This window comes from Spermophilus citellus (genome assembly GCF_964194105.1).
Source record: "Spermophilus citellus genome assembly, chromosome: 9".
In the NCBI taxonomy this organism is placed as follows: domain Eukaryota; kingdom Metazoa; phylum Chordata; class Mammalia; order Rodentia; family Sciuridae; genus Spermophilus; species Spermophilus citellus.
In genome coordinates this window covers 129,860,744-130,004,922 of record NC_138191.1, presented here as the reverse complement: position 1 = coordinate 130,004,922, position 144,179 = coordinate 129,860,744, and the positions used below count along the sequence as shown (strand labels likewise).

At 42.0% G+C, this 144,179-nt stretch overlaps 1 protein-coding gene across 5 annotated transcripts; it reads left to right on the top strand.

Annotated features, from left to right (window-relative positions):
- Positions 1-53,346: 53,346 nt before the first annotated feature.
- PRDM2 (PR/SET domain 2) lies at positions 53,347-142,122 on the top strand. 5 transcript variants are annotated; one of them, XM_081308091.1, is made up of 9 exons: positions 53,347-54,326; positions 84,147-84,264; positions 86,194-86,297; positions 97,580-97,732; positions 106,707-106,833; positions 127,003-127,113; positions 133,783-138,184; positions 138,406-138,501; positions 141,452-142,122. In XM_081308091.1, exons 1-8 carry the CDS (start codon positions 53,895-53,897, stop codon positions 138,470-138,472), a joined length of 5,514 nt encoding a protein of 1,837 aa, XP_081164217.1. In that variant the 5' UTR covers positions 53,347-53,894; the 3' UTR covers positions 138,473-138,501; positions 141,452-142,122. The 5 variants fall into 5 exon arrangements, with proteins under 5 accessions (XP_081164217.1, XP_081164218.1, XP_081164219.1 ...); XM_081308093.1 differs by lacking the exon at positions 141,452-142,122 and adding an exon at positions 69,684-69,757 and having other exon boundaries at positions 54,226-54,326; positions 138,406-139,936; XM_081308092.1 differs by lacking the exon at positions 138,406-138,501.
- The last annotated feature ends 2,057 nt before the right edge of the window (positions 142,123-144,179 follow it).

Genomic DNA, 144,179 nt, shown 5'->3' with positions numbered 1-144,179 from the left:
GCTCTGACGTAAAGAGGGATATTCGCTCTGCGCCTGCAGAATGGTTGGGATTGCAGAGGTCCACGAGGAGCTTCCTGAGGACAGCAGGAACAAATCCCAGAGGGGCAAGAGGACCGTGGGTTGAGGGGTGACGGCAGCTGCCTGTCAACGCACCCCGGGCCACCCACCCATCAACATGAACACAGTGAGGACCAGGCTTCTCCTTTAACCCTCTTCTGGAAACCCTTTTCGGGTGGGATAGATGGCCACTACATTTATTCTCCCCACAGCATGGCCTCTCATGTTCTTGGGGCTGAGAACACAGACATCGGGGAAAGAATCTGCCTCTAGGTGTGGTGGGTGCACATCCAAGTCCCCAGAACTACATATGTGACCTATTTGGAAAAAGAGTCTTTGTAGGTGTCATTAAATTAAGGATCTTGAGATGAGAAGATAGTCCTGGATTGCCCCCCTCTACTGTAAATCTAAATGTGTCCTTAGAAGAGAGAGAAGACGAGGAGACACAGACAGAGGAGGAGGTGACAGAGCCCAGCAGGCAGAGATGGAAAGATGCAGCCACAAGCCAACGAACACTGACAGGCAGCCACTAGAACTTGGAGAGACAGTGAGCAGATTCTCCCTGAGAGCCGTGGGAGGCGGCACGGCCCTGGAACAACTAGAGTTCAGACTTCTGGTCTCAGATCTGTGAGAGAACAGATTTCTGACACTTGGGGCCACCCAGTTTGTAGTACCATGTTACAGCAGCTGCCGAAAACAGTTCTCCAGGTAAATGCATATCAGCTCCTGGGCCAGGATCATCTGCCTTTGTGGAATTAACCTAGACCTGGTGGGGCAAAGAGCCATCCAGCCATCCGGGAAAGGACCCACCAAATGCAACCATCTTAGCATGATACCCAAGCCTCAGATTGTAGCCTGAGGAAAAATCTGCTCACCTCGTGGGGTTAGACCCGCCTCCATGAAATCAGCTGAAATCAGCTCCCGTCAATCGCAGCCCACCATGAGGACTCAATCTGTGGCTTAGGAAGGACAACCTTGGTGAGCAACTAATTGGGAGGAAGCATGCAGCCTGGGGGGTCCAGGAGGAGATGGCACGGTGACAAGGCTCTAAATCACTGCCTGTGCCGCCCTCTAGCCACAGCCCGAGCCCCCCTTTGCGTCAATAAACCTGCGTCACCCTCACTGGGGTCTCTTGTCTGCATCTGTGGATTTAGGCATCAGACCAAACCCACAGAGCCCTCTCAGTCCCGAACAGTCAGGCGAGCACACAAAGGTCCCCATTCACCCTCCTCGCTCATGAAGTTGTCCAGGCTGAGGGCATGTTCATAGTCTGGCCAAGACCTGGAGGCTCTTCCCCATTGCTTCTGGCCTGGAGGGTTTGGGTCCTGGTGCCTCTGTGTCCGGGGCACGCAGTGGAGGGATCGTGGGGCTCAGAGGGCTTGGTGTTTTCTCGCTTGTGTTCTGTTTTGTTTTGCGGTGCAGGGGATGCAACCCAGGGTCTCCTGTGTGGTAGGCAAGTGCTCTGCTACTGAGCTGTACCTGAAGCTTGGAACCTGGATGTGGGAGGCCATCCTCGCACGTGATTTGAGTTACCTCCCTGGCTGGGTGAGAGGCGCTTAGGCACAGCTGTGTCAGAATTTTCCCCACCCTTCTCAGGTCTGAGGGCTTGTCTGTGCAGAGGCGTGTCTGGCCACTGCCCCGAAGACCCAATCGTCACCCCTGACCTTCGGATGCTGCCCCCCTTAATCTTCATTGGATGGGATTTTCCCCAGAATTTTTTGTTCCCCAATAAAAGTCCACTCCCTGGTGTGTTCTCTCTCTCTCTCTCTCTCTCTCTCTCTTTCTCGCTAGCCTCTTCAGTAAACCTCGCTACCACAATAGGTGGCTAGAGGCTGGAGCTAGGAGAAGCCATCCTGGAGCTGGTTTAAAGGTAATTAGAGTCTTGTCTCTTTAATTCAAAACTCCCTAGCGGTTTCTCACATCTGGAACCTTCATTCATGAAGCTGGCTCGGGTCGAGGGCTAAAACTGGTGTTTCTTATTGAATCAAATCAGTCCTCTGCGTTTAGAGGCCCAATGCCCCGCAGTTCTTGAAACCAAAACATCTCATTGTGATGGATACCTTGAGATGGACAGGCCATGGAGAGCAAAGGTCCTCTGTAGAGAAAACCCCAGGTCCTTTAAACTTCCAGGATGGCTTTACAGTGACTGGAGAGAAGCCCTGCCGGTGGCAGCTGTGGCCCCAATTTAGGCAAGAAAGCCGAGGACCATGGGGGGCTTGGAGGAAATGGTCTCTGGTGTTCTTTCCTGTGTTAAAACTCCTGTTGGTTGACCTTGAGCTACCGGAGCAATGGAAGCAGATGATGGGAATGAGATGATGCTAATAATCAGAGGGCCGGCTTCCACCACATGACTCCTTCTCCACCGGAAGCCATCTGTGCCTGGAAAACCAAGGTATGACGAGTTTTCAGATGGCTGCTGTTTGGGTGTCTCTTTTCTGTCTCCCCTCCTTCCACTGATCACAGCTGCTGCAATTCCCACCATGCCAGGCCTTGGCCAGGAGGCCTTCCACACCCTCCTACGACCCAGGAGGTGAAGACCATCACTCTCACCTTGCAGAAGAGACACTGTGTGGACGTCAAACAGCTGTCCCGAAGGCACCCTGCACCTGGGGAAGCTGAGATCTGAACCCAAACACTGCAGCTCTTAGCCTCGGCTCTGCGCTGCCTCTCAGTGTGGCCCCCAGAAGCCTTCCCACACCCAGATGTGGTCAGGACCCCCTTTCATGGAAGACATCAGCAGCAGCACACCCTCCTCTTCCTAGCCGCCATCACTGTTGTGCACGAACGATGGTCCACCATGGCTTCTTTCATGTCCATGTCCCACACTGGGCTGTAGATGCCCGGCGGAGTTTCCCAGGACCACGGAAACAGCAGGCTCTTTCCCTCTCAGTTCCCGAGGCTGGAAGGCTGAGAGCCCAGGGCCATGCTCTTTCTCTGGGGAGAGTCTCCCACCTGTTCCAGTCTCAGGGGCTCCGGGTGTCCCCTGGCTATGACTACCTCACCGGCTTCAGCTGGTCTCCTCCAGGCCGCAGCCTAGACTTGAACATCTTCCAAAGGCCCTTGTGTTGAAGGCTCTTGAAGGGCTATTGGGACCCCAGCTCCTCCCCCTCCCTCTCATTCCTACTGCCCTTAGGTGAGCAGATTTACTGCGACAGGAGCTCCCTTGTTCCAGGCCAAATAATGGAGTCAACTGACCATGGACAGACACCTCTGAAATCATGCCCCGAAACGAAACATTCCTCTGCATAAATAGGTTTCCTCTGTTATTTTGTAACCCTGACAAAAAACTCCTCTCGAGATCCTTAACTTAATATTCTCTTCTGGCCTGTAAGGAAATAGTCACAGGTTCCAGGGTTTAAGACATGGACATGTGGCGGGGGGAGGAGGTCCTGTTTAGCCCAGTGTAAGTCATTTTTTATTGGTTCTTTTTAGTTATACATGACAGTAGAGTCCATTTTGATATAATTACACACGTATGGACTATATCTTATTCTAATTAGGACCCCAGTCTTGTGGGTGTACACGATGGTGGGATTCACTGTGTGTGGTGTGTTCATACGTACATAGGAAAGTTATGTCAGATTCATTCCACTATCTTTCCTTTTTCTATGCCCCCTCCCTTCCCTTCATTCCCCTTTGTCTAATCCACTGAACTTCTACTCTTCCCTTCTCCACCTTATTATTTGTTACCTTCCACATATCAGTGGAAACATTCGACCTTTGATTTTGGGGGATTGGCTTATTTCACTTAGCATGATGGTCTCCAGATCCATCCATTTACTGACAAATGTCATAAAGTCATTCTTCTTAATGGCTGTGTAATATTTTATTAATATATGCCACATTGTTTTATTAATTCATCTGTTGAAGTCACCTCATTTGACTCCATGGCTTAGCTATTGTGAATTGTGCTGCTATAAACGTTGATGTGGCTGCATCACTATAGTATGCTGATTATAAGTCCTTTGGGTATAAGCTGAGGAGTGGGAAAACTAGGTCAAATGGTCGTTCCATTTCAGGTTTTCTGAGGAATCTCCATACTGCTTTCCAGAGTGGTTGCACCAATTTGCAGTCCCGTGAGCAATGTATGAGTGTACCTTTTCCCCCACATCCTCAACATTTATTGTTACTTGCATTCTTGATAATTGCCATTCTGTCTGGAGTGAGATGAAATCTCAGTGTGGTTTTAATTTGCATTTCTATAATTTCTATAGATGTTGAACATTTTTTCATATATTTGTTGATCTTTTGTATTTCTTCTTTTGAGAAGTGTCTGTTCAGTTCCTTTGCCCATTTATTGATGGCCCAGGATAACTCTTAAAGAACAGGAACTGTGAGTCTCATTGCTACTGAACCCAATGAGAATGGGACCCCTGGGGTGCTCAGTTCCCACAGTGCATTCCTACGAGCCTGGCAGAGACCTTGGCTCTCTCTGTAGGGGAAGGGTAGTATGTTGGCCTGTTTTCTGTAGCTATAACTAAATGTCACAGACTGAGTCATTTATAAAGAATAGAGGCTCCCTTGGTTCATGGTTCTGGAGCCTGGGAAGTTCATGCACATGGTGCTGGACTCTGCTCAGCATCTGGTGAGGGCCTCCTGCCAGGTCGCGACATGGTAGGTACTGGATGGTGAGACAGAGCAGGAGTGTCAGGGAGATCATGCCTTTATACCAAAGCCACTCCAGCGATAGCCCATCATGAGGGCAGAGTCCTCACAGTCCAGCCACCTGCAGGATCCCACCTCTCAGCACTGCTGTGTTGGGGACCAAGTCTCCAGCACTCGATCTTTGGAGGACACATTCAAATCGCAGCAGTTAGACCCACAGCTTATATGGAATTCTCTTTTTTTGCCCTTTTGGTACCATTATCACCGTTCCCCAGAGCTGGATCTCCTGTGGCGAATTCTACGTGGCAGTGAACTGGGGGAACACTCCCTTGCAGGTCTCACTTCTTGCTGATCTCCATGACCCAGTGTGCACTGTGTAGGCTGCAGATTCCCGAGAGAAAGAGTCGGTCAGCTGCTCATCCGCTGGGCTCACTGGCCAGCATCCCAGGAAGTGGGGTTCACATGTCTTCTTAACCGGCTTCATCCAGCAAGCTTTTCAGGACTTACATGGTTTGGGTGCATGGCAAGGCTGAGCTGCTGGCTTGCAGATCGGATATGCAGTTGGAATGCTTTGAGCCCCTGTGCCTGACCGGGGGCATGGAGCCCTCCCCACACTCCCCCTGCCCTCCAGTGACGCCACCTTCCAAATGCACACAGGCCTCTGGGCTCTTCCTCTCTCCCAACGCCCTTCAGCAGAACCCTCCAGTCTGATCCATCTTCTCTGAAGCTATTAAGGAGCCTGGTTTGCTAGGAAGTCCACTGTGAAGATTTGTCCCGAAGTGAGAACTCAGGACATGAGCTGGGCTACCACCCGAGTGTAGACAGTACTCAGGTTTCTCGTGGCTCTGAGCAGTTGGGGACAGAGAAGCACAGAGCAGAGGATCAGCATCCACGAGGAAAGATCACAGCAGAGAGGATGAATAAAGGGTCTATTCGTGGCTTTGTGAACTTCAGGTACGAGCCACTCGCAAATAGCTCATGTCATGCTAGTGATGAGCTCTACCAGAGAAACACCATCCAGTGTGGAGTTTCATGCAGAAGAAAGTCAATAAGAGTGACAAGGTAGTCAGTGAGCACTTTGATGGCTTCAGAAAAATTTAAATTACATTAAACATTACAGGCATACAGTGGAATTTTATTTCAAGTGGTAATTTGAGAAGATGTAATTTTGCATTCAAACACCACAGTTTGGGGAGGCATCTCAAAACCTCTGGTTGGTACATAATCAGTTCTGGCACAACAATGAAGCTTGGATGTAGTATTCTGGGCTTTCCAGCTAACAGTTTTATATATGGGCTATACCACCTCATTATTAGAGAAGAAAAGTAAAGCCTTGATCTGAACCCTGAAAATCAAGGTGTACATTGCAGAGGAGAGGGACACAAGCTCAGGATACTCACTTTATTTAGGATGAAGCAGGTGAGACTGTATTTTCAGTATTTTTAATTTTTCATCATTCACCATGTACCCTGAAAAGTGATAACTGCATTTAAATAATTTTAGGTGGAAAGAAATAGAATCTGGATTTTTTTTTAGAATCTGGATTTTATATGCTCATAGATCAGAAATGAGAAGTTCTCTTTAAAATATCATCCATCATAAAGTGGCCCAACTGTGGATGCCTACTTTGTGGCATGTGCCACATGCATGTGATTGACCCTAGAAGTGAATCAACATCCAATTGTCTATGGTAGAGACTTCCTACCAGCTAATAGGATCAGCTTGTGTATCGCAGCAATATCAAATTGCCAAAAAAGTTTCTCCATGTTAACTTGCAATTGCTCAGTTTCTGTTCTTGAATCAGTCACACACAGTTCTGGGAAAAGCACCAGTCTATGAAGGGATCTAGTTCAACCTCCTCTTTTCACAGATTTAGTCATTCAACTATTCATTTATTCAACTAACAGCAGTTGAGCACAGAGCTCAGCTAGACACATTCCTAAATAGGGGAGACAGAGCAGCAAACACTTCAGATATGGTCTTTAGCCTCATTGTTTTGAAATGAAGTGTGGGAGGGGGGAGTGAGAAGTTCCCAGGTTGAGGAATCTGTAAGAGCAAAGGCCCTGAGAGAGGAAAGGATTTGGAGCACTTCAGAAATAAAAGATGGCCACTGTGGAGAGGAGGGTATTGGGGTGGGTGGGGGGGTTGGGAGAGAGTGGACTGGGAGGCAGGGGCCAGATCACATTGGAAAGAACTTTAGGTTTTATTCTATGAGCTGTAGGAAGCTATGGGAGGGTTTGTGTCAGGAGAGTAAGTTTGATGAGAGGGAAAGAGGCTGAGTCCAATTAAGTTGAAGAAGTCCTTGGGGATGGCCTAGTGAGATCCACACTCCAAAACAGCAGTCGTGGAAATGAAGAACTATGGTTTTGGAAGCTGGTTCACAAAACATATTGCAGTTTCCATCTCACTTTTGCTCTGGGCTCACTTGCCAGAGGGGAAGTTAGCCGCCATGTTGCAAGGATGCTCAAGCAACCCCATGGAGAAGTTCGTGTGATAAAGAACGAGGGCTTTCTGGGGACCATCAGCACTGACCAGAAGGTTGTGTGAGTGGACCACCTGGGAGAGCATTGTCTGGCCCCAGTCAAGCCTTAGTTGGACACAGCACAGGATGGAGTCTTGTCTCGAGAGAACCTGATCTCCTGAAAGTAAAAACCACCCAGCTAAGCCGCTCTGGTGTTCCTGATCCACAGAAGCTATGACGTAAGTGCTTACTGTTCGTCTAAGATGCTAAATTTTTTCAAGCTATTTGCCATGCAGTGACACAACCAATACAGGAAACAGTTTGGGAATCTTGAAGTCTAGTTTGTTGATGCAGCTTGGAGCATAATGAAATCCAAAAAGGGATGTTTGCTGGTACATGAAGGTCAAGGTGAAGAATAACGTCTGGAACAGTGCGCCAAGCCCAGCCCTTGTCAGTGAGTCCAGAGAGTGGGAAGATGCATTAGGAGAAGACTGTCACACCAAAGACTTGGGCCAGCTCATAAGGACGATTCCTCACTCTAAGCAACTCTACCACGCGGCCTGCTCAGTGGTTTCATTAATGAGGTTCTAGGCATAAAGTTAGTTAGAAGAGATCGAAATAAAACACACAGACAGTACCTTATTTATATTGCTAGGTCCGAGACGGCTCACCTCTCTGGTTCCCGCCTCTAGCCGCCCAGCAGGGCAGCGAGGATTACTCTGGGCTAGCAGGAGAGAGAGAGAGAGAGCGAACACGCCTGGGAGTAGCTTTTTATTGGGGAACAAGAGATTCAGGGGAGAATTCCATCCAATGAAGGTTGAGGGGGGGCTGCACTCCAAGGTCAGGGTCAGTGATTGGTTCCCCGGGGTCAGTGGTCAGGCACACCCCACACGGATGGGCTCTCTCATCAGGAAAGGGTCGGGAAAGCTTCGACACAGCCAAAGCGCCTCAGGCCCTTAACGGGAGTCACCCAATCACGCGTCAGAATGGCCCCCGACAAGCAACATTTGAAAAGAAAGTAATTAACTCTTCCTGAAGGAAGGCAGGAGAGCTCTGAAGTGTACCTCATCTATACATTCAATATCACTATATCGTATATCATAGACATATAACAGCCAACTACTGCCAAACACTGTGGTGAGTGTTGGGAATCTAGCAGTAAACAGCACAAACTTGGCTCCTAACTGTATAGATATTTCTGTCATGGAGATGAGGAGGCAGACAGTGGTTAAATAATCATGCTAACAAGTAGGTAGTGCCAGTGGCTATGTACGTTGAAAGAGCAAAAGATAAAAACACCTGATGATAGTATCTTAAAGTGTTTGTGTTGCTATAACAAACCACCTGATGCTGGGTAATTTATAAAGAACAGGAGCTTATTTTCACACAGTTCTGGAAGTTGAGAAGTCCAAGATTGAAGCACTGACAGATTCACTGTCTGGTAAAGGGCTATTCTCTGCTTCCAAGATGGCACTTGGAAGGTATTATGTCCATGTGGCTGTGTCCTTACATGGTGGAAGGTAGAAGGGCAAAAGGACACTGTGGCCTCACATGGAAGAAGAGATGGAAGGTCCAGGAAGCTCTCTGGAGACTCCTTTCACAAGGGTGGAGACTGCATGACTTATTTACTTTCTCCAGGTCCCACCTCTTAATACCATCACCTGGGATTTAAACTCTAACATTCACACCACAGAAGGAACATGAAAACTCAGATGGGGCAGGCCTTCCTTCACAGAAGAAAGGTTCTCAGGCAGGAAACTAAGGAAGACCAATGTGGTTGGGGTATGAAGACCATTAGGAGAGGAGCAGGAGAGGGGTCTGGGCTGGTCAGTCAGGCCAGGCCCAGCCTCCTGGGCATGTTAAGGATTTGGGTCTTTATCCGAGGAATGCCTAATGGTCCTGCTTCTAATAGCAAGCTAACTCCTCTGTCATTGATCCCCCAATTTGTTCTCGAGTGTTTTTCCTAACAAGGTAGCACATGTCAACAAGAGGACTGCGGCCCGATGACAGTAGAAGCGGGTGCTGAGGATGTCCATTTGCCTTTGGCTGTAGATCAGCGTGTGCTCCGGGACTTACCCACACCACACACGGCTCCTCCAGCAATAACACCGCCAGGAGGCCAAGAGAAGCAATCTGTGGCCTGGCAGCGTGGTTCTGGGGTTGAGCTTTGGGTGGAACGCAGTACATCTATTCCTAATCCAAAGAGGCTACTTTAGAATAAAGCTTAGTGTCTCTAGCCCTGAATGTGGCCTCAAGAACCTGAACAAATATTTGCGTGTGTCCACCTTCCTAAATTTGTCAAATGATTCTTCGCATAACCTGTGGTTGATGCTAATTTTTCATCAAAGCAAACACAGTTTTCTTACCTCTGAAGGTGCATTCAGGAAATGGAAACATGACCATTTACTCAAATGAACTCTTGCTCTGGAAATTCACAGCATTTCTGCCGTGATAGGGACCCTCAACAGCTATAGACTTGCCTGCCACGGCAATGTCGTTAGAAAATCACCTGGAGTTGTAGCAAAAGGACTTCGACATCACCAGTAGCCATTAAAGCACCATGTCTGGCTGGCAAAATGGGAAGAGGGACATTGGGAAGAGGGACATTGGGAAGAGGGACATTGAGGCTGTGCTACAAGGCACTGAGGCTGCTCTACATAACTCCCAGCTCACCTGGGGACAGTCTCCAAACACTGAGGACTGATATACATTGCTACAGCCAGTGAGCAGGATCTGATCCATAAGGGGGTACCATCCCTGTCTCTGGCCATTGTCATTGTAGAGAGAGTGGACCACATGGGGTCGACTCCCCCACACCTATTTTCTCCAGGCACTCAGTGCAAATCAATCGTAGGTCTCATTCCCCTTGCCAGTGAGTGATTTAGAACAAGAATGAGAGCTAATTCTGACTTCGGAAATGAAAGGGGGAAGTCTGCTGGGGGTGGGGTCCCCTGAGACAGGTTTTCTCAGCGAGAGGCCAATGCACCCCTTAGAGAAGAGGTATTCTGTCTGCGTGTCCTGGACCGATGGCTGCCATCTTGCATCATCCAGCCCCAGGACTGACGCTCAGCCGACAAAGAGGTGAGAGAGATGCAGGAACAGCCTGAGCCTGTGGCCGGGCTCCCCTGTGCACTTCTTGCTGCGTCTGGTGGTTGAATTCCCTTCGGTTCCAGCCACCTTGAAAATCTCTAGTGTTTTCTTTGCCATTGAAGGCTTGGTAATGGATGCCCCCTGTAAATGCTTTATTCCTCAGCAAATGGACTTAAGTGATTTGGAATCAGTTAATTGTGTGCAGCACGGGAAGAACAAGCAGGGGCCACAGTCATGACCTCGAGGTCAGTCTGGAGGGATGCTCCTGCAATCAGACTGTGAACAGTCAAAACAGGGGTTGGAAGGGCCTGGGGAAGAGGAGCTTGGGGCTGGGTGAGCACCACCTGGTGGCGCATGGGTCAAGCTCTACAGTCAGTCTGTTCTGGATTGGATTCTGGCCCTGCCACTTGCCCTTGGCATGTCCCTGAACAAGGAGCCAATGTATCTTTACAGAGGTTCTTCTCTCTTCTGTGTCTTCCTTAAAGAGCTGTTAGGAGGAGAGTCATGCTTACGGAAGAGACTGGAAGTAAAAAGATGTCAGATTTCTCTAGAACTTTTTGATCCTCATAACCTCTTTATGCTTAAACATGATCAAGGACCACAGAACGTTCTTGTTTATGTGGTATATGTTTTTTTTTTTTTTAATCCAGGTCATAAAAACACTTGTCCTTTAGGTGCCTGTACTAAACCAAATTGCTAAGTTTTACACTAGATTTCAGGCAGTCGACGTCAGTTTGGGACCTGTGGGACAATACGGTAAAGGACAGTTTGAAGCAACCCGTCCAATGAAAGCAAAGGAGGGTTTGCAGGTGCGATGCTTCGTTAGTGTCTAATGAAGACACGGCAGCTCAGCTCCACTGCGTGTCCTCCCTCTGCATGTCTGATAAAAGCCTGTCACCACAGTTCTATCCAGGGGTGATGCACCCATCATCTGAAACCTTTGGCAACATGCCTCCATTCCCCAGATTTAACAATTTTGACATTTTGATTTTTGTCGCAGGCTAGGCGCAGGTGGTGATGATTGTCGCATCCAACCTTCTTTATCCCTCTCTCCCAGCCTTCCTTCCTTCCTTTGTTTTCTTTAGTCATTTCAAACACATCTTTAACATTTCATCTCAAAATACTTCTGCAGATCTTTCTGAAACATAAGACCTTTTCCCACAATCTCGTCATCACATCTAACTGGCTAAAATTCCTAAATAAAATGATGAATCAGTTCATATTTGAATCTCTCCACCGATTGCATTTAATTATTTTGGTTCTTCCGTGTTTTTAGAATCTGGATCACCCCTCTTGTTTTGGCCCTGGTTTTCCTCATGGCCTTGACTTATTTTAGAAATGGTATCAGTTTTCCCACCGCAGGTCTCATAGGCTGCATCTGCTTGATGGCTTTCATCTGGGTCGTTAACTCATCCATTTGTCTCCCAACCCCCCCCCCCCCCCCCCCCCCCCCCGTTAACTGAGTTAGGTCTAAAGGCCTGATATGGTTTTGGTTCAACCTCTTTGATAAAAATACATCATGGGATACCTGGTGCAGTCACACACACCTGTAATCCCGGAGGCTCAGAGGCTGAGGCAGGAGGATGGCTAGTTCAAGGCCAGCCTTGGCAATTCAGCAAGACTCTGTCTCAAAATATAAAATGGGCTGGGGATGTGGCTTTGCAGTAAAGTGTCCCTCGGTTAAATCCCAGTACCAAAAAAAAAAAAATTTAAGAAAAAAAAAGTCATTGCAGTACTTTATACAATAACCTGTTTATAGGTGGACCTTCTATTCCATCTCATCAGAAGGTACATTTTTCCAGTGACTTCACTGTCCCATACAGTGAAGCTGTGGTCAGTCAACAGGGGTGGGTGGTGGCAACATCATTCCTTCATGGTAAATTCCCCCATCAATTATTTCCTGCTAGGTTTTACTACAATTTAATCTACAGTCCAGTTATTGAATAAGGAATTGAAAACATGGTGGGTTTTATTCCACTGTTCTTTCTAATGAATTTGCTGGAATCCACTTGTAAAAAAGAACTTTCTCTTATGAACTTGGGCTATTTAGTAACCTGGAAATACAGCTTATATGGAACAGACAGGATTCTCAACTCTTTCTCTTTTAAAAATTCCATTGTGTGTGTGTGTGTGTGTGTGTGTGTGTGTGTGTGTGTGAGACAGACATTGGGGATTAAACCCAGGACCTTGCACATGCTAGGCAGTGCTTCTAGCACATAGTTGTATCCCCATATCTTTTTTTAAAAAAATTTTTTTTGTAGTTCTAAAGGATTTAGCCCAGGGCTTCATGCATACTAGACAAGTGTTCCACCTCTGAGCTACATCCCCAGCCCTTTTTTAAATTGTTATTTTGAGGGTCTAGGTTTGTGGCTCAGTGGTAGAGCGCTTGCCCAGCATGTGTGAGGCACTGGGTTCAATTCTCAGCACCACATATAAATAAATAAAATAAACATCCATTGACTTTTAAACAATATTTTAAATTCTTTCTGTTTTTTTTTTTTTTACTCTGAGACAACATCTCATTAAGTTGCCCAGGCGAACCCAGAACTTGTGATCTTCCTGCCTCGGCCTCCCCAGTAGCTGGGATTACAGGCCTGTGCCACTGCACCCACCAATGATCCTTTCCCTTTGTTGATTCTCAGAGTTCGTGCCTTGGCTACCTCAAAGTGTCCAGTGAATTCTTTTTTTTTTTTTTTTTTGGTTTTTTAATATGCTACTGGTTTTTTTTTCCCCTCTCTCTCTCTCTCTCTCTCTCTCTCTCTCTCTCTCCATCAATCTCAATCTGATTATCTCAGTAAGTAAACACTGGTTTTTCTATATTTGTTGTTTTAATTGACTGTAGTCATGTTTCTTTTTGAGTTTCAGATTGTTTCATCTTAGGCCGGCAGGAGCCTTACAGAGTTGGATTTTTGACGTGACCCCATTAGTCTTGGATCATGTTCTTGACTTCTGGAACAAGAAGAAGCCCCAAAACCAACTCAAACATTTCTTGCCTCTGATTTGGACTTGTTTTTTTTTTTTTTTTCTCTAAGAAGCTCTGGTTTATTTAGTGGGGATGGTGTGCTTATTGCTATTGAGTTGTTATTGTTCCTTTTCACTGACCTAGAAAATACATATTTTTCAAAAAGAAAAACCCACAAAAATTTATAATATGTACACTTTAGATCTAACATCCTTGAGTTTTGACTAGATTAATGTTATATTTAAATGTGGTTTATCTGTTACCCTAGAAGTCTTGATTCCTAACCATTATTGTTATTGCTATAATGACTTATTAACCCATAATACACATATAACAGTTTAAAAATTACAATACCAACATTGCTACTAACAAGATCACTGAGTGAAGTTTGGATTTTCTTTGCAGCTGTCTTTTGACTTTGAAGAATGCTCCTCAAGTATGCATGCTTCCTACGCTGCATTCAACAGTAACTTGAAATAACTCTCTTATCTTTAGGAAACACCATCCATTTGATAAATAATTTAGTATGTGTTTTGATTTCTTTTCCATTTTCTTCCCCTCCTTTTGATTTAATTTGATTTTTTGAATATGTAAAATAAGTAATTCCAAAGTTGAAGCTTCGCATCAAGATACATCTTCAGAGGTCTCCTTTCGGTGTCCTATTGCTTGCACTCTCTCTTATTGTCCTTCTTATTTCCTTTTGAAATATAAGAAAATGTTTCTCTATGTCTTTGCCCAGTTATGCCCCCGACATCCTCTATTGAGCCCAGGGGCACTGAACCCTACTGAGCCACATCCCCAGACCTTTTTCATATTTTGTTTTGAGACAGGGTCTCACTGAGTTCCTTAGGGCCTCGATAAGTTGCTGAGGCTGGCTTTGAACTCATGATCCTCTTGCTTCAGCCTCCTGGTCGCTGGGTTACAGGCATGCACCACTGCGTCCAGCTCATCCTCTTCTTTACTCAAGGGAGGGACATTACATACACGGCCTTGCGGGTGACACTCTTTCTTTGCCCACGATTTCTTGGGTCTCTCTCCTGTGGAAGCAAAACAGGCAGGAGGCCTGCGGTGGCTTCAATACCGGGAGCCCTTTGGTAAGCGCACCACGACTTCACATGGAGGTGGGCATTAAACTGACTTGTAAAAGAAAAAGAAAATGAATCTCAGCCAATCACAAGTAGCCAGCCAGCTGATTGGTTGCACAACGATCCACACCCTCCCATCCCCATCATATCTGATCCAATAAGCGGAGGCCTCCTCACACCGACCTACCTGTAGCCAATCAGGTGCAGAGCCTACTTTGCGCTCAGCCTATGAGAGCACGCTACTCGCCCTGTTGGGAGATGACCCCTGATCTGAGTTGTTCTCTGCTCAAGTGACTGTCAGGTTAGGCTACAGTTTTTCTTTAAATCCTCCATATGTGCGTATAGATATAGGGCTTAGCTACATATTGCCAAATTCTCCTCCATAGATATAGAACTCTGTTCCCTCCACTGCCTCCCCTTCAGTACCTGGTGTCAGAGTCTTGAATTTGTGTCAATCCAATAGGTGAAAAAAAATAGCATCTTAGTGTGTTTTCCTCATTTCCCCTCTAATGAATGAGTTAGAGAGCTTTCATGAATCTTTAAAGATTTGATGTGTTGGGGAGGTAGATTTAGTGACAGACCACTTGCCCCTGAGCTACCAAAAAATAACTAATTAATAATAATTTGCTGCTCATTTTCTGTGAATACTAACATCACATCTTTAAAAAAATAATCAGTCTTCTTTCAATTTCTAGGAACTCGATATAAATTCTTTACCTGTGACATAGGTGGCAAATATTTTTCTTCCAGTTTATTATTTGCCTTTTGCATTCCATCATTAAAAAGATTCCGTTGTAGTTCTTTGGCAGTTGAATCTACAATGTTTTTATTGCCTCTAGATTTCAAGTTATAATTAATAATATTTTTCTCCATTCCTAGATTACAAAGTAATTTGTAGATTTTTCCTGATACTTATATAATTTAATTAGAAAATCATTGGAAACAAGTAAGGAGATTTCTCTAAAAATTAAAAATGTAACTACCATGGGCTGGGGATAGTAACTCAGGGGTAGAGTACTTGCCTAGTGTGTACAAGATCCTGGGTTCAATCCCCGTGTCACAAAAAGAAATAGAACTACTCTATACTCAAGCAGTGTTGGGTAGATACCCAAGGGTGGCAAAATTGTTATCCCAAAGAAATACTTGTATTCCCATATGTTTTACTCAGTTTTTCATCACTGTGACCACAAGACCTGACAAAAACAATTTAGAGTAGGAAAAGTTTATTTTGGCTCATGGTTTCAGAGGCTTAGTCCATGGTTAGCCAACTCCATAGCTTTGAGCCCCAGGTAAGATAGAACATCATGGCAGAAGGGTGCGGTGGAGAAAAGTAGCTCAGTTCATGATGGCCAGGAAGGAGGGGGTGGAGTCACAAGGAGTGGGGGTGCTAGGGACAAAATATAAAACCCCAGTCATGCCTCCAGTGACCTGCTTCCTCTAGCTACACCTTATCCACAGTTACCACCCAGTTAATCCAGTCAGTGGGTTAATCCACCAATCAGGTTATAGTGCTCATAATCTAATCATTGCACCTCTGAATATTCTTGCATTGTCTCACACATAAGCTTTTGGGGGCACCTCACATCTAAACCATAGAACTATGTCTATTACAACACTGTTCATAATAGCTAAGATGTGGAATCAGCCTAGATGCCCACTGGTGATTGAGTGGATAAACAGAATGTGTTATATATACACGCAATGGAACGTTATTCAGCTATGAAAAAGGTTGATGTCCCAACACTGGCAGCGAGATGGATGGAACAGGAGGTCATTATGTTGAGTGAAATAAGCCAGACACAGAAACACAGAAAGAAAAATACTCTTATTCATTTGTGGACACTAAAAAGGGGGGGATCTCATAGAATCATGGAGTGGAATGGTGGTAACAAGAGTCTGGGAAGGGTAGGGAAGATGGGGGATTGGAAAAGGTTAGAAAATGGCCCCCAAACACAATTAGAGAGGGGAAATTAGCCCTGGTTTTCTACATCACAGCACAGCAACTATTGGTTAAAACAATCTGTCATACTTCAAACTGAGTAGAAGAGTACAAGATTCCCAGTCCTACAAACCACCAATGTTTGAAGAGATGGGAGTGCTTCTTCCCCTAATATGATCCTCAGATTGTAAACATCAGAGTATCCTAATGTACCCCATGATGATGTATAAATAGCATGTCTCAAATTTAAAAAAAAAGACAAAAAATAACAATTAAAAAATGACCTGTGCAATGCTAATTAAAAATACAATTCAGATCTATGGTCCAATTGGAAATAATTTTGACATACCGTGTGAGTTGCTGATAGAATTTTTTTCCCCTTTTTTCCAAATGTTTATGATTCATTGGGCTTTTGAATCCATTAGTTGAAATGATGGACATACTGGTCATTGGATAGTCTCAAAGTAAAATAATTTGCATTTCAGATTTTCAGCTCCTTGCAGTCAATGAGCTGACACTCAAGAATGTTCAACTGTTGCACGCCAGTATTGGAGGAAATAATAGTTCCCTTCCTTCAGCCCTCCTGTTGTAGAGTTCTCTGACAACAGTGCTGCCAATCTTGTCTGAATGCCAGGGTTACACAGAATGACACAGGTGCAGTTACACAGGAAGCCAAGAAGAGGGGTTATTGATGGAACTACACTCTCCATTTTTTGGATGCAATGTTATATCCCGGGTGTAATCAGAGTGGGAGAGTCTACGGCTTACAGCTGACACATGCAGTCACTCACAGGTATCACAGAGTATTGCCGTGAAAACACTTTCTGGCCTTGATCCTAATGAGAGGGAACCACTCTAAGTTGCTTTAAGAAATCCCACCACTGTTGTCTCAGATAAATTATTGCACATTGTTAAATTTCTGGCCCATTTGGATGATTTTTAAAGAATTTATAACAATTGTATAATAATGAAACTCTGTAGATGAAACTAAAATGAAACTCTGTAGAGATCTCTTAAGTATTTTGAAAGGTGATATGCATATCAAACTCAAATAGAAATGGAATTATCAGCGTATTTTTATCATTGGATGAATCCTTTTCTCCTGCACCTTATTTGTAATGAAATCTGCTATTTCCCCACTTGTCGAAGGTATCAGAAGTAACCAACAGGTAGTGAAATTCTGCATTTTTTCCAGTAATTAAATACTTCCAGTACAAATTGTCAGTGGCCTCTGTAAGCAGCTTGAATGCGGCCACAGACTCAAAAGAAACTGATTGACCCAAGGAAGAATGGACACTTTAGCCCTTTGCCTAATTAACGGCATAGACTCTCGTCAGTCAAACCTGCTGTGGAACTGAAATTAAGCCCCTGGTGTTTATTACCAGTGAATTGATTGCTGTTAAAAATGGCAATCTAGTTATAAAGAGGCATTAGTGGTACGGTGGAAAGGTAACTCCACAATAAAAAACTACGAGGAAGGAAAATAAGAGAAATAATTGGAAACAAGTACACAATAGAGACAGTATCTACTATCTATCATGCCAAAAGTTAGGGGGTTTTTTTGTGTGTGTTGGTGGTTGTGTCTTTCCACAATGTCAGAATTTATTGGAGAACAATAAATTCACAGGCTACACTACTTTTAGCAGTTGCAATTCACAGAATACTCATGTGTCACCTGATAGAAGCCAGACAATTACAAATTTTCTTTTTCTACTCTCATCTTTATTTCTCTTTAACACTTATTTTCTTACTTCCATCCTGTATTGGTTACTCTTCCTTTCTTTCTTTTTCTTTTTTTTCATTTTAATCAGAGGCTTGTCAACATTATAAATTTTTAGAGAACTAACTTTTGAGGGTGTGGTGGTAATGCCTGTAACCCCAGCTACTCAAGAGCCTGAGGCAGAAGCGTTGCAAGTTCAAGGCCAGCCTCAGCAACCTTAGCAAGACCCAGTCTCAAAACAAAATGTTTTAAAAGGGCTGGAGAGGTGGCTCAGTGTTGAAGTGCTTGCTCAGCATGCACAAGGCCCTGAATTCAATCCCTAGCACCCTGAAAAAAAAAGATAACAGAGATACTATTATAGGCATTGCAGACATTATAAGATATGAGGAACAACTGGGCGGCAATAAATTGGAAAACTTACAACAGAGTGGACAAATTCTTAGAAAAAAATGACTTAGCAAAACTGATTTTAGAGGAACTAAAACACTTGAAAACGTCTATCATTATGGAAAAATTGGTTTGATAATAAAAAAAAAGTTTCCATTAAAAATCCCAGACTCGGGCTGGGGATATAGCTCAGTTGGTAGAATGCTTGCCTCACATGCACAAGGCCCTGGGTTCATCCCCACGACCAAAAAAAAAAAAAAAAAAAAAAAGTCCCAGACTCAGATGATTCAGTGACACAGGAGGCTGAAACAGGAGGATCACAAGTTCAAGGCCAGCCTGAGCAACTTCTCAAGACTCTGTCTCGAAATAAAAAAAGAAAAAGGGCTGAAGAGGTGGCTCAGTAATAGATCACCATTGGGTTTAATCTCCAGTACAAAAAAAAAAAAAAAAAAACCAGGAAAAAAAATAAATTGATGTTAGAAGTGGATGTGATACTAAAATCAGAAAGTTCTCTTGCTGAAAGGGACTCTAAAGATCATATTCTAAAGGAACACCTCTCAGATGTTGTGAGCACAGCTGTGGGTGGCGAGAGCGTGGGCAGGACTGTAAGAACTGCTTGCTCTACATGGATAAGCCAGACAGTGGAAAGTGACATAAGGTCACCGTGTCAAACAAAGAGGAATGACCCATTAGGGTGCCTAATCATGGCTGACTCATGTAATTGCACGCTTGCTAAGTGGTATCCTAGCACCAGCTAGTGGCAAAAAATAATGAAGACATTACTTGCCAGGAAAAAAAAATAGGGGCACTTGTCATTGGAGACCTTACATCTCAATTTCTGAACTATGTTTTAGGTGCCTTGACTGAATAATATTGACATCTTCATTTAAAATGCTGAAGGATGCTGTCCAGATAAAAAAAACCAAGAAGCAACTTGCATGACACGGTTGTCAGAGTCCTTGGAGGATGGTTGGGGTGGGGGTGGGCAAAGAAAGGAACGAAAAAGCTTTGTATTTGGGGGGGAAAAAAAGAGTCCCTTTAATCTGTACAAGCCGCACGGAGCTTGTGTGTACCACGCAGTTTCTTGGTTTTTCATCCTCATTCAGTCTGAAGGATACAGTAGCTGTCCTTGATGGCAGTTATTAACCGCCAGACCCCAGCTCATTTGTCATGTCCAACACTGTGATGGAAAATCTGGAATCTCAAGCAGAGTCACCAATCACAGCCTATGCGCCGGCTCTGACAGCATTCTGCGGGGTCTGTCACAGACAGACAGAGCATTAAGGACTTCTCTGGTGCACTTGACATTGGTAGCTGGCTCGCTTTGCCTCTGTCAACACAGCCTATTTTCTGCAACAGTTTCCACACCCAGGAAACCTAACGAACCCACACAAGGCCACTGAGCCTTAATTCATGGTGGTTCTAAGGAAGGATTAGACTGGAAGCAAAAGCTAGCTTTTGTGGCTAAGGAGAAAAGAGGGGAAAACATGCCCTTGTTATCCAAGGATGATTGCTTTAAGACTAAAAATCCCGGGAATAAGAATTATCCTGTTGAAGTTAAAGCTTACAATTAAAAAGATCATCATCAAAGAATAAAAACTTTACTGGTAGGACATTTTGTTCCATAGAACTCCCAGAATCTAACAGATATTTCAAAATGAACTCAGTGTGATGTGTTTGCATTAAGGAATTATATGTGTGTGTATGAATATATTTATAAAATACAAACAATGAAGTTCTTATTAGTGTGCATTTGGCCTCTGAGAAGGTAACTGGCTCAGTGGTAAACTGGCAACATTTTCTAAACAGTGTCCTTTAATAACATAGTGATTAATGAATTAACTACATTTATGACAGTAGCTCAGGTAAGAGGAAAAAAACCCACTTTTCTTTTTCCTTTCTTGAGATGGGGAAAGGCCTTGAACTCACGATCCTCTTGACTCAGTCTCTGAATTGCTGGGATTACAGGTGCAGCTGACTCAAGGGGGAAAAAAAAAACTTTTCAAAGTCAGAAAATGGATAATTGTCATCTAGAAAAGCACAGGAAGGGGATTTGGGCATCAGATGCAAGGATTTTGATGATGGTTGAATTCAAGAGTTGACAAGTTAGAGTCAGAAGACCAAATGTGGCCCTCCAATTATTTTGGAAAAAAAAAGTTTTATTTGAACACAGACATACTGATCCGTTTATATGTTGTCTGTGGCTGTGCTTACTCTCTACAAGCAGAACTGAGTGGTTGTAAAGGGGACTCTAGAGCCCATATGCTTATTATTTGGTCCTTTACAGAAAAGTTCCTGGTGACCTCTGTTCTTGTCTTAGATCGGATAACAGATTCCTCCTGTTAGCAAATGTAGAACTTCACCTGTCTGGGCCTCCGTTACCATGTACATGTTCTTATTTCATATATCAGTATGAGGATTAATTAAGTCTGCAAACTGGATTAGTGGTTTCCTAGGCCACATTCTTAGGGGAGAGAATATGAGAAGATGGGAAGGGGGACTGACCCACTCACACAGAGTTATTTTTAGGGGAACAAAAATCCCCTAAAATTAGACTGTGGTGATGTTTGCACAGCTCTGTGAACATACATACCAAAAGACAGATTGGTACACTTTACACATACAAATTATATAGTATGTGAATTTTATCTTTAAAAAAAAGCCATATTACAAAGACCACATATGTGGGAGATCATTTGCTCAAAACAAGCAAATTGGAACAATATATTGTTTAGGGATATATGCTTAGGTACTAAAACTTTTGTTTTAAGCAATAAAGAGAAATCACAGTCTGGAAGCAAATATTTGAGTGGGATAATGTGTTTGGGAAGGAAGAGCACAGAGGCAAAGCGCGGTTCTCATCTCACCATATCAGGGACACTTACTATGGGGCTGGGGATGTGGCTCAGGGAAACTGCATTTGCCTCGCATCCCCAGTACTAAAAAAAAAAAAAAAAAAAAGAATTACTTACCGTCAATATGGCTTATTGCTATTGATGTTGACCTTGATTACCTGGCTCAGGTAGTGTTTGTCAAGTTTCTTTTTTATAAAGTAACTCTTTTTCTTCACACTTTCCATCATTGTTTGGAAAATGTCATTCTGCATGGCTAGCACTTAGGGTGGGAAGCTTCACCTCCTTGTCAGCAGACTATCTGAATAAACGACTTGAAATTTGTCCAAGTGGGAGATTTACCTATTCTTCCCCTACTTACTTATATCCTATGGACTCATGGACAGTTACTCAATCCTTTGATTTGTATTGATTGATTGATTGATTGAGGTCCTGGGGATTGAACCCAGGGCATTGTGCATGTGAGGCAAGCACTCTACCAACTGAGCTATGTCCCCAGCCCTAATACTTTATTTATTTATTTGTTTGTTTGTTTATTTATTTATTTAGCTGAAATTGTTCCAGCTTTGGGGCCTGGGAGATCTTTCCCCTGGCTTGTGTGTGTGTGTGTGTGTGTGTGTGTGTGTGTGTGTGTTTGTGTATATCCCTTTGACCTATTCTCATCATAGTTTCATTTATTTGAGCACTTTCTTACTTTTTGGTGCTACAAGATGTTTCAGTCTCATACATTTTTTTTTGTTGTTGTTGTTGTTGACCTTTTAAAAAACTTAACATTGTTAACTTGGTCGGGTGAACCGTTTTTTGACTTTATACATTGACGTCTTATAGCACTACACTCCTGTACCTGCTTTCTGGAAGAGTCGAGTCTCCTCTGCATTCAACCCAAGTCTTCAACTTTGGATTTGAGATCATGACTCACTCCCCGAGCTACACCAACTTACAATCGTAGAATCTGCCCAATACTTTTCATTGTGCCCGTTAAATGGATGAAATTATGTTTCTCAGCATCATGCTTACTATCTCCTATGTTTTGCATTTGTGCAACACTTCTGGAAAAGTGTAGGCATGAATCTGTTGCAACAACACACACACACACACACACACACACACACACACCACACAAATCTTAACCTCAAAGTGAGAATGTGAGACGATGCCATTCATTATGGAGTTGTTTTCTCACGGTGTTGGAGAAACATGAGACCAGAAGAAGCTGTGCTCACTGGTCGGATTTCTTTTGGCACCACTGATGCTAGGGGCTGGATAGTTCCTTGCTGCAGGACTGACCTGTCATCGTAGGGTGTTCAGCAGCCTCTCTGTCCCTTACCCATCATCTGCTAGTAGTACTCACCGAGTTGTGACAACTGAAATGTCTCCAGACATTGCCAAATATCCCTGGGAGGAGCAAGGAGGAAATGAAATCTTCCCCAGCTGAAAACCCCTGTTACCAGGCCAGGACTGCACCCAGCAAGTGCTAGCAGAGGCATTTTGGTGATTTGGAAAATGGAGCTAACAGGTTGGAGGGTTAGTGGGTTCCATTTGCTGAATTATGTGCCCAGAGTGGCAGCAGCTAGCTGTGGTCCCGGCCGATTTCCAGCCCAGAATGAAATTTACTTTCCTACTCTTTTCCCCAATTTCTGCTGGATGCAGAGGTTCTTTTGGCTACTTGTTCCACACTGCATGGTCAAAGTGTCATTATTCTCTTAGCTTCTAGTGACGTGTTAGGGGATATGAATTTGGGATTTGCTTAGATTGTTTAAGTCAGAAATGCACCTGGGGATGAAAACGACAACTCGAGGTTCCCTTTGGACTCTGCAGGATGTAACAGTGCACCTGCCAAATCCTTATTGAAAAGAGGAACCTCCTTGAAATCATCTTTCCAAAAGGGAAAGAAATTACCCAGTATTTCATTACTTTGCAGAGGAACCAATGAAGGCGTGTCCTGGGGGAACAGAGTCTAGACCCAGTTGAAGAACCCAGTGCCCTATGTTAATAACTTTCTCCGACGTACCTCACTCCCACCCCAGGTCTCTGATCTGTTGCTTCCCTTACACACACACACACACACACACACACACACCGACTTCTGTCAGGAAATTGCACCATTTTCCAGTATTTTCTCAATCCTTGCTCCCATTTAAACCGTCAGCTCTGCATTTCACCCAGAGAGGCCTGGTCTCTGCACTGCAGTGGGATAAGCCCACAGGGACCAACTTGTCCTGCTTTGTCCAGGATGTGCACAGTTTTAACACTGAAAGTCAAGATCCTGGGCAATCCTTCAGCACGCAGCAGACCGGGCCCGGGATAACATAATTCCTTGAAGGCAACCTCCACATCTCATCTCAGCTCTCTCTTTATAGCCGTCACAGCATCTAGGCTTGAGGGGCGGGGGGTGGGGGGTGGGGGGGTATAGCGGTGGTGTGGGGATTATGTATCCTTAAAAATGCTCCAGAGAGGGCTGAGGTTGTGGCTCTGCGGTGGGGCGCTCGCCTAGCACCTTTGGGGCCCTGGATTCGATCCTCAGCACCACATAAAAGTGCATGGATAAAATAGGGGTATTGTGTCCATCTACAACTAAAAAATAAATATTTTTAAAAATTTTTTAAAAGCCCCAGGGAAACAGAAACTACCTGCAACTCTCCAGGATGGCCACGAGGGGGCGCCTTCTCCCACACATCTGCGCTGCCTGTCAAGAAAGGAGCAGAACCAGAACGTTCCAGATTAGGAGCTATCACGTTAAACCCGCTCAGCGACCACCTGGGGCTAGACGTGGGGAAAAAAGGTGGCTAAGTCAAAGGCGTTTCTACCCCTAAAACACAAAAGCAAAAAACGGCGGCGGCAGGAGCAAAAAAACCCAGCACTTATGAAACTGACGCTCAGTTCTGGGTACCACCTCCTTCCAGGAGCCTTGTAGCCTTTGGTCCTCACAGTGACCTCGCAAAGTGGGACTATGAGTAGGTAGCCTTAAGGGCACAAAATTGGGTCCAGCTTCAAAAATCATGATCTTTCCACTGCCCTCACGACCGTGTAATTTTAAAGAACCATGAACTGGGACCGTTCCCTGAGCTTAAGGCTGGGGCGATGGGTAGGGGAGGATGGATGGAAACTAACAGCACCTAAAGGAGAATGAGGTGGAGGCTGGAGAACAAGGACAAGACAGGGGGAGTGGGAACAAACAGGAGGTGGGCGGGACCCGTGGACACCGCCCCCTGGAACCAGGGAGGTTCCCAGGCCTCCTAAGGTGCCATGGCAGGGTGGCTGGGAGTGGAGGCCATGTGCTCACAGTGGGAGGGAGCTCAGAGCAGAAGCAGGTGTGACGCTGGCAGAGTTCTCAGCTATTCAGTGTGAGCACCAATCAGGGAATCTTTAAAGAAACCTGGGAGAAGTGCCAGGGGACTGCACGTGCACAGGGCTCCAAGCCACCTGTCACTGCCACCTGTCCAGAGAAACTGACTGAGCCAACCCCACTAGATTAAGAACGGGAAGACCAAGAGGACCCATAGAAAAAGCACAGCAAAGAAAAGGGAAGGAGGTTGTGAAAAGTCTTTCCCCTGCAAAGGGGGGTGGGGGTGGGGAGGAGTCCTCTCTTGGAACACAAGTCATCAATTCGTTTTGATTTAGATTGCTTTGCTGCTTTCTCACCTTAACAATATGCTCTGGGGTGTGCTTGCTTCCTTTTCAAAAGAAAAACCTCAGCAATAGTTTGACTATGATATAGAACTGATTCCCCCCACCCCCAGTCCCCAACATATTGACAGCTTGGGAGACCTGCAGAGCTGTCAGGAGGAGACGCCTGCCTCTCCTCCCTACCCCCACCCAGACAAATCATGGGGTTTCAAACTGCCTTACATCAGTACAGCAGTCCTGACTTGCCTGGTTGCCACGGAATACACTAGATGAACATCTCTGCATGGTGCACCCTTTTCCCTGTGGATCTATTTTTATCCAAAGCAACATCCCCCTCTAATTCAAGGCTGGAAAACTGAAGCCCACGTGACTTCAGAAAGATGAGCACTTTCAAGTCGGGAAACATTTGTAGACTAAAAAAGGAAAACACACCCTTCCAAGAGAATCATCTCTCCAGTAACTAACCAAAAAAAAAAGATTTTTTTTCTTTGACTGACAGCTCTTTTCAAGTGCAAATGAGACTGATAGCAAAAGAGGTTTAAAATTCTCATTAAGTTGGATGGTACTTTTGCTCTTTGAATGTAAATATTGATATGTAATATGGTTTTGCCGTGTCAGAAAGCACTCATGCATATAAATATGCTCAGAATTTAATACCCGTGTTCTCTGTTCCTTCCCTGAGTCCTGTAATCTTTTCCTCATAATGCTCTTCTTGGAGGGGCAGAGAATACACATTAGAGCCGGTTGTAAGATGGCAGCACCAATGAGCACCCGAAGCACCTGCCCGTGAACCAGCAAAAAAGCAATTGTGTATTTGTAGAAGTGAAGATCTCATCATTTTCCTGTCCGGTTACAGGCTTTTTTTTCACTAGGTCTAGTGAAAAAGAAGCTGAGCGTGTCATGTTCAAAACACACCCTTCCACACAAAACTGGGATGCTGTAATCCTCTGTGGAGGAAGGAGACGGACATGTGGGGAGGGAACCTCAGTGTTTCTCAAACCAGCAGCACCTGTAGGTACTGAGTGGGGTCTTGGTATGCAGGCAGCTCTCCTAGTTTAGGTGGACGTATTATAAAATTCATTATAGTTCTTTGTTATTTGAACAAAATAGAATGCATTTTTTTAAACAGGATTTACTTTATTTTAAATTTTCATTTATTGTGTACAACTTTTTTATTGGTTGTTCACAACATTGCAAAGCTCTTGACATATCATATTTCATACATTAGATTGAAGTGGGTTATGAACCCCCAATTTTACCCCAAATGCAGATTGCAGAATCACGTCGGTTACACATGCACAATTTTACATAATGCCCTATTAGTAATTGTTGTATTCTGCTACCTTTCCTATCCCCTACTATCCCCCCTCCCCTCCCCTCCCATCTTCTCTCTCTACCCCATCTACTGTAATTCATTTCTCTCCTTGTTTATTTTCCCATTCCCCTCACAACCTCTTATATGTAATTTTGTATAGCAATGAGGGTCTCCCTTCATTTCCATGCAATTTCCCTCTTCTCTCCCTTTCCCTCCCATCTCATGTCTCTGTTTAATGTTAATCTTTTCTTCCTGCTCTTCCTCCCTGCTCTGTTCATAGTTGCTCTCATTATATCAAAGAAGACATTTGGCATTTGTTTTTTAGGGATTGGCTAGCTTCACTAAGCATAATCTGCTCTAGTGCCATCCATTTCCCTGCAAATTCTATGATTTTGTCATTTTTTATTGCTGCACAGTACTCCATTGTGTATAGATGCCACATTTTTTTTATCCATTCATCTTTTGAAGGGCATCTGGGTTGGTTCCACAGTCTAGCTATTGTGAATTGTGCTGCTATGAACATCGCTGTGGCAGTATCCCTGTAGCATGCTCTTTTAAGGTCTTCAGGGAATAGTCCGAGAAGGGCAATAGCAGGGTCAAACGGTGGTTCCATTCCCATCTTTCCCAGGAATCTCCAAACTGCTTTCCAAATTGGCCGCACCAATTTGTAGTCCCACCAGCAATGTACAAGTGTACCCTTTTCTCCACATCCTCGCCAGCACTTGTTGTTGTTTGACTTCATAGTGGCTGCCAATCTTACTGGAGTGAGATGGTATCTTAGGGTGGTTTTGATTTGCATTTCTCTGACTGCTAGAGATGGTGAGCATTTTTTCATGTACTTGTTGATTGATTGTATATCCTCCTCTGAGAAGTGTCTGTTCAGGTCCTTGGCCCATTTGTTGATTGGGTTATTTGTTTTCTTATTGTCTAATTTTTTGAGTTCTTTGTATACTCTGGATATTAGGGCTCTATCTGAAGTGTGAGGAGTAAAAATTTGTTCCCAGGATGTAGGCTCCCTATTTACCTCTCTTATTGTTTCTCTTGCTGAGAAAAAACTTTTTAGTTTAAGTAAGTCCCATTTGTTGATTCTTGTTATTAACTCTTGTGCTATGGGTGTCCTATTAAGGAATTTGGAGCCCGACCCCACAATATGTAGATCGGAGCCAACATTTTCTTATATCAGACGCAGAGTCTCTGATTTGATATCAAGCTCCTTGATCCATTTTGAGTTAACTTTTGTACATGGCGAGAGAAAGGGATTCAGTTTCATTTTGTTGCATATGGATTTCCAGTTTTCCCAACACCATTTGTTGAAGATGCTATCCTTCCTCCATTGCATGCTTTTAGCCCCTTTATCAAATATAAGATAGTTGTAACTTTGTGGATTAGTCTCTGTGTCCTCTATTCTGTACCATTGGTCCACCCGCCTGTTTTGGTACCAGTACCATGCTGTTTTTGTCACTATTGCTCTGTAATATAGTTTGAAATCTGGTATCGCTATACCGCCTGATTCACACTTCCTGTTTAGAATTGCTTTTGCTATTCTGGGTCTTTTATTTTTCCATATGAATTTCATGATTGCTTTATCTATTTCTACAAGAAATGCCGTTGGGATTTTGATTGGCATTGCATTAAACCTATAGAGAACTTTTGGTAATATCGCCATTTTGATGATGTTAGTTCTGCCTATCCATGAACAGGGTATATTTTTCCATCTTCTAAGATCTTCTTCTACTTCTCTCTTTAGGGTTCTGTAGTTTTCATTGTATAAATCTTTCACCTCTTTTGTTAGGTTGATTCCCAAGTTTTTTTTTTTTTTTGAGGATATTGTGAATGGAGTGTTTTTCCTCATTTCCGTTTCAGAAGTTTTGTCGCTGATATACAGAAATGCCTTTGATTTATGCGTGTTGATTTTATATCCTGCCACTTTGCTGAATTCATTTATTAGTTCTAGTAGTTTCTTTGTAGACCCTTTTGGGTCTGCTAGGTATAGAATCATATCATCTGCAAATAGTGATAATTTAAGTTCTTCTTTTCCTATTGTTATGCCTTTAATTTCTTTCGTCTGTCTAATTGCTCTGGCCAGTGTTTCGAGAACTATATTGAATAGAAGTGGTGATAGAGGGCATCCCTGTCTTGTTCCAGATTTTAGAGGGAATGCCTTTAACTTTTGTCCATTCAGAATGATGCTAGCCTGAGGCTTAGCATAGATAGCTTTTACAATGTCAAGGTAAGTTCCTGTTATCCCTAGTTTTTCTAATGTTTTGAACATAAAGGGATGCTGTACTTTGTCAAATGCTTTCTCTGCGTCTATCGAGATGATCATATGGTTCTTATCTTTAAGTCTATTGATGTGGTGAATAACATTTATTGATTTCCGTATATTGAACCATCCTTGCATCCCAGGGATGAATCCTACTTGATCATGGTGCACAATTTTTTTGATGTGTTTTTGTATTCGATTCGCCAGAATTTTATTGAGGATTTTTGCTTCTAGGTTCATTAGAGATATTGGTCTGTAGTTTTCTTTCTTTGAGGTGTCTTTGTCTGGTTTCGGAATCAGGGTGATGTTGGCCTCATAGAATGAATTTGGAAGAGCTCCCTCTTTTTCTATTTCCTGAAATAACTTGAAAAGTATGGGTATTAATTCTTCTTTAAAGGTTTTGTAAAACTCCGCTGTATACCCATCCGGTCCTGGGCTTTTCTTGGTTGGTAGTCTTTTGATGGTTTCTTCAATTTCATCCGTTGATATTGGTCTGTTCAAATTGTGTGTATCCTCCTGACTCAGTCTGGGCAAATCATATGACTTAAGAAATTTATCGATGTCTTCACTATCTTCTATTTTATTGGAATATAGGTTTTCAAAATAATTTCTAATTGTCTTCTGTATTTCTGTAGCATCTGTTGTGATATTGCCTTTTTCATCCCATATGGTAGTAATTTGAGTTCTCTCTCTTCTTCTCTTCGTTAGCATGGCTAAAGGTCTGTCGATCTTATTCATTTTTTCAAAGAACCAACTTTTAGTTTTGTTAATTTTTTCAATAGTTTCTTTTGTTTCAATTTCATTGATTTCCGCTCTGATTTTAATTATTTCTTGCCTTCTGCTACATTTGCTGTTGTTTTGCTCTTCCTTTTCTAGGGCTTTGAGATGAAGTGTGAGCTCATTTATTTGTTGGTTTTTTCTTTTTTTGAGGAATGACCACCAGGCGATGAATTTTCCTCTTAAAACTGCTTTCATTGTGTCCCATAAATTCCAATATGTTGTGTCTGTATTTTCATTTATCTCTAAGAATTTTTTGATTTCCTCCTTTATGCCTTCTGTAACCCATTGATCATTCAGTAACATATTGTTCATTTTCCATGTGATGTAGGATTTTTCCTTCCTTCTTTTATCATTGATTTCCAGTTTCATTCCATTATGATCTGATAAAATGCAAGGTATTATCTCCACCCTTTTATATTTACTGAGGGTTGCCCTATGGCATAATATATGGTCTATTTTTGAGAAGGATCCATGTGCTGCTGAGAAAAAAGTATATCCATTTGATGATGGTTGATATATTCTATATATGTCAGTTAAGTCTAGGTTATTGATTGTGATATTGAGTTCTATAGTTTCTTTATTCAACTTTTGTTTGGAGGATCTGTCCAATGGTGAGAGAGGTGTGTTGAAGTCATCCATGATTATTGTGTTGTGGTCTATTTGATTCTTGAACTTGAGGAGAATTTGTTTTATGAATGTCGCAGCACCATTATTTAGTGCATAAATATTGATAATTGTTATGTCTTGTTGGTGAATGGTTCCTTTTAACAGTATATAATGTCCTTCTTTATCCCTTTTGATTAACTTAGTCTTGAAGTCGATTTTATTCGATATGAGGATGGCCACCCCCGCTTGCTTACGAGGACCGTGTGCATGGTATATTTTTTCCCATCCTTTCACCTTCAGCCTGTGTATGTCTTTTCCAATCAGATGTGTCTCCTGGAGGCAGCATATTGTTGGATTTGTTTTTTTAATCCATGATACCAGCCTATGTCGCTTTATTGGAAAGTTTAAGCCATTAACATTCAGAGTTACTATTGATATATGGTTTGTACTTCCATCCATGTTTGATTATTTATCCTTTTTTTAACAAATTTAGTTTGTTTGTCCATGATTATCTTTCCCCTCGCCCTCTGTCTTTACCGAGGCACTTCCTACTGATGGTTTTGGTTATTGTTTTTCATTTCTTCCTCGTGTAATGTTTTGCTCAAAATGCTTTGCAATGCTGGTTTTCTGGCTGCAAATTCTTTTAACTTTTGTTTATCATGAAAGATGTTTATTTCGTTGTCATACCTGAAGCTTAATTTTGCTGGATACAGAATTCTTGGTTGGCATCCATTGTCTTTCAGTGTTTGAAATACACTGTTCCATGACCTTCTTGCTTTCAGTGTCTGTGATGAAAAATCCGTTGTTAACCTTATTGGTTTACCCCTGAATGTAATCTGTCTCCTTTCTCTTGTAGCTTTTAATATTTTCTCTTTGTTCTGTATATTGGATATCTTCATAACAATGTGTCTTGGCGTTGGTCTACTGTGATTTTGTGTGCTCGGTGTCCTGTATGCATCTTCAATTTGTATATCTGTTTCCTTTTTTATTTCTGGAAAGTTTTCTGTAATTATTTCATTCAACAGGTTACTCATTCCCTTGGTTTGAATCTCTGTACCTTCTTCTATCCCGATGACTCGAAAGTTTGGTTTTTTTATGTTATCCCATAACTCTTGGATGTTTTTCTCGTGATTTTTTACCAGCCTTTCTGAGTTGGTTAGACTCTTTTCAAGATGATATATTTTGTCTTCATTATCTGACGTTCTTGCTTCTACTTGCTCCACTCTGTTAGTCATACTCTCAATTGAGTTTTTAATTTGGTTTATCGTTTCCTTCATTTCTAGAATTATTGTTTGATTATTTTTTATAATCTCTATCTCCTGATAAAGATGCTTAACTTCTTCTTTTATCTGTTTATGTAATTCATTCTCAATGTGTTCTTTCGCTGCTTGAATTTGCTGTCTTGTATCCTCTTTAAGGTTCCATTCCATCTGTCTAAGGTGTTCCTTGAGTTCTTTATATGACCATTTTTCTGATGACTCTAGGTCCTCCTGAATATTTAGGCTGTCCTGCATTGTTTGTACTCCTTTTCTTCCTTGCTTTTTTTTTTTTTAAATATTTATTTATTTTTTAGTTCTCGGCGGACACAACATCTTTGTTGGTATGTGGTGCTGAGGATCGAACCCGGGCCGCACGCATGCCAGGCGAGCGCGCTACCACTTGAGCCACATCCCCAGCCCCTCTTCCTTGCTTTTTGAAGCTGCTCATGTTACTTCTTGTTCTGTTTGACTGATGAGTTACTGTTTACTCCTATAAATTTATTTGATGCTTGGGAGGAAAGGTGTTAGAAGGGAAGGGAAGAAGTCACTAAAGAGAATGAGAGTAAGCAGGTAGAATTCAAGGAAGGGGGGATAAGATAATTGAAAAGAAATGAAAAGACAAAAGAAGAAAAAAATAGGAAATAAAAAAGAAAAAAAATTTTTTAAATAATAAAAAAATTAAAATTAAAATTAGAAGAAAAAAATTAGAAAAAAATTGTAAAAAAAATTTAAAAAAACAAGAAAGAAAAATGAAAATGAAAGAAAAACCCAAATCAAAAAAAAAGAGAAAAGAAAAAAAGAAAAAAAAACCTAATAAATGCAGTCTTAGAGTTTGATTAACTTCTCTTCCAGTAGGTGGCGCTGTGCCCACCAGGTCAAGTTTCTCCTGTCAATACGCGGGAACCAATCACTGTGCAGCAGCTCCTCCCAGACTGGGCGAGTCTCCAATCCTGAGTGCCTAGGGCCTCCTCTTGTGTCTAGTCACTTCCCACTTTTCCTCTAGCCAGGCCCCTCTCACGGGTGCCACTCACCACAATACTGGCTACACGCCAGGCCTGCTGCTCCCGGGAGCCCTGTTTTCATGAACGACTGGGCACACTCTTCCAGTTTGCCATTCCCTCAGACCCTAAGTTTGTAGAGCTTGGGGCTGAGAATCCTCAGCAAATTTTACTTGCCCTCCGGTAGCCACGCCCCCGGTAGCTGGTGCAAGAGACCTCAGCAGTCAGCACTGGTGGGAGCGGTAGTTCCGCACTGCGGGTCCCGCACCACCTCTGATTCCCTCGGGCTGGCTATCGCGCTCAAGGGAGAGCTGGGAGGGGCCCTTACGGGAGAGCTGGGAGGGGCCCTTAAGGTTTCCCCGATGTGTGGAGAGGGAAGGCTAGGGAATTACACACCTGTAGCCGCAGGTTTCAATGAAGTTATCTCCTCCGCCGCAGTCTGATGACATCAGTTCTCTGCCGTGGTGGAGTCTCTTGCAAATGGCGACAGTTCGTTTCCCTTTGCCGGGCGACCAATGCAACAGGTGGGTCCTGACTGTCTCTCCCAAGCCCCGTTTCAAACCTGTGGCCACTACCTATGAAGGCTCGGTAGGCATTTACCTCCGTAGGATGAGAAGGGCTGACCAGTTGTTTCAGCCGGATGGATTAGTGCTGAGTCACAGCTGTTTGTCTGCAGGAAGCAAGCGAACGGGAGCTTGAATTCAGCGGATCCGGGCTCAGTGCGTGTTCTGAGAGGCCCAGACTGTTCGCCCCAGATCCACGTCAGCTCAGCATTGCCTAGTGATCATTTTGTTATTCAGTTGTAGTGTCAACACCCAGCAGAGCTGGCTCTCTTGGAACAGACCTAAGTTCCAGCGAAGCATTTCAGGAGCCCAGAGGGAAAGATATCCAAAGGCACTCTTGGTCTCTGAGAGTTTTTCCTGTACTATCAAGTTGTATTAACAGATTTTTTTAGCTCCAATTGTTTTTCACATGACTCTTGATGGCAAATTCTCTGTTATATCAGGTTCCTTAATTACATTCCTCTTCCTTAATTTCTACAATTCTGCTTAACTTTACTTAATCACCAAATCTAATTTTTATTCTTCTACAAGAGATGTTCAGACTTCTTGGTTCATTAAAATCTTCTCTATGCCCGGCCGGGTTTTAATCACCTCTCAATCAGGGTGTCTGGGTAAGCTTATTAGGGGGATTCCGGACGAGCCCCCATATGTTATGGACAAATTCGGGACCCCCAAAAGACCACCAGAGACCCAAGATCAATGTAAGCAAAAGAGGTGTTTATTGTGAGCTAGCTCGGTCCTCCGAATGCACGCACAGCAACTGGTGACACTGAGAGGCCTAGAATGCATTTTAAAATTAAGAATAATCAGGGGCTGGGGTTGTGGTTCAGCAGTAGAGCGCTTGCCTCGCACGTGCAAGGCCCTGGGTTTGATCCTCAGCACCACATAAAAATAAATAAAATAAAGGTGTTGTGTCCAACTACAACTAAAAAAACAATAAAATATTTTTTAAAAATTAAGATCAATTGTTGTGTATCTGAGCAAATGGGATAATATTGTCCCTTCCCTTTGAAGAAGGCATCCATATTTTGTTGATGATGATTAGGACAGAAGTCTGTTTCCCAACCCAATTAGATTTTAAAAACTTTTGTTATTTGTTATGTTGACCAGAACTCTTCCTATTGTACATCATAAACCCAAAATTAGCTTAATTTTAAAAAATGAATTTATTGGCCTGGAGACATAACTCAGGGGTAAAGTGTGAGGTCCTGAGTTCAGTCCACAGCATTAAAAAAAGAAAAAAATGACTTGCATAATCAGAAAGTTCATGAATACATCTAACTCAGGCCTGTCTGGATCTCGGTACCCAAATGCTGCCAACAAGAACTTGCCCTTCTTCATGTCTTGGTTCTCTAATTTTTTAAATTAGTTTTTTCCCCCTTCATTCTAGGCCTTTCTGCATATATGGTGGCAGCCCACTCCATACTTAACACACACTACTACTTGCATTCTCAAAAGATCCGAGAGAATCTGTTTCACAAAAATCGGTAACAAAAAAAAATACAGCTCTGCAAAAGGACAGATTGATCACCAACCCATCTTTCAGATCTAAACCCAATATTGTGCCCTGGAAATGCTGGACCCGTTGGAGGGGCCTGGATGTGTAGCCACCCTCAAGCCTGGAGTTGCACACATGGGCCACACAGCTTGGAAGCAGGGGAGGGCAATTTCCTCCAAAAATTTTAGAGCGACTTTACCAAACTAACCCTGGCATATAAAAAATGACACCTGCCCACTTCACATATTATCTTAGACATTCCACTGGGCACAGTGGTCCACACCTGCAATCCCAGCAACTTGGGAGGCTGAGGCAGAAGGATCACCAGTTTGAGGCCAGCCTCAGAAACTTAGCAAGACCCTAAGCAACCTAGAGAGACCCTGTCTCAAAATAAAAAATAAAAAGGGCAGGGGATGTGGCTCAGAGGTAAAACTCCTCTGGATTCAATCCCTCATACCCACCTCCCCCAACAAATTCCTAGTTCACAGTGGGGTGTTGAGAATGGCAGCAAACGTGGTAGCTTTACAGCCCATCTTTATTAAAGTGGCTCTGAAGGTGCAGCTAGAACGAGAACTAGAAACCTGGGCAACCTCCCAGGGACATCCCCTCCCAGCACCCTACCCTGGGCCAATCCCACCAGTGTGTTCCCTTGAGGCTGGAGAGTCTGTCCAATGAGGGGTGGGCAGGGTGGGGGCTGGATTCCTGCCTCCTCTTTGGTGGCTGTTGGCACAGGGAGCATTTCTTCATCTTGAGGTAATCATTCAGGTGTGTGACTAAGATCATTCCAGTAAAATGTCACTGAGTTATTTTTTCACTGAGTACAGAAAAATTTTGATTTTTAATAAAAAAAAATCAAACTCTTTATGATTAGACCATGTGTACTACAGGTTATTCTTAAAAATCCAAAACCCTCGGGCTGGGGAGGTAGCTCTTCGCTTGTCTAGAATGCCCCAGGCCCTGGGTTTCATCCCAGTACCACAAAATAAAAGAAATCAGAGTCGCTTATGGTTTCGGTGTTTAAGAGCATGAAGCTTCATCTCCCCAGCCAGGGAGAAACGCCCTGCGGCAGGGGCTAACCGGTTGGGAAATAGTTCTTATCGATGATCAGCCCTGGAGAACTGTTCTCCTTGTCATCCAGTTCTAAGAAGGCTTTAATTTCCCTTTCTGATTTCCTCTACAACCCATGAGTTGTTTCTTCCTATGTTAGTTTGCCAGACATACGGTATTTCATTATTAAATTCTAATTTTATTGCAAGCGAGCTGAAGAACATGGTCAATAGAGTATGTATATGTTTCTACTTCTTTGAATTTATTGAGGTTTCTTTTATGGCCTCGTTCATGGTCTATTTTGTGAAATGTTTTCCCGTATGTACCCCCAAACCACAGTGCATTCTGGTTTTGGTATTTATGCTTTTCTCTCATTTACATAAACACACATATAATGCAGACATGTAATATTTAATGTAAACATGCAAACGTTCGTAGGCTTGTGTGCACGCGTTTACATAGCTTGGATTCACTGCTTGCGCTTGTCAGATCGTGGCTACCTGCATTATTAATCTCGTCCTGTTGGTCTCTGCGAGGTTTTGTCAGACTCTCCAGCCACAGTCCATCTTATTTGCTGCTAGGTAATCGCTGGGGCTCCAGAGAACTCCGGGCAGGGAGGCATGGAGAGGAGGCTGCTTCTCCGGGCTGACACCTTCCTGCCCTGGGAGCCAGAGATGGCAGGTGGAGGTGAGAGGGCCAGAGGGCAGCCAGGCTTTGCTCTGCCTTAGAGGCCAGCGACCTGGGACCTCTGGGCTCAAGAGGGGTCAATAACTGTGTGAGGCCACTTGGGGAAGAAGTAAGTGTGGAAGTTGAGATCTTCCCTCCCCTGTGGCCTCTCTGTGCTCCTCCAGCTCCTCCCACCCAGCCTGGATCCACCCACGGTCCCAGGACCCCTTCCTGGGAGGGCTTCTGCCTCTTTCTTGCCACCCGGGCTCCTTTCTCACTCTTTCTTTTTTGGCACGGCTGGGAAGGAACCCAGGGCCTTGGGCAGGCGAGTCAAGCTCCACCCCTGAGCTCTGCACCGGCCCCCCACCTCCCTTTCTCAAATAGGTTCTCCAAGATTGCCTTGGGGGCAAGGGAAACTGGGACCCTTGTTGTTTTGCGTTTTGACAGGAATAATAAAAGTCACTTTCAATCAAAGGGGAAAAAAATAAAGAAAAGAAAATGGGGAAAAAAGGAAAAGAAACACTGTATTTGCTTGGCTCTCTTTCCAGTCACCGGGGACCTGGGCTGCTCAGCTGGTGTGCATTTCCCACTCATTTCATTACCTGGCAGGCTCACAGAGAATAATGCAGAGATCGGGATTTGATTATCTTAGCAATTTTTAAAATGAGGGTATAATTCACATACCAAAAAATCACTCCTTTAAAGTATACAATCCAGTGATTTTTAGCCTATTCACCAAGTTGTATAGCCATCAGCAGATTGCAGAAAATTTCCATCAGCCCCAAAGGAAACCTGACACCCACTTACAGTCACTCCCCATTCCTCTCTGCCCCGGGCCCTGGCAACCGCTCAGCCGCTTTCGGTCTCCCTGGATTTGATTGGCCTATTCTGGGTATTTCATATCAATGAAATCAAACAATCTGCGACTTTTTGCTCCTGGCTTTTTTTTTCCACTAGGATAATGTTTTCAGGGCTCATTCTTGTCGAAGCATGTATCTGGGCTTTTTCTGTTTTCTGGCTGGATAATATTCCATTGTGCAAAGAGAGCACATGGCCTGTTTGCATGGGGGCTTGTGATGACACTGCCTGGAATATTTGTGTACAGGTTTTTGTGTGAATTTCTAGTTTTCTCAGATATGTCTCTGGGGGTGGAGTGCTGGGTCATGGGTGACTTTATGAGGAGCTGCCAAGTGCTCTTCCAGAACTGCTGGACCATTGCACCATCGTCAGCCATGTCTGAGGATCCCAAGGTCCCCTGTCCTTGCTGGCACCGGTCCCCTTTCACCTCCTGAAGGTAGCCACCTTAGGAGGTGTGGAGTGGCACCTCTTTGTGGTTTTGATTTGCATTTCCCTGATGACAAATGGCATTCAACATCTTATCAATTCAATTATTGGTTATTTGCCTTTTTTCTTTGGAGAACGTCTATTCAAATCTTTTGCTCTGTTAAAAAAAAACCAACTAGACTGGTTTTCTTTTTATTGTTGGGTTGTAAAAGCTCTTTATGTATTCTGGATACTAACAGTGTGTCTGAGATACATGTCAGTATTTCCTTCCATTGTCTGGATTGCCTTACACTTTCTTGATAATGTCCTTTGATACCCCAAATGTTTTCTCCTAGTACCTGGGATAAAACCCAGGACCTCACACATGTTAGGCATATGTTCTACCACATGTGCTACATCCCCAGCCATTTAAAAGTTTTAATGTTGTTGTTGTTATTATTATTATTATGATCGTCTTCATACCGGGAATGGAATCCAGGGGCACTTAAACACTGAGCAACACCCCCAGTCCTGTTTTTAAAAATTTGAGACAGGGTCTCACTAAGTTGCTTAAGGCCTCATTCAATTGCTGAGGCTGGCCTTGAGCTTGCAATCTTTCTCCCTCAGCCTCCCAAGTTGCTGAGATAGGTCTCTGTCACCATACCCAGCTCTTTATTATTATTACTTCAGAGACAGAGTCTTGGTAAGTTGCCCAGGCTGGTCTTGAACTTGTGATCCTCTTGCCTCAATCTCCCAAGTAGTTGGGATTATAGTTGTGCACCACCACATCTGGTTTGCACAAAACTTTTAAATTTGGGACTGCTAATGTGGGCTCAATTCCCAGCACAGCGCAAAAGGAGGAGGAGGAGGAGGAGGAGGAGGAGGAGGAGGAGGAGGAGGAAGGTTTTAATGTTGATGAAGTCCAAGTTAAATACTTTTTCTTTAGCAGCTTTTGCATTTATTAGACATCTGAAAATCCATTGCCTACCACCCAAGGTCATGACCATTTTCTGCTATGATTTCTTCTATTAGTTTTAGCTGTTACGTTTAGGTATTGGGTCCATTCTGGGTTAAATGTGAGAGAGATAGGGATCCAGCGTGGCTCCTGTCCACGTGGCTATCCAGCTGCGTAGGCACTGTTCCTCAAACAGGTTCTCTCCCTGTGGAATCGTCCTGGTACTCTGGTCATGCAATTGCGGTAAGTGCATGGGTTCATTTCTAGAGTCTCAATTCCATTCCACTGATCTGTGTCCGTCCCTATCCAGTACCCTCCCATACACACACACACACACACACACACATTTAAGGTGTACAAAATGATGTCTTGATATACATATACATAGTTCAGGTTTCTACAATCAAACCAATTAACATACCCATCATTTCAGAGTCACCTGAGTGGGCAGACAAGCCCACCTGAGGGCTACTCTCTTAGCAGGCATCCAGCATACAATACAGTACCATTGGCTATACTTCCCAGGGTGCTCTTTAGGGCTCCAGACTAAGCCATCCATAAGGGCAACTTCGAATACTTTAACCTTCATCTCCCCAGTCTCCACCCACCCCCCACCACCACCTCACCCCTGCCTTTGGTATCCACAGTTCTAGAACTCTCTTTCCATGTATTTGACTTTTTTTTGGTAAGATTTTACATATAAGTGTTATGGGTCAGGCTATATGGGCAATGACCAAACAGACTCCATTTTGCCCTGAGACTCCAAGTCATATAAGAAATGCTTTCTCCCACGGGAAAGCCCCGCCTCTGTACCCATCAATAGTTGCTTAGCGCCAGGCACAGTGGCTCAGGCCTGTAACCCCAGCAGCTCGGGAGGCTTAGTCAGGAGGATCATGAATTCAAAGCCAGCCTCAGCAAAATTGAGGCACTAAGAACTCAGTGAGACCCTGTCTCTAAATAAAATACAAAATAGGGCTGGGATGTGGCTCAGTGGTCAAGTACCCCTGAGTTCAATCCCTGGTACCAAAAAAAAAAAAAAAAAGTTGCTTAGCAGAGCATGTTTGGCAACACAAAATGGCAATTCTTATACAATGTAAGATTGTTCTCTCTTTGGTTCCCATTTTTCTTGGACAATGCACCCTGTCAGAGATTGATTGTCCAGATGTTAGTAACCATTCTTTAACTTGTACTCAACTAGGGACGTTTTGACCCACTCCCCCATCAGCTTATGATTTCAGATCTCATGACATTTGTTTATGGTTTTGAGTCATAGCAACAGCCACTTATGAGTAATGTGATTTTGGACTATATAAAAGGTGAACTCAAACCCCGGGAGGGGGTCGAAGGGCAAAGACTTGCAGCCTGCCCCTTGGCCCACCAGCTGGTAGATCTGGGCCGCCAGCTGGTGAATAAAGATTCCGTCTCCTGCTTCAAGATGGACTCGGTGATTTATTGCGATCTCGCCGTAACATAAGAGAGATGGTGCGGTGTTCTCTGTGTGTGCCTTTCTTAACTTGGCACAGGTCCTCCACATTCACCACGTTGCCAGTGGCAGGACCTCGTGTTCTAAGGCCGAATGCCACTCTGTCGTCTGTCTGTACTGCAGCTTCTTCATCCAGCCAGCCAGGAACACTGAGGTGGTTTCCAGCGCTACACCTGGATTGTTGTAGTTTTTTAGAAAGTTTTGCAAAAAACAAGAATAGTGAGTGTTCTAACTTTTTTTATAGTGGTTGTTGATTCTTCCTACATATATATATATATATATATATATATATATATATATATATATATATATATATATGACTGTTGTTTTTATTTGAATATTTAAAGCAGACAGAATAAATTATGTTTTTTCTTATTCTTTTAAAAATACTTCCCAGCCAAAATTTAATATCTGTATAAGACTTGTGTTGTATTTTTGCTTGGACAGCTCTGATATGAGATGGGGCATGGTCTCCCTTTCATTTGAATTGTCTTCATAAATGACCCCATGCCTGACCCTAGTCCAGCAGGCTTCCAGAAAAATGACGTACTCTGTCTTGATTCTGCTTTTTCTCTCTATCATAGAAAAAAAGAATGGGATCATGATAATTGGATTTGCCTGATCCGGCCCAGCCTCCAGGACCACACATCCTTCTGGGGAGGGCACCAGAACCGAGTCTGGTTCTTCTAGCACTAGATTCCGGGGAGACAGATGCCAGAGTCCACACCACCAAACTTCAAACCTCTTTCCCTACGTTGATGTTTTTCTACTTAAAGAAGCAAAGTTGCTCATTCGGTAGCTCAGAACTGCTGCTGGTGGGATGTGGATGAATGGATGCTTGCCTGTTGGATAAGTGGCCAAGGTCGTCTGATTCTACTGGTGATATGGTTTCAAGGAGGAGTTTTGAGGCTCCTAAGGACAATGGGCAGCCCACCATCTCTTTTCCTTTTTGGATAGTAGATTCCCATGGAGATAGCAGGTGTTAGACTGGGCGATTTCACCAGGTCCTCTATGGAGGCGTGGAATGGAGCCAGGTGTAGTGCGCCCCTATAACCCAGGTATGCAGGAGGTTAAGGCAGGAGGATTGCAAGTTCAAGGCCAACTGGGCAACTTAGTGAGATCCTACGTCAACATAGAATAAAAAGGGCTGGGGATGGAGCTCAGTGGTAGAGATCTTACTTAGCACATGTGAGACCCTGAGTTAGATCTTCAGTATTGGAAGAAGGGGGAGGACAGAAGAAAAGAAATGGAATGGGCTCTAATCCCACACCGACACATCCTGCATGTGTCACCTTCTGATTTCTGAAATGCAGCAGTTAGTGGCAGCAGGAACTTCAGACCGACCGCTGATCTCCAAATCGGAAAAGCCACAGTACTTTTGATATTCTAGAGCAGAAACCTGCATGGCAAGGGAAAGAGAAACTGAAGCTCCCTTAGTGAAATTCCAGGTGAGCTGCCATAAAGCCAATGATGCCAACAGCCACGACATCTGTAAACCAGGCACGGTGCAGAGTGATCTGTGCCACCATCTCATCGAATCCCACCCCCAACTTACAGCTAATGGAACTGAGGCTTTCAGGAAATGTGTAACTGACTTGGGGTCACATAACTGCCGGTTGTGAAGCCAGGATGTTTGGTCATATTGTCTGGCTCAAGGGCTCCTCGCTGCAAACAGCACAGTGTGCACCCTTGGGTGTCATCAACAAAGCAAGGATAACCATAATGCCAAAGCTATCTAAATTCACAGCTAACAACTTCAACAACTCCTCCTCCTCCTCCTCCTCCTCCTCCTCCTCCTCCTCCGCCTCCTCCTCCTTCTCCTCCTCTTCCTCCTTCCTCTTCTCCTCCTCTTCTTCTTTTTCTTTTTTTCCAATGCTGGGGGGTGGAACCCAGGGTCTTGGGCATGGTCCCACAATCTATGCCCCAAGCCCTGAAGACCTTAACTTTGTCCTAAGGCGTCCCACAACATTGGAATTTACTAAGCCAGACAAGAAGAGAATCTAGAGGTAGGCTGGAGGGTTCTCGCCTCCTGGGGCCGCCTGGCACAGGAACCAGACGAGGAGTGCTGATGAGACGGCATTTTAAAGGAGTCATGCATTGCAGGACACTGAAGGAGGAGCCCCACCTGAGGGGTCAGGAGAGGGTTCTCCAAGATGAAGGCAAAAAGTTGAGTCACGGCAGGAAGAAGGACATTTTGAAGAGCAATAATATGAACAAAGTTATTCAAATGCATCTGAAAAATCTGCATGTGCAAGAAGCCAAGTGTGGACAGAGAGGTGGGACAGGTTTATGGAGAGGTCACAAGGTGACCAGGAGAGTGTCAGCAGGGGACAGCATGAGGCAGGAGGGGAGGGGTCTAGAGGGATGATTTCTGTGCAAGGGGGGCGTCCAACAGTCTGGCTGATGGCCACTTGGTTATCGTCTACTTGAGAATTGGTTGGTTCTGGAGGAGGCAGAGCCCACAAGGGCCAGAAAAGGGTACTCTACACCCTTTAAGTTCAAGTCATGATCCAGACTTCTGTGTAAGGCTGAGATGTGTTTAATCAGATCCCACTCAAGAGGAAGCAGGATGAAAAATGTCATTGTGGATGTTTATGAAGTGGCGTGCTGTCTGTGTCCCAGCTTGCTTTCCACATCAGACTAAATGAGGTTGAATCATTTGCCCAAACTCACTCATTACCTGTCCTGTCTGCAGGGTGCTGTGCCTCACAATGGCAACGGGGTAAATAGCCTTGGCCCCACCTGAAGCCAACAGCAGTCTATAGGGGGAAACCGATGTGTGTGCAAATAACGAGACAACCAGGTAGAAGGCTCTAGATGCCATGGGACAAGTGCACTCTGGGAAATCCAGGGCGTGTAGAGATGGGAGGAATCTCTCCCTGCTCAGAGATGGGGAGGACCTGGAACATGTGGACAGGCAGGAGAAGGGCTTCCCCAGGAGAGGGAAGTGAGGCAGGGAAGCAGGATGTGGGGGGTCCAGGGGCCCGTGACAAGCAGTCAAGGTCGATGGAGCCGAAGGGTACGTGAATGCAGTGGCACTCGGGGCCTTGACCTTCCAGCAGAACAGACGCTGGCTTGGTGGGCAGACTGTAAATCCCTATCCAGGAAGGCCACGGTCTGCCTGCTCACGCTGAATCTCCTGAGCTCCACAACATGCTCAATAAATCCATTCTGAATGAACAGATGGATCTGGACTAACTAGACCTTGCTTTGACACATGGTCAATTTAGTGACATAGATAACAATTTTTTTTCCCACAATTCTGCTCAGTTCATTTTATGAGCAAGGCAGTAAAATAGATAAAGGATACAAGGTGAAGGGGAAATATCAGAGTCTGTTCCTATAGAAGACTCCAGAGAAAGAGGTCATTTAAAGGAGAAAATAATGTTTTACACTTAATGATGTTATATCTGTATTCTTGTTTTTGCTTTTAAATGTGATGTCATAGTGCAGTTTTTTTCCCCCAACAAATGTCGTGTGTGTGCACACAGAACATAAACACATTTTCCTCCAAGAAGTTTGAAGTGCTTTTCTTTCTATTGGTTAATAATGTTGTTTAAAGATGCTTATATTTAAAAACACACGTTGACTGTATGACCAATGTGATTCTGCAACCTGTACAATCAGAAAAATGAGAAATTATACCCCATTTGATTCAAATGTATGAAATGTCAAAATCATTGTACTGTCATGTGTAACTAATAAAAAAGTAAAAAAATAAATTTTAAAAAATAATAAATAAATAAATAACACTTTGTTATAAAATACTGCTGAAGCAGTAAGAAAGATTCTTCCAGACCTCATGTCAAGACCTGTCTAAATTCCATGTGTTAATCTGCAGCTAAACATGTGCAAATACTAAGAGATGTATAAACACGATCAAGCTTGGCTTTGCTTTAGTGTATTTTTGTTTTATTTTTCAGAGGAATACTTTTTCAGGTGGTGTGGGACTGGGTCTCGCTATGTTGGCCAGGCTGACTTTGAATTCATGATCCTCCTGCTTTTGTCTCTGGGGAGCTGGGACTACAAGTTTGTGCCATTGCACTCATATGGGAATAATCTTCCCTCAGAAATTCATGTGTGTAAGAGAACACAGTGAATCAAATGCCAAAGATCTGACATCAGGAATTAGCACTTCCCTTTCAGGAAGAATATTGTAGATTGGGAAAAACCAACTTTATCTGCACATGTGACCTCCAAGACAAAAATAATGATATCAGTTGTCATTTACTAGTATCACTGTATCTCTGAAGTGGTTCATTTCATGCATACACTTGGAAGGTCTTTTGGGATGAGATTAACATTTAAATCAGTGACCTTCTGGGAAAACAGATTGCCCTCCGTAACACAGGTGGGCCTCTTCTCATCAGTTGAAGACCTGAATAGAACAATGAACAGCAGAGCATCCTCCAGCAGACGGCCTCCAGATTTCATCTGCGCTGTCAGCTCTCCTGGGTCCCTAGTCTGTCCACCTTTGGATCAGAACTAGAACACTGACTCCTGGATCTTGACACTACTCCCTGCATTGCAGACTTGGGACTGGCCAGTCTTCATTGTAATGAACCTCTCTCTCTTCCTCTGATACATATATCCCACAGAATATATAGGACAGACAGACATTCTGTTTCTCTGAAGAACACTGGCTAACACCATCTTGATGCTATTTTAATGTTAGCTGCTGGCAGAATTGCTTTTTCTGGCCTATACTTTATTGTTATGTCCAGGTGGGGACTTTATGAACATGAGGTGTGGGATACTCACGCTTTGGACCCTGCGGCCGTTGTTGTAGAAACTTCTGTTGTGCTCACTTAATTTTATACCCCTCTTTTTTACTATTTTTGCCCTGCCACACCCTAGGTATGTATGGCTGTCATTATTATTTTAGGAATGAGGTGAAATAGAAAAACAAACCGACCTATCCCTGGCTCTTCCTTTATACATTTAGGTCAGAAATCTTCAAAGATTTAGCGAAGTTAGAAAGGATTAAACCATCATTACAACCTTGACCAGCCTCACATATGTTGTTCTTATAATTATACAGATGCTTTTGAAATTGCAACTGCTTGTTAAAATATATACTACAGATCTAGAGAAGAAAATTCTTCCCATTTTCAAGTCAATTTTTGTTCTATTATTTAGATATCTTCCAACTCAGGGAAAAAATATAAATAGTGTTTTAAGGTAAAATGATGTTCTAAGTGATAGTCCTCTTGTCTTCTGATTTAGAATAGTGACTTTTTATATAGATAATATGATAATTTTATATTAGATAAATACATTTGCCTACTTCATATTAGACCACACATTTATATGTCTTCATTATGCATTTTACAGATTATATACTTAACTACATATAAAGTAATGAGGTTTGGTTTTTGTCACAGAAAGAACATTCCCTTTTAACTTCAAATGTCCAAATTTCATAATGACATTTCAACAGAATACGACATAAGTCTCAAGTTGTATAATATTGTGGTTTTCTTTGTTTTATATTTTTCTTCCTATGTCACCTGTAATAAAAGATGAATTGTATATGAGTAAACTTAAACAATTGTTTTGGTTGAAAAATGCCAGAAGTTTCCAAAAGGATTATGAAATTTATTTTTTAGACCATTTCTCACGTATGGCATATCCTATTTCTACCCTTCATTCTCAATTATTGCTGGGATTGGTTAAAATCATGAAACTGTCCTGGAGTAATTTATATAAATAAAAGCAGAACAATATCTTTTAAAATTAGAAGGGATTGTGGGGGTTTAGTCTAGCTCCTTGGTTTCACAGATATGATATAAAGCAGGCCTAGCAACCTTAGGCATCATAACTAGGCTCACACAAATTCTTAAACCACAGATCCTTAAAAACAACAACAACACATCCACCACCCCTCCCTGAAAAAGTTTTCAAAGACAGAAACAAATAATTTAAAAAGGAAACACAGGAGCCGATATTATATTTAAGTGCCATTTATAATCTTACATAAAGATTGGTCTATTTCCTGCTGAAATGTTTGTTTGCCCTCCTGTAACTCTAGCCCTGACATTTCCTCTGCTCTAAGGAGCGCTGGAGGCCTTGTGAGGTATGACCCTCCGTGGTGGGTGTCAGTGATTCCTAAGAACACCCATCGCTAACTTTCTTTATGTCGAGGAAGGAAACTTGAAAACCATGGCCGGTGCCTGCTGCCTGCTCTTCTCGGCCTGCCTCTGGAGCACACAGGATCCCGCCTGGATAATGAGCCTCGGGCTTGCTGGGGCACTTTTTGGACATCTGCTCTTGGAGTAGAATGCGTACAAGCTTTCCTCAGAGCTGTGGCGGAGTCCACCTGCAAGGGGCCAGAGTCCCTCTGCAGGCCGCGGAGCCTGGGTTTGTGTGTATTTTTAGCTCAGGTAACTTCAGTTCAGGAAGTCAGCTCAGTCAGCTCTGTCCTTGTAAGGGGGATTTAGTTGGCAGACTCTGGCTTTGCTAAGCAGGTCCTTATAGATTTACAAAAGAGAGCCATTTTCACAGGAAGAATGTGAGTGGGAATAGTTGGGAAAATGATAGGTAATAAAACTAGAACATAAATAAAAGTATAACAACCCTACCTGATCCATGTATTCAACCTTCACTTTAATCAACTTTCATCTCTTGATCACTATTCATTCATTCATTCATTCATTCATTCTCGGGATTGAGCCCAGGGTGTCACACAGGCTAAGCCTGCACTCTGCCATTGAGCTACTCTTTAGCAACTGCAATGTTATGGGTTAGAATTTATGAACTCTCAATGGGGGCAAAAATTGATTGTCGCAAGGTACAAAATCTTAGTCATAAGACATTTAAAAATTTCTGGCCATAGTTAGGCATGGTGACACATGCCTGTCATTCCAGCAACCTGAGAGGCTGAGACAGGGAGATAACAAGTTCTAGGCCAGTCTTAACAATTTAGCAAGGTTCTAAGCAACTTATTGAGACTCTGTCTTAAAAAATAAAAAGGCTTAGGGATCCATTCAGTAACAAAGTGCCCCCTGGATCCATCTCCAGTGACAAAAATTAAATAAATAAAGATCTAAAGTTCTGGCCATAAATTCTCATAACAAAAATTAAACATCAAGCCGGGCACAGTGGCACACACCTGTCATCCCAGCAGTTTGGGAGACTGAGATAGGAGGATCTAGAGTTCAAAGCCAGCCTCAGCAGCAGTGAGACGCTAAGCAACTCAGTGAGACCCTGCCTCTAAATAAAATACAAAATAGGGCTGGGGATGTGGCTCAGTGGATGAGTGCCCCTGAGTTCAATTCCTGGTACCAAAAATAAATAAACAAATAAATAAATAAACATTAAAAGCTTTTCAGGAGCTGGGGCTGTGGCTCAGCGTTAGAGTGCTTGCCTTGCACATGTGAGGCACTGGGTTCAATCCTCAGCACCACATAAAAAATAAATAAACAAAATAAAGGTATTGTATCCATATACAACTAATATATACATATATTAGTTGTATATGGACACTATATATATATGTATATATGAAACTTATATTAAAAAAAGGAAATATGGAAGCTAAATTTACATTTAAGCCCAGAAATAAGCCCTCCCTTATATGGTCAAGTGATTACAACAAGGTGCCCAGATGCTTTAATGAGAAGGCTGTATTTTCAAACAAATGGTTAGGGGAAACTCTTGTTGGTTTTGACCTTATGTCATATACAAAAATGAACTCCAAATGGGTCAAAGACCTAAACATAAAAGCTAAGAGTAGACAATTATTAGAAACTTCATACACTGAATTTGGAAATGACTTCTTGGTTATCATGCCAAAATTGCAGATAACAAAAGAAAAAATAGACAAGGCCAGACTGTATCAAAATTAAAATCTGTATATCAAAGGACATAATCATCAGAGTGAAAAGACAATCTGTCATTTGGAACAGAATACTTACTAGTTGTATATCTGATAAGGAGTTAACATCCACAATATGTAAAGAACTCCATAGCCCAACAACACAACAAAAACCAAATAAAAATGGACAAGGAATTTGAATGGACAATTCTACAAAGAAGATATACAAATGGCCAATAAAATGAAAAGAGATTGAGCATCACCAATCACTAGGGAAATAGAGACCAAAACTACAATGAGATACCTCAGCATGTCCATTAACATGGCCACTATTAAGAAACCACAACCAGGAAATAAATGCTCTCAAGATGAGGAGAAACTACAACATTTGTACAGGGATGGTGGGAGTGTAAAGGGTGCAGTCATTACAGACTCCTCATAAAGGCAGTTGGTTCTTCAAAGTATTAAAAATAAAATGACTGTATGACCCAGCAATTTCGCTTCCACATGTAGACCCAAAATTATTGAGGGCAGGTGTGGGGAGCCACATTGAGTGACCACACCCTCCAGGCCTGATGCACCAGGGGATCTGAAAGATCACTGTAGTTGGGTGCGGTAGTGCATGACTCGGGGACTCGATTTCCCCCTTCGGATAGTAAGGCCAGTCTTCTGAGCAGGCACACCCCTGGGGTTGAGCTACACTCACCTATTCTTTTGTAACCCTACCCCTTTGCCCTGTTTGGGATAGAATGTTCCATGGAAACACCCTTTGTGTGTGTCCCCTTCTCTTGCTCTGCCTTTGGGTGTGGCCTTCCTAGATGTCAATCAACCTGCTGACAGCAGACATCACAAAGCTAGACTCAACTCCACCCGCCCAAGTCTGACCTCTTGCCTCATTTGAATGGTTTCTCCCCAGTAAAAGGGTTCAGCACATGCTCCTCTCTCCCTCTCCCTCTTTCCACTAACCCCTAAGGTCAGAGGAGCCATCACAGGACCCAAAGAAAAAGGTATCTCTGTCTCTTGTGTGGTTATTTTGTGCAGCCCAGTTCACCTGGAGTGACCCTGAGTGTTTTAGTCGTGGATCTCGACAGCAGGGCCTCCAAGAGATGTCTGTACACCCATGTTCATAACAGAATTATTCTCAACGGTCAAGAGGTTGGTAGCAACCCACGTGTCCATAGACAGATTAATGGATAAACAAGATGTAGTACATACACACAATAGAATATTATGCAACCTTCAAAACACAAGAAATCTGGATACATGCTACAGCAGGGATGAACCTTGGAGATGTGTGCTAAATGAAATAGACTTCCCAGGCCTTGAGTCACCAGAGATTGGTAGTGCCCTTCACCCAGTGATGATAACTCAAAATGTCCCCATAATTGCAAAATGTCCCCTAGGGGTAAAATCTCACCCCAGTTGGGACCATTGCTGTACAATTAAAATTAACCATAACTTGGTGGATGGGCCAATTTTAACTAGTGGCTCATGTAGGTTGGCTATGATGCTTCTGAACCTGGATCAGGTGTCTCTGTCTTGGCAGGTATTGGCAGATGCTCTCTGTTTGTGACACCTCTATGGCTGCCTTATGAGGTTGAAACAACAACCTCTGTGACAAAGGAAGGCTGTGCCTTCTCACTCTACTTGTGGAGCCTTGGAAAGGAATTATTCCTTCTTTTGTTAGCCTCAGAAAATCTTGATTACTAGAGTTTAAATCCTTCAGGGCAAGGGGACACATAAGCAAAATTGGGAGAAAAGCAAATTCCACACTGGCCTGAGTCCTTGCTTAGCGGTGGCTGATGTGTTTGTATTTCAGGAATCATTTCTACATCACGAAATTGTGCACTGGTTTGATCGAAGGATTACTTGTGCCCATCGCTGGTTAGAGTGGAGATATGTGACTCTGTTTTCATTTTCAAGGGGCTTAGAATATGTTTGGGACCTAAGACACATCCAGGGGTCAGACTGCAGTGGGACAAACAGCACATGGACAATTGCTGGTGGGGGTTATAGTGGGATTCACAGAAATATGGAATGATGAAAGTGGGCTCTACTCCTCACTGGGTTGGGTGGTGCCCCCCCCCAAATTCATGTCTACCAGGAAGAATCTCAAGATGTGACCTCACTGAAGAGTGTCTGTAGACGTAATGGGTTCGGTTGAGGACATACTGCTTAGGGTGGACCTTAAATCCACGGCTTATAAAGAAGGCCTTATAAGAAGGCCATGTGAAGATCAAGACAGTTCAAGTGAGGCGTGTACAAGCCAATGAATGCCAAGGCAAACCCCAGAATCTAGGAGAGGGGCCTGGAAAAATCCCCCCTCAGAACCTCCAGAAGGTACCAACCCTGCCCACAACGGCAGAGCTGTGAGAGGCTAAATTCTGTTGTTTTAAACACCACATTTGGGATACTGTCTTTTGTTATGGAAGCCCTAGGAAATTAGTACAATGAAGCAAGATTTCATCTAAAAGCTGGCTTCTAAGGAAAGGCAAAATTTGGGTGCAGCAGAGAAGGGACATGAGCAAATCCCAGCCAGAAAGCAAGACGAAGAAAAGCTCCAAGCATTTCCAGAACAGGGGGCTCCTACAGCGGTGTCTCTGCAGAAGCGGGGGTCCCCAGGGAACAGCTGGTTCGTGCTGGGGAGGAGTGGGTGATGACCAGGCAGGCAGCATGTCATCCTGTTGGTTGACATCCTCTAAAGTGACACACTGCAGCATCTTATCTGAGGCAGCAAACCTGGCTCATGGCGTCACCACCGCGGTGCAGCCTGCACATTTCTGTACCTGATTTATCTTCTGTTCCTTTTCACGCTGCTGCCATTTCCTGCTGAAAAATATTTTCACTTTATGTCTTTGTTGTCAACCTATATGTTTTATTCATGCTCTCGTGGTGGTGAATTAGTGAATTAATTCTGCCTTCCAGGAAGATGGAGACTGAACTTCCCTTTGTATTCTCAGGACCCACCACAGCAGCCTAAGAGCTTGGTACACTGAATGTTCTGAAACAGGTTCTGCTACTTAGGGGCATCTGTTTTGGAGAGGCTGAGCCTGTTAACTGATCTATTACATGTCTGGTTATAAAAAATGTGTGACATAGAAAGACCATGGAAACTTCTAGAGTCAGTGCTCTGGTTAGAAATTTTAGCAACTTGGAGTCAGTCTTCTTTCTCTTCTTTTTAAAAATAGTATCTAAGGGGCTGGGGGTATGGCTCAGTAAGCTAAGTACTTGCTCAGCAGGGCGGAGTGTCAGGGTGCAGTTCTAGTTGCACACTGAGCTCTAAGCTGCTTTTGCAAATCCAGCCTCCTCCATCAGACCCTGCATTCTTGGAGGGTAGGGGTGGTGTCTTTGTCCAGAGTGTCTGAGAGCATCTTCGTGGCTGGCAACAGCATGAACAGTAGACACATTGTGGACTTTGACACCAGTCAAATCCTTGACTCTGCAACCAGCCTGTGTCTCTCAACATTGAATTTTGGCTTCAGCTTCTTCATCTGTAACAGGAGCTGTCCTTGCTGCTGTGGGGATTAAATGAGGACTCAGTATATTGCCTTAGTGTTAAGTGCAGACTGGTGCTCACTACAGGTGACCTCTCTTCCCTTCTTATCATTAAGTTCCACCACTGCTGAGAATCATGGATATGTTGTGAGGTTGCAGAGGTTTTTTTTCATGGAACTGAGCAGCCCAAAGTGTCTCTTGCACAATAAGATGTATCTCTCATCCTCAAAGTTGCTACCTTTGCACTTCATTCACACCTCTCTAGTCAGAACCCAGAGTGCAGGTGTTTGCAGGTGTGATTGCTAAAGTGTGACTCCTTGCTGGGGCACATCAAGCTGCAGAAGGAAGGCAGGTGGGAAGGGCAAGGTGAAGAAACCAGAAGACATGCTAACCTTGTTGAAAATCATTTGCAGCCACAGGAAAGGGAACTCAGTTCTTCTGTTTTTGTTTTCTAAGGCAAGCAATGTGCTGTCTGATCAAAAGATGAGTTGATTTGATGCAGTTTCTCCCAGGCCCTGGGTCCCCTTCCTCTGATCTTTAATAGGTGTTCTGTATGAGAGTCCAGGAACAGTATTTAGAATGGTCTCTTAATGAAAAAATTGTTAAAAAGTACTTCTGAACGTCTACCCTGAGTATTGAGTATGTTGGAGGAGGAACAACTAGTTGATGGCATGTGTGCGGCGCTATTGCCTGGCTCCTGGCCCAGCTTTGGTGTGTGTCCTCGTGCAGGTGCACACACAGAGACACGTGTGAGCACTGGGGGTGAGGAGGTTGCTCATTAGGGGTTAACCTGTCTAGGATCAAAACCTGATCTAGTACTTCTTTAGGCAGATTCTTTCATCCCTCCTGGGTTGTATTCCTCAGTCGTACATGAGCATAGTGCTTATCACACAGGATTATCGTGAGGATAAGTGAGAAAGTGCATGTAAAATATCAAGAACTGAACTCAGCAGAGAATAAGTACTGTTATCATTCGGGGAGTTTGAAGTCCACTTACATTTTCGTTGGCAATGTGCTGTAAACTCTTTAATCTCAGTTGTGAAAGCTTTAATCTCTTTAGGAGCAATGCTGCAGGCGTCAGGCTGCTACGCTGAGCAGGAGCCCTGGGGTTCCAATTATAACCATATGCTGTCTTTTAAATACACAATGTCTGGGCCACAACATATTTGCTTTAATCCATCCACATCCAGAGCAAGGGAGAAGGCTTTTCCCCGCCATAAAAACATCTATTTATCAGAGTGCAGTGGTGCACGCCTGTAATACCAGAGGCTGAGGTAGGAGGGTGGCAAGTTCAAAAACAGCCTGAGCAACTTAGACCCTGTCTCAAAATAAAAGGTAAAAAAGCCCAGGGGTGTAGCTCAGTGGTAGAGCTCCCCTGGGTTCAATCCCCAGTACCCTGCCCCTAGTCCATTTAGTGTTGAACACATACCACATACTGATCTGAGTCCTGGGATGTTGTAGTGATTGAGATCATGTCCTCTACAATAGCACCACCACACAATGGAAGAAACTGATCAGAAGCTGTGCTAGGTGCACTTGTATAGAGTGGAGTTTCATTCACATTGTAGATTTAGACAGTACATTTAAAAAGAATTAAAAAAATATTTTTAGTTGTAGATTGATACAATACCTTTATTTACTTATATGTGGTGCCAAGGATCGAACCCAGTACCTCACAAGTGTTTACCACTGAGCTACAACCCCAACCCTTTTTATTTCGGGACAGGGACTCACTAAGTTGCCCAGGCTGCCCTTGAACTTGTAATTCTATTACCCCACTATGGAAAGAGTTTCTGAAGATGTGACTAAGTGACGGGGAGTTTATCCTAGATTATCCAGGTGGGCCCTCAATGCAATCACATGTACTCTTACAAGAGGGAGCAGAGGGAAATTTGACTAGAGCAGGTAATTTGAAGATGGAGCAGAGAGAGATGAAGATGCTGGCCTCGAAGATTAAAGTAATGGGAGTCCCGAGTCAAGCCATGCCGGCAGCTACCAGAAGTCAGAAGAGGGAAGGAGGAAGTGTGGCCTTGCTGACATCCTGACTTTAGCCCAGTGATACTGATATTTGGTTTCTGGTTCCACAACTGTTAAGAGAATAAATTTCTGTTGTGTTAACCTGTCAAATTTGTAACAACAGCCCCAGGAAACAAACACACCCAGCCATTTTAGATTAAGGCCAGGGAGGACAACCACTGACCATTCTATCAATCATTTCTTGGCACTACCCTGTCTGGTTCTGATTCACCATATCACTTCTAACTTAACATTCCTTTATTTTTCTTTAGTGTGCAATTGAACACCAGCCAGCCTATAGCTTTTCTTTTAAAATGCTGATTTGTAAGTCAGTGTTTTGATGGTGGATGGCATGGTGGAGCCTTTTTTCTTTTTTTCCCACCTTAGATGCTTTTGATACGTAGATCAAGTTGAAAGGCATTAAGTTAAGGAGTGCAAAAGACAAATGACCGCTTGATTCAGACGACTTCATATTAGTGACTTGCTTGCAGGCATCCACGAGATGGACAATTTCTTTTCCTAAAAGACTGGAAGAATGTGCCGGCCCTGTCAATTTTTAAGGTCTTAGTCACACTGATTCATTCACTAGAGTTAGGTCATCAGCTACATCATCATCCCTTCTCAATAAGACCACACAGGGACATGCGTTGATGAACTTGTGTGCATCAGGGGGCTCATCACATCTCCGGACAACGTCAGAGGTGCATCTGCACTGAATTAAAAGTCTGTTCTTTAGATTGGGTCCTTCCCACGGAGGGCAAGTGTCAGCGTCTTCCTGATGTCATCTGCACAGGACACCTTATCTTGACGTGCTCAGTGCTTCAGATACCACATCTAAGTGACCACTCCAAACTTTCTGCCTCACTGCAGCTCCGGATTCAGGGCTCCCCCAGACCCTCTCTCCCATCCAGTTCAATCCAGTTCACCTCCGCGGGGCCCCGCGCCTCGTCCTTCAGAACCTGTTTGCTCCCTCTCTGCAAACACCAGGTTCCACAGGGACAAGGCCACTGTCCTGTCGTTCTGGAGTCGCTGCACCTTGGACCGGTGCTAAGCGCAAGGCGGGCAGCCAGCGAACACGCCTTCGCTATGGACGGGCAAAGCCGTCCGCGGGGCCCGCCTCCCTGCAGTTTGGTCTTTCCCGGGCGAGGCGACAGCGGGGCCCTGGACGGCGGGGCCCCGGCCTGCGAGCTTCCCCGACGGGTACCGGGCGACCTGTCGGCGGCCCTTCCCTCCCACTCCCCTGCCTTCGGGAAGGCCGCGGAGTCTTCGGTAACTCGGAATCGCGCGGAAGCCCGACGCCCCAGTGCGCCCGGGGCCACGGTGCCGGCGAGGCGCGGCCGGCGGTGGAGTGGAGCCGGGGCGCTGCGCGCGGTCGGGGTCGGGGTCGCGGAGGCCGCGCCGCCGCGACGTCACTTCCGGCCGGGGCCAAGATGGCGGCGGCGAGGCGCGGGCGCCGGGGCGGGCGGAGTGGCGGCGGCGGCTCTCGGCGCGTTGAGGCGCGGGGCGCGGCGGGCGCGGGTAAGAGCCGGCGGGGGCGGGCGGCCTCGGGGCCGGCGCCGGGGTCCCGCGGGGATCGCGGCGGCCGCCACACGCCGGGGGTCGGCGGCCGCGTCCCTTCCGAGGTCCCGGGCGCCGCGGGCCGGTGGGGGCCCGGAGGGAGGCACGGTTCGCCGCGTCGGTGGCCCCGCTGGCGGGCGTCGGGCGGCGTCACGGGGTTCCTTCCTGCCAACCCAGGGGGTCCCCGCGGCGAAGTTTGGGACTCGCTTTGTGGCGGAGCGGCGGGCCCGGGGCGCGCGGCTGCAGGGCCGCCGGGGACCCCACGTGGGCTCCGCGGTTGTCCCGATTGTCAAGTCGCCGTCCTGCGCCTCTTTTGTGTTCCCGCTGAGTGTGTCCTGCGCGTTTGCGTGCTTCGTCTGTTCCGTGTCTTGCGTCTTTGTGTTTCCTGAGTAGTTTTCGTGTTAGAGATTGTCTCCCAGGATGTGTGCGTGTCTCTGTGTGTGTGTGTGTGTGTGTGTGAGTGAGTGACAGATGTGCACTTCTGAGTATGTTAACACATTTGTTACTAAAAGCAATGTATGCACCTTTTTCTGAAGGTGGCAAGCGAGACATGGAGCAAACCTAAGAGGTCAGGCCTTCAGGATCCCGCCCAACCCACGCGGGAAACACCCAGGGGCTTGCAACCCTATGTCAGGCTGTGAGCAGGGGGGAAAATCCCCCAGTTAACCCGGAAGCCCCATTTCCCAAGCCTGCGCTGCTGGAATCCTGTCCCTGTGCAGAGATGCAGTTCCTGCTGGTCCGAGCCATGCATCTAAGGTTGTGTTGAGGGTTTTTTTTTTTTTTTTTTTGTGTGTGTGTTTGATAAGCAGAACGCCTATTGCTGAATCCCAGTAACTTGTTCTTAGACCCCTTTAATGGGACACTGAAATGATTGTCTCTAGAACAGTTATTGTCCCCAAAACATGACTAAAATATATAGAAGTTTTTGTTTACTCCAGTTTTATTGTTACAAATGACTGCCTCGATTAATAGCAAATGGAACCTTTCCCTGTTTCTTTTATCTACAATAGCACAGATTTCTTTTCAGTTTGATTAGTTTTGTTCATGTATGAAAAAAAAGTAGGTTCCTTTTTTTTTTTTTTTTTTTTAAAAACATGATAGGAAATGCGTGTACAGATATTAAGGAGGGAGAACTGAGACATAATCATGCCCTTTTCCTTTAGTAGGGTTCTGTTTTTGAGATGGCATGCAACTAACTGCCTCTTCATTCTCCAGCCTTTCTTTTCCAAGTGGATATCAGTTTAGCTTTGAGAAAAACCTGTAAAGATCACCTTATTAAACCTCCCTCAGTTCAGGCCATGGAAACAGAGATGGAAATTCACAGTGAGAACTAACACTCATCTGCATTTGCTGTTAATTCAGGACTCTTTTTACCTGACACATCTTTTCTGCTTTGATTGAACTAAACTAGTACGTTTGAATTACTCAGGAAAATATTAGGAATGTAATAATAATACATTATTATTGCTTAGTAAGTGTTTGCTTTTGTCAATTTTGAAGGTATTTTCTTTCCTGGAAAAGTTGGTACATTTATTTGGATTTGTCTTATTTTGTAGGTAGTGCCTGAAATAATAAAGTTTAAATTTGTAAATACGGTATTAGTTTTGTAAGTACAAAGCATAAACAAAATATTCTCACAGCAGAACAGATGGAAAATAGAACATCACAAAGAAGGGATAGAAATTGATTATAACCTTCTTCCTCTTCAGGTAGCCATTGTTAACATTTTGGCAAATTCTCACTTGCTAGTCTCTCTTGGTGTCCATATGTCTATTCTTAGTCATATATATTTATGTGTAGAACTTGGCTTGCATTTATGCAGGATTAGTATTGTGTATTAATTGTGACCTGTCTTCCCATATGATGCTATATGTATCAATGCCATTAACTATTCTTCACTTTGAGTCATAACTTATTAATTTCATAATGATCTGTAATGTTTCTAAAGCCTGAGATTTTCTTTTTATTATTAAAAATTTTTGAAAGCTTTTTTCTATTGTGAAGTTTTATAATCTTTTAAAAAAATGTGCAAAGTGTAAATTCCGCTTCTAAGCCTCTAAGCATTTTTTTTTTTTTTTGCAGATACTGTTATGAGAAATAACAGTTTTAGCTCCCTGTTTTCTCAGTTGGATTTTGCAGTTACTTAAATATATCTACACACATACTCATTTGAGGATTATTTTGTGTTAGATGTTTATTTATTCATGGAACTGTTTCTTTAAGTCTCCTTTCAAGTCTAGATCTGATTTACAAGCCTTCCAGGTCTTGTTAAATCAGAGTTTCTAGGACGGAAAGCACCTTCTGTTGTTAACTAATTTCATCTCTTCTGAGTAGCTTTTCCTGTTATTTTTTAGTACCTGTGCTGGTGGAGGGGGGAATCAAAATCCTAAAACCAAACTGGAATTTCACTATAAAACTCCACAGTGGTGAGTACAAGAGGAGTAGATGGGCATTGAGGGAGGGAATTGTTAGACTTGAATGGAGAGGGGTAGCTACAGGGAGTTTCTGGATAGCTGAGAACGTTACCTGCCTGCCAATCAATCGTGACACCTGCTCCCACTGCCATGTGTCCTGTGCTTCATGGTTTGCTGCTGGTCAGGGTGGCATCACCCATTACAGTGTTTGGTTAGAGGCCTGGGGTAGTGTTTTGGCTCTTTCCTTTGAAATTAGAAGTTTGTAGATAGAGCCATAAAATTCATCTTTGTAGGGTGGCTGAAAGCTGTGGACTCCATTAGTCCTGAAAGCAATACCTAGGCTCCGTTAAAGCAGACTCCCTCAGTCTCTGCATTGCTGACATTTGGCCTGGATGATTCTTTGTTGTGGGGACTCTTGTACATTGGAGAATGTTTAGCAACTTCCCTACCCTTGAGATGCCATTGGTACTCCCCCCTGAATTGTGACAAGCAGTAGTCTCCAGGCTTTGCCAAATGTCCCTGGGGGGTGGGGGCAGAATTGCGTATAACTACTGCATTAGAGAAAGATTCATCTCATCTGACTGGATGGTTGAATCAATGAAGCAGTTTATCAAATCCCACAGAACTTTTAGACAGTATGGTTTATATCTGGAAGCCGGGGAAAGGTCCTCCTCTTCTGTCCATGTTCCTTCCAGCTTTGTCTTTTGTGACTTTATAGAGTGATCACTTCAGCAGTCTTTCTTTGGCAGTCTTGTGGCAAGAGATAAAGCAATGTGAAGTGTCCTGGAGATTATGAAGGATTTTTCATGGCATGATACCAGCATTCTCAGTATGCAGATTAATTTTTATTATGAAATTTAAATAAATTTGCATGGAGTTGATACATGTTGAATAATTTAAGCCTGTGGTCCACTATTATTATGCTGGACATCCCAGAATAACTGTCCTTTCTTCCTAGAAAATGGGACTTGGTGAAGCAGCCCCTTAAAGATTGATGGTACATGCCAAACTAGTTTTTCTAAAATTTCCTTTTCTTTCTTTAACAACCAGTTTGGGGTTATGCACAGAAATGATGAATTTGTCCTGAGGAAAGGTTTACTTCTGAAGTGCTTACCTAACTTTAACTCCGCACATTATAACTTAAAAGAGAGTTAATGATCTTCATGGAAAACATGTGACATCAATGAACCTTATTCAGGGGGAAAAATAGAAGTCACCGAATCTTTGCTTGTAATCTTTCTAAGTATAGAAAATATAGATTGAATTTTGTTATTGGAGTAAGTAAAAAGTATACAAAAACAGATCTGCTGTAGGAACCACATTTAATAATGGGGTGGTGTTTTGAATTGCAGAAGAGCTGCATAATTTTGCTGGTGTGAATGCATGTATCATTTAATATTTTTTCTTAAAAAGAGTGTCCTTTATTCCCCTCCCCACCTCCCTGAAGCATGAATTAGAGTTACTGTGTATAGTAGTAAATCTGATTCATTTGGAGTGAAATATGCTTATAATATTCTTCTCAGTACCATATAGTATTTATTCTTGGAGTCCTGGCTCATGTCATACCTCTGCTATGCTTTCATTTATTAGTCTTTAGGAACATGCCAGAAAGGAGGTTTCACTGAACACTTATATATTTTCCAGCCATTTTGGTGAAAAGAATATTCTGTAGCTCTTGCAGTAAATCACATGTTAGGTTGCTTTGAAAGAGCAGAATTATTTCTTGGCACAGCTTGTCTGAAACATGTAAAGCCAAGTGCAGCTGTTAGGTTGATTATAGTGGGCAGCCAATCTGGAAATTGGGGAAACCCACTCGGTTTTACAAGCACTTGTATATTTTCTAAGACTATAAACTTTGGTGAGGAAATTCTGTGTACTTTCAAATATAAATGATGCCATCAAAATTTGAAAAGAATTGTGAGATGGATAAGTCCTGTTATGTACATCAGTCTGAATGCTGTACCTTTCTCAAATCTTACTAAGAAAATATAAATTAAGCTTATTTTGGAGTATGATTGTAAAAGTGACATTCAAGGTGCTTCTTACTCTGAGACTTATTTTAGGGACCTTGCCATAATTCAGAAAATTCCAGTTTTAAGGCATACCTGCAAGTAAGAATTTTGAAAAGGGGTGCTCTTGGATTAATTTACATTCTTAATTGTTAAGCTCTGATACCTTTTGTTAGAAGACATTGAGCAGGAGATTGATGCCATCTGAGGGCAACCTGTAGTGATTTAACCAACCTGGATGTAAAGATGACAGTCCCACAGATGAAGCACAGCTGAGTGGGGGGTCACTTGTCTCCTCTTGCCTCTTCCTATCTATAAACTGAGTATAACCATTGCTTCTCTTTCACTGGGATGTTTTGATATGATAGGTAAAGAGCATGCAAGCAGCATGAGGGACTTCCAAGTTTTGAAAAACATTAGTAATGTTCTTCTTGGAGATGCCATGGCACAATTATTGTTGAGAGCAACTTTTGCAAGTTATCTCTCAAGTTCTTAGGATTTTTGATCCTACTAGTATGTTCCCTTCTGGACATAGAGAGAGGGTGGTACTATTTTTCTAGTCCTTTCCATGCCTTCCACAAAGCCAGAGATTCGCGTCTTCTACTCTTCTCTCAGGATATTTATCCTGTTGGCAATTTCTTTTTCTGAGCCACCCCTTTGAGACTGAAGACTTGTGAATCTCTGTCTGAAACCCTGACTGGTCTGTGTGGGGACAGTCTTTCTTTCCATCCATGGATGTAGCTTTCCATGGAACGTCTGGCCTCCTAGATCCCCCTGCAAGAGCTCCCCACTGTCCACTTTAGTCCCATCCCTGCTCTGACTGCTCTCTATAAAACGTCTTCAAGATTACTCTTCCCAGTGGTCACCCCGCATTTCTGGACTCATCCTCACACCTCTTTGCCTTGTTGAGTTAGCTGACGCGTTCTGCCAGTTCCTCTGCCAGTTCCTCGGCCGCTTGGACCAGCTCTTATCTTCTCGCAGCTGTCGCCTGCGGTTCAAACCCTATTTGTGTATTAGTTTGGAATCTTAATGGACCTGTCTTCCTGGCTGCTTACTTGCCACCTACTTTTATCACTTTTTTAACTTAATCTTGTTAAAAAATTAGATTCTGTCTGTGGCACTCCCCCAGTCAAGAACCCTGCCTCCCATCCTGGTGGCCACAGCCGCTTTCTTGATTGGCGGTCTGGAACCCTGGCTCTTATGCACGTGTCACAGGCTCTGCTTTTCAGTAATTCCTGTTCTACCTTTTGCTATAGACCTTCAGGGCTTTGGGAGTGGGATAATAAATCCTCTCACAGTGTCTGGGGAGGCCCTGCAAGGTCAAGTTCAGATTTAACCTGGAGTTCAAAGCCCCTTGCAACTGTCCCCATCTATTTTATTAGATCCATACTGAAGGCACATTGTCTTGCCGGCCATAGCAGACAAACATCAGAACAATCTGTCATGGTTTTATCGTGAATGGTTAGGGATTTATTTTTACCTTGAAATAAAAACTATGAATAACTTGTTTTAAGGAAATATGTTTTCCCTTAAAATAATAACTCATTTATGTTCAAGGTCTTCTTAAAATGCACACCTTGCTCTGCAAACAGTAGGCATAATTGATTTTTGAAAGCTTTTGAGAATGGAAGTAGTTAACAGATTTAGCTCAGATTATTTATACAAGAGTTTCTCCCTAGCAAATAAAGAATACCTTCTAGAATCTTGGGTGAGTCTTGTACTGATTAAGTGTGCCTGGCACCTCTGCAAGAGGGTGAAGTATTGGCCCTGCCTGTCGTGGGCTTCCAGTTTGCTTTGGGTTGTTCACCTGGGACCTCAGGAAGCCTCCCTGTCACTGACATGTGGGTTACCTGGAAAGGGAATTTTCCCGCGTTCCCTGTTGTGTTGGAGGAATTCCAAGATCTCCAGCAGCCACTGTAAGATGACCAGATTAATGCTGTGAGAGGTTAGGTGGGAAACAAGTACTTGGGTGACAGGACCAGCACGGCCACAGCTGTGTTCTGCTGAATTTTCAGGGAAATCTCAAGTATATTGCAGAGGTCCTGAAAATCTCTCAGTTTGCAAAGTTGAATCACAGAAGCAGTAGTGGCCTTGGCAACTCTGATGGAAAAACAGTAACTCAGAGCAGCTGAGTGTTCATTTGGGAGTGGGAATTGTGGGGTGAGCTAACCCTTGTTTGGATGTAGACATTTGAGTGTTAGTAAAGAATTGACTTAATTTTCCTTTTATAAAAACTTAGATGTTTTCACAAATGTAACTTTAGGGAAAATGTCAGAAAAGTATCTTTTATTGAAACTTTGTTTTAGTACTGATGCAGAAGACACAGTCACAGGTTACATTGTACTTCTGCTGGGAGCCGGGGCTATAGGAACCGAGGGCCTTTTTTACAGCAGGCCCCGAAGGGAAAGCGCTGGTATTCTGCCCAACCCCATGGCTTCGTGTTGATTTCAGCATCTATATCTCTTGGCAGTTAGTCTTGAAAATAAGGAAAGGGAATTAACTTTTTAATTCAAGGGTGTTTTGATGGGGTGGATTTACCTCATCCGGGAAAATGGACAGTAATTCTTTTGTTCTTCATGCCATGGGGAGGAATGTCCTACTCTTAGGGAGAGGTAAGATGATATATTTTAATTTCTTTAGAGAAGCTGTGTGTGTATGTGTGTGTGTGTGTGTGTTCATATAAAATTTGCGGGGGGAGGGGGTACTGGGGATTGACCTCAGGGGCACTCAGCCACTGAGCCACATCCCCAGCCCTAGTTTGTATTTAGAGACAGGGTCTCACTGAGTTCTTAGCGCCTCACTTTTGCTGAGGCTGGCTTTGAACTCTGATCCTCTTGCCTCAGCCTCCTGAGCTGCTGGGATTACAGGCATACGCCACTGCACTAGCTGAAGCTGGGTATTTTTAATTAGGGGTTTAGAGAGAATTACTGTAGAAATCCTAAACAAAGCCTAAAATTTATGAAGTAATGAATTCTTTGTTCAGTGCAATATGACATAGGTGTACGAATTTAATCAGAAGGATGAGGACATATTTAATAGCTGTTTATAATATCAGATAAATGATAAACAATTAGCAATTGAGTACATTTTGTTGTAAGCTTAGCTCTTTTATTAATGATGCTGGGAATAGTATTCTATCTTATTTATTTTTTTGTGGTGTTGGGGATTGAATCTGGGGCCTCAAGCATGCTAGACAAGTGCTTTACTACCAAGCTGATTCCTATATCAGGAGCAGTAATTTAAAACAAATTTCCCTCTATTTCCCCCACCCCACTCCACCCCTAGGAAAGGAGGAGATTTCTGGTGGGGAAAATGCAGATTCATGGTGCTTTCCTAGCATATCAGCTTGTCTCTTATTTGACATTGCAATATGGTGTGATTGAATTGCTCAAGGCCCGTTGGAGCCAGAGGGCTGTTGATCTCTGAGCTCTGTAACTTACATATTTTAAATTGAGCTTTAATCATCCCCCCCCCCACCCCGTGGGTACTATAGCTGAAAAGCCCCTGAGAACAGTAGACCCTCCATTTTTCCAGTTTGCTGCATGTTTGAAAAAAATTCTCCCAGCTGGAGCGAACCCTCTAAGCCTCACTTTCTTACTTTAGTTTTGCCACTTTCTACTCTGTGCGTTCAGGGAATCAGGTCCTGGGGCAGTTGGCTTGGTGTTCTGGGTCTCATTGAGGAAATGATGTTGAAATGGGAGAAATTAGTTGTTTGTGAACATCCCATTCCTGTGTCTCTTCATTTTAATTTTTACTTATTAATTTTTTTTTTTTTTTTTTTTTTGCAGTACTGGGGATTGAACTGAGGGGCACTGTACTAGGGAGTGACTTCCCCAGTCCTTTAAAAAATTTAAAATTTTCAGATAGTGTCTTGCTGAATTGCCCAGGCTGGCCTCTGATGTGGCCATCCTCTTGCTTCAGCCTTCCGAGTTGCTGGGATTGCAGGCATGTTCTTCACAGGCTTCTGTAGGAAGAACAACTCCTCGTGCTGATCTCTGTGTTACCACTGCCTTTGGCCTTGGTGGAATCATTCTGGGGGATGAGAGAGAGCAGCCATTTCAAGCAGGGTCCACACCCTCTGATTCAGCGTTTGCCTAGTCTTTGCTGTCATCTCAGTCTGTTTCTCTTTCACTGCACAGTGCTCTCCTTAAAAGGATAGACATTTCAGGTTTGATCTCTCACTCTAACTTGATAACAAAGGCTACATTTTCAAAGGAAAATGAGGCTGTATATTTTTGTGTCCGACTACATGATTACCCCTATGGAATTATATTAATTTGGGAAAGGAAAATGAATGACTTCATTTAGCCAACTCTGGGCAGACTGAATATTTGTGATTTTGCTTAGTTTAAGAAGTGGGCACCACAGGTTTTCAAAATCATTTCCAGAGTTTATAGGTTGTAATCTGGTGATTCCACTTTTTTTAAGAAAAAATATACTTATTTTATAGTTGTAGTTGGACACAATACTTTTATTTCACTCATTTATTTTTTATGTGGTGCTGAACCCAGGGTCTCATGCGTGCGAGACGAGCACTCTGCCACTGAGCCACAACCCCAGCCCCTCCACCCTTTTGGTAAGAATTATGAATGATGGTTTTCTGTGACAATACATTAATAGTGTTTGTAAATTGATCAAATCATTTTGAGAACTTAACATGGTCCAGTCATTTTAAATTTTCTAGACGTTTCTGGATTGCAAGAATCTTTTGGTCAGGATAGGTCAAGTCGGTGTTAGACACTAAATTCACTCTGCTGGACCCTTCATAGTGTCTGTATTTGCTGCAATTATATTTATTTGCCATAAGAACTACTTTATGTAGTGATTAATTTTAGAATATTTTTCTTATATTTGCCCTAAACTTTCTGAGACTTCTTTCACAAAATTGTCATTTTAAATCTGTTTTCTTGTATCTAGTCCATGTTTTCATTGCATTTTTGGTCTTTTAAATTCAAAACAATTGTACAACTTCTCCTACTTGTTTCTGTTTTACTTGTTTCTTTGTCCATAACCTTTATAAGTCTTAAAAGTTAAATATGGTCTTCGATTCTTGATGTTACAATGTGGAATTTTTTGTGCCTAAAAATAATTATACAAAATTAGTATCAGTGACTTCTAAGTAGCATTGCAAAGTTAATTGCAGTATTTTCCAAATAGCCACAAAAGATCTAAACCTATCCTAAAGAATAATTGTAAAATCAGCGATTTAGAGATGACTGTGTATATCAAATAAAATGTTATTAAGTATTTTTTCAATTCTCTCTTTCCTCCAGACTTGAACTATTCTTAAAGAATCTGCTTTTTTGTTTGTTTGAGTTTTTTTGCCTTTCATATAACTTTGTAGATTTTACAAGTCTGTAAAGGTACACGGACACAGTTTAGCTGGTGTTGTGTGATTCATAGTGCCAGCTGGTTTCTGTTTTATTCAGAGGTTTGGTGAGGGAGATAGGACTTGAGTTGCAGGGTTGTTCAGACCCAGGGATATGAAAGTTCCACCTTTTTCTAGACTTTCTGGTCTCTGGACCTCCATATCAGATAGCCCAGCTAAACAGTTGCTCATATTGCCTTGACACTTTCGCGGCCAGTGTTTGAATAAAGTCCGAAATTATTTTATTGTTGCTGTGTTAATACTGATAATTTATAATCAGATCATCTTTATGATAGTAATAGATTAAATATTGGGAAGGATGATTCTGGAATTTGAAAGCAATTTCTCAAAAAGTTCGGTAAATACTCAGTATTAAAACTTTAGATATGTAAAAAAGAGATCAAACTTACCTTTTTTAAGAGTGTATGCTGTTTGGGGCTAGGGTTGGAGCTCAGTGGTAGAGTGCTTGCCTTGCATGTGTAAGGCCCTGGGTTCAATTCTCAGTACCACATAAAAATAAATAAATAAACATAAAGATATTGTGTCTATCCACAATTAAAAAATAATTTTAAAAAGTGTATGCTGTTAGTATACTATAGTTGGTGATAAAAATTCAAAAGCTCTAAATGTGCATATCTGTCCAATGTACTTTTTCTGCTGCTTCCAGGACTGATTAATATTAACAAGGGGGACCAGGAGGACTACATAAGACATATTCAGAAATGCTCTAGAAGTATTCAAGAATGTTTGATCAGGCGTGGAAATCCATGTGAGAAACTATGTCATAAGCCATGGTCAGAGAAGTTCTGGAGTTTTAAGATTTTTAGTGTCTACCATTAGAAGACCTGAGACACTTAATTTCTTTTTTTTTTTTCCTTTTGATTGTGCTGGGCATGGAACCTCGGGCCTGGCACATGACAGGCAGATGCTTTACCACTGATCTGCATTCCGGCCCAGCATTTAATTCTTTAGCATTGAAGAAAGCATTTCATGGGATGTTAAGGTTTCAGTGACAGGTATGGAACAATTCCTCCTTGCCTCTGTACTGACAGGATCCATCATGAAATTTCTCACCTTGGCTGAAATGTTTACCTTGAGATACCATTTGATACTGAAGTGGGTGGGTGAAAACAGTGCTGTGGAGTCGGTACTGAATGTGAGAACCGTGTTGGATTGCCAGGCGCGGTCACAGGGACTTTGAGACTGCTGGAGGAATCTTAAGGAAATTTCTCTAAAATGGCATTTGGAGTCATGGTTGCTTTAACGTGCATCCTGGTGCACCACATTGCAGCCAGTTGCCCAGGACTGCAGTTTAGAGGCTCTGTCTGGGAGTGTGCTGGGGGTGCGCGTAGATGTTTGGGATGTGGAAAAGACTGGAGGCATGGTGGGCACGGATTGCGGAGGACAGTGCTGGAGGCCCATGGTGAAAGGCTCAGTCTCACCCAAGTCGTCCATTCTCATGCACAGTGGTCTTCTGTGGAGACGCTCTGCCTGAAGTCTCCATTTCCTTTTATTTACTTACTTAATTTTTTATTTATTATTTTTTGAGATGGGTTTCCAGGCTGGTCAATAAACTTCTGGGCTCAAGTTCCTCCTGCCTCAGCCTCCCCGATAACTGGGGCTACAGGTGTATGCCACTGTGCCTGGCTTCATTTTTTTTTTTTTTAACATCCCTTGTTTCTAGTATAGTTTAATTCAGAATTTGATTTGAAAGAGCCACTTGAGACGTCAGTATCAGATTTGCAATATTTTTGGCATTGGAAAATACTTTAGATGACCATGTTGTGAGTCACAAGGGAAAGAGAAAAAAACAAGGGTATTACTGGGCAAAATAGCACGTGCCTGGAATCTCAGCTGCTCCAGAAGCTGAGGCAGGATTGTAAGTTTGAGGTCAGTCTCCACAATTTAGTGACACTGTGTCTCAAAATAAAAATTAGAAAGGACTATGGATAAAGCTCAGTGGCAATGATATACATCCCTAACTTTTTTTTTTTTTTTTTTTTAAAGGCAGTCTCACTAAGTTGCTGAGGTTGGTTTTGAACTTGTGATCCTCTTGGGCAACCTCCTCAGTTCCAGTTGCTGGGATTATAGGGTTGTGATGCCACACCTGGCCATAGAAGATGATTACACGTGTAATAATCTGAATTATGCTCTAGTTTTTTTAAGTTAGAAAAAAAGTTACCATTCATTGAGATAATAAATCAAAGAGTAAAGTGTTTGAAGTGCTGTACTAGTTATCTGAAATCAGATGTCAGGATATCTTGGTTGGAATAGTGTGTGAGAGCTAGCGACTACAAAGGGTGAGGAGAGGAAAGGAGAGAAGGATTAAATAAGGGGAAATCAAGTGAAAAACAGGTGGAAAGAAGGTAGTGCCCCAGAAAGCACCAGCTCATCCTTCTGTGCTCTTGGGACAAAAATTGGGTATCATCCCTGACTTCCTCTCCTTTCATGCCTCACTGTAGCAAAATCGGGGGCTCCGTTTTAAAAACATCCAGGATCCAGTTGCTTCTCATGTCTCTTCTACCGCTGGGGCCTAGCCAGCATCCACTCTTGCTTGAACTGGGCAGTGGCCTCTGATATCACCTCCTATGTTGACCCCATCCTTGTGCACGAGCCACATTGCTTCCTTGTCCGTTAGCCCCTGGTCCCTCCCCAGGAACCCTCTCATGAGCACCTTTTTCCCCTAATGCTCCTTGCCCTGGCTTTGCAGCTCACAGCCCTTTAAAAATTTTTTTTCTATATATTTTCAGTTGTGGATGGTCATAATACCTTTATTATATGTGGAGCTGAAGATCAAACCCAGTGCATCATACATGGTAGGCAAACGGTCTACCACTGAGCTACAGCCCCAGCCCCATCACAGCCCTTCTTCCCGGCTGTTAGAGATGACTCCTCAGTCCCTCAGACTGGATGGTTGGACTTGTGGGTGTGCAGACAGAGGCAGATTTTATCCCCTGTCTCCTTCTCCCTTGCTCTTCATTTTTCTCTGAAGTACTTTCCTATCTGACGCTCTTCTTTAGTTTGTGTTTATTTACTGCAGATCTCTTCCCCTAGAAGGCAGGGATCTTCCTTTTGATCCTCGCTCAAGAACAGGGCTGGACATATATAGGTGCCTGGGGGAGGCAGGAGTAACAGGTGGGTGAGGAAACACTTCTATTTTGTGGGATGAAGTATTGCCCAATTCTAGGGTGGAAGGTAAAGCCAATTAAAATCTTTAAAGTAAATTGTCACTTTGTCCTTTGACAGTATTCAGTGTCCAGGTTGGCAAGTCTGTAGAGACAGAAAGTAGATTAGTAATTGCCTTGCACTGGGATTCGGGGGTCACTGCCATTGGGCACAAGGTTTCTGTTCATACTGATGAAAATGATCTAAAATGGATTGTGGTATTGGTTGCACAGCTGTGAATATAAACCTTCTGGAGTTGTGCATTGAGAGTAACGGAGTTGTATGCCATGTGGCTATCTCAGTGAAGATGCCAAAATACAAAACCTGAACAACAATGAAATAGGGCTGAGGAGCAGGAGCCAGAATTGTGGCCCTCCCAGCTTGCCCCTGCCTGCTTGCACCTGTCTTGTAGGTGAGGCGCTAGCACTCAGGTGAAGATCCTGTCCCAGCCTGTCCTTCGAAGGTAGCACAGACCTGCTGGGCCTGGGAGCTTCTTGTGTCCTGGTCATGAAGATGGTACTGATGGTGCTGTGAGAAGGAACCACGGTCGAGGGAGGTGGTATAGCTTGGTGGCTCCTGTTGTACATCTCAGGAGAGTATCTGCCTTTGACTGCACATTTTTTTTTTGCTTCAAAGACAAATTCCTTTGGCTAAAGTTAATAAACCCACCCATAAAAAGCTTAGTGAGAGAACAGGTGCAACTCCTAGAGCCTTTTCACCTGGGGCATAAGGTATTGCACAGTACCTCCTTGAGGAACTGACGGTAGTTGGGGCCATTTGTGGTCTTGGGGGGTCAGGTGAGCATATCTTAAGCATTATGAGCCTTACCACATTTTTACATTCAAGTATACATTTTAACGTGATAATAACAATCTCAGGTCTCATACAATAGGATTGATTATGTTCAACATACGATGTATACCAAGGACATGCTTATTGTGTGTGAGACAGATGTTTACTGTTACTATTAAACTTCAAAGGAATGGGCTTCATGAGTTACCTGCAGGGATCTCATGTTTTACTCACTGAGATTATATTGGTTTGGCTAGCACTGCCCTCTAACAAGATGCAGCGTTAGGGAACACATTCCCTATGCCACTTACAAATTATAGTCCATGTGACCAGGCCCTGATTTAAATATAGTGCGTTTGCTTGTGAAAGGTGATCAGGTGAGTGTGGTTCAATAGCTCAAGAGAGGAAGGAAAAAAAAATCAGCCATCCTTAATATAGAACTGGGGTAAAGTATAAAATGTCAGAGCACAATTTTCTGTGACAGTGGGTAGGCAGTATATACTTGAGCATGAAGAATATCACTAAATTACATATTCCCTGAGTTATTAACAACTAGAAACAGAGTTACAATGAAAGCAGAGTCTTGGGAGTTGAGGGAGGAAAACAACTTATTTCAAATAAGTGCATGAAGAAATAGAAGAATCACCCTTAATGGTATATGTGACCATTCCAGGAATGATTAGAATGTTGCGGTGGAAGTCATGCTTCAAGTAGTATGATAACATCCTGTGACTTGGTACGCATTGTAGAAGGGACCATCTGCATGGATGCTACTCAGAAATGAGTACAGTGGTGCATCAGCTTGCTACAGGCTGTACTATGAGAAATGTGTCATTAGGCAGCTTCAGAGCTGTGTGAACATCATGAGTACACGTGCCCAGCGCGGCCAAGAGCTGTGGTGTCACAATGAAGCACGAGCTTATAGGACTGCCCTCATGTGTGTGGTCCTTTGTTGACTGAAATGTCACAAGGAAAGAGTTTGTCTTGATCTTTTGCTGTACTATGAATATGTTGAACACTAAAAATTAAAGGAATAATTGTGCTCTTTCTAGACTTCTTTTATTAAAACATTTGCATCTTCACATTTTTTTTCCTTTTCCTCAAAAAATATTCCCCATGGCCAGTGTTAGTAAATTCACCTTTCTACCTCAGGGACTTGAAGAACAGAGTAGCATGCTGGGATCTGGTAATGTTCGTGTGCAGCTCAGGGTTGAAGGCAGAGCACGCTGGCCTGGTATGAGTTAATCCTGGTGCTTTGTGTTTCTGACTATTAACAAAGCAAATTTATTTCTTCTTAGGAGTGATGCAATTCCAAAGCAAAATTTTGATGTCAGTTCTAATGAGTCTGCTTTTGATTGTAGAGTGCAGTGATGCCCTAGTAAGGATTAGTGAGAAACCTATTTTGTTGTAGATAATAAATCTGAGAAGTTGTCAGCATAGACTGAAGTGAATCTGGCATGCAGTTGCTTTGTGAATGACCCTGTGAGCAGACTCTGCAGTTCTGAATGTGGTTTTAAATCACTGAATTTGTAGGCAGGTACATATTACAATTGTCTGTTTTTCTTTTTAGGGCTCATGTAATCAAAGAAGTTTCTTTGTTGTGTGTATCTTTACAGAACACAACAGGAATTGAAAATGAATCAGGTGAGTTTAAAAATAAAATTTATACAAATACATGATCTAGATGTCAGACCAGTTCTTGATTTTAAAAGATAGCCACACACGCATTCATTCCTCCCAGATTTTCACTTTTGTTTCTTAATGCCATTTATTAGTTTGTTGCTTTCACAGTGTGCATTTGTGGAGTGGAATGTGCTGTGTTTGGTGGGGTTGACGTTTCTGTGGGTCCCTGAGTAGAGGGCTCATACTTAGGGATTTTAGTTTAACTTTTCTTTTTTACTTCTCCCCTGCCACACTCTACTGTGAGGTTTTGTCTTTGTTTTTTAGCTTATTAAGCTTTCGTTTTAAACACTTTTTATTTTGCAATTTTCCATTGATTGAAAAGGGAAGAGGGAGTTATTTTTAGAGACTGCCATGGCTCCAGTGTAAACATGAAGTATTTTGTCCTTGAAAGTCCTTTTCAGAGAATAAAGAGGACAGATATTGAAAAATAAGATGTGTTTCTTTTTACAGAAGGGTGTGGGATTACCTGGAGATTAAATTATTCTGCTCCAGCTATTTCTATAACCTCAAGGGTGTTCTGATGAGTGGAATCACTTGTGTGGATTTAATGTATTCTTATTTTCTGGTTTCAATATTATTTCATTTGCAGTTACCGAAATTTATGGGTGTCAGAAACATTTTCTCAGAAATCTTCATAAAAACATTTTTTTTAATATGCAGGATAAAACCTAAAAATGTGAAGTATGTATTTTTTTTTAGTTCTTAACTTAGAACTCTCAGACTTGAAAACATTTTGTATCCTTCAGCGGAAACTTTAGACACTATTTTTATCATTTACAGGTGCTTCTAACTTGAGATCACAAGTCCAATTTCATTAGGTGAGGAAGCTTAATAAATTCAGTTCTGTGTTGCATTGAGAGATGTGAAATTTTTGGAATGGATTCTTTTGATTTTTTTTTCATTACTTTCTTTATCAAAAATATATTTATTTTAATGCAGAGGACTATACATCATAAAAAATGAGTCTGGCAAACACATGGGCACATGGTTTCTATTCTTTTAAAACATGGAGATTTACTGACTGCTTTTTTTTTTTTTTTTAAAGAGAGAGTGAGAGAGGAGAGAGAGAGAGAGAGAGAGAGAGAGAGAGAATTTTTAATATTTATTTTTTAGTTCTCGGCGGACACAACATCTTTGTTGGTATGTGGTGCTGAGGATCGAACCCGGGCCGCACGCATGCCAGGCGAGCGCGCTACCGCTTGAGCCACATCCCCAGCCCCTACTGACTGCTTTTGAAGACAAATTGTTTTTGAAATGGTGAGGGCGGGGTGAAGGAGTAAAGAACAGTGGATTTTCACAGTTTTCATCCAACAAAGTGATGTGTGTGTGTGTCATAGGTTTCATTTATTTTCTGATTCTTGATGTGAACCTGGTCACTCAGAGGAGCTTGCTCTTCTGTTGCCTCAGGACTTTTGTTAGAGGAGTCTGGATTCTGGTTAGAATGCTCTCCAGTGCTTCCCAGGTGGAGTCTGAGTGTTGACTTGGTTCTTGTTGCATCCACATTCAGCGCTCATTTGTTTGAGGGGCCTGCAGTTTTAACCTCAGGCTTAACTATGCCTAATTCTTATATCCTGTTGGGCTAGTAGTGTGTTTCGTGTGAGAACTTTTTTTTTTTTTTTGACACTTCACACATTTGCTTTAATACTCCATGTATACCAAATGAACTTCCATTTAAAAGAAGACCACATGCCATTCAAAAGAGTTGCAGCAGTAACCATTTCTCTTTTTGGCTCATTTACAGTTTCATTCTGCTTTTGACAAGTTCTAATGCCAGATCTATGGAGGGCTGCCTTTGATGTTAAATGCCAGATATCAGTGAAAAAGTGTCCTCTTATGTTTCTAATGGTTAGCACATTTCTGATTTGAGTGTAATTTAAATGGTCTGGTAGTAATGAAAGTTTTATTTGGTTTATAAAAATTGCTCACTTTCTGTGACTAAAATTTTCAGCATTTTTGCTTAGGTTTCATTATTGAAAAAGTATTAGTTGCATGCTATTTAGACTTGATCGTTATGCTGTAGCATAAAATCTGTTGGTGTTTTCCAGCGATTGTCCCAGTAATTTTAAGAAATTAAGAATTACTCTTGATAGTTTATAGTTTTCACTTGTGTATTTATTCCTTTCATTTTCAGCCAGTGAAAATAATTAATAAATTGCACTAAAATTTACTTCAAAATAACTCTACACAAAAAATTCAGATATAAAAAAATGTGAACTTGAGCAAGATTAACTTTCAATTGAAATCCTGATGATTATTTTGAGGTAGGAGTAGTCTTTCTTGGAACTGGTGGGCATTGCTTTGAGCTGTCAGACCTGTCTGATGAAGGGCATGCTGTCTAAGAGAATAGCACAGAACTGTTTGTTTCATGTGTCCCTGCCAGTTGAGGTCAGGAACTGAAGGGTCCTGGGCACTGCACACCATATTGCTGGCAAATGATTATTTTAGAAGAAAATAGAGTCCAGCGCCTGTCAGTATTGTTGGCATTGACCATTGAGAGGCATCCTGAGCTGTCCCACCAGGTCGTGCCAGCTATCCCTGAAAGCTTGCCAGGTTCTCCCTTTAAGGCCAGCTATGGGGTTCCGCCAGGCCCTGGAGTACATATTCTTTGTCTTTCTTCCTCTGCCCTTTGTTCCTACTCAGTACTTACTCCTCTCTTCATCTCTAATCCTCTCCACATAGAATTCCAGCTTGCTCTGCGTGCAGTATTGGCAGGTGGAGTAGCAATCACTGACCTCCCCCCCCCCCCATTTCTCATCTTCTCTATTTTCAAATCCTTCCTATTTTTTTTTTTTTCTTTCATTAACATGCTACATCCATCCTGGTACAGATTTTTCTCCACTCACTCTGTGGTTACGTCCCGATAAACCCATCATAAAGTCAAAAAATGGTAAGTCAATCCATAATGTGTTGGGTTTCATCTATATTTAACTTTTGAGGTCTTCTAGTCTTTCCTTAGACTTATTTAATGTTGTAATGCATTAGGCTCATAGCCGCTTAGAGTAGATATGGTAGAGTTTAATACCATTTGCCCTCTATTGAGGTTGCTTAACAAACTGGACAGGCACTCTGTTAAGCATAGTATGTACATTTTCATATTAATTTAGTCTTTGTAGCCACTCAAGCATAGATATTATAACTTTAATTTTGTGGATGAAAATATTAAGGCCCAAACAGGTGGCTGTAGCTTGCCTGTGGTCATTCAAATGGTAAGTACAGCTGTTCTTATAATGAACAGCTCATCAGATTCCATAGGTCAGGTTCTTGGTCACTGTGCTGTACTGCTGCAGTAGGGTAAATTATGTTATGCCGAGGGAGCAAGCAACTTGAAATTTTTGGTGGCACAACACAGCGATAATTTATATCTTGTTCTTGCCACAAACCCATTGTGGACTGGTTTGGGGCTCTGCTGTTGTACTCACTCAGGAACCAAGGGTGATGGAAGTTTGTCTCCATACACAGCACCCTGGTGTGCACTCGTTGGTACAGTCATGCTGGCATCTCTAACTTAGCACTTGGATCAGGGGAGCAGTGTAGTGCAATTGGGTGCCTCGTAGCAGAGGAGAACTGTGACATTTAAAAACAACCATGATGATTTTACTGCAAGTACTTTTACTACTAATTCACTGAATTACACTTAGATTTTTTTTTCAAGAGTCTTTGCACAGTGCAAATTGTTATTAGTGTGTCAGTTTAGTGGTTTATGATTGCATTATCTCTACATCCTGATTAGTAATCTGTTACTGCTGTTTACCAGTAGCAAAGCAATTTAGCTTTCTAAGCTTGTTTCAAAGATTAGTAAAATAACCAAAGGAGCTTTTAATCACTCAGTGTGACAAATTCAACCCTGAGAGTTGGGATGAGCCACCTATAGTTCCATTATCTCAGCCATCTTGAATGTCCCTCCACCTCTCACTCCCTGGTGCAGACCTTATCCCAGTTGTGGTGGATGCCACAGAGAGCTAGGTGGCAAAGCACTGCAGCCTATGAGCTCACAGAGGGACAGGGGACAGGGACTGCAGCCAGGCAATTTCCAGTAGTGCAAAGTGCTGTGGTGGAGAATGGTAGGTCAGGATGGGGGAGGTTCTCTGGATTACACAGAGAAGGCTGTCCTAAGGAGATAACAGATAGTAGAACCAAGACTTAGGTGATAACCATGAACTAGCTAGATATGTGAAGATCTAGAGAAAGAACATTCTAGGCAGAGTAAACGCACAGTAAATACAGGGGTCCTGAGGTGGGAATGAGTTTGGCTCAAGGAACAGAGGGCAAGCCAGGGGGTGGAGCTTGGCCATACTTGGAGCTCCATCTGACTCTGGGACAAGATGACATTGGTGAGAGGTGAGGTCCAGATTTATAGGACTTTAGGGCCATGGGAAGGCATTTATATTTATTATAAGTACAGTTAGAAGCTCTGGATAGCGACATAATCTGGTTTCCATTTTTAGAATATCACTTTTACTGTGCCTTGGAGACTGGGTTGGGAGGAGGTAAGGACCTGGTAATATGCTTTCTCATTATTGAGATTAACACCATATTTGATGACAGCTTCTTCAGTTGGAGAACTTAATGAGCTGCCAGCTTTTGAAAAGAAGGTATATTTTTTGTTTGAGAACTAGTTGCCATTCTTTCAAAGATGGTATAAACGACTTTCTTTTCTGTGTCCATCTGCTTATTGTTATTGCAGTTAGATTCATTCCTTAACCGAATGCAGTTTAATGCTATTTCAGTAAAGTGAAGCTTGTTGGATTATTTCCCCCCATTGTTTCCCCCTATTGTATAGTAGCTTAGAATCTTGATTATAAATCTAAAAAAAGAAGAGTTGTCCAAAGAGTTCTGGAATATTTTAATACCTTATGATTCTTGGATGTTCTTTGCTTATAGTAATTGCTATGGGATTCTTCTTAGCCTATTGTAGGAGCAGCCTCTTAACGTTGTATGAAGATAACTACAACATGTTCTTAATATTAAACGTTATTGAGTCTAACGTCCCCATCAGCAGCTGCTTTTACTCTTCAGTGTTTTGTTCTGAAAGGTCTGTAACAAGCTAGATACTTTAATTAAATAGTTAAAGGAGATATAATCATATCCTGTCACTATCTGGGTGAATTGTGTTAAGTGGAATATGAATAAAATGTGCTTATTCTTGCATTTTTTAAAAACCAAAAACATGAGTATGTGTTGCCCAGGTGAGGTATATGCAGCCTGTGTAACAGCAGGCAGGGCCAGTTGTGCTGTTCTGTGGGGCTGTCCTAAGCACTGTAGTGGACATTTGTCCAGTGGGATGGAGAGAGGGCCACAGTGAGGGAGTGGAGGAAACTGAGGCTACATGTGCTGGAGCTGAGTGGTGGGGGCTTGGAGAAGGAGTGGGTCGTGGAGAAGGTGTGGGGTCAGCTCCATGGGTTTTGTAAGGACCAGAGTAGAATTTGCCTGGGAGATGGCGGCCATTTGGAGGGTGTCGAGCAGAGGAATGTTTGAGTCAGGTTGAAAAAATAAAACTTGATTAAAAAACTTGTTTTGTATTGCATCAGTGTTTTTGTCTTTTAAACTATTTTCTTGGTTCACTATAAGTTTCATTTTAACACGATTTCAAGATAAGAACATAGGAATTATTTATTTTTTAGTTAGCAGTAAAATGTACCCATCTTAAGTGCATAGCGTGTTTGACAAACGTCTACATGCATGTCCACCGTCATCAAGTTACAGGACATTTCTGTTATCCCCCAAAGATCTTTTTGCCACCCCAGACAACCACAGATGAGCTTTCTGTGCCTATAGATTGGTTTTTCCTGTTCAAAAGTGGGACCATTTAGTGGCTGCTATTCCATGTGTGAGTTCCATTGATCATTATATTGTTTTTGAGATTGATTCACTTTCCATGTGTCAGTAGTTCATTTCTTGTACAGGAGCTAGTTTGGGGAGAACATCTGACCTTCTAGTTAAGTAAGTTCATAAACTGAGCTTTAAGGGTTGGTGAACTTGGGTTGCTTTCTTTCATTTTGGTTATCTTCCTCCCCTAATCCTGAAAATAAGCATATTATAAAATAGTTGAAACCAAAAGCATATGCTAACAATATATATGTTGTGTTTTTTATAATTATAAATACAAAGTTGATTTTTCATATTTTTAATTTTTATTTTTTGCAGTACTAGGGATCAAACCCAGTGCCTTATGCATGCAGGACAAACATTCTACCACTGAGCTATATCCCCAGCCCTAATTTTCATTTTTTGATATTCTTTTATACTCTTTAATATAACAGAACATATTTCCCAGTGACTTTAATATTCTTTTTAAAAAAAATTGTTCTGTTTGGATATATATAATAGAGTGTCTTGGCATATCATACATACATGGAGCATCACCTCCCATTCTTGTGGTTGTATGTGATGTGGAGTTACAGTGGTTATGTATTCGTATATGAACATAGGAACATTATCTGATTCATTCCACTGTCTTTCCTATTCCCATACTTCCTCCCTTCCCTTCATTCCCCATTGTGTAATCCAATGTGTTTCCCCTCGATGCCCCCTTATTGTGTGTTAGCATAGCATATCAGAGAGAACATTTGGCCTTTGGTTTTTTGGGATTGTGTAGCCCTGACTTTTTCAACTATTTCAAGTAAGACTTTCAAGTAAGCTGCTTCCTATCTGTTACGGCTTAAATATCAATTAATAAATTATTAATAAATTAACATCCTGAATATTGATGGCAAAAATCTCATTTTTGAATCATGTATTCTACTAGATAAATTGGCAATTTATAAAATCTGGGCCATTGTCTTTCTGCATCAAACTATTAGATTATTTCTGAAAATTTTAGGTAGGATTTCCTTAAATAACTAGGGGGAGCTTTTGGCAAGAAGGATTACCTTTTATGTTGTTCGGATATTAATACTGTGGAAGAGATATTTCAGGATAGCGCAGCTCTGCCTCCCCTTTGTGGTCTTTTGACTCAGTCTCCATAATTAATTTGGACTCAGCCACTCCAGCTCTGTGACCTTGGCAGGTCACCTGACATCTTGGTCTTATCTTTCTTGTCTGTTAACTAGAGGTAGACCTGTACTTTTGTTTAACTGTAAAGGAGTCAGTTAACATAAACGAGCTCAGGCCAGTGCCTGGCATATAGGAAACATTGTGTAAGTATTATTATTATTCATTATTTTTCAGTCAGTAACCACATCCTGATTCTGCTATATAAAATGCTTTCTAACACTCTTAAGTCTTCATCCCACGTACTTCTTGTTTGAACTAGTACACAAACCTCCCAGTTGATTGCCTTGCTGACAGTTTCTCTCCCTGGCAAATCATTCCCCACCTTGAGTTCTGTTGTTACATAACACAAAACAGACTATATAGAAGCTAGAAAAGGGGCTACCATGGAGGGTTATCAAGAACTTCATGGGATTTGAAGTTGACCTAGTAGTATGTAGAGGATATTGACTGGTTGGAAGAATTGAGGGCCAGGAGGACCAGTGGCTGGAATTGTTGGTGAAAAAGCCTGACTAGTGACAGACTCCACTAGGAAGGAAGAGGACCAAGTCTAGGGGCAGTTAGGGGCCTGGGAGGAATCTTGAGAGAAAAATGGGGATTTTTCTGTGATTTCTCCCAGTAGAATTTTTTTCCTTAAATAAAGCCACGAGTAGACCAGACGAACCCCACCTGACTTGGAGGGCTGTAGCCCCATGGTTTGCTTGGATGAAAATGATTTAAGAAATTATAATTCAGTCATCAGCAGTGGACCCTTAGGAGGCGGCATATAACCTCTACCTGCTCCAGCCCATTCCCACTCTGACTCCATTCCCGTCCAGCCTGAGGGCTGCAGGTGGCAGGAAGCTTGTCCTGTCACTTATTTTTTTGGTGGTACTGGAGGTTGAGCCCTGGGCCTCGTGTGTGCTGGGCAAGCACACCACTCTGAGCTGACCCCGGGCCCTGCTGCTCACCTGCAGTATGGCTGCTGTTAGTGGGATGCCTGCAGGTTCCCACAGCTGCTCGGGGCCCAGCGTGTGTGAGTCCTGCCTCTTTTGGTTGCTGAAGGCCTAGGGGAGCCCTTGCCAGTCACGTGGGGGACAATTGGGGTTGACTATGCCGTTTAAGGTTTGAAGAGTGGTGGTGGCAGTAGGATTGGAGAAGGGCACAGGTACAGAGATTTCAAAGGCCCTGCTGCCTCCCCCTGCTGGGGTCCTCTCCCCAGCTCTGGTCCTCTCCCCGGCTGCCTCTCCTCTGACTTGGGACACTAGCGCCTCTTCACTGCTCTCCTTTCTCTTCCACTTGGGAACACGGTTTCCCGAGGCTCCCTTCTTACCTTTTCCTTCCTCCTCTGTTTACCATGAAGGTCCTCCTGCGGCCCCGGGGAGCCCATCTCCAGTTGAGTCTGTGCACTGTTCAGCCATCCCAGTGTCCCAGACTGCTTTGCAGTTTTGACTGCTGGACTTTTGTTCCTTCACAGCAGCCACTGCTCTGTGCATGGATGCTGGGCCAGGGCCAGGCACAGCTGCGGTGAAACTGTGCTAGCTCAGTCTGTCTGAACCTGTCCTTCCTGAGAGTCCAAGTTGAGGCTTAGGAAATGCAAACTGCAGCGAGTTGAGGAAGTGTTGTAAGGACCTCAGGGGAAGTCCCCCAGGGTAGGATGGTGGGCACCTGCTTCTCAGAGGCCAAAGTGTCTTCTGGGTAGAGCTGAGGGCTGCAATACCGATGCCAAGTAGCCCCTTTAGGTTCTGTGCTACCTTGTTGGCACCTCAGCCCCACGCCCCTGGGCTTGATTGCAGAGGGCAGCAACTCTCTTCTGTGTTTCTTTTGTTTCCCTGGAGCTCAGTCTGGGGCACTGAGCATAGACTATTGTACTGGATACTCTGAGACCATTGTGCTTTGCTGGGAGACCCCAGCGGGGCCCTTAGCAGCCTGCAGTGAGGTCTTTCTCAGTCAACTTGGCTTTCCCCAGGCGGCCTCATGTAGCTGAAGTGCAGCATCAGAACCGCAAAGGTGATTTGGTGCAGTATATTCAACTGCAGGCCTTATTTACAAATCTGACACTTAATTTAAAATACAAAATTAAGCAATCAGACATTTTATCATCTGGCGAGTGATGGTGCCATCACACATCATAGCTTCCAGAAAACTCCCTTCTACGCCTGAGAGTGGAAAAGGCAGGTGACATCTTGGTGGTGTTATAACAATACTTCTGACCTTGTGAACCCCCCAGAGGGTCTTCTGAAGCATCCCTGGATGATGTGGAAGAGACTCCACTGGGTTGGTGATAAAATGTGGACTCTTCACTTTAACTAGCTGGATTTTATGGGGCTGCTCTGAGTCTGCTTTCTGAGTCCAGACCCCGAGTCCTGACTGCCTGTGTTGGAATAACCCAGTGCTGCCACTTGCTTGTTGTGGCTGTGGACAAGTTTCAGTTTCCTCGGTAGAGTGGGAATCGTAAAAGTGTCTGTAGCACATGGTGATGCGAAGGCCAGACAGGCGATGCAGAGTGCTCCAAGCATGTCTGGGCTCCTCTAAGCACCGTCGCTGTGCAGGTGATGCTTAACTAAAGAGACACTTCCCAGCCCAGAGGAAGCAGTGAAGGGTTCACTCCTCAGCTCCCCACCTGTCCAGCAAGGGAAGGTTGTCCTGGGAATGGTGTCACGGAAAGTGTGGAAGGACCTGTCACATGCTCCCAGCAACGTGGCATCTGGAGAACCTAAAAGCTTTCTGAGGTTTCTTAAATGGTGGGAACAGAGAGGGTCCCCTGGGTGGCACGTTTCATGACAGCTTAACCTTTGTGTCTCCACTGCCCAGCAGAGCCAGCCGGAAGCAGGCACCCAGGAAATATTTGTTAATGACTGAATGAGGGACTGAATGAAGGAGAATGGCTTGTGGCCATTAGTTGGGGAAAGGGGGGAATATTGGCTTTTCTTTGAGTTTAAGGTAGTAGGAAGTTGAAAATATGTATTAATGAGGTTAATTAATGGTTAACAACTAAGTAGCTTATTATATTAACTTAAATTGGACACATTAGGTTGGATGCTTACTGTTCCCTGTCGGTATCGATGTGTTTGGAGACTATACTCATTAGGCATGAAAGAGTGAGGCCTCCTTGAGGTCTTTGTCACAGGGGAGTAGAGAAGTCCTTCAACTTACACCTCTGTCCCAGTTATCAGTGATTTAAGGGTCTCTAAACCAGGAATGTGCCTATATTAGGGCAGCAAGTCAGGGTGCCAGGAGAGTGGGTCACCACAGAGAGGTCCTAGGAGGCTCTGGAGGGAGCTCGGTGCCCCTTGCTGATCCTGGCCTTCTGTTCTCTGATGGTACACTCCTCCTGCTCACTCGCAGATAGCCAGTGGCCTGCAGCCCTGCTCTCCCTACCTCCCCTCTAGGTGCTTCTCTCACTTCCTTTGCTCTGGATGCTTTGGGTTTTTGTGGGACTGCTCGCAGAACACACCAGGCTCCTTCCTAACTTAGGATCTGGTCCCTGCTGTTGAGTATCCTCACATGTCACCATACAAGTCCCTTTTCATTTCTAGAGTCCTGAGCATGCTGTCTGAGTGGCACCCCCATCCCTGCTCCAACACTGAGTCCCCTTTTCATGCTCGATTTTTCTTTTGATCAGGCGTGTGTGTGTGTGTGTGTGTGCATGTGTGTGTGTGTGTGTGCATGTGCGTGTGTGTGTGCATGTGCGTGTGTGTGCATGTGCGTGTGTGTGTGTGTGTGTGTGTGTATGTGTATGTGTGTGTGTTTGAGTTTATCTGTCTTCCTCTCCCAGTAACACATTGTTGGTCCAATTGTGATGCCCAGAACATCGGCCCCAGCAGGAATTCAGAAATCTATTAATACGTTGAGTAGGTATTGCAGTTTCTTTTACATAAGATCAATCTGGGAATAATTCCAGGATCAAATTATGACTCTTTAGTGCAAGAACCAAGATAACCCTGTATAGAAAATGATAGTGCATTCAACACTATCAGGATGTGCATAGAAAAGAGAGCCCAGTATATGAGTGTATAGGGGAGAGGGTTTTTTTTTTTTTAATCTTCTTTTGTTCCAAAGATTTACCTGTAAATTGTTTATTTGGAATTGAGAGCATACAACATTTTGTAAAAAGGGATTTTTATACAGCCAGCCTTTCATATCCCTATAGGGAGGATTTGACTGACATCAGGTTGAAAATATTTGGAAAACAAGTTGCCTGTGTACTGAACTTGTTCAGATATTTTTGTTGTTATTTTTCCCAAATAATATGCCCTAACATCTGTTTACATAGCATTTATATTTTATTGGGTGTTATAAATAATCTAGAGATGATGGAAAGTGTATGGGAAGATGTGTGTAGTGTATGTGTTGATACTTCACCATTTACCCAAGTGACTGAGCATTTGTGGTCTTTGGCATGGGGGTGGGTATTGGAGCCAGTTTCTCACCTACAGAGGGACCACTGTATTGACCCCAAAGAATACCCACCTCAAAATCAAGAATTCAGCCACATATGAAGAAAACACTTTCTGATAGATGACCCTGCTATTTCATTTATTTATGTCTCTTCCTTTTTTAATAGAAAAGTTTAAGTTAGCTTAAGGAATAGTATTTCATTTGAGTAACAACAAACATTTCAAGTCTCTTGTTAAGCATTTGGAACGCAGTGCTGAGCAAGACAGACACCATCTGTCTTCACGGCAGTCTCCCAGGGGAGGCACTCATTAAACACATAATTATACAAATAATTATTAAAATATGTAATAAGAACTATGAAAGAAAAATAAGGAAAGCTAGAAGGTGTTTCTTTATAGGCTGGTCATCCCACTTCCCCTCTTCTACTTCTCAAGTCATTACTTTTTCTAAGAATGTTCCAGGGAGTTTGCAGTCAGACCCACTGCTGTGGAGAGTCCAGCAGCTGGGGAGGTGGGAGGAGAGGCCCAAGGCCACTGTGTCTGGAGTGGGTTGCTGTGAACTTAGGTTCCTTGTTATAGTTGAATCCTATTATTGTATGAGCCCATGTGGAAAATCATGGGTTGACCTAAACAGGTAAGCAAAGCCATAGGAATTTTCCTTTTTCTTGTTTTTGCCTGACAGCTTTGCTGAGGTTCTTTATATTCATAGGTGATTCAGAAATTTTAGTCTCTGTCTTGTTCTTGAGTTTCATGTCTCCTGTGGGCATGGCCATGTCTTCTGTAGGAAGTCTTCTGTTGAGTTTTCCATGGAAGTCTGGAAGTTTTAGGACAGAAATTATCAGATTATATTCCAGAGATTTAAATGCAGATCCCACAGTGGTTGTGAACTTGGGCTCCAGAGTTAGACAAGGGTTCAGATTCCGGCCTTGCTGGAGCAACTTAGTCCCTTTCCCGGAGTCCCACTTTCCTCTTCTAGTGTGTGTCAGGGGCAGGACGGGAAGGCACTGGTAGCACCTGTCCCTTGGACTGTTTGGGGTAAACTCCATCAAGCGTGTAAGACTGTTAGCACAGGACCTCGCACCAAGGGAGTCTGCAGAATGTCGTGTGGAGCTGTTATTCCTGTTACTGTGGCAGCGCCTGAAAGAGGGCTAGCAGACGCTGTCCTTTCAGGGAAGTGCTCCTGGGGAAGGCAGATGGTGCCAGGTCTTTGCCCAGGATCACAGCCCAGAAAGGGGAAGAGAATTCCCTCTGTACTAAATGGCCTGGGTTTCTACGACTCTGGCTAGTGTTTGTTAATATCACTTAATTTTTCAATGTTATAATCATTATGTATCCTTGGATATAATTACCAACTTAACACCTTTGTTTTCCCCTTTGGAAAAACTTTATCCACATTTAAAAAACCCAGCTTACAGAATAAAAATGTAAAAACAGGGATATCATATTTAGAAGTGAGAAATGTCAGTCCTAATTTTATTCACAGTTTAGGTAATCTGAAGCCATGAGGCCATTTTCTGGGACAATTTGATTTTCCCAGGGTCTGGAAGGTCTGTGTAGGGTTTTGTCAAGACAAAGGTGGAGGGCTGGGGATGTGGCTCAGTGGTAGAGTGCTCGCCTCACATGTGAGAAGCACTGGGTCAATCCTCAGCACCACATAAAAATAAATTAATTAAATAAAGGTATCGTGTTCATCTACAATTAAAAAAATATTTTTTTAAAAAAAGACAAAGGTGGAACTCAGGCAGAGCCGGGCATTTGTGCACTGGTGTCTTGATCCTGCTCAAGAGGTGACTCTGGTCTGTGCACCCCTGCAGACTTGCTGGCTGTCTATACAGGCCAGGGAGCAGACCGTCGATATGACTGGGAGATTTATTTCTGGAAGCAGCTATTGATGTTTAAAAAAAGGTTGAGATATTGGAAATCTGCAAATTTGGATGATATTATTTTCTTGGCACATGAACATTCTTAAAAACTATAAAAGCTTCATTGTTGTTGGGAAAAAATAATCTTTTTAGCTTGGAACTTTTTTTTTTTTTTTTTTTTTTTTTTTTTGCCTACATTGGCTCCTTTGAAAATCATTGAAACATTTCTTTGCAGTGAAGTAAAATACTCATACTACAAAATTCTTAATTCTTAGAAGGGGTGTGATAAACAAATCAGTTCTTTAGGGTTTATGTGGTACCAGTTACTAGACACTTGGTTTTCTATCAATTTAAGAATTATTTTTAAAGTAATAGTCATGCTTTACCAGTTGGCGCAGATCCTTCCATACGTGTCTTAAATTATGATGAATTCTTCCAAACTTTGACAAGTAGTTGTATAAAATTCTCTATTTCCTAGTACCTTGGGATGTTGGGATGGCTTTACTGTTTAGCGGTTGGCATACAGTGGTCAGCTCCTGTTTCCTGGAAAGTCAGAGTTCCAGTGTGGACTGCAGGAAGAGTGCAGTGCTCCTGGGGAGAATATGTGAGTTGTGGTCAAGTTGGGTGTGGTCGCTACAGAGATGCATGAGTGAGGCACTGGCAGATTAGTCAGGACAGGCTTTATGGTATGTGTAGCTTTTACAGTTATTCTTTTAAGTGGGGAGTGTTGGTTTTTATTTTCAAAATGTGCTTATAGCTACTGGTAACTTTTGATTTTAAATTAAGCTTAAGATGTATTTTTCTGTAGGATTCTGCTGCACTTTAGAAAGCATTATGGTGCTGGAGATTCATGTATTTTGAAAATGGCTGCAGTGGCAGGACCAAAATAGATCAACACAGATGTGCTTGAAGGTTGAGGGGTTTCCTTTGGGCACTAACAAATAGGCATCAGAGTTACTGCCCAAATGCTTAGCATCATTGTTTCGGATTTGCCCACTTCAGATTTCAGTTGTATTTTTGCATATTAACTTATTGGACCAGATAGAAAAACAAAATAAAACAAAACACTACTTGTACTTTCTTCCTTTTGCTCTGATCCTTCTCTGTCTTGACTTGCAGAACGCTCCTGAGCCTTTGGCAGCTGCTGAGACCCTGGCTGAGGTACCTGAACACGTGCTGCGAGGACTTCCGGAGGAAGTGAGGCTGTTCCCATCAGCTGTTGACAAGACCCGGATCGGTAAGTACTGCATTCAGAGAGATGGGCAGCAGAGCAGGCAGAGTCCTGTGGGGGCAAGTGAGGTGGCAGGCAGCACACCTGAGGGCAGTGGATTTGCCCTGACTTAAGAGACATAGATTATTAAAAACAAAACTAGGCACACACCCACACCCCATCCTTGCTGACTCTTCCAGGCGTCCCCTGCATCTCCTGGGCTTCTTCCAACAGGATGTGGTGTTCTCTTCTCTCTGTCTTCACTGTGGCTTTTGAATGATCGTGTTATTTTGCTTATTTCATTATTCTGTGGTTGTCTTTACGTCTGTCCCGGTCCTTGACTGTGAGTACCTTCATTTCTTACTTGCCTTTGTGTCTCCAGTACCAGCACTTTATGGACTCTCAGTAGATCTTTGAATGAATGACATGACCCCGGTGTGTCCGAATCTTCTGGTATGGTTTCTCATTGAATACAAACCAAGCTTGTGTGTATTGGGTTATTTTTATTTATAAAAGGCTAAGGAGGTAAATTTTAAAAATCCAATCAAAATGTCTTGGACTATATCATGTTTATATCCCATTTCTTAATTTTTTAAGATGTACTTCTGATATTATAGTTTATATACATATGTAGTGAATAAATTTTTAATAAATGTTTTCCTAATTCTCATTGAAAATTTATTTGCTGAACAGTTAAGAGTGTTAATTTGTGGCTCTGTGTTAAAGCACTTGCCCAGCATGTGTGAGGCACTGGGTTCAATCCTTAGCACTACATAAAAATAAACAAATAAAATAAAGTTGTTCTGTCCATCTACAACTACAAACAAAAAAAGTGTTAATTTTGTATAAGTGAAAGGAATTAATTTTATAGCTCAGCATATTATTTGCTAACTGCATGTCATCAAATGCAGTTTATAGCCGACCTACAGAAAAGTGGAATTCATATGTCCTCGCAGGACAGGACTGGCCCACCCTCTACTCCATTCTGTACATAAGGACACTGAGGTTAGAAAATGAGGGAGCCTGTACAGAGTGGCCCCGAGTGCCAATTTTCTTGACTCCCAGGCTGGGCTCCTGCTGATTCACCAACTTGCTGTTTTCATTGCATCCATTTGCTTATGATCTGTACACAGAAGATAGAAACAATCCTAGGCATACCTGGATGAGCATGCATTTTGATTGTTTGAAACTCTAAAAAACAAGTTGTCTCAGTAGCTACATTTTCAGGAAGTGTAGCTAGAGAGAAGAGGTTTTCCACTGTAAACAAATGAATGTCAAATGAAGGTAAAAAATATTTGCTTATAAAATTACATTTCTAATTCTTTATAAAAACAAGTCATGTTTAGTGGAGAAAATTTGAAATCTGTAGAAATGTAAAATGAAGAGTTTTTTTATTTACTTGCATTTTGATACTAGGGTTTGAACATGGGAACATTTTACCATTGAGCCACATCCCCAGTCCTTTTTATTTTTTATGTTGAGATAGGGTCTCACCAAGTTTCTGAGGTTGGAACTTGTGATCCTACTGCCTCAGCTTCCTGAGTTGCAGGGACTACCATTGTGCACTGCCTTGACTGGCATGAAAAGTTTAAATTGTTTTAGTTTTATTCCATTCTAATATCTTTTCTCTTCAGTTGTGATTGTTTTCGAAGTGTTTGTGATTGTACTATATGAGTAGTCTTACGTGGAAAAGTTAAATATAAAACTTTTTCGGGTTATAACACAATACAGGTTCTTTAAATCTATTTAGAAAATATTGAAAAGTATAAAGAAGAAGAATAAAAATCCCTATTGAGGATTTGATGTAATTTGATTTATCTCAGTTGATTTAACATTATCTTACATTTAGGGAATCTAGCTTTTTAACTATTTCGTGAAATTGAATTGATTTCATTCAATGCTTTCAATCTTTAAAATAATCACAATACATTTAAAAATATTGGTTTTATTTTCTAGGTGTCTGGGCCACTAAACCAATTTTAAAAGGCAAAAAGTTTGGGCCATTTGTTGGTGATAAGAAAAAAAGATCTCAGGTTAAGAATAATGTATACATGTGGGAGGTAAGAAAGAATTCTGGTTCTTTGTTTATCAGAGTTCTGTACATTTTAAAGACATCGTGATCCTGTTCTCTCAGGTTTTCTCATTTTGAACTTAAAACAATCATTTTAATATGTTCTTTAAAATCAAGAATATTTTTATTAAAGAGAAAATGTGTTTCCTGGGTACAGACTTCTACTGATAACATATTTTTGTATTTGAACCTGCTTGACTGTCCTTGACAATAAACGTCAAATTTGTTTTTTATTTTTGACTGTCCAGGTGTTTTGCTTTGCAACTAATACCTCAACTTCCTGTGTGGTGGTTTGTCACTTTACAGGTGTCACTAGATATATACCATAAAAGACTCTCCAAGTGGCTGCAAAGAAAACGCTGGTTACTCTATATTTTAGAAAGTAATTTTTGTATCCTTGGAATACTTAGAATTGGTTATATTTAGCACATGGCACACTAAAAAGCATTTAATTTTTTGGAAGATTTACATTCATTAATTTTGTGATCTCACAACAGTTCTGGAAAATGGAACAGGGCAAGAGCAGGCCCCTTTTAAAGAACTAGCCAGGAAACAGGCCCGGGCTTGAGGAGTACAGATGCAGAGTCAGGAGCCATCTGTCCTGCTTTAAAGTGGGGCATTTAAATTGTTGTCTTTCATTGACTAGGCTCAGATCCTGCTTCTGATTTCATGACTTTGAGCAGGGTACCTGACCTCAGCAGTGAAATCCTCAGTTTAAACAATGGGGATACTAAAAGAAATCACATTAGGATAGTTGAGAAGACAAAAATTTGTCAGTGTCATTCTGTAGGTATTCTGTGTAGGTATCTGTGTGAATTCTGCACTTTCGTTGATTGTAGTTCAGACCAGTGCCCTGTTCAAGCTCCTCAGGTATTGGAGGGTTGTGGTGTGACTCCTTTAAAAGCAAGTTAAGTTTTTTGAATAAGCATTCCTATTAGGTTGTCTTAAATTGAATCACATCTGCTTCTCACATATTAACATCTGAAAGCCTGAAAGCAAAACATGGCTAGGAAATATTGGGCACTTCCTCCAGAAGTTCTGGGCACTGGGAGGCTTAAGGTGTGGCTGTTTTTTCTAAGGCATAGCAGTGTTCTTAACTTGGTCTGATGCTTCTCCATCATTTTGGGTTTGTTTCTTGTGAATCTTTTGTAATGCACCTCCTGAGAACTAACCCAGGGGCTTTAAGATAATTTGAGAGTCCTTGTGTTTTATCATTCAACTACTTCTGTGGTGAGATAATTTTGTAATTGTAGGAAAACTGCCCAGGCAAAAAAGTCTTAATTACTGAAGAGAGTGCCTGTCTCTTTAAAAATGTCATTACCAGTGCTCCAAAATAAACTGTACTTTTAAATTTTAAAAGTTTATCAAGGGAAACTAACAAACATGCTCTACCAGGTTAAACACTAATCTCAGTTATGTTAATGTCAAGGTACCAGCAAATGCTTGCTCTAGTTCTGTGTATGTAATGCCAAGTTTGAACAAATGCCATTCATATTAAGCTTAAGTTAAGGGCACCTATTTTTCCCAGTGTAACAATTTGTATTGTTAGACATAATGTGTAAATGATTACTCCTGCCTTATATGAATTTTGAGTTTGATTTGCACTGAAATTCATACATAGTATTGACTTGACAGTAGATTGTTGAAAAATTGTGATTTGGAACCATGAGATATTAGGGACTCACTTTCCACTTGTTACTTGTTACTGCTCCGTTGTTAATTTAAGATACTTGTACTTACATACTAGTCATAGTTTGTAAATTCTTATAATGGTGCCAGTTCTCTTCAGTCAGGCTTAAGGATTTGGTTGTTAAGGCTGGCTTTCTTTTTCAGCAATTTAAATTGTAGGATCTCATTCACTTAGTTCCCACCATAGGGTGTATGTTTGATATAATGGACTTTAGGCCTCTTGTTTTTTAAAACTCTTTTAAAAATAAAGGTGTAGGGGTTAGGGTTATATGTAGCTCAGTTGTAGAGTGCTGGCCTAGAAGTGTGAGGCCCTGGGTTCGATCCTCAGCATCATATTAAGATAAATAAATAACATAAAGGTATTGTGTCCATCTATAACTATAAAAATATTTTTTAAAAAAATAAGGTATATGTCTATATACACCTGCACGTGATATACAAGTATGCATGTGATGAACTGTAGGAAATATAGGTTATAATGTATTGAAAAGATAAAAATGTAGTATTTTCCCATTTATTTATTCCAATTCTGGTCTTGTTCTCAGACTTGCATCAGAATGTCTCTAATGTAACAAGTGCTCATCATCAGACTTTTATCTTGGTATGTGTTCTTCCATCAAGGCCCCTTAAACTGGCTTAGAACTCTTATTTTAAAGCTAATCTAAGACAAAGTGTTAAATTGCTTTTCTGGAGCCCTTGATAATCTAACCTGGACTGTGTCCTCTAAGCTTTTACTGAAAATATTCTACTGAGTCAGAAATAACAGGAGAGAAGCTGTAGAGTATGCTCAGGGTGAATGCACAAAATAGGTGCTCAGAAGAGGAGAGTGCATTCTTCACTGTTTCTGGTGGGTAACCTTAGTGAACTGGCAGGCGGGGCTGTGTGCAGTACTCCTCCCAGCTACCCCAAGTGTTGAGCAATCTGCAGTGTTTTGAAACCACTTCTGATAAAAGCCTTCCCACTTGACTTCTGTGGTACTCAAATTACTTCTAGTGAGCAGAACTTTTGAATTGCTTGAATGAGAATTCTTTTAATATGTCTGTTTGTTAAAGAGACTTAATTTTTTACAGCAGTTTTAGTTTCACAGAAAAATTGACCTGAAAATATAGAAAAGTTTCTATCCTGCTCTGTTTCATGTTGCCATAATAAAATAACACAGACTGGGTAGTTTATAGATGCTTTTTATTGGCTCACAATTCTCGGGGCCAGGAGGTCTAAGATCTAGGGACTACATGCTGAAGGGCTTCTTGCTGCCTCAACGTGGCCAAAGGCCTTGAAGGGCATCGAGCTCGCATCTTCCCGTCAGGCTCTTCCTCTCAACACTGTTGCATTGGGGATTGAGTTTCCAACACATGCTTTTGGGAGATGCTCGCAAACCTTAATCCCCACCCCACATTCTACACAAGCACAGCCTCCCCACCATGAGTGCCTCACACCAGACTGGGCCACTCATGACAGTTATTGAACCTGCCTTGGCACATGTTTATCACCCAAAGTTCTTAGTTTACGTTAGGCCTCACTCTTGGTGATGTACATTCTAATAAGTCTTTTTTTTTTTTTTTAACTTTATACATTTTCATTGCAAAATCAATTAAACAGTACAGAAAAATAAACAAGAAGGTAAAAATTATTCCATCTCCTGGCACGCAGGTATAACCACTGTGAATGTCTTGGTGAACGTTCTTTTAACTCTGCTTTTCTGTCTGCTTTTTAAATGTCTCTCATATGGTGGGTGTATCATTACACCTGGCTCTTTTTTTTTTTTTAATATTTATTTTTTAGTTCTCGGTGGACACAACATCTTTGTTGGTATGTGGTTCTAAGGATCAAACCCGGGCTGCACGCATGCCAGGCGAGCGCACTACCACTTGAGCCACATCCCTAGCCCCCTGGCTCTTTTTAATAGTTTTAAAAAACCTTTCTTATGGATGAAATCTGATAATTCACTCTTTCTGTTTGTTTTATTCATTCGGCAAAATTTGAGTCAGGAGGATGAAGGGAAATAGTAGAATTGCATGTCAATTAAACTTGATAGAGAAATGACTCTGAGATGAGAAGACTTTAATTTTTTAATGAAGTGAAAACACTTTTTATTAGTCAGCACCATTACGATTAATTAAATATTAGCAAGTGTGTGGCATAAACCTTGTTATCTCAATTCTTTTAATTTCAAGTCACTTTTAAGTTAAAATTGCAGGGAAGAAGAAAGAGTCAAGAGAAGTCAGCTAGCTGATTCTGCAGAACCTTTTTTTCAAAAAGGGTCAATGAGCCCTTACAGCTGCTTTCCAGCCTCTGAACCTGTGTCAAAGCAGCCTCCTAGGAAAGGTCTGGATCTTTGGGGGAGTCCAACCTGCCCCCTGTTTTTTAAGCCCTGGAGTTACTAAGGGTTTTTACATTTTTTAATGGTAGGAAAAATTCAAATGTTTTGTGACACAGGAACATTTTGTGAAATTCAAATTTTAGTTCATGAGTAAAGTTTTATTGGAACATAGCTCTGTTCATTTGTTTACATGTTATCTGTGGCTGCTTTTGCCCCATAATGGCAAAGTTAAGCAGTGGCAACAGAGATTGTGTCTGGCTTGCTAAGCAGAAAATATTTTTTGCATAATCCTTGATGGAAAAAGTATGCTGAACCCGGCTGGTGTGTGTGGAAGAGGAGGATAGGAGTAATCAAGCGAGCTAGCGTGGAAGTGCCTGGTGTTAAACGTTCAGTGAGTGGTGCTGGGAAGTGGGATGGCTGCAGAGCTGGTTGTCATGGAAATAACTGAGCCAATCACATTCTTCTCTCAGGAATTGCAGGACAGATGAAGACATTGAAGTACAGAGGATTAATTGATATTTCTGAACAAGTCAACTGTGCTCAGATTGTCAGCCTGGTCTAGGACAAAAAGGAATTTCTCTTTGGGATCTTATTATTTACCTATTTAGTGCCTGTCTGTTAAGCTTTTACCAAATACCAGGCCCTGTCCTAAGTTCTGGAACATAAGGCTTGGTGTATAACTTTTGTCATGTTATGAACTACTGGCGATATCTGATGACATGTTCATGGAATGAAGGACTACTAGAAATAACCTAAATTTTGCCACAAATCAGAAATTCTTGACCTCCTGGCCTGCTGGATGTCTGTAAGCTGGTAGCCCTGGAGTCACATCCGGAGCCACCTTTGGTTGCCTGTGCAGTTCTCTTCCCGTTGGCAAAGAGCATCCCGCAGATATGGCAGCACATCATGGTGAGCACACGTGTAGGAACAAAACAGTCACATCTCAGACCTCAAACCAGAGCAGAGTGGGAAGGGACCGCAGGGCCCCACATTTTCTTTTGAGGGCATGGCACTAATAATACTAAGGACCTCACACTAAGTCCCACCCTATCTTACAGGTTCACCACCTCTCAGTCTCACTAACCAGGGGACCAAGCCTTCACACATGGACCTTTGGGGAGACACTCTAACCATAGCACTCCCTGAAAGTCTCCCCAGAAAGTATGTACAGGCACATGTACACAGAGGAGCTTGTGTGTTATTTCTAGGGTTCTATGGAATTCATAAACATCCTTGGCCCACAGGCCCACAGAGTTTCTGGCTTAAGAGTTTCAAGAATAAATTATTTTGTTTATCCAGGAGATGTTGATTGGGGGCCTGCTATGAACCAGTTAGAAGTTATTGATCATCTTTTGTGTTGAGATTTTTCAGAACGTTTGTGTAGTTGTAGTCCAAAACTTACTGAGAGTCATTTCAAAAGAGAGGTCCAGTCAGTGTGGCTTGCTCCATAGAGATGGATGCTAGACTGTGCGTTAAGGGTCTGAAAGGCTAAGCTATTTACTTTTTAAGTGTGTATTTTAGAGTCCACCTATGTGAGGAACAGGCTTGTGGTAAAATGTGTAATGACTGACTGGATTCTCTTACTTCTTTTATTCCAGAATGTTCAGAACATTTCAGAAAATAGTGATACATTTGAGTAGTTCTTTAGAAGTCCCTGCCCTCTGAAAGCAATCTGAAGAGTGAAGTAGTTGATACCGAAGGTCCATTTTTGTATTCCCCAGAAAGTTACTTCTGTGGGGTGAAAGTTTTGTAATCTATAATAAGACCTGCAAATATCCAGCTCTATTATTGAAAAATGACTGGAATTTGAACATATTAAGGAAGTATGGTATTTTCTAGGTAGCAGTTTTAATAAATTCTCTTTATAAGATATAACTTTTATTAAATGTTTTCACACCAAATTTAGGTTACCCTTTTATTTTCTTTTTCTTTATTCTCGTTGATTTGCTTGACTGCAGATTGGAATATGTTTATGAAATTAGTAGTTAGACGGTTCTGGCTCAGTTTAGAAATATTAGTTGAACCCAAACATTGAAGAAAAACATTTGATCATAGAGAATAAAAATTCTTTTTTTTTTTTTTTTTTGTAGTTGCAGTACAAGTGGGAAACAGAACTAGTCAAGCAAACTAGATCCTCAAGGAGATGAAATATGAAAAGGAGCCTTAGGCAGTGTGGGCACACCAGGGCCACTGAAATGGGGACCTGGCTTCTAGGAGATTCTCTGTCTCTTGGCTGATGTGTTGGCACCCCAGTTTTCCTGTGCTGCAAGGGGTCCAGAGAAGAGTGGAGGGAGAAGGCTTTGCTACTGCGGACTCTGACTCTGGGGAGCTGGTTCCCATGAAAATAGACTCTTTCACCAAGAGAACTGATACAATATAAGATTTATTTGTTGCCTTAAATTCTGGGAGTGATTTCTATCACAGTTAGTTGGTTCCTTGCAGGTAAACAGTTGAGGATGTGAATGATGGTATGTTTGCATAAATGAATGAGAATTTTTAAAATTTACAAAGTGAATTAATGTACTTAAAAAGTAACAAATGATAAGTTTGCTGCACATCTTCTCTGAATGATATAAAAAAGTAAATTTGAATGTGTATTTAAATTGGTATGTGCACTAAAGTTTGAATTTAGATTATTTTATGAAAATTTCAAAATGACCGGATTAAATTGAATGGAAATTGGGTGGTGTGAGACTGACACTCCACAAAGTTGGTGCCTGCTTCCTGATTAGTGATGGAAGCAGAAAGGAGGTAGGCCTAGATAACATAGGAGGTCAGAAGCTCAAGGGGGTCTGTAAGGAGGGAAGACAGGAAGTAAATTGAGAGCGCCCCTCAAGACAAAAGGCAACCTTTCTCTCCATTCCCTTGTTTACATACCGTTGTATTTTAGTGTAGGGTATAGGAAGAAATGAGGGGGCCAGGTTTGAACACTGGCTCTGATTTTTAGTGACTTGATTACTATAGTGGCCAATCCATTGTCAGTTTCCTCATTTATGAAAGGGACTTAGTATTTCATAGATTATCTTTAGATTCTTATGAAGGTTAAACAAATAACACATAAAGCCCCTAGTCTGGTGCTTGGTAGAGTGGCATTGATACTACATAAACAGAACTTTATTTTGTGAAAAGGGATTGTTTTGTGGATTCAGTCAGAAAAAAAATCATTAATTGTATGTAATAACATTTCTTTTAGGATCCAGTAAGCTGAGTATTTCCTGGTTATTGTAAAGATCTGGAAATAGACTTCTTACCTGAAGCCTATCTTGTTTCATTTGTGGGTTTAAGTGAGGATAGAAGGTTGTCCTGTTTTTGCCTTGTCTTTGTCTGAAAGGAGGAAATTGGAGTTGGTTTTCCAGCCTAATGGCAGATGACACTTTTGAAGTCTAGTAATCTGTAGTTACATGAGGCAAAATTTGATCACATTTTGGAGGTAGGTTCTGTTTGTCATTCATTAAAATTAATTTGATTGGAAACCAGGCTTTGACCTACTAAGATGGGAATTGTATAAGAGCACATTCTCATCCCAGTTCCTAGGTATAAGATTAAGCTCAGGGGGGCTGGGGTTGTGGCTCAGAGGTAGAGCGCTCGCCTAGCATGCATGAGGTACTTGGTTTCATCCTCAGCACCACATAAAAATAAAATAAAGATATTGTGTCCACCTGTAACTAAAAAATAAATATTAAGCTCAGTAAAATGAGAAAGCTATGCGCTGCTGCTTTTTAAAATCTGTGTGATGATGAGGAGGAGGATATTGACTTAGGCCTTGGTTACCTTCATTCAGACTTAAGCTTTTGTTCAGAAGAGCATGTGCTCCTCCCGATCCATCTCCCTCTTTTGCCATGCAGATTCTACTAAGTCAATGGTGGAAAGGTATAGACAATTCTTATTGAACAAGAAAAAAGTAAAAATTATGACTCATTTATCTTTTTAGAGAAAACCACTATTGTGTTTTCATTCATTAAGTTTTAAGAATTTTTTCTTATATATTTATATGTTTAAGACAAAATGATATCATGTAATTGATTCTTTCTATAATAGCTTGAGTCAGTCATCAATGTATTATGTATCTTGATAAATAGATTTCTACAATATCCTGTTATCTTTATTCTTTATTTTCTTTTAGTTACAGAAATTATGTATCACATTAAAAAAATTCTTGGGTATAGCAGTGTCTCACAGGAAATAATCCAGTTAATCACTTACATAACTTTTAAGTGTCTTCTTAGTACTCTTTTGTATGGATGGATTGTAGTTTTCTGAGCTGATTCCATATGGTTTTGTAGTAAACCACACTGCTGGGAACAGCCTTGTACATAAGTGTTGGTACAGTTGCTCAACTGTCTCATTAAAATAAATTCCTCTAAGCTTGCATGCTAGTTGGAATGTGTATATATTGAAAGATTTTTTTGTTAAGTGCTGCTAAAATTCCACCCAAAACAATTATACCAGTTTGTTCTCTGATTGTAAGCACTTGGGAGAATACGCTTATACAACCCTTCCAATATGTTTTTTTTCCCTTAAAAATAATTTTTGCCAATTTAATAAATGAAAACTTTTAATTTGAAATTATTTTTGATCATTAAGTTTCTTTTATGAGGTTTTTAGGCTATGTGTATTCCTTTGTGAATTCCTTGTTTTCCTATTTTTAAAAAATTGAAGTGTCCATCTTTTTCTATAAAATTAAGTATTTTCTTTTTGCATACCAGTGTGACTTAGAAGATGCCTTAGTCCCCTTTGAAGCACAGGGAGATATGCACAAAGAAAGAATTCACTCAACTGGAACAGCTTGCTTTTCACAAAGGTCTGTGCTGACCTGAGAGCTAGGAAGTTCCAGCAGAGCCGCATTGTGTGGGCAGGTGGATGTGGCTGCCTTCCTCCACGCTGTGGGATTGCTGGCAGCCGTGCCTGTCTCTGCAGTCCCATTGATCTATCTCAGTTGCTGTGCCAGTATGCAGGTGGGGATCCAGTGAGGCCCTGACGTGCACTGGGATACATCAAAACAAGACTTTGTCCCTGAGCCTGGGGCATTTTCTCTCCGGTACCAGGGAATAATGCCTTGTGAGTTAGTGAACAATAACTAAGATGGATTGGTAATACTCAAGCACCACGCACCCCATTTTCCTTATTTTACTGTGCTGGCAGACATTATGAACATGTGTGTCTCTGAAACATTTTAAATGAAAGCAGCTTTTGCTGTTTTAGTGTGTTAAGTTTGAATTTTGCACTGTGATGCAGTTTCTTGCCACACAGGCTACTCCATTTCAAAGGGGAGGAATGTGGAGAGGGAGTGTGACAGTGAGGTGCAAGGGAGCCTGATGCCACATGGTTACCTCTTGAGAGTGGTGCAGGTGGTTGCCTTCTGAGCAGTCAAGTTTTGAATCAGCTCACAGGGGGATGGCAGTTAAAATATGTACCTTGGTGCTTATGATGATGAAATAAACTGACTGCAGAGGGGGTTCTGCCACAGTCCCCACTACACAGTAGGCGTTCATTGGATGGTGGTGGTTATGCACTCAGGTGGTCATTTACTGTATGCCAGGCACTGGTTGAGGTGTTGGAGGCACTGGCACAAGAGAAAAGGCTGATGCCTTCTCAGGGTGCTGAGGCTCTAGTGGGAGAGACAGGCCCTGAACAAGGAAGTGAAGCAACAGATGATACTGCACTGCACCTAGCACCTGGAAGGGTAGGAAAAGTGAGGTGGAAAGACTGGGTGCTGAGGAGAGAGAGGGGTGCACTTTTACGAGGGTGGTAGGGGCGGCTCTGGGTCTTGGAGGTTCTGCAAACCTGGATTTAAGCCCATTTTGGCCGCAGTTGAGTGACTTTGAAAGAAAGTCATTTGACTTATGAGCCTTGGTTTCCACGTGGTGGAAGAAGTAGTAGTAAATGAGCCTCTTGGGGCTCAGTGAGGAAGCAGGAAGCGGGGAGCAGCGGAGCGTCGTGCCTGATGAGCTCCGGCAGTTGCCCAGGAGGGTGGGTGCTGCACCCTGCTTGCCAGGCCTCCAGGACATCAGGTAGGGGCTGGTGCTTTGTTCTGGAAGGAACAGTGCAGCTATGGGTGGTGATTCATGTGGGAGGGGAGGAGAGGAGGAGCAAGTGGTGGGAGTCATGGTAAGAGTTATGGCATGTAGATTCTTTTCTTTCCTCCTAAAAGGAAAATAAAAAACTTGTTTTTATCTCTCTGTGCTTCTCTTTCAGTGCCTAGTGGGTGTTTTGCAGTTTAGTTTTGGTGAATAAAATGTGTACATGTATTGCATATATAAAAGTTAAAGTGAAAAATTGTTGAAAAATAGATGTTCTTTAAAACCAAGGAATGTTGCCAGGCGTGGTGGTGTATGCCTGTAATCCCAGCAGCTCAGGAGGCTGAGGCAGGAAGATCACAAGTTCAAAGCCAGCCTCAACAATATAGTGAGGCCCTGAGCAACTCAGTGAGAACCTGTCTCTAAATAAAATACAGAAAGGGGTGTTACTCAGTGGTTAAGTGCCCCTGGGTTCAATCCCTGGTATTCCACAAAAAATAAATAAATACAAGAAGGAATGTTAGCTAAGCGCTGGAAGCCTCTTTGGGAGGAATTGTCTAAGGGTCTTGTAGGGACGCTTCCTGTAAGATTTGATGTGACTTCTCAAAGAAGGGCTGAGTTTTCAGTATGTTTTTGGAAGGCATTGATATTTCCTAGAGTGTGACCCATGGCACCTTAGTCCTGACAGGAGCCCTGGATAGAGTGGTAAGAGCTGGCTGAGTTTGCAGAGCATCATGCTCATCACCCTCGTGACTGGTTCACAGCGTGTGTTTACTTCCTGAAGTCCCTGTCAATCCTGCCAGAAAAAGACCCACTGACTTGGGTCACCCACAGGGTCAGGCCCCCGTGCTGGAGTGACAGAGCAACCCTGAGAGTATGGGGATTTGCCCTGCTCAGCACTCCTCAAGCTTCACAGTCCTAGTCACATTTTCAGGAATGTAGTTGTCACTTCCTTTATGCATGTATTTGCAAAGCTTTTGGTGATCATCAAGTATATTAGTTACATAGCTCCTTCTGTTTAGGGGAAAAAGTAAGCAAGCCCAAATAAAAAAATAATGGGAATCACATGGTTTTGAGTTTCAGTTTTTACTTGGTATTTTTCTTTTCTCTGTCACTTATTTTGTTTCTGTGAAATGCTTTATAGAGTAGTTGTGTGTAATGAGGAAGACTTGTTTTAAACATTGAACATGGAGATACTTTTAAGTACTCCTATCTTAACAAAGGCTGTTTTCCCCCATTTCCAAGGTATATTACCCGAATTTGGGATGGATGTGCATCGATGCCACTGATCCGGAGAAGGGGAACTGGCTGCGATATGTGAACTGGGCTTGCTCAGGAGAGGAGCAAAATTTGTTTCCACTGGAAATCAACAGAGCCATTTACTATAAAACTTTAAAGGTAACAGTGTTGGAATAGTCTACTGCAAGTGACTCTGCATGCGTTTTCTAAATGTGGTCCTTAGCTGTGACTGACAATAACTATTTTTCACCTTGAAAGGACTATATTTGAAGTGGTTCATTTGTACACTCAAGGTCCTATGGTAAAGAAATGGTTGCCTCTACTTCATGTATGTCAGGGAACTTAACACGAAGATGGGATTGAGTAATCACATGCTGTGTCTTTCTGGATACGGTGGATAAAGCGTGGGGCAGCTGCTCCCCTCCTCCCAGTACGCACGGGAACTGGCTGACTGGCAGATTTATTCCACTGTAAGAAGCCATCAATAGTTGTGGTGATGCTGGGTTCAAAGTCTTCATATGTTCATAGTCTTCAATGTAAATGAAGCAATGAAGCCTTGGGTTGGCTTTTCCTTTCCTTCAGTTTTATTCAGAATAGAAATTACACAGGACATGTTTTTTTTTTTTTTTTTGGCACATTTTTATTGGGAGACATTAATCACCGAGGTAAGAAGGGACAAGTCAGGTGTGCCACCGACAAGACTGCATCTCTTTCCTGGTTTTCACTGGTCATGGTCTTGGGGAAGACAGGTCTGCACGTCATGCATGGAATTGTTCCAAGGTGGAAGGTGGAGGTTGTAGAGGCCGATGGTTGTTGCTTGTTTGGAATAGATGGCTTTGCTAAAGTTGCTGTAAGGAAAGCTTGTTTTTATTCACTTGCTTCCATTAAATATAGACTGAGGGACAGTCCATAAAAATAATTGTCTCTATGGAGTTGAGTCTTGATGAGTAAACACTGAAGGTACAGGCCAGCTTTGCAGGTTGAGTTTTGTCACTGGGACAGCGCTAGGCCATTAAGCAGGTAACTGTTCAATTTTTTTTTTTTTTTTTTTTTTTTTGCTACATTTTTTTCCTGACATTGCTACCCAGTTGGAGGGCCCGTTACTTCATTTATACCCATGGCCTTGCATTTAGCCCTTGTAGGAATTGTATGTGTGTGTTACTTTCTCATATGTGACTTCTGAAATCTTGCTTCCTGTTTTCTTTCTGCTGAATTATAGCAGCATGCTTTTCTGGTAGGTATTACTGCAGTTTTGTTCCACCGGATTTGAAATTGGATTCTAAATGTGATTCAAGAATTCATTCTGTTTCACAAATTTACCTAAGTGAGAGATACCTGGTTGAATCTGTGAGGTGGAATCTTGGTGGAGATGGAACGCAGGCCAGGAGGTGACTGTGCGTCAGTCAGTCAAGGCCGTGGGAATGAGGTTCTGAAGGAGCACGAGCCCTGGGAGGTAGATGACCCTGCAGTTACTTCTTTAGGCTTCAAACTAAAGTCTGTTCTCTTCAAGAGCAGACCTGCATCGACATTAGACTGCAGGGACGTTGAGAAGCCACACAGGACAGTGGGTGGGAGGGTGAACTCCAAGGCCACACCGCCTGGGCACTGCGAGCCAGGGTGCCCTAGCCCTGTGGCCTTCCCATGTCCGTTCTTGGTGCCCTAGCTCACTCCTGGTCAGATGCAGGTCACAGAGCTGTGGTGATGAGCACCTGAGTGAACATGGATAGAGCTGGAGCACTCAGTAACTAAGGGCTGTTAATGACAGCTGTCGTTTTTGCTGAGGTGATGTTGTGTGTGCCAGGAGTGGGAATTCTAGAGCAAACCACTTAGTGAGCAAATGTTGGCTTCTAGACGTGTGGCATGTGGTGTTCCTTCATTCCTCTTAGTTTTCTCACTTGTCAAGATGGAAGTAGTAGTATAGGTTGAGTATTCCTTGTCTGAAATGTTTGGGACTAACAGTGTTTTGAATTTCAGATATTTTTGAATTTTGGAGTATCTGTATATATCTGCATAACCTGGGGATGGGACCCCCATTTTCGTGCTTCTAAACGTAAAATTCGTTTGTTTCATATACACATATACACATAAACAGAAGGTGGTTTTATACCATATTTTTAGTGTGCTTGCCTTTTGACTATGACCTGTCACATGAGGTGTCAGGTGTGGAATTTTCCACTTGTGGTATCATGATGGCACCCTAAAAGATTCCATTTTGGGAGCATTTTGGATTTCAGAGTTTTGGATTAGGGATACTCAACCTGCAATACTAATTCATATACCTGTTGTAAAGATGAAGCAATCCAATATGTAGTAGCTTAGGCCAACATGATTACTCAGAATGTGAAGTAACTAGTTGTGCTACTATCATTTTTACCTAAATTTGTCGGAAATAACACAGTTCTGATCTTTGCAGACCTCCCCCAGTCCTGACCTTTGATATTTACTCAAGTGTTCATGAGGCCTTTCAGATTCCTTACTGGTGATCGTCTAACTGTATTCTTCTGGATTAAGCATTCTGTGGGGTAGGTGTTGTGAATGAATTACGTGTGATGTTTTATGGGCTTTGTATCACCTTCTCATCTTATTCTACCCAGATAATTGGGAAATCTCAACACTAGTTTTGTGGTACTTTGATTAAAAATTATTCAAAGTTAACAAGCCTATTATCCATTTATTCATCTACTCAGTAGTTTGACAGATACTGAATGTGCACTGCAGACGGGTACTCTTCTAGGGTAGTGGGCAGAACAGACAAGGTCCTAGTGTCAGAGAACTTCCATTTTATGGGGGAGGAGGCAGATAAACAAGTAATTAAGTCGATAGAATCATTCCAGATCAAAGCAAGTGCTCTGAGGACAGTCATATGCCGTAGAGGACTATGTAGGGAGAGGCTGATTGGCTTCTGGACGAGGGAAGGCTTCCTGAGAAAGTCATTGAATTCCATCCCTGGTCAGAAAGGAAATAGCCATGCAAAGATCTGGAGGAGAGCGATCCAGGAAGAGGGGCTGGTAGAAGCAAAGGGCCTTGAAGGAGGAATACACTAGTAGTTTTGTTTTTTGTTTTTGTGGTTTTTTTTTTTAGAGGAACAGAACAAAGGCTGATGTGACTGGAGGAAGGAGAGGAATAGTAGGAGGTGATGTGGGCAGGGGCCAGATCAGGTGGGGCCTCATGACTCACAGGGAGAGAAGTATGAGTTTTAGTCTTAGGCTCAGTTCACTGGTTCAAGGTTTGAGGTTGAAATCTGATCCATGACTTTTTATAGATCATGTTGGGGAATGGATTTTGGGTGGATAAGTGTGTATGAATTTGGGTATTCCAATGATTCTGTAGCAGTTTTCTTATTTGATATTAGGGACCCTTGCTTCTTCCTAATTGGTCTGGTAAATTTCAGGTTTATATATGCCGATATTTAGAAAAGAGAGTGTGCTTGATTTTATAAAGACTGCCTGAATCCAAAGGAAAGTTGCAAGGGTTTCTTTAACAACAAAATACAGTACAATCATGCACCGGCATACAGTGGGGGTTCCATAAGATTGCATCAGTCAGTGACCTCACAGTGCCTGAGTTTGTGTGAGCACACTCTGTGAGGTTTGTACCACAGTGGAATTGTGTGGTGGCACATTTCTCAGAATGTATCTCATCCTTAAATGAAGCATAATTGTATGTAAAAAGGTTGGTTGGTCTTTCAACTTCATTTTTTTAAAATGTGGATTTGTACTTATAATGGTAGAACTTTGTGTAAATCTTGAAAATTCGAAGGAGTGCAGAAATGAAAACAGCATAGTACAGAAGAAAACAATCCTTGATTTAAAATATATATATATATATATATATATATATATATATATATTTAAAAAATATATGTATTCCCTTCTTCATAAGGGAATGCTGTGTAGCTGCTTTGATACAAAGTTGGGAAGTATATTGCTCCATATTATAATAACATCTCAGTGGTTCAGACAGTTTTGAGAGCTATTCTGTAATCAGGTTGTTGTTTCTCTTGATGGAAGGGCTTCACCAGCCCAATAGCCTTTTAAACGTTTTGTATTAGATTTGAGGTGCAGTAGGATTCTGGTGTTTTCATAGTGTGTGTTTTGCAGCAACAAGAGTAACTGGGGGTACTGGCGTGCTCCCCCATGAAGTAGCCAGTGCAGCAGGCAGTCTGCCCAGGCCCGGTGGAGGAGCCTTGGAGGCAGGCACTCTGATTCCTGTGATCCCCTGAAACTGTCAGCTTTCAACCAGGGTCCTGGTTACTCTGTTTGGGGGAGGAATATGTCAAGAACACAGTTGTCCTCACTCCTCCTTTCTGTGTTCTTGTTTTACTTTTGATTTTGTTTAACAATTAACTACTTCCTAGAACCCTAGGCATTTCAAATATTATTTAATACCACCATGTTCAAAAATTTGTGACTTGTAACAAGAAGATGAATGAAGTATGTTTGGAATTTACTTTTGAAAAGTAAACACAACCCATTAGCTCATCAGGGTGCCCAAAGGCATTTGTGATTATTAAATTAGATTTTTTGGTTTAGGTTTAACTGATTCACGGAAAAAGAAAAGTGAACCCAATGCCTCACACAATATATTGATTCAAAGATAAGAAAGTGGCAGATTTTAGCCATTCTTGGGGGAGCCAAAGAAACAGTGGCTGGTTCTTATATTTTGAAGAATTCAGACTATTTTGAAATTTGAACTATATAAATAGAATTCTGTGGAGAATGCAACAAAGTAACATTTGCTTGTTTTCTTTTTAGTTATTCATGATAGAATATATTTTGATTTACATACATGGAGTATAAATTTTCATTCTTGTGTTTGTACATGATATGGAGTTACGCTGGTTGTATGTTCATATATGAACATAAGAAAGTCATGTCTGATTCATCCTACTTTTGTCTTTCCTATTCCCTCCTCCCTCCCTTCCCTTCCCTTCATTCCCCTTTGTCTAATCCAGTGAACTTTTATCCCCACCCCTCATTGTGAGTTAGCATCTGTGGATCAGAAGGAATATTTGGCCTTTGGTTTTTTGGAATTGACTTATTTCACTTATCATGGTAGTCTCCATTTACTGACAAATGCCATAATTTCATTCTTCTTTATGACTCAGTAATATTCCATTGTGTATATATACCACATTTTCTAAACTCATTCATCTGTTGAAGGGCACCTAGGTTGGTTCCATGGTTTAGCTATTGTGAATTGAGCTGCTATAAACATTGATGTGGCCGTGTCACTATAGTATGCTGATTTTAAATCCTTTGGGTATATGCCAAGGAGTGGGATAGATAACTGGATCAAATGGTGGTTCCATTTCATGTTTTTTGAGGAATCTCCATACTGCTTTTCAGAGTGGTTGCATCAATTTGCAGTCCGATCAGCAATGTATGAGTGTACGCTTTTCCTCACATCCTCACTAACATTTATCATTACTTGTATTTTTTTATTAATTTTTTTAGTTGTAGATGGACACAATACCTTTATTTTTACTTTATTTATTTATCTTCTTATGAGATGCTGAGGATTAAATCCAGTGCCTCACACATGCTAGGTTAGCGCTCTGCCACTGAGCCCTAGCTCTCATTACTCATTTTCTTGATAATTGCCATTCTGACTAGAGTGAATGGAATGCCAGTGTAATTTTAATTTGCATTTCTCTAATTGCTAGAATTGTTGAACATTTTTTCATATATTTGTTGACCGATATTTCATATATTTGTTTCTTCTGATGAAGTGTCTGTTCAGTTCCTTTGCCCATTTATTGATTTTTCTGTGTGGGTTTTTTTTTTTTTTTAAGTTTTTTGAGTTCTTTATCTATCCTGGAGATTTTTTTTTTTTTTTTTTTTTTTTTTTTTTGGTACCAGGTATTGAACTCAGGGGCACTTGGCCACTGAGCCACATCCCCAGCTCTATTTTGTATTTTATTTAGAGACGGGGTCTCACTGAGTTGCTTAACACCTCACTGTTGCTGAGGCTGGCTTTGAACTCGCAATCCTCCTGGCTCAGCCTCCTAAGCCACTGAGATTACGGGTGTGTGCCACCTCGCCTGGATCCATTTATTGATTTTACTTCTTGCGCTTTAGGAGTCTTGTTAAGGAAGTCAGTTCCTAAGCCGACATGATGAAGATTTGGGCCTACTTTTTCTTCTAGTGGGCGGGGTGTCTCTGGTCTAATTAATGCCTTGATTCACTTTGAGTTGAGTTTGGTCCTTGATTCACTTTGAGTTTTATGCAGGGTGAGAGGGGTTTAATTTCATTTTGTTATATGAATTTCCAGTTTCCTCAGCACCATTTGTTGAAATAGGCTGCCTTTTCTTCAATGTATGTTTATGGCACCTTTGTCTAATATGATGTAACTCTATTTATGTGGGTTTGTCTCTGCGTCTTCTGTTTTGTACCATTGGTCTTCATGTCTCTTTTGGTGCCAATACCATGTTTTTGTTACTCTGTAGTATAACTTAAGGTCTGGTATTGTGATGCCTCCTGCTTTGCTTTTCTCACTAAGGATTGCTCTGGCTATTCTGGGCCTCTTATTTTCCCAAATGAATTTCGTGACTGCTTTTTCTATTTCTATAAAGAATGTCATTGGAATTTTAATAGGAATTGCATTGAATCTATATAGTGCTTCTGGTAGTCTGGCCATTTTGACAGTATTAATTCTGCCTATTCAGGAATGTGGGAGATCTTCCCATCTTCCAGGGTTTTCTTCAATTTCTTTAGTGATCTGTTCATTGTAGAGGTATTTCATCTCTTTTGTTAGATTGTCTCAAATGTTTTATTTTTTTGAGGCTATTGTGAATGGGATAGTTTTTCTAATTTCCCTTTCATTTCAGTTGATTCATCACTGATGTATTAGAATGCAATTTGATTTTTGGTTTTAATTTTATGTCCTGCTACTTTGCTGAATTCGTTTATAAGTTTTCTGGTGGAGTTTTTTGGGTTTTCTAAATATAGAATCATGTCTTTGGCAAATAGGGATAGTCTGAGTTCTTCTTTTCCTTTTATTATCCTTTTAATTTCTTTCTTCTGTCTAATTGCTCTGGCTAGACTTTCAAGGACTATGTTGAATAGAAATGGTGAAAGAGGGCATCCTTGTCTAGTTTTTAGAGGGAAGGTTTTCAATTTTTCTCCATTTAAAATGATGTTGGCTTTAGGTTTAAATATATAGCTTTTACAATGTTGAGGTATATTCCTGCTATCCCTGGCTTTTCTAGTGTTTTGAACATGAATGGCTGCTGTATTTTGTCATGCTTTTTCTGCATCTTTCGAGATAAGCATATGATTCTTTAAGTCTATTGATGTGATGAATTATGTTTATCAATTTCTGTATATTGAACTAACCTTGCATTCCTGGGATGAATACCACTTGATTATGGTGTACTATCTTTTTTAATAGTAACTTGTTTTTAAGGACTTTATCTATACTAGAAGTTATATTGGCATGAGGAGTTATTTGTTGACGTCTTAGATGGAATTTCCCTCCCCTTAAAAAAAAAAAAAAGCAAAACAAAATACCTGGATTATTCTCTTACATAACCATAGTGCAATGATCAAAATCAGGAAGCTAGCATTGAGACAATATCTTAATCGGTCTGCCTGACTCAAATGTTGTCAACTGTTCTACTTGTTTTCATTGTAAGAATACTGTTGTATTCAGTTATCATATCAAGTTTCCTTAGCTTGGACAATACCTTAGTCTCTGCTAACTTTTCACTTTCAAGGAGAAATGGCTATTTTACAGAATATCTTAAGTTTCATCATGATTAAATTCCATTTACGTCTTTTGGGCAGAAATCGTCCCAAAAGCAATGTCATGTTCTTTGTGTATCCTTCCAAGAGGCTGTGATATTCATTTGTCACATTAGGAAAACACAATTTTCCCCTTGTAATTAATAGATATTTTGTTAGGAGATATTTTGAACCTATGCAAATTGTGCTACTCCTCAAACTTTCACCATTGGTGAGTCTTCCCTGAATCAGTTGTTACAACGAAGATTGCCAAGGGGCAGTTTTCTGATTCTCTCTTTTCACTATGATCCCTTGTGATGGACTTTAAGGAAGAATTTTCCTTTGTATGTATCTACTTGTTCATTCATTTATGTTAGTATTGAGTCATGAATTCTTATTTATTCAGTGGGTTTCAGATGAAATTTTACCTGCATTGTTATTCTTGCAACTTTTTGATCAGGTCAGTCCGTGAAAGAGAAACCAAGAAGCTCTTTTCCGCAGTTCTGTTTAGAGGCTCATCTCTCCACTCAGCACCCCCGCGCCCCCAGGGTCTTGTAGGTGTAATCTACTGGTGTGTCTTTGCTCTCCCAGTAACACTGACCGTGAAGAATTCTGAGTTTTAGGAACATTATACCTGGGTGGTATTTGTAGGCATTCCTTCTGTTTAAAAGTCCTAATGCCCTTTCGCTAACCCGAGGAGAGCGGCGCATGGTCCTGCGCTGCCCCCTCTTAGCTTTCTGCGACGTGCGCTGCGGGGCAGGGGTAGACTTGCAGCGCGACACCAGCTTCGCTTGCTTTTGGAATCAGAATCATGTGCTGCCACCTGCTTGTTAATTGTGCTTTAAATTTCTCATTCACTCGGATTTTGTGCGGAAAGAGGTTCCGTGTTGTGTCTTCTCTTCGCGTGGGGGATTCGGGGACTGGAGCAGTAAGATGTGGAAGCGCCTGGGGATTGAGTGAGAGCCTCCGCGATCCGCGGCGGGTCTATCCTCCATCCAGCCTGTGGCACTGAGCCCTGGGCTTCTCTCACCTGCGGAGCCCCTTGCGCGTGACCGAGAGAGCCTCCTCTTGGCAGGGCGCGTGGCCGTAAACCCCTCCTCGGTAGGAGCCCCGCGCGCGCGGCCACGATCGCCTCCCAGCGTAGGAACCTCTGCGCGCGGCCGTGTATAGACTCCTCCTCCTGGCCGTGCCCCTTCCTCGCGCGCGGCCGTGAGCTCCTCCTCCCGGAAGCGCCCCCTCCTTCGTGGAGCCACCTCCCCCGCCCCAGCTCAGCGCGCGCGGCCGGTGGCGCGCCCGCCCGACAGCTGTTTGCCGTCGGCGTGCCGCTCCCGCCCGCCGCGGCGTTGCCCCGCCTCTGCCAACAACCTCTTCTCTGATTGGCCCGGCGCTTGTCTCTTCTCTCCCCACAGCCAATCGCGCCGGGCGAGGAGCTCCTGGTCTGGTACAATGGGGAAGACAACCCCGAGATAGCAGCTGCGATTGAGGAAGAGCGAGCCAGCGCCCGGAGCAAGCGGAGCTCCCCCAAGAGCCGGAAAGGTAGGACCTGCGGGCCGGCCGGCCGGCTGCCCTCGCCCGGCCTGCAAGCAGCAGCCGTCTCGCTGCCGCCGGCCGGGTCGCGGGTTGGATCGCGGGCCGGGCGCGGCGCCCGCGGTGTCTTGGTGACCTTTTTCGGACTCGGCCCGGCCGGCCCGCGATCACCGCCGGCCCCGCTGCTGAATCACGGCGGCTGCCGCTCGGGCTGTTTGCTAACTTGTGCCTGAGCGCTCGCGCGGCGCGGCCGGGTGCGGGCTCGGCCCAGCGGACGTCAGAGCCGGGCCGCGCCGCGCTCGACGGGCGGCCTCCGCCTTCCGGCCGCGGCTGACAGCCCGCTCCGCGGACAGCGGAGAGACCGGGAGGAGACAGCGAGGGGGGAGGGAAGCGCCGGCCGGGAGGGGAGAGGCCGGGCCCGGGCCCGGAGGGCAGGGACTCCCCGAAGGATGCTGCGGGCGGCGTGCAAGTTGGGCGGGGGGCAGCTGCTGCTTTGTCGTTTTGAGTCACTTCTCATAGTTTTATGATTTATGATGTTTTTGAACAAAAGGTAAAGTGTAGTCGCATTTACAAAGGAGGGTTAAATTTCTGGGTAGGAAAATAGTTTGGTCGGCTATATCATATTTCCAGCTGGCATGCTGATACGTTGTTGGAATTTTTTTTTTAATGAAGAATTTTAGTGTGAATTTGGGAGTCTTTTATAGAGCCCAGTTTGAATATGTGCCAAGGCACGGTCTGGTAGTTTTTTGTTTTTGTTTATTTGTTTTTTAAAATTAATACAAGTACATTATTATTATTATCCTATCTTAGGTCTTAAGTAACTTTTTGTAATCATCCCAACAAATGAGTCTGTTCTTTGTCCAGAACATTGCAAAGTATGTTGTGAAAGTCCAGCTGTAAATAAAAGCATAAAGTACTTGCTTTTGGAAGATTTTAAAATTAATATTTAAAAAATGTAGGCAAGAAGACCATTCTGATTTTTCAATTACTCGTTCTTTGTATTTCGCCGCATAATGGAAACATAACTAATTCCCTAAGGGCCGGCTAGTTGGTGGGCCTTGTGCTGACTACACTGAAGGTCATTAAATACTTTGATTCTGAATCAGATGATCAGAGTTTAGAAAATTCCAGGTCTTATTTTAATTGTTTTAACCATGTATTGGAATTTTTTTTTTGATATTAAGCTTAGTGCTTGATTGTTGGCAAACTCTTCACAAAATTTTACTTGCTCCTTTATTTAGTATGTGTTTTATTTATAATTTATGTTATCAGCCTTTCCACAAGAGTTGTGATTTGTATGGGCTGGAGATTGGGAAGTGGGGACTCATTACTGTGCTACTAAACATATTTATGTATTTAAACATTTTTAGCTTAATAGCAACCTCACCCTAAGGCTTTTCTGTTTGGCATAGTTTGTGCATTTTCAGAATGTATTTCACTGCTCTTTTGCTTTCTTATTTATCTTTTATTGTTGTGTCCATTTAATTGGATATAGAGGAAAAACCTGAGTGTAAACTGTTTGTTTTATTAGTTGATAGATGAATTTATATATTTCATGCCTAGATTGTTGTTTTTCATATTGAGCTAAATAGTTGGTATTTTTTCTTATCCCATTATTGTTCACATAACTATTGTGAGAAGCATATAACCCACTGAATCCTAGGTTTTAATTAAAGGACTAGCATGAAGCTCAGGCTTGGAACATACCATCTGCTTTGGACAGCTTACTCATAAAAGAGGTCTGGTTGCTGTCTGTGACCTAAAAGTTTGGAGAGTTTAAATAATGAGTCAAACCTTTTTTTTTATTTTTAAATTAAATACTCTGAAAGCTAATTTATAGCTTGCAAAGACCTGAAATGGAGAGCTTTTTATATTAACTCAGTTCTATTTAGGCCTATGTGTGACCTCAGACATTTAAATAATATCTTTTCAGGCAGTGATGTCAGAGAGTGAATCAGTGCAAATTTTACTCAGAGATAATGTTACCTTAGTATTTCTGAAAGCCAGATGTTGAAGACATACAGCTGACAGGAAGATTGACATTGGGTCTAACCTCATTTTGGTTATGAGAAAGGCAGAGAGAAACAAAGGGCTGAATTCTTCTTCCTAGTTCTGGACCTTGGCTATTTTGCATGACAGCTGCTGTGCCTACAGCTGTGCATGGCATGTGGGCCTTTCAGAAGTCATCAGATTTCTGGTGGATGGTAAGGCCTATTTGGGCAGTTGAAAAGCCCTAATGCCTTCACACACACAAACTGGCTCCTTCTCTCTCCTCTCTCACATTCAACTAATGTTTATTAAGTCCCTGCCATGTGCCAGGCACTCGGTTAGGTTGCATAGCACACTGATCAAAAAGGCAGCAGTAAGTCTTCCCTTGGTGCCTACAGTCCAGGCTGGTGGGGGGACAGTAGCACATCACTAAGTCACTGATGAGCGCCTAGATGGTTGGTTGACAGGTAGTAGGCCCTCAATAAATATTCCTTGATTGTCAAACAGAGACTCATACAAACATTGTGTAGAGAAGGAAAGAACACAGTGCTGTGAGAACACAGTTGATATTGTCTCTGACCAAAGAGCATGCAGTTCTGCCATGGGCTACAGATGTACATACACCAGGCATTTTTGACTTGGATTTATTTTGGGTTCTCAGCTTCACATTTCTGTTTGACTTTATTCATGTCTGAGTAGCTCTGTAAGGTTAAATGTGAGAAGTTTCTTGTCAGGGAGGGGGTGGTGTTGGGGTTCAGGCTTTTTAAGTGTGAACCATAGAAAGATTATAATCTATAAAGTAGTATAGTAAAGGCCACATTTACAAGTTTCTGTCATCTTCTTGATCTGTCCTGCTCCTATTTATGACTATAAGAAATGAGAGATTAAATTTGCCTGTTAGTAACAAGCCAGGGCTCTTGGTGCACACACTTATGAAGTGCAGTGGCGTGTGTTGCCTGCTCTCGCTTGGCTGTGTGAGATCCGTATGTGATAGAATTCCTTCTGTCTGGAAGAAACAACAGTAGCTTTCCACAGATGGGTTTGATGGGAGGAAACAGAAATGTGGACACTAGATTTCTATTAGGTGTGGTGCAGTTCTCCCCAGGGCTTAAAAATGGATGTCAGAATAGTGATGTTACTTACTTACACTATCTAACCTCACAAGCCTGTCCTCAAGGGCTTGCGAGGTAGTGGAAGGGAATGAACTTTGTGAAGCATGTGGGGTCTTGATAACTGTAAATGCCATGCCTCAGGGGGGCTGGCATGCTTTTTGCCAAGAAACTACTCAGTTTGCAACTCCTTTAATCTGTGAGTATTTATGAACCATAAGTACCAGGTCTCTTCTCCATGGTCTTCCCCATGCTGGAACTGGAGTCTGGCTCTGCTGACCCTCCCCTCCTAGAGGCCAGTTCTCATCTACCAACCTCACTGTTCCTAGCAAATTAGAAGGAAAGAAGTGTTTTTAATTGTGCAAGAAGTTTTGTACTTGATAGGCCTAATGGTGAAAAAGACAGTTCATTGCTAGTTTTGTTATAAACTTGTCTTCTTCACTATTGGGCTTTCAGGTGTAGTTCCTTAAGATCACTTAAAAGGGTCATATAACCCTTCATAAAAACCTTAAATAGCCCTGAGCGTATCAACAGTGACTTTTAGTTACTATAAAGCACTAAATTAAGATTAGCTTAAGAAGAAAATATTTCATTTGTCTGTAAAGTAGAGTAGTTCAAATGAAAAACCTTGATACTGTGAAGTCACTCGGGTATTTTGAAATTGCATGTATTTGAAATCCTTGCTCAAAGGTGCTGAATAATCGAAGCCTCTAAAGGAGACCTGTAGTGAGTCTAGGAAGGTAAAAACTCCGTATGCAAAGAGAACTTAGTCCCAGGTAGCCTAAAAAGAAATTGCTAGTCTAGAGCATAGGCGGTAAGGATTGGTGACATTCAGAAGAGAAAAAAGGCATTTGGGGCGGGATTGCCCAGGGAGGCCTCCTTTAGAAAGGGTGGTGGGATGGGGATGTGCAGAGGAGACTGGGCACTGTGAACAATCAGAGAAGTTGCGGTGTCTGCAGGTCCCTCCAGCTCCTTAACAGGTCTTGGTCAGGCTTGTGTCAGGTGTAATTCTGGGTGTGGAATCACAGCAGAAGACCCAAATGAGGGGATCACAGGCCACAGGTGAGCGAGACACTTAGTAATGTCAGCACCAGGGGTAGAGAGTGAGAAAGCTGCAGTGCAGCTGTTGATGGGAAATCAGGAGCCTTTCTGTTGCTATGACATAAAGGACATAGGAAGTTCTAGAGTCTGAGGGCTCCAGGAACAAGTCCAGCTTGGTGTTCTAACAGCATTTCTGCTCATGTAGAAACCCACATGAGTGTTTTGAATTATAAAACTCAGTTATAATTCAAATTTTTCTGCCAAATACCATATAAGTGGCTGGGTTGGTAGGGAAGGTTGGAGAGATGGCTGTATCCAGCACTAGACACCTGCAGTGTGGAGCTGTGTCATTGTAACCAAGTGCAGTTTACACTTGGGGTTGTGGTTCATGTGTCTCAACAGGAGTCTTGGGGAGGGGAGTGATAAAAGGAGCTTCCCGGGAAGGTTCTTGAGAGGGAAGGAGAGGAGGGGAAGAAGGAAAGAGTAACACATAAGTTATCCCTCAGAGGGTCATGGATGTCACAGGGAAGGAAATGCTGAACAACAGGTGGAAAACAGATGTGGAGGGAGGCTCTGAAGGTGAGACATGGAACCTCCTGGCAGAGGTGTGTGTACCCCACAGAGTGCTGAGTGCTCCATGAGTATTCTTACTAGCCCTGTGTTTGTGAGGTGGTTCCTACCAGCTCTAGATGAAGACTGGGCCCTTCTCAAAAGGTTGTAGATCTTGTTCAGGATCACTCTGCCAAGGAATGTCAGAGTCAGAACTGGCAGGGAGGAGTTCCATGCATATTCATATGTGCAGTCTGCTTTTTGCTTACTTGTACACAGAGGGCAGAAAAAGGGACAGCACTGTTTAGCACTGTTTCTGCTTCAAGTCAGTGTTAGAGAATACACTTAGTAAAAGCAGAGAACAGTGAGCCTTCGTGGATTGGTCTGCTGATCTTCCCTAGCAGCTGGCATCTCTGTTTCAGGATCCTTGACCAAAGCTGAGTGACAGTAGCATGGCTGTGGTGTCTGAGGATGATGGCAGATGGGTCCTGTAGCTCCACTCACTGACAAGACGTTCACTCATAGTTCTTGTTTGCAGGTGGAGCAGGTGGTGAGGCAGTTGGAAGTAACTTTGTATCTGTGCTTACTTTATGCCTTGCAGATGTATCATGTTGGACCCAGGTGGGCTGTGTTCTCTGGAGTGGGTTCCTGCCAAAGCACTCACTGCTTTCTAGCTGAGTGGTGCAGAGCATTGGATGTCCTACCTCTGGTATCCGCCCATCAGGTTGATCTCTCTGCTGTTGTTGTGTGGGATATTTTTAAAAGCTTAATACAATTTTAATTAGTTTTTCCAATAGTAGGAGTTAGACTTTTGTTGTTATTTTTTAAAAATTTCTAATTTTATTTCTGCTCTCATTGAATTTCTCTAGCTAAAAGATTGGTCAGTATTTTTGTTTTGTGTCTTTGATTATATATAGCCTTTTTAAATAAGGAAATTATGTTGATTAACTAAAATTTCCCAAGGCATTTTTGCAAAATTTTCACCTATTTTAATGGATAAATTTGCAAAATCCTAATATATGCCACAATGAAAAACTGTTTAATAGATCATTATTGAGAGTATTAGGAACTGTGCTGCACGGTGTCTGTTCTTAGGTGGTTATACTGGTTTTCCTGTCCACTGTAAATGGAAAGGTGAGACTTGTGTAATGCAGAAAAAGGTTTAATTATGGTTAGGTTTTCTAAAAGGTAAAAGAATAATAAGACCTGTATAATGAGCTCAAAATAGTTGGTTTCTTAAAAAATACTAGTAATTGACAGTAAAACAACAACAATTTGTTGTTCTTTCCTTGAATATAAACTCCAGGGTTTTTTTCCTAAATTACATATTTTTTATTGTTTTAAAAATTCCTGCAGTGTTTCCTTGTCCTCAGCAGTTTCACGTTCCACCTTACAGATGTCTCTTATAGTAGGTGGACTTAATATTACTATGAGCAGTACAGAGGGGAGGGTGTGGTTTTACATTTAAAGTCACCTCTAAAGAGAAGGAATTGGGTGAATACCCCAACAACACCAGTTTGGAGGTTAAACTTGAGTAGGCACTCTGGCAAAGGCTGATCGGAGAACTGAGAGTTGCAGTTTCAGATAGCCTGGCATGGCGCTCTGGAGGCATTCCCATTACCTGTTTATATGTCACATGCTGCCAGAAACAGTTCTAAGGTTTGGTTTTATTCATGTTAATAGTTTAGAGGAGCTGTGACACAGAGAAGCAAGAGCCATTTGGGGAAAAAAAAAATTAAATGTGTTTTCTCTAAGCAAAAAAGATAATACCAATCTTTTTTGCTTATTTTTCTCTTCACCACTTGTATTGAACTAGTTGCATTGATTGCAAGAGTTCTTGGTTGAATTCCTTTATTGGATGTATTTTTATATGGATGAGTCTCATGATTTAACTCTTAATCTGCATATCATGCTGTTATGTACTGAATCACTACTTTGAACTGACGGTGACAATGATGGCAGTTACTCTGTTTTCTAGCTGACTGGTTTGGTGCTCCATATATGCCATCACTAATCTCCCCAAAAACTGCAAAGTAGGGACCATGGTTCTCCTTTGTAGAAGAGGGAATTCTCTCAGAGGGGTTACACACGTGCCCACTAAGTACTCTACCTTGCTTGCCTACATCCAGTTTGACTCATAATAGTTCTGGGTAGGACAGTTATGTAGCACAGCCTACAGTAGTAGCAGTGCTCATTGGCTTTACTAATTAGCTAGGGTGAATTTTCACTACTCACTATAGTGAAAATTGCCCACTTTGATCCTAAATCACAAGGCGATGATTAACTGCTCTTTGGTGTAGGAAAGCTAAGTTATGATGAGAACTGATGCCTTTGGTTATTTTTGCTTTGGTGGTTTATGAATTGAATAGACATATCCCTCAGAGCACAAAGGAATAGGCAGTTTTTAAAAACACAAAACCACTTTTTTAAAAAAAAATTATCTTTGTAGCTGTTGTTAGTCTGGTGGTTTATTATTTATTTATTTATTTTACTTTTTGTGAATATTTTCTTTCAGGGTTTTATAATATTGTGGCAGTTTTGAAACCACAATAACAGAGCAAGGCTTTGCTTTTGTTCCATCCCCTTTTCGGTGCTGATGGCAGAGGGGTTGGAGTCCAGGACTGTAGGGCTGGCTCTTGTGTAGTTTAACTGAAGAGTTAGTTCAAGGAGCCATGATGTTTAGCTCTTCCTCTTCAGCACTGTTCTTCTGCAGAGAATGACTGGCTGTTCTGAAGGCTAAAATACAAATGTTGAAGTTTTCTTAAGCTGAATGTTACGGATCATGAGCATGCTTTAATTAACATAAATTCTAAACCTTAATATAAAAACTGATTTAAGTCATGCCTGTTTCTGTTTCAGAATGTGACCCAAAGATGGAGACTTGAAGGTTTTGTTTGTTTTGCCAAAATGTCTATTTGCGGGGGATAGTTTTTTATATTTGTCTTGTCCTTTAGGAGAGGGTCTTGTTTGCTGATGAAGCTGTTGCCTTCCTAACTGTTCAGCTCATTCCACTGGAAGAGTGTGAAAGGAAACCAGGAAGGGAGGAAGGAGTGCCCTGATCTTTCCTGTCCACTCTCAGATTTTCCTAAGGAGAGGCTGGGGTTTATTTCTTCTCTTTTATCCCACATAGATTCTTTAGAATATATGTGCATGCATAAAATCAAAAAAAATTTTTTTGAATTGGGAATAAAATGTAATCAACTTTTTTCTGCCTAAAACTTACTGAGTACTTGATTTGCTTGTTTCTTAAAAATTCAGCAAGTAGTTAACACCCATCCCATGCCCCAAGCCATGGGTAGGCAAAGCAAAATTCTGTGTTTTTATTTTTAAAGTATTTTAAGCATTGCCTTTCTGTTCTACCCTTTTCTCCAAAACTTAGGAGGAAGTAATTTTGCTTAAATGTTTTTAAATATGTTGCTTAAGAGGTTAAAACTTGGTGCATATATTAAGAAGAAAATTCTGAGGAATTGTGAGGTAGGAGACTAGAAAATTCTCAGAGTTCTGAAGCATTAATTGTAGCTGTATTCTTATGTCTGTGGTCATGATCTTGAAATTTCAAAATATTTTTTGATGAAAGTTTTTTAATCATTAGCTGGTAGGTATAGTTATTTTAAATGTTACATATTGAAAGCTTACAGCATGTTTTTTTATATACAAAGAATATTTGAATAGTTTTAGAGGCAAAAGATTTATTGTAATGAAGAAATAACAATATTTTATTTGTTTGTTGTATAAAATACCATAGTTTCTAAAACGAGATTACATCTAAAGTCCTTGCTAATCTGATACTTTCAATTTTATATGTTCTTATTAGTTTATTGTCTGAATGATCAAAAGCCAGTTTCGTCCCTAATGAATTAGCTGTGTCTTACCAGTTCTATATAGTTGTAAAGGATTGTTTTGCTTGGGTTAAAAAGAAAAGCAATAAATATTGCTTAGGCTAAAATCTCCTCTTTTCCTCTATTTAAGCTATAGTGATTAACAGTCTTTTTCTGCCTCTTGGTGTAGTCTTTTGTAGCTTTCCTGAGACATCACATGCCACAAAAATGAAGGCAAACTGGTTTGTTCACCTGTGTTTAGATTCTCAAAATGGAATTATGTGTAGTGTTTGAAGCTACACTTATAGTTTAAAATCAACAACCACATGACTTGGGGAAATGTCCTGATTTGGCTTCTCAGGTTCAATTTTCATTTTCTTGTCAATTTGAGGCATAGAATATACCTATATGATTCCATTGGCTGTATTTTTGTTCTTAACCTATGGGATTATCAGACCCTGTTTCTCTGTAGAATAAAGTGACTACCAGCTTTAAGTGGAAGTCCTAGAGAAGAAGGTGAGCTTCACTGTCTCTCGCCGCCTTGTTCCTTTGCCTGAGGATGTTGGGTTGGTTTGAGGCTTCTGTTCATCCAGTCAGGTTATGCTGCTTTTGCTGTGCTGCAGTGGTGAAAGTCCCTGTTGTGATCTTTCCAATATAGAACAGTCTTCTTGTCTGTTTCTGTGTAAGGAATTGTAAATTTGGTAGGATTAACACTGGAGCTCAAATTAAGAGTTTCCCTCTCACTGGCATCCAATGAATAAATAAAAAATAATAAAAAGGAGTATCCAACTATTAATAGCGGTAGTCTTGATTGGAATTTTTTGACGGAGGGTCTAAGATTTCAAATCCACTTGTCTGTGGGTATTTTATCAGTTGCTTAATTGTATAACACAGGAAGTATCTTTTCTGTGTTCGGTGGAGCATAGTAGTGTTTGATACAAATTTTAGTATTAACTTTAATATCTATTTATAATTATCAGTTCATCAAAATTAGTAAATTCAGGAATTCAAGATAGAAAATATTACTACTATCTGTATACCAAAATAAATTTATGGTTATAGTAGGTAGAGAAAACATTAAGCAAATTCTAATCCTCTTAAATTTTAGAGAGATGGGAGTCCTTTAAATCTTATGTGTAGTTGTCAAAAAACACATGGAATTGCCCTTCTTTCATATTACTTGCTAAATCATGTTAAAAAGGAAAATAAAACTTACCTTTTTTTTTTTTTTTTTTTTGCTCAGTGGCAGTGTGCTACATGGGCTTCACTGTTGCTTCCACATTGAGGACAAATGGATCAGTATTTCACAGGTGTATAACTTGTTTAAAATGAGCTTGAAATGGTGTGTGTGTGGGGGGGGGGGTGGAAGAAAGAAGGCTAAGCTGGACCCAGAATGCGAGGAGATGTGTGTGTCCCAGAGCAAGGCGTTTGTTGTGGTGTGCTGGAGCAGAGCCTTGGAATTAGGAGGAGGCCAGATTTCAGTCCCACTTTACAGTTAGTAATGGTGTGACTTTGAATAGATGATTCTACATGTTCTGGTCTTTGGTTTACCTGTCTATAAAATGGGGATGAGACCTACCCTGTAGGTTGCTGTGAGCCACTGTTAGCCTTTTAGGTACATTCATGGTATACTGACCTTTGTTTTATCATACTGTCATTGATAGGCTCTGGCAGAATTCATCCTATACATTTTATAGTAACTCTACCCATCTTTTGGCTTATCAGTATGCTTCTAAACAAATGAAGAGTTTCAACATTTTCTAACATGTTCTTTTAAAAAATTCATGATTTGCTTTGATAATGTGGAATGAAGTAGATTTCAAATTAAGAGTCAAGGGCTTATACATGTCATGACCCTGAGGAACTTCTCAGAGATCTGCTTCTTTCTTTAAAGCTGCCTTTCTTTAATTTTTGCCCAAACCGGTACACCTCTGCTTATACAGGTTGGTGGAACAGAGGACTCTTGGAATTTGATGTTGTATATACCTGGTCAGAAGCAAGCCCCTCTCATTATTTGTTTGTTATAAGGAGCTTAAAATTTTCTTATTTTTTTCTTACCTTTATATGGTTCATATCACTTATGAGTCTAGTGTTATAACCAGATTTTACTCATCTAGACATTTTATTTGAATTTCGAATACATTTTCTTAGACATTATCAACCTTGAAAGTAATAACCACGTGGAGCAGTTGCAGGGTTATATATGACAGAATTCTTCGCAGTCTTTCTGGATGTGAAATCATGAAGAAACCAATGTATAAAAGAAACCAGTTTTCTTAAGGAGAAATTACTAATTAAGTTGACGATACCAGTTTTAGGGAAGCAAATGTGGTTATTACTTGTGTGGCATCTTGAGTGTTCTAAGAAATCGGGGTTCTTTTTCAGGGATCAGTCATAAAGGTGTACTTCTGTTGAAACACAACACTTGCAAACTCACAACCTGGTTCTATGATAAGAAGAGGCTCTTGAGTCCCCAACATTGTTTACCAAATTGTTTACTTATGTCCATTGGTGACTATCTGGAGAGAGGGGTCTCCGGTATACCTGATTCTCAAAGGGTCCAAACTCTCCTTTCTAAAGATTAAAACCTACTAATGGCAACCCCAGTATGTTTAATTTTTAAAATTAAGCAGAAACAGTTGTTTAGAACAACAGAATCAATGGGTAATGGACTTTAAGAATGAAATATACTCAAAACTTACACCATTAAAGCATCAGTAATCTATTGAGGGGGACAATCAGAGTTCAGAATTCTGTTTTAGCCAGCATGCACATGAAGAATCTAGCAGTCTGAGATCTCTCCTTCTGGAGCGATGTGTGTTGTCCTTAGTTCTGATAGGGGCACAGCCACAGGGCATGGTGGGGCTGGATGGCAGTTGAGAGCTGCCATGGAGGGATTAGACCCGTCCACAGCACTGCTGCAGAGTCACAGTGGAAGGAAAGTGCCTCACTTCATGGTAGGTCCAAGTGATGAGGTGGTTTGTGTGCATAAATGTTCCTGTTTTCACAAACCTCTGCCAAAATGCAGCATCTTCAAATGCTTACTCTTGCATTTTAGGAGAAGCAGAATGAAAGCTTGTCAACGATACTCTGTGCTTGTCACAGTTGATGACCAAGACCTGAGGCCCAGGTTAATACTCAATCTGCTTGTTTAGATATTTATTTAAATAGTGGTGGGCATAGTACTAGCCAAGGGCATTGAAACAACAAGAAGACACACAGCGTATCTGTTTGAAAGGATGAGGCCAATTAATGTTTGAAGTTCTGTGCTGCAGAGGCAGAAGAACAGGAGGTAGTCTGAGTGCCTAAGCAGTTGTGACTAGTTATCTGCTAAGAGCATTTTTAATTCCTTTTAAGACTTCATAACTGTGTTGTGGATTTGATTTGATGTTTTTGGAGATAGTGGTTTTTTGTTTTGGTTTTTTTTAAACAGTTTTACTGGGTGTGCATAGGTAGGAGATAGAGAACAGAGAAGCACTTGAGCAAGTTCTTGTTGCTCAGCAGGCCCAGTGGAAAGTTTGAGGCCTGGTCCAAATTGTACTTTGATAAAATTGTACATGTTAATCTCAACCAGCAGGAATGTTTTCAATTATCTTTATTAATTTTGCTTTCATGGGCATTTCTTTCTCTCTTTTTTTAAAATAATTTATCCATTAATTTTTTTGCATGGTGTAACCAAATGTTCATCTTAGAAATATGGGTACGGAAAAATATACCCTTTCCAATCATTACATCACTGGGAACCACCTGCCAGCTTCTTAATATATCTCTTCTTGGTTCAGTTGGAGTTTACATCTGTGAATGATACACTGCAGCCTGATGTTAGTAATGACTGTTGTTCCTTTGGACATTTTTATAAACAAATGTAAAGCATGAATTTTATTATTTTACCTCAAATTTTTATGTCTATAAACTTTTATTATTGAAAATATTTTTGAACTAAATTTTGTAGTTGATTCACCAGAATACTATTTTAAAATTTATATGTGCTTTGAGAAGAGAAAAGAAGGACTTTCCATTGAGAACCAATTCTAGAGGGTGTCTCCTCTCTTTTGGGATTGCCAGGTACTTGTAATGCACACCTCTGCAGCAACTCCCACTCCGATTGATTTGGCAAAGGGGGACTGAGACTTGAATCCAGTCCTTAATTTTCCTTTCCTCTTCACTTTTCGTATGTTAAGATCTGCCCCCCCCCCCCCCCCCCCGCAAAATAAAGGCTACTTAAAAAACCATGAGAAGAAACCTAGAAACTAATCTATAAAATAAAACAGGTTAGCAGCTTGCTTAAGTTTCCAAGATAGTTAATTAAATAGACTAAAATAATTTTGTTCGTGCCCTGAGACTTGAAGTTCCAAAAAATGTAAGGAAACAGTGGTTTTTAAAATTTAAATTTGCCAATATTTATTTGAGGAGTTTTTCCTAGGATTTGGAAGGATCCAGTGAAAACCACTGTAAAAACCTTTTTAAGAAAAATTTGAAGTATGATATGATGTTGCTTTCTCCCATCAGCCTGGCTTTGGAGGAGAGAGGGGGCCTGTAGCCCTCACAGGGATGGCTCAGTGACACCCCCCTAGCCAGGAGCAAGCATTTCAGGAATTTATACTGCAATCTGCAGAATTGCAGAATCCAGAACTTTTCCATTGTTTCTGTTGGAAGCAAAGCCTAGAATTCCATTTCAATACCATGTGCAACTTATAACCAGAGAGGTTTTGTTTTTATAATTTGCCTCCAAGATTACAGACATCTCTTGGTGAATTTAACTGTAAAGTTTATGCCAAAACAGCTTATTAGAATTTTTTGACTATCAGGGAAATTTCAAAATTATTTCCAGTGAAAAGAAAAACTATAGAAAATGTATAACACACTACTTTCATAAAAAAGCAACTGTCACAGTATCAAGTGCAAAGGACCCAGAGGGCCTGGCCCCAGGTGGCTCATTTTCCCACTGATGTCACCTTGGTTGCTTGTAGTGACCACTTCTGACCTTGTTGCCACATGTGATGCTGTTGGCCTTTATGGAAGCCCTGGTTGCCATTATTCCTGATCTCCAGGGTTCCTGATTCTCCTTGCACTGACTTTGGGTGACTTCCAGGGCACCCACAATAAAACATTCATTTTGGATATTGAAAGGGATTGTTAACTCTTTAAACTTAGTCATGTGTTTTCCTCCTTTTCTCCTTCTCTTTCCTCACACAAACTGCAGAATGTCAAACCATACCCAATATAACACAGAGCTGTGGTCGTCTTAACTCCTGCCTGTCCTTTAGGGTCTCACACATAACATCGTTTGGCTATTCTTTATTGTGACAAATTTTGCCCTTATCCATTCATTCCCCTTCCTGACAACAGTGTATAGACGGTGTAGCTTTTTCCTTGTTTTAATCTTATAAACGAGTCTTTTAACTTTATGCCTTTCATGTTGCTTTTGGAACTTAAGCTTGTCTCTAGAGTAGATGGCAGTGCATGACTGACTGATGGCAGCCCACCACTGGTCTGCACTTTAGGTTCTCAGAAATGTGAAAAGATGTGTGGTGAGCTTATCTACATTAAAGAATTTCTCACACTTGCCTGAATTGCAGGTGACATTGTTATGTCCTTTTTTTAATATATATATTTTTTAATTGTAGATGGACACAATATCTTTATTTTATTTGTTTTTATTTTTATGTGGTGCTGGGAATTGAACCCAGTGCCTCACTCGTACTAGGCAAGTGCTCTGCCACTGAGCCACAATCCCGGCCCCTTGTTATATCCTTTTTAATAGTGAAATTAGAACCCAGAAAGCATTTCTAACAGAACTGCTGGGAGAGCTGGAGTGGTAGGTTTGAATGGGAATTGAAGTCCCATTTTTGCTACTGACTTGGTGTGAGTTTGAAGCCATTCATGTAATGCAGTGAAGCTCAGAGAGGTGTGTGTGTGTGTGTGTGTGTGTGTGTGTGTGTGTGTGTGTGTGTGTTTCAGGAAGCTGACTGGGATCTCTGAGGGTCCTCTTGCTCCACAGTCTCCTAGTTCTTCTCTCTCCCATCTTTTAATTAGCCAGTTTATCTCATCCCATGTCTGCATGTTCCCCAAAACTTCTGTCAAATTATTACCTCTCTGGTTATAAGTTGCACCTGGTATTAAAACTTTAGCTTTGCATGTGTGTTGAAGCCTTTCTTTAACCTAATGTGAGATCATGGATGGCTCCAGCCTTCCCTTGCTGATGAGGGGCCCTCTCGTTTAGGGGCAGGAGGAAGAGGAAGATTGTGCAGAAGTGGGAGGTTCTGGTGGGCAGTGTTAAAAGCCTGGGGAGAGGAATTGCAGTAGCAGAAGATCTACAGCACTGTCACATGTGAGGGAAAAACTGGGTGGGGGGGGAGTGAAGAAACAGTGGATTTGTAATTATGAGGTCAGAGGTAACCATGGAAGTGGTGTTCCTTTCCGTGGAAAGGACCAAAACTCAGTTGCAAAGAGGAAAGGCGGGGGTGCAATGGGGAATGAAGAAACTGGAGGCAGTAGGCACAGCCCACCCTTGGGAGTAGTGGGTCCATGTTGATCCTATTCAGGGCAGCCCGTGGTCCTGGATGACCTTTAATGCACAGTTGTGGAACCCTCACAGGCAGTCTCTGCTGATTTGAAATCAGCTACGTATCTGAGTATGACAGCGAGCTCCCCAGAAGATCAGGTGGACCTGGCTTCTCTGCTCTGATACCTAATTCTGATTTTGTTCTTCAGGATTAGAGTGTTTCCCAGTGCGGAGGCAGCACATACAGAGTTCCATACAGTTCTAAATTTAATTTACTTAAATCACCAAATGCATGAGACTTTACTGTTGTGATGAATTTTTAATGTAACTTGAGCAATACTCTAAAATTTTGCATTCTCTTTGCTGCCTGACATTTTTAAGTGAAACATTCTCTAGAATATCCTGGTGTTTGTTCTACTATTAAAACCAAACCTAGGTGAAATTATTTACAAGCTACTTTAGGCAATTTTGATTTTGCAACTTGCACCCCAGGCACCAGGAGTAATGTCATCCATTGTCTAAGAAAGTAGTCATTATGGCCTCCCATATGTCTCTGTGGTAGCTATTTCACTAGAAAATCCTGTTTCTTTATGTTACTTGAGGCGAATTGTGTTTGTTTAGATCTTGTTTCTATGCAGTTGACTTATTTATTTTTTGATTTCAGATAAAGCTGAAATGTAAAAATGCTGCTTTCTAATTTGATTGTTGTTCCTTTACTGTTAAATGTAGTGGAAATCTTTATGCAACTTTTAATTTCTGTTACCAGTTGAAATAATGGATGCGTAAATGTTTCATAAAGAATAATAAGGTGTGCTCATTAAACCATTATTGCTGTTAAGAAATAACAGTAGGAAAAAGAGCACTTTTAGTGTTATTATCTTGGGTTTTAATTTTCACTCCAGAATTAATGCCATTGTGTGACCTTGTTTGGGACTTGGGGTCTTCTAGTGGAATTGGTCTTTAAGTGGTGCTGGCATCAGGTGGCATCACAGGCGTTGGTACAGGCTTGAGAATGAATACAGTGCACCATGGTCTTGGCCTCAGCAACTAGACATAAGTATACAATTAGAGATTTTTTAAAATGTGAGACCCTTGATGCAATAGATATCTACTGTTTTCCTTCTGGAGTTTCACATACTCTTCTTCATCTCTATGTGTTTATTTCCTTCTGTGCATAAAGTTTTGTTCTGTCCTTCATGCTATTCTTTGTGGTCATTTCCTTTCACTTTCTTTGTATTTCATTCCTGTATCTTTCTTGTCTAGACCAAGTGGAGCAGCCAACTGGCAGTAGCGCCATGTGGGACCCTGAAGGAACCCAATGGTAAGTGCACTTGTGTACTTGCCAGGCGCCCTGCATTGCCTCTTGACTTGCAGGCAGAGGCTGACGAGCCTCTTTGCCCCTTTGTAAAAGTTCTGCTAGATTGGTTTGTGTTTTCTTTTTTTGGTACTGGGGATTGAACTTGGGGGCACTTTACCACTGAGCCATATCCCCAGCCTCCTTTTGTATTTTATTTAAAGACAAGATCTCCCTGAGTTGCTTAGCACCTCGCTAAATTACTGAGGCTGGCTTTGAACTCAGGATCCTCTTGCTTCAGCTTCTTTAGCCTCTGGGATTACAGGCATGGGCTACCAGGCCTGACTGTGTTTTCTTTTAATACATCTTATATGGATGACATATAGAATGAAAATCAAATATCAGGAAGGAATTTAACTGATTTGAGGAAGTGTCACAGGCTCCTCCATCAGCGTTTGCCGTGTTTGACATCGTGACTCCAGGCATGTGTAAATGTGAGCAGGACCCTTGGTTCTGACTTGTGTCCTGCCATAGAATTGCTTTGTGCCACTGTGTCCCCAGCCTTCAGTTGTTTCCTCAAAAGAGCAGATAGGATTGTTGGTTTTGATGGTCATCTCATCTCTGCTCCGAGGCCGTAATGCAAAGTGTCTTGATTAGCTGATTGTTCTGATGAAGACTGAAAAAATAGTATGTGTTGGATATCTCAGTTCCATGAATGAATGATAAAAGAGCCATGCTAGACATCTGTCTCTCATACTGAGTCTATCATGTTCACCATATTACTCTGGTGGTAAATCTAATTGTTCTATTCCTTCATTTTTAGAATTGGTTTACAGTGTTACTCAAGTACTTACCGTTATTTTTAATAAATATATAGACCACAGAGTCCTTATACTTTTAGTTACCCCACAACACAGAATATTGGTCTAGCCCAGTGACTCTTTCTGGGAAGATTTCCTTCCAAGGGGTATTTGACCATGTCTTGAGGTTGGAGTTATCAAAACTAGAAGTGAGGGCACTGCTGGCATTTGGCGCATGCTGCAAAATATCTTCCAGTGCATCTATAGCCCCCTAAGTCAGAGAATTATCTAACCCTAAATGTCATTCACATGTCAGTTGAAGATGCCTGGGTACCCTGCAGCCTTCCTGGCAGGGTGCCCTTGTGGATCCTCTACACAGCATACGGAAGATATACCTACCCCATGTAGTTTCTCTCCAAGATGGGTTGTTTCCACAGTCATGCCTTTTAAAGTGCTCATCTTGGTGGGAGGGGGTGGAGAGAAAAGGAACTTCCCACTGATGTTTGGGGAGTCCAAAAAGGGACATCTGACATTCAGTACCAGCTAGGCGTTATATTAATTAGGCAGGGAATAAAACTCCAAATAGCACTTTATCTTTTAGGTGTTATGCCATTACATTTTGAGTACATCTTAATAGTAATATTAAAATTGTGCTTTGTTTTATAATAATGGGAAATCTAGAAATTTCACTTAATAGTCTGTTTATGTTTTCTTATTAACTAGGTTTGTGTGGCACTTGAGATTGAAAAAATTTCTGAATTGCCTCTGGAGGGGTTATTTTCGTGACAGATTTTCATCTGTTTTTCTCTTAAATTTTATGCAGTGTAAGTTTTATGTGAAGAGACCATGTTTAGACTACCTCTCTAATTAATTTTAAAACCTCATGCAAAGTAAGTGGTCAGTAAGAAGAGGTCACATTCCCTGGCCTGCTTGGGGTACCTGATTTGGTACTGATGTCTTTTGATTCAGAGAAAATCGTCTCTGAATCTTAACTTTATAACGGAGTGTCTGAGGGCACTACGGGGCAGTGATGAAGCAGCTGTGGGTGTCCTCGGACATGAGCAGTAGCACTAGAGACTAGAGCAGTCAGTTTGTACCCATAGGCAGGGAACCATTTATATTTGCATGTGTGTGGGTGACATGCACTTTATTGGGTGTCAGTAATCTGATATAGACTGAGCATCACACATAGGAAGGGTCATGCTGGGGTAAGAAAATGAGAAAGAGAATCCAAATTCCCTTAAACTGGAGCCCTCAGATTAAGGCTAAGTGCTGTTAGATTGACAAAAGGAGAAAACCTCTTAAAGAGCTTTCCCACATGGAAAAGTGCCTCTCTGATTGTGCCCCTTGGTTTATAATTCTTTACCTGGTAACATGAATTGGCCATCTGTGCAAACTCACAACTTCTGTTTGTACCAGAATGTGGTTCCAATGGTATATGTTTGTGTCCCATTTCCATCTTAACTGACATGGCACTTGAATGGATGAACAGGTTATCAGAAATGTATATAAGTGAACACTTACATAGTGTAGGTGCAAAAAATATATATATCTTTTTTTGAGGGATGAAGAATTAGGTCCTTAAAATGATATTTTAGAATTTACTTATTAAGCACCTGGGGTTGTGGCTCTGTGCTGTCACTTGCCTAGCATATGTGAGACACTGGGTTCAATCCTCAGCACCACACACACAAAAATAAAATATAGGTATTATGTTCATCTACAATTAAAAAATATTTTAAAAATTAAAAAGAATTTACTTATTAAGGGCTAACAAGCTTAATGACTTATTAAGTAACCCCCCCTTTCTTTGTTACATCTCTTAAATTTTTATAAAAATCTGGTGGTGCTTTTAATGTTTAGTACTTATTGTATTAAATTTGTTCTCTACTTTTAATCTCAATGATTTTTTCAGTGATGCTCTTTTGTGTCTCTGACCCCACTTTTATCTGTTGTCTACATTTTAGCTAATTATCCTCCTCTGTAGTGATTCTCTGTAATGGAGAATATCATTTTCCATGTGTTCCAGAAGCTGTGAGTGTTTTATCATTTGTCATTTTATTAATGAGGTGTGATAATAGTGGCAGGGTAGCTGTAGGGGTTGTTTGGGGTCAATCTGGGGAGATCAGTGCAGAAAGGGAAGGAAGTATCCAGAGAAGAAGAGTGGGAGCCTGTCTTAATTGAAGACTGAGAAACACCAGTTGCCATGAAAAAGAAATTTGGAAACTAAAAATTGGAACAATTACAGTTAGCAGTTTTGATCTAATCCTGAAAAAATGGAGCTTGTAAACCAATAGTCACTTGGTACTCCTTTCTGTCCAGTCCTATGTCCACTGAGCACATTTAGGACTTGAGTTCATTGTTCTAGCTTCTCAAAGAGATGTTGCATTTTAATCTTACCTGCTAAACTGTGGGATCACTTGGAATGCAATTAGTATTTCTTGAATTTCCTTCCCTGCGTCTAGTGAAATATTGAATTGCGCTGGACTTAGAGTTGAATTCCTCAGGGCCCTCTAAGGGCTGTGCCAGCTAACAGTGAATTATTCATGATTATTCCTCATTTGATTTTTGAGCCAATAATGGCATAAGCATGTGTATCTCTTCCATTTCAGTGGAATCTCTGCTTCCATTTTTCTTTGACAGTTATGAATCGTATCTTAACCAGAAGGGCTCCAAGTTATACTATATTGTTTTTCTCTAATAGGCTTCTTACAGATAACTGCCAGTTCTTATTATTTGTGTGGTATTAAAACTCATTGTTATTACTAATCTTTGTTTGACATCAATAATGTTCACTTTTTGAGGATATATTATCTTTTAATTTGATAGCTGTCGTTATAGCTATGAGAGAAATAACAACCAAGACCTAAAAATAAATAAACAAATAAAGGACCTATGGGTTTTGTCCCCCCCCCCCCGATATGACTTTAAAAAATGTTTATATTCATCATTTCTTTCTTTAGGAATGAAAAGTGTTTATTGCCAAGAAATACAGTTGCTATGATTGGGTTAATAATGGTTTTCTCTAAAACTCCAGAATGATAATGAATAGTGAATAAATATTGTGTTGCAGGGAAGAAAAAATCCCAAGAAAATAGAAACAAGGGAAACAAAAGCCAGGACATAGCACCGAAGACAAGTGAGCCAGATTCCACCTCTGCAAATATGAGAGATTCTGTGGAAGGTAAGCTGTGACATTGGACTTGTCTGATTTGGGTATGTATTACCAATTAACTCTGTGACTTCATGTTTTGCCCTGCTGAGACTCATCCAACAGCTATGAAGGTATTTAGCAAAAAAGCTACCTAAATTTAATATGTCAAACAGAACTAAGTCATCAAAATAAATCTATGGAGATAGGAGCCAGACTGGCAGGATACAAGAAGACTTCTGGGATTGTAACAATGTTCCACTATTGATCTTTGCAGTGCTTATATGGGGCATCATTATGTTGCAAAAATTTTATCTTGATATGCACTTGATGGTTTATCCACTTTAATTTATGGATGTTTTATACTTCTAATTGATTTAACAATTTCATTGATCAGTAATTTAAATGATTGATATTCTTGATCTTTCATAATGTTAGAGGACAAGTCGCCCTGGGCTCATGCAGTTGAACCACTGTATTGGGACTATTGATGTAGAAATGAAGGGGGGGGGGCGCTAAATTTGCAATGGGCAAATATACACAGAGACTGGAGCTTGCTTAAGAGTTGTTCATTAAGACAACAGAAATTTCAAAATACAAATTTCAGAATACAGGCTTGTGACTCTTTCAAGAAACATTTGTAGAGAAAACAACTCAATAAAATATTTTGATTGCCTTTTATAGCCATTTTATCAGCACTGTTTGTGATGATGGTATTCATAAAGAATTGCAATCTTCTGTGCCCTTATATGAAGCAAGAATAGATGAGTTCATTGGGACTTAAGTGCAGTGACCCCAAAGTGGCCTGGGGAATCAGGTGAGAGGGGGTCAGTTTGATTTTAAGACAAAAAGAATTGATGGGGGATCAGAGATCTTCCCATTTCTATACCAGAATCTTTCTTTGTGCATACTTCAGAAATAAATATCTACTCTTTGGGAGGGGGCGGGGAGAGGGGATAGATGAAACAAGTTCATTTCTCAGAGCCTTGTAAAACTAAGTTCTCTCTCCCAATAGCAGATTTGCTTAAACATTTTTTTGAACAACACAAAAATTTCTAAAGGACTTCCCATACCTGTGTGGCATGTTAAAATTTTTTAAAACATGTTTAAAATGTGGCAAACATTTTTTTTAAAAATTCAGGAGTCCCCTCCTGCAGTAATTCAGGACAGTTATTTTTTTCCTCATTATCATTTCTCTTAAAATGATTTCCTAAGTTCATTATTCCTAGGAAATAACAAAAGGGCTAAGACCAGATAATTGAACTAGTATTCATATTTGCATTTGAAGAGCTTGCAGCACTTGGCCTTTTCTTTCTTTTCTTTTTGGACTTTTTATTTGTTCTTTTTAGTTATACATGACAATAGAATGTGTTTTGACAGACATACATGGAGAATAAGTTACCATTTTTGTGGTTGAATATGATGTGGAGTTATACCAGTCATGTATTCATAAATGAACATAAAATGTTGTGTTTGATTCATTCTACTATCTTTCCCATTCCCCCCCCCCCCATTCCCTGTGTCCGATCCAGTGAGCCTCCACTCCTTCCCCCACCCCCTATTGTGAGTTAGGGTCCTTATATCAGAACATTCAGCCTTTGATTTGGGGGGATTGGCTTATTTCACTTATCATGATAGTCTCTTGCTCCATCCTTTACCCGCAAATGTCATAATTTTACTCGTCTTTAAGGCTCAGTAATGTTCTATTGTGTATATATACCACATTTTCTTTATTTATTCATGGGTTGAAGGGAACCTAGGTTTGTTCCATAGCTTAGTTATTGTGAATTGAGCTGCTATAAACGTTGATGTGGCCATGTTGTTCTAATATGCTGACTTTAAGTCTTTTGGGTATATGCCGAGGAGTGGGATAACTGAGTCAAATGGGAGTTCCATTCCAAGTTTTCTGAGGAATCTCCATGCAGATGGCCTTTTCAACCCTTCCTTCTCCCCATTCTCCAGGATAGTCTCCTGTCTATCAACAGCCTCTTGTATCTGGACAGTTGGGCCACTCTTCTGCTTCTCCTTAACCCATTGCAGCTGAATCTCCCAAGTGGTACTTACTTGCCTTAAAATAACACTGTTGGCTACTCCGTATCCCCCATAAGTCCACACTTGCTTATAGTGTCCTACATGCTTTTGATTCCTCCCTGCTGGAGTGCCCTCTTTTGAGTCTTAGGCCCTTCAGTTTGGGCCTGCTTAGTGCTTCCTCTAAGAATCCTTACCTGATTAGCCCAGCTGAAATAGCCGCTCCTCCATGTGCTTCCATAGCGCACATACTTCTATAATCAGGCACAGCCATTAATTTATTATATAGTTGCCTCTGCTCCTGGTGTGTAGTTCCTTTTAAAGTGAAATTTTTACTTTACTGTAAAAATGAATTATCCACTTTAATATATGTTAAAGATAAGGTTAAGTCTTTTGATGGTATTGTTTACCTAGTGCTGCGTCCACTGCATGCTCAGTGAATGAACTGTCAGGAAAAATGAGTTCACTTGGCTTGCAGAAGTCATCATAGCTGTGCCTCCTCTATAGGTGTAGCTGGTGATACTCCAGGGCAGGTTGTGTTGTGGACTGTCCTCACCAGCATTCACCCTGCAGTGATAGCTCCCTTCTTGAATGATCCTCTGTTGTCCCTTTGTTTCCTTTCAACCACTAAACTGTTTCTTTTTCTTTACAGAGAATCCTGAAGGAGGTGCTAAAGTTTCTTCATCTCTCCTTCCTCTTCCATTTTCTTTTCTTTTTCTTTTTTAAAATTTTTAATTGTAGATGTACACAATATATTTTATTTATTTATTTTTACGTGGTACTGAGGATCAAACTCAGTGCCTTACATACTTGCTAAGCAAGCGCTCTACCACTGAGCTGCAGCCCCTGCCCTCCTCCTCCGTTTTCTTATGAATTCCATTAAGGAATCTCTGCTACAGCTGTTGTTCCTATCAGCAGCCCATCAGCTGATCATTATCTCTTTGACCTAAGGGTCATACTCTGGATTCTCCGGATGTCAACTGGCCACCCTCTCAGTACTGGAGTCACCTGGGACACAATTCTCTTCTTGCTTCTATCTGCATCTACTTCCTAGGTGACTTTGTCCAGTCTGTTACTCTTAATTTTACCCTGAGGACATGGACATTCCTAGACTCAGCCTCTTTGTTGAACTCAAGATTTATGGAAAACTGTCTTTTTAATATCTTCACTGGGACATCTACCTTGGTACCTTAAACTTAAGCACACCCACTCGAAACACTGGCCAGAGCAATTAGACGAAAGAAATTAAAGGCATAAAAATAGGAAAAGAAGAACTTAAATTATCACTATTTGCAGATGACATGATTCTATACCTAGAAGACCCAAAAGGGTCTACAAAGAAACTACTAGAACTAATAAATGAATTCAGCAAAGTGGCAGGATAGAAAATCAACACGCATAAATCAAAGGCATTTCTGTATATCAGTGACAAAACTTCTGAAACGGAAATGAGGAAAAACACTCCATTCACAATATCCTCAAAAAAAAATAAAATACTTGGGAATCAACCTAACAAAAGAGGTGAAAGATTTATACAATGAAAACTACAGAACCCTAAAGAGAGAAGTAGAAGAAGATCTTAGAAGATGGAAAAATATACCCTGTTCATGGATAGGCAGAACTAACATCATCAAAATGGCGATATTACCAAAAGTTCTCTATAGGTTTAATGCAATGCCAATCAAAATCCCAACGGCATTTCTTGTAGAAATAGATAAAGCAATCATGAAATTCGTATGGAAAAATAAAAGACCCAGAATAGCAAAAGCAATTCTAAGCAGAAAGTGTGAATCAGGTGGTATAGCGATACCAGATTTCAAACTATATTACAGAACAATAGTGACAAAAACAGCATGGTACTGGTACCAAAACAGGCCGGTGGACCAATGGTATAGAATAGAGGACACAGAGACTAATCCACAAAGTTACAACTATCTTATATTTGATAAAGGGGCTAAAAGCATGCAATGGAGGAAGGATAGCATCTTCAACAAATGGTGTTGGGAAAACTGGAAATCCATATGCTACAAAATGAAACTGAATCCCTTTCTCTTTCCATGCACAAAAGTTAACTCAAAATGGATCAAGGAGCTTGATATCAAATCAGAGACTCTGCGTCTGATAGAAGAAAAAGTTGGCTCCGATCTACATATTGTGGGGTCGGGCTCCAAATTCCTTAATAGGACACCCATAGCACAAGAGTTAATAACAAGAATCAACAAATGGGACTTACTTAAACTAAAAAGTTTTTTCTCAGCAAGAGAAACAATAAGAGAGGTAAATAGGGAGCCTACATCCTGGGAACAAATTTTTACTCCTCACACTTCAGATAGAGCCCTAATATCCAGAGTATACAAAGAACTCAAAAAATTAGACAATAAGAAAACAAATAACCCAATCAACAAATGGGCCAAGGACCTGAACAGACACTTCTCAGAGGAGGATATACAATCAATCAACAAGTACATGAAAAAATGCTCACCATCTCTAGCAGTCAGAGAAATGCAAATCAAAACCACCCTAAGATACCATTTCACTCCAGTAAGATTGGCAGCCACTATGAAGTCAAACAACAACAAGTGCTGGCGAGGATGTGGAGAAAAGGGTACACTTGTACATTGCTGGTGGGACTACAAATTGGTGCGGCCAATTTGGAAAGCAGTTTGGAGATTCCTGGGAAAGATGGGAATGGAACCACCATTTGACCCTGCTATTGCCCTTCTTGGACTATTCCCTGAAGACCTTAAAAGAGCATGCTACAGGGATACTGCCACATCGATGTTCCTAGCAGCACAATTCACAATAGCTAGACTGTGGAACCAACCCAGATGCCCTTCAATAGATGAATGGATAAAAAAAAATGTGGCATCTATACACAATGGAGTACTATGCAGCAATAAAAAATGACAAAATCATAGAATTTGCAGGGAAATGGATGGCACTAGAGCAGATTATGCTTAGTGAAGCTAGCCAATCCCTAAAAAACAAATACCAAATGTCTTCTTTGATATAATGAGAGCAACTATGAACAGAGCAGGGAGGAAGAGCAGGAAGAAAAGATTAACATTAAACAGAGACATGAGATGGGAGGGAAAGGGAGAGAAAAGGGAAATTGCATGGAAATGAAGGGAGACCCTCATTGCTATACAAAGTTACATATAAGAGGTTGTGAGGGGAATGGGAAAATAAACAAGGAGAGAAATGAATTACAGTAGATGGGGTAGAGAGAGAAGATGGGAGGGGAGGGGAGGGAGGATAGTAGGGGATAGGAAAGGTAGCAGAATACAACAATTACTAATAGGGCATTATGTAAAATTGTGGATGTGTAACCGACGTGATTCTGCAATCTGCATTTGGGGTAAAATTGGGGGTTCATAACCCACTTCAATCTAATGTATGAAATATGATATGTCAAGAGCTTTGTAATGTTGTGAACAACCAATAAAAAAAAAAAACAACAACAACAAAACTTAAGCACACCCAGAGTAAGCACTTGCCCCCTGTGCCCTAGTGTGCGTACATCTGCAGACTAGACCTGCTTCCCCTCAGTTTTCTGCAGTTCAGTGAACAGGACTGTTAGTTTCCTGCCACTCTCCTTGGCTCCTGTCTCACGGTAGCCAGCCAACAAGCACATTTGGTCAGCTTTGTTTCCACGGTACCTCAGAGCCTGAACACTTCCTCCCACCTTCCCTCACCTTGCTGCCTCTGTGTCAGGATGGCCTTCCTGACTTCCTTTAGCATGATCTTGACTTTGAGGTTACAAGTTACTTTTTCTCCCATCTGGAGGGTGTTTTCCCCTGAATATTTTCATGGCTTACTTTCTTTAGGTCTCTGTCCATCCATACCTTACGAGCAAGTAACTGTCTCCCCTCCCATCTACCCCAGGTTGAGCTTTGTTTCCTTCAGTGATGCACTCTGGATTTAATAATTTAATCAGGTTTACAAGAGGTGACCTGCAGCCTTTCTTGGACTTGAAAAACTTCTGACATGGTTCTGGAAGGTGTTCTACTTTCTAAATACATAGTTTTGTCAGAGGAGAGAGCGGATCATCCGTTTGACACAATATCAAGAATCTAATTGAGTAATGTGTTTAGCAGTTTTCTTGTTTCAGTTTGTAATCATAAGAAATTGGAATTTATAATTCCTAAAAATTAATCTGGGAAATCCCAACATAATTATAAGCACTGTAGTTTCTGTAAACAGACATATACATGTAACTAAATGCAGAAAAGTAAAGACAGTGTGGACATTCTTATTAGGTACCCAGACAATGTCACTTGGCATAAAGCACAGACTCTGTGAATATATGTTGAATGAATGAAATGGACTCCTATCTTTAAAAAATATTTTTAGTTGTAGATGGTCACAATTCACAATACCTTTATTTTGTTTATTTAGGTTTTTTTTTTTTTTTTTAAATATGGTGCTGAGGATCGAACCCAATTCCTCATGCATGCTAGGCAAGTGCTCTACCAGTGAGCCACAACCCCAGCCCTGGACTCATATCTTAATCTGTCTTTACAAATGAAATACATAAACTGGAAGTTAATTTATTGTTAATCATACTTCTTTCCCTTACACATTAGGTGATAAGAGAAATGAATCATAGCAGTGGATTGAAGAGTGGCTAGTTTTGCCTTCACCTCTGTGCTTCTGCTTCTGTGCACTTTTCAGGTCCCAAAGAAGAAGAAGAGAGGCGTCCAGCTGCAGCCCCTGAGCAGCCAGCCCTTCTCCAGGAGGGGGTCATCCAGGATGCACCACCAGAACTGCCAATCTCCCCTGCTGCCCAAGAACCACAGCCAGAGCCAGATGGAAAACAAGAAGCCACAGATTGTGAGGTGAATGATCTGGATGAAGAAGAGGAGGATGAGGAGGAAGAAGATGACGACGATGATTTGGAGGAAGACGGGGAGGAAGAAGGCGACATGCCAAACGAAAGCTCTGTGAAAGAGCCTGAGATCCGGTGTGACGAGAAGCCAGAGGATTTATTAGAAGAACCAAAAAGCATTTCAGAAGAAACTCCTGAAGACTCTCCAGAAGGGACACCTGTTGTCCAAATCCCCAAAACTAAAGAGGAGGCCAACGGTGAGGCGTTTGAAGCGTTTATGTTTCCGTGTCAGCACTGTGAAAGGAAGTTCACCACCAAGCAGGGCCTTGAACGTCACATGCACATCCACATGTCTACAGTCAACCATGCTTTCAAGTGCAAGTACTGTGGGAAAGCCTTTGGCACACAGATCAACAGGAGGCGACACGAGCGTCGCCATGAAGCAGGGTTAAAGCGAAAACCCAGCCTGACACTACAGCCATCAGAGGACCTGCCTGATGGCAAAGTTTGTGGAGAAAATGTCACTCCTAAAGATGAATTGAGTCCTTCCCATCTTGGGCAAGACTGTCTGATTCTGAACTCGGAAAAAGCTTCCCAAGAAACGGTAAATTCTTCGGTTATAGAAGAGAATGGGGAAGTTAAAGAACTTCATCCCTGCAAATATTGTAAAAAGGTTTTCGGAACTCATACCAATATGAGACGGCATCAGCGCCGAGTTCATGAACGCCACCTGATTCCCAAAGGCGTGCGCCGAAAAGGGGGCCTCCTTGAGGAGCCACAGCCGCCAGCCGAGCAGGCCCCACCTGCCCAGAATGTCTATGTACCAAGCACAGAGCCAGAGGAGGAGGGGGAAGCAGATGATGTGTACATCATGGACATTTCTAGTAACATCTCTGAAAACTTAAATTACTACATTGACGGTAAAATTCAAACTAACAATAGCACTAGCGACTGTGATGTGATTGAGATGGAATCTAGTTCGGCAGATTTGTATGGCATAAACTGTCTGCTCACTCCAGTTACAGTGGAAATTACTCAAAGTATAAAGACCACACAGGTCACTGTAACAGATGAACTTCCTAAAGAGCCGTCCAGCAGCACAAACTCTGAGTCCAAGAAACGGAGGACTGCTAGTCCGCCTGTGCTCCCCAAAATTAAAGCTGAAACAGACTCTGACCCCGCGGCACCCTCCTGTTCCTTAAGTCTGCCTCTTAGTGTGTCAACGACTGAGGCGGTGTCTTTCCATAAAGAGAAGAGTGTTTATTTGTCGTCAAAGCTCAAACAGCTTCTTCAAACCCAAGACAAGCTAACTCCTCCTGCAGAAATCCCTAAGTTAGGTCCCGTATGTGTGTCCGCTCCTGCATCCATGTTACCCGTGACCTCTAGTAGGTTTAAGAGAAGGACCAGCTCTCCACCCAGTTCTCCACAGCATAGCCCTGCCCTTCGGGACTTTGGGAAACCAAGTGATGGAAAAGCAGTGTGGACAGATGCGGTCCTGACTTCAAAGAAACCCAAATTAGAAAGTCGTAGTGACTCACCAGCGTGGAGTTTGTCTGGGAGAGAGGAGAGAGAAACTGGGAGCCCTCCTTGCTTCGATGAATACAAAATATCGAAAGAGTGGGCATCTGGTCCTACTTTCAGCAATGTGTGCAACCAGCAGCCACTGGATTTATCTAGCGGTGTCAAACAGAAGGCTGAGGGTACAGGCAAGGCCTCTGTCCAGTGGGAATCTGTACTGGACCTCAGTGTGCACAGAAAGCCTGGTAGCGACTCTGAAGGCAAGGAGTTGAAAGATAACCATTCAGTGCAGCCTTCCTGTGGTGCTGTGAAGAAGAAGAAGCCGACCACCTGCATGCTCCAGAAGGTTCTTCTCAATGAGTATAATGGCATTGATTTACCCACAGAAAGTACTCCTGATGTGACCAGGAGCCCAAGCCCTTGTAAATCTCCAGATGCCCAGCCAGATCCTGACCTTGTTCCTGACTCTGGTTTCTCTGCCCCTGCCATCGAATCATCTGCTGAAGTTTGTCCTTCGTCACCTCCCCTACAAACATCTTCCTCATCTTCTGGTCAGCTGCCTCCTCTTTTGATCCCCACAGATCCCTCTTCCCCTCCACCCTGCCCTCCTGTGTTAACTGTTGCCACTCCGCCCCCTCCCCTCCTTCCAACTGTCCCTCTTCCCGCCCCTTCTTCCAGTGCATCTCCTCACCCATGTCCCTCTCCACTCTCGAATGCCACTGCCCAGTCTCCTCTTCCAATTCTGTCCCCAACAGTGTCCCCCTCACCCTCTCCCATTCCTCCTGTGGAGCAGCTCATGTCTGCTGCTTCACCTGGTCCTCCAACACTTTCTTCCTCCTCCTCCTCTTCATCATCCTCCTCGTCCTCCTCCTCTTCCTCCTCTTCATTCTCCTCTTCATCTTCCTCCTCATCCCCTTCGCCACCCCCTCTCTCAGCAGTGTCATCTGTTATTTCCTCCGGAGATAATCTGGAGGCTTCTCTCCCCACAATAACTTTCAAACAGGAGGAACTAGAGAACGAAGATCTGAAAGCCAGGGAAGAGCCCCAGTCTGCAGTTGAACAGGATGCTGTTCAGGAAACATTCAGCAAAAACTTTATTTGTAATGTCTGTGAATCACCATTTCTTTCCATTAAAGATCTAACCAAACATTTATCTATTCATGCTGAAGAATGGCCCTTCAAATGTGAATTTTGTGTGCAGCTTTTTAAGGATAAAACAGATTTGTCAGAGCATCGCTTTTTGCTTCATGGAGTTGGGAATATCTTTGTGTGTTCCGTTTGTAAAAAAGAGTTTGCCTTCTTGTGCAATTTGCAGCAACACCAGCGAGATCTTCACCCAGACGAGGTGTGCACACACCATGAGTTTGAAAGTGGGACACTGAGGCCCCAGAACTTCACGGATCCCAGCAAGGCCCACATGGAGCATATGCAGGGCTTGCCGGAAGGCCCTTTGGAAACTTCCAAAGAGGAGGAGGAGTTAAATGATTCCTCTGAAGAGCTTTATACCACCATAAAAATAATGGCTTCTGGAATAAAGACAAAAGATCCAGATGTTCGATTGGGTCTCAATCAGCATTACCCAAGCTTTAAACCACCTCCATTCCAGTACCATCACCGCAACCCCATGGGTATTGGTGTGACGGCCACAAATTTCACCACCCACAATATTCCACAGACTTTTACCACTGCCATTCGCTGCACAAAATGTGGAAAAGGTGTTGACAACATGCCTGAGTTGCACAAACATATCCTGGCATGTGCTTCTGCAAGCGACAAGAAGAGGTATACTCCGAAGAAAAATCCAGTACCATTGAAACAAACTGTGCAGCCCAAAAATGGAGTGGTCGTCTTAGACAACTCTGGAAAAAATGCCTTCCGGCGAATGGGACAGCCCAAAAGACTGAGCTTCAGTGTTGAGCTCAGCAAAATGTCACCGAATAAGCTCAAATTAAATGCATTGAAGAAGAAAAACCAACTTGTACAGAAAGCGATCCTTCAAAAAAACAAATCTGCAAAACAGAAGGCTGACTTGAGGAGCTCCTCAGAGTCGTCCTCCCACATCTGCCCCTACTGCAGCCGAGAGTTCACTTACATTGGGAGCCTGAACAAGCACGCGGCATTCAGTTGCCCCAAGAAACCCCTCTCTCCTTCCAAAAAAAAAGTTTCTCATTCATCCAAGAAAGGTGGACACTCATCACCTGCAAGTAGTGACAGACACGCCAGCAGTAGTCACCGCAGACGGACAGCGGATGCTGAGATTAAGCTGCAGAGCACGCAGGCACCCCTGGGCAAGACCCGGGCCCGCAGCTCAGGCCCCGCCCAGTCTCCGCTGCCCTCCTCATCCTTCCGGTCCAGGCAGAATGTCAAATTCACAGCTTCAGTCAAGTCCAAAAAACCAAGCTCCTCCTCTTTAAGGAACTCCAGCCCTATAAGAATGGCCAAAATCACTCACGTGGAGGGGAAAAAACCCAAAGCTGTGGCCAAGAATCATTCTGCTCAGCTCTCGAGTAAAACCTCCCGGAGCCTGCATGTGAGAGTACAAAAAAGCAAAGCTGTTTTACAAAGCAAGTCTACTTTGGCAAGTAAGAAAAGAACAGACCGGTTCAATGTAAAATCTAGAGAACGGAGTGGGGGGCCGATCACCCGAAGCCTTCAACTGGCAGCTGCCGCCGACCTAAGTGAAGGCAGAAGAGAGGACTGCAGTGCCAGGTCGGAGCTGAAGGACTTCAGGTAAGCTCAGCCGGGAAGGTGAGGACTGCAGAAGAGTAGACTGGCCCAGGGGGGGTTGTTTTCTTTTCCTGTAAAATTTTGAGCTGAGCATTCAGAAGAAGTAGCAATTGAATAAGTTGTAGGCATAAAGGGCCACTGCTCGGGCCACTGTTCAGGCCACCATAGAGATGAATAATTAGATTTTCTTTCAGACTCACAAAGTGGTGCCATTTCTTTAATAGGGCCAGGTATGAATTGAATTTGAAACCACGGAGAAGCTCTCAAAAAGTTCCCTATGTGAAAAGATGAAGTTCTGTCAAACTTCCTTCATGTCTTGGGTAATATCTCAGCATCGCTTTATTATTCCCTGATCATAGATCATTTGTAGGTTAAGGTGGATCATGACTTCATTGGCAAACCACCTTGCAACCTTGCTCAGAAGTTCTGTGACGTAAGCATTAGTAACTTGGACGGCTTTTATTATTCATGCTTTCTTTTACTGCCAGTGTTTGAATTTTAAGAACTTAACATGGTGGACAAAACAACAAAGCACCAAGCTTCTTTAAAATGCCTTGTGCTCCCTCTTCACCATCCCCCGCTTTCAGCCCTAAGGTGGTAAACAAGCCAGGTTCCAAAGGGGAAGAAGAACTAGAGTGGGTGCTTGGAGCTTCAGGGAGGCAGGACCTTGAGGTTCTTTCAGGCATGCGTGGTGCCCTGGTAAGTCAGCTTCATTGGTCAGTGCCCTTTGCCCCAGTAGTCTTTCATCTTGGATTTGTAGTGGCGTGTGTGTGCTTACTCCACGTCCTCCGTACCTCCATATGGTAATCCCTATTCTCAGTTGACAGATGGAGAGAGAGGGCTATGTAGTTAATTTTGTTACATCGACTTCTCACATTTTCTGAGTCACTTAACTTGAGCTGATGTGCATTCTCAGAATTCCTGCTGTTTCACAAACAATACCTACAGGTCAGCTTCATAGAGATGAATAATTAGATGTGAGGTCATTATCATCAGCTGGCATCTCTGCAAATACTTTGTAGCCTTGTCTTTAAATTTAGAGTATGAAGCAGCCTGACCCAACTCTGAGCTTTCATGGCTGTAATTTTTAGTGTCTGGAGATTCTTTGGTGTTTAAACAAATAAAGGGTAATTGTGGAGTGATTGCTGTTCTGGAGAGATCATGAGGAAACAAAGGGGCTGTTGTCACTGCTTAGTTGATCACATAGGATTCTTGGTGCCTGTGTTCCTAAATCGTGGCTAAAGAAAGATGTAGGGAGGTCAGTAGCCCTGAATGATTTGAATGATTTACTGTAGGATTAAGGGATCAAATTTTTCAAAAGCTACTTTATAAAAGTATTAAATGTTCAGTTGCTCTAGATGTGATTAACATGTGGTCTCTGGCGATGGTATCGTGGAGGTTGACCCTGGTGAGGATAAGCCCTGTCAGTCCTCAGAGCTGCCTCCCTCTGGCAGTGTAACTGCATACCTGGGTGTGCTCAGTGTGTTCTGACAATTCCATACCAACAGGGCATAGTCAGAATGAGTCCTTTTTAAGTTGCTGAATATGACACCATTCGTCACAGATTTTACTAAAGAAATACTTTCCAGGTGGTTAGAAGATAATGTATCCTTTTTGTTTCTGATATTATCTAAAAGAATCACTTTGTACTGGGTCTCATTTATACAGTTCAGGAATAAGATTGAGATGAAAAAAAATAAATATTTTAAAGAAAAGTCCTCTGAGTAACAGCATTTGTGAAGTTCATCAATTTGCTGCTAGATTAAAATGATTAATCTTAATCATTTTGCTTTGTTTGGTAGTTGACAGGGTTATGTTGCTGGAGTGAAATTTGGCCTAAAGGGAAGCACAGAGAGTCAGATGAGAAAACATTGGTGTTGCCTTAACTGGTAGACAGTAGCAGCAGGCATCTCTGGTAGTTGTTCCTACCTCTTGTGAGTTGCTGGAACTGTGCGGTGGACATGTCTGCAGGACAGGGGTGTTATCCAGGGTGCTTACCAAGTGACCATAAATTTGTGAATTGTCTTTGGGAATAAAAAAACAGATGTTCAACAGAACATCATATATCGAATATCTGGATTCAAGAGTGGCTCTTCCTTCAAAGAGTTTATTTTGGTCTTCATGGTACTTCATAGGGACTGGAATTCCTAAATTCAGACTTGGGGCATGTGTGTGCGATTGCCATTAATGTCTCACCTAGGACTGTTCCAGGGGAGCGCTTGTCCCCAGTTTGTTTGTTTTACATTGAGAAGAAGTTGTTTTACTTACAGTCTTCCTGTTTTAGTGTATTGCTACTTTTAAATTTTGTTCAGAGGTGATTCCATGACGCAGGGCATCTATTACGTGTTGAGAAGTACTTGCTTTCACTCAGTTTTTGGTGGTTCTGCTTTTCTTACCCCATTGTGTTCTTGGGGTCTTGTTAGATCTGGCAGTGCATCCTCTTCCTTACACAGCCCCAGCGCTTAAGAAGCTTTACACTGGAAAGCCAGTTGAGGGTTTCATGGTTTTTTAAGTGTCTGCCTGCCACCAGCCTTGAGAACGTAGCTGGGTTTTTCAGGTAACACTCAGGGATTGGCAGTTTGTTGGTCACTTCATGGAGCACAGCAGCCATCATGCCTTTCAGGCGATAAAGAAACCATGGGTTCCAAATGCTTTCCTTAGGACAGAGCAGGAGAAGAGTGTGATGTCACCATCGCTCAGCTTCTAGTCCCTCTCTTCCTTAATGCCATGGCCCACCCTGCGTTAGTGGTTACTGCCTACCTTGGGCTTCTGAAGGCGGGGGGCACTGAATTCAGATGTGGTGCTGGCAAGACCCCAAGAGAAGGAAAGGGATACATTTTTCAACTCACCTCTCACCCTTTTTGCCCAGGGAGTTTTTCCATTTTTTAACACTCCTAGAGAAGCAACACTTCTCTTTGATACCGAGTACCCTCTGCAGCCAGTCCAGGAAAACGTCAAGATCAGAGAAGCAAAATAAAATGCCTGGCCAGGTTTTTCCCATTTACAGTGACCTGAGTCAAAAACATAGCACCTATTTCTCCCATCTCTGTTTCTGCTGTCCCACTTAGAAATGGTCCTACTGGCAGTTTTCTTAGCATGTATGTATCTTTGGAGTGGGACACCTGAGTTCTTGAATACCTTCAGAGTCATTTATGTGTTGCTGTCTTGATAACATTTGTCTTATGGTCGCCTCACCCTTTTCTTTAACATGGTCAATTCATACAAGGTTATGTTATGTTGTCATTTATCTTCAGTTTTCTTATTTTCTAGGAACTTCCTGTAGAAAAGCCCCCCAAACAAAACAAACCTTAATTGACTAAAAGATATTGCATGCTCAACTTAGGATAAGCACTACGGCAAAGGATACGAAATCTACCAAGCTTGCAAGACCAGTTGAAGCTGACTCAAAAATCGTAACACAGTTGATTGCCGGCTGGCTTCTTGTTGCCCTGGTTAGAGTCAGGCATCTGCTCCTTCAGTGGTGCCCAGTGTGTGTGCTGGGCTCCCAGGTGACTGAGATCCAAAGAGAAGGGCCCTGTAAGATGGGCTAGATGAACTGGCTCCTCGTCATGGGACTGTAACTCAGATGTGAGTGTGGCCCTTGATTTTGGCACATAGCAGAGAAGGGAATGATTTGAACTTAACCTTGCAAAGCAAGTTCTCTATTTTATCAGTAGTTTATTGTAGATTTCAGGGATGACAGATTCGGATGCACTCATTTTAAAACTTCTCCTCACACACCAGCTCTTGATGCCTTTCTTCTAAATGAATCGTAGACAGAGAGAGGCATTTAGCTGATCTCTTACCCCCCAACCCCCTGCCCCCTTTTTAAATCACAAGCAGATTGCCAGCATAACCGAGAGGAAACCAGATTGGATATGGACTCTTTTTTTATGCCTCTTATAGTGTCATGTTTATATATCCTGATGGACATTATCCTCTCAGATGGTTATCTGGCACTAATTTATAACTATTATATTATGAGAGACTATGTAGCAATATATCAATGCACAGATGCATCCAGGCCTGTAGAGATGTGTGTGTCTACATGTAAGTATAAATGAATTTACATACCAGGTTTTATACTGCAGTCTCTAATAGAGATTAAAATAACAAATTGGCCTCTGCCAAAGTATATGAGTATCATTTCTCCATTCATTTTTATGCCTCCTCCCAAATTAATGACTGAGTTGGTGGAAAATGGCTAGATTTTATTCATACTGTTTTTTGTTCTCAACTTTAAAAAGTAATCTACCTCTTAAAATTTGTAGTTTAATACTTGTTTAGTGAGTTTGTGCCACTTTAACCCTTTCACTATCATTCCCATTTTGTTACATTTCTGTTATGGGGACTTTATGTTGAAATGTTGTATAAAGCATTTGTAGCAGTTTAAAAATAAAATATTTAAAATTATTTAAATTGTTTTGGACGCTTCAATTGTATTATATGTGATTTACATTTTGCATTTTTGTTTGCATTGTTAATCTGGAGAGTGTTCCTGTATGAAGTTCGCTGTTAGTTATTTTATTGCTTCTTGTTGGAGAGTGCTATAAAAGACTATTCTAATGAAAACATTAAAATTTACAATTTGACATACAAAAGGGGTTGTTCTTTGATTTTAACCAATGTAGCCTTGAAAAAGAAAGAGAGGGGAATTAATTATAAACAAGACTGCTGTTTGATACTTTCCCCTTCTAGCATGAAATATATCATTGGCTTGACAGATGTATAAAAAAGATTTTTTATGCTATTGCTGCATATACTTTAATAAATAGGGAAGAATTTGAATGATACATTTTATATCCTTGTAACCAATAAAAACTTTCTAAAAACTTGTGAAAGGACTGCATTTTGTACGTAATTGGGAGCACATTAGAGGGAAGGTGAGAGTACTTAGAGGACCAGTCTTGCTTTGCACAGTGTGGTCTGTAGTCACCCCCTGGGACCTCTTTTCACCTGTTTCTGTCTGGCATCAGCTGGACATTTGTGATTCCAGTTGTCCCGTCCTATCTAGAGGGTAGACATGTAGTAGGCCAGTGGTGCCAATAGGTACCCTGTGAACTTAATTTGGTACGAGTGACATAAAGGGCTTCATGTACAGGGTCATAGTTTCCTTTGTGCTTGCTGACAATTTTGTTTGTGGGTTGATTTATTTTTATGCATCTCCTAAGAATGAATGGAAGTGGTAACATTTGGGTTGAAAGTCCTTTCAGAATGGTGTTTTCTGCAGGTGAAAGTGGTTGGATATGAGCAGTGAACTGCAGTCCGGCACCTGAGCAGGTCTTGCTCTCACACTGTCTCCTTCCTCCTCTGGGGACGGTGGCTCCCTCAGCCTTCTCTGGCCTGTGGTGCTCCTATGGTGGGAAAACCCAGGGAGGAGAGATGTGGATGGAAGTTTGGAAATGGTCTTCAGTCTGAGTTTTAAATGCTGTGCTCGCTCGAGCGCTGGACACTCGGCAGTGCCCTGTGGGGTCGGGAGTGTTGTGAGGTGGAGAGCACTCCTCCTGTGGGAGGTAGACCCGGTCTCCCTCCTGGCCAATCTGCCTGCCATTCTTCTGTAGCTGTGCCTTCAGTCACAAGCCTGCTCTGGTAGGTTAACTTGGGAGACCTGTGTTTGCTGTGTGTATAGAATGGGAAGGGGCCTAGATGGCCATAGTGTTTACTGGATAAGGATGCTGTCAGACCCCACACTAGACAGTGGGCTGCGTCTCTCGTTGGCCTTTAGTGTCCCCAACCCTAGCTGTAGTGCCTGTGAGCTCAGGAATGAAGATGCTTACTCACTGAAGGAGTCCCCAACAAATTATTATATCTGATCAAGAAGGACCTCTGCCCCATTTTGGTTGCTTTTAAAAAGTCTTCATAGGGTTTAACCTTTTTTTTTTTTTTTTTTAAATAATTAAAAAGCTAAGCACTGATAAAGCCTTCTGTCACTCACATTGTTTGAAAGTATCTCACAGTGTTTCCATTGATAAATCCCTGTCTGGGCTCACGGGGCTTC

Excerpts from the sequence above, each read along its gene's own strand:
- PRDM2 (XM_081308091.1), top strand. The coding sequence starts at position 53,895 with ATGGACGGGCAAAGCCGTCCGCGGGGCCCGCCTCCCTGCAGTTTGGTC. Across the intron at positions 97,733-106,706 it reads TTTACTATAAAACTTTAAAG|CCAATCGCGCCGGGCGAGGA; the intron begins GTAACAGTGTTG and ends CTCTCCCCACAG. Across the intron at positions 138,185-138,405 it reads TCGGAGCTGAAGGACTTCAG|GGCCAGGTATGAATTGAATT; the intron begins GTAAGCTCAGCC and ends TTTCTTTAATAG.